At 37.1% G+C, this 142,594-nt stretch overlaps 20 protein-coding genes across 20 annotated transcripts; 11 read left to right on the top strand and 9 right to left on the bottom strand.

Annotated features, from left to right (window-relative positions):
- Positions 1-5,556: 5,556 nt before the first annotated feature.
- On the top strand, positions 5,557-11,550 carry MONOS_5614 (uncharacterized protein; the record flags this gene model as incomplete). Its single annotated transcript, XM_067875781.1, has 2 exons — positions 5,557-10,813; positions 10,949-11,550. 2 exons carry the CDS (start codon positions 5,557-5,559, stop codon positions 11,548-11,550), a joined length of 5,859 nt encoding a protein of 1,952 aa, XP_067736612.1.
- A 1,414-nt stretch (positions 11,551-12,964) lies between these two features.
- MONOS_5615 (putative ATP-dependent RNA helicase RhlE) lies at positions 12,965-21,837 on the bottom strand (the record flags this gene model as incomplete). The annotated part of the gene is made up of 1 exon (XM_067875782.1): positions 12,965-21,837. One exon carries the CDS (start codon positions 21,835-21,837, stop codon positions 13,354-13,356), a length of 8,484 nt encoding a protein of 2,827 aa, XP_067736611.1. The 3' UTR covers positions 12,965-13,353.
- A 2,333-nt stretch (positions 21,838-24,170) lies between these two features.
- MONOS_5616 (uncharacterized protein) lies at positions 24,171-24,608 on the top strand (the record flags this gene model as incomplete). The annotated part of the gene is made up of 1 exon (XM_067875783.1): positions 24,171-24,608. The coding sequence occupies one exon, from the start codon at positions 24,171-24,173 to the stop codon at positions 24,606-24,608; it is 438 nt and encodes a 145-aa protein (XP_067736610.1).
- A 4,230-nt stretch (positions 24,609-28,838) lies between these two features.
- On the top strand, positions 28,839-30,687 carry MONOS_18526 (uncharacterized protein). The gene is made up of 4 exons (XM_067871553.1): positions 28,839-28,988; positions 29,062-29,132; positions 29,198-29,688; positions 29,744-30,687. The coding sequence occupies exons 2-4, from the start codon at positions 29,063-29,065 to the stop codon at positions 30,503-30,505; spliced, it is 1,323 nt and encodes a 440-aa protein (XP_067736609.1). The 5' UTR covers positions 28,839-28,988; position 29,062; the 3' UTR covers positions 30,506-30,687.
- A 1,380-nt stretch (positions 30,688-32,067) lies between these two features.
- MONOS_5617 (uncharacterized protein) lies at positions 32,068-32,440 on the top strand. The gene has a single exon (XM_067875784.1). The coding sequence runs from the start codon at positions 32,128-32,130 to the stop codon at positions 32,413-32,415; it is 288 nt and encodes a 95-aa protein (XP_067736608.1). The 5' UTR covers positions 32,068-32,127; the 3' UTR covers positions 32,416-32,440.
- A 731-nt stretch (positions 32,441-33,171) lies between these two features.
- On the bottom strand, positions 33,172-34,789 carry MONOS_16901 (uncharacterized protein; the record flags this gene model as incomplete). The annotated part of the gene is made up of 8 exons (XM_067869774.1): positions 33,172-33,291; positions 33,393-33,469; positions 33,618-33,826; positions 33,986-34,144; positions 34,234-34,401; positions 34,469-34,552; positions 34,654-34,681; positions 34,786-34,789. The coding sequence occupies 8 exons, from the start codon at positions 34,787-34,789 to the stop codon at positions 33,172-33,174; spliced, it is 849 nt and encodes a 282-aa protein (XP_067736607.1).
- Positions 34,790-38,213: 3,424 nt separating this feature from the next.
- Positions 38,214-42,960, top strand: MONOS_5618 (putative short-chain dehydrogenase; the record flags this gene model as incomplete). The annotated part of the gene is made up of 4 exons (XM_067875785.1): positions 38,214-38,255; positions 38,317-38,413; positions 38,463-42,431; positions 42,620-42,960. 3 exons carry the CDS (start codon positions 38,214-38,216, stop codon positions 42,323-42,325), a joined length of 4,002 nt encoding a protein of 1,333 aa, XP_067736606.1. The 3' UTR covers positions 42,326-42,431; positions 42,620-42,960.
- Positions 42,961-43,054: 94 nt separating this feature from the next.
- Positions 43,055-46,165, top strand: MONOS_5619 (Tre-2/Bub2/Cdc16 (TBC) - like protein B; the record flags this gene model as incomplete). The annotated part of the gene is made up of 7 exons (XM_067875786.1): positions 43,055-43,175; positions 43,233-43,416; positions 43,469-43,542; positions 43,611-43,805; positions 44,017-44,070; positions 45,465-45,700; positions 45,811-46,165. The coding sequence occupies 7 exons, from the start codon at positions 43,055-43,057 to the stop codon at positions 45,901-45,903; spliced, it is 957 nt and encodes a 318-aa protein (XP_067736605.1). The 3' UTR covers positions 45,904-46,165.
- An 8,067-nt stretch (positions 46,166-54,232) lies between these two features.
- Positions 54,233-57,403, bottom strand: MONOS_12810 (uncharacterized protein). The gene has a single exon (XM_067865459.1). The coding sequence runs from the start codon at positions 57,372-57,374 to the stop codon at positions 54,336-54,338; it is 3,039 nt and encodes a 1,012-aa protein (XP_067736604.1). The 5' UTR covers positions 57,375-57,403; the 3' UTR covers positions 54,233-54,335.
- An 11,666-nt stretch (positions 57,404-69,069) lies between these two features.
- On the bottom strand, positions 69,070-69,789 carry MONOS_12811 (uncharacterized protein; the record flags this gene model as incomplete). Its single annotated transcript, XM_067865460.1, has 1 exon — positions 69,070-69,789. The coding sequence occupies one exon, from the start codon at positions 69,787-69,789 to the stop codon at positions 69,070-69,072; it is 720 nt and encodes a 239-aa protein (XP_067736603.1).
- Positions 69,790-75,020: 5,231 nt separating this feature from the next.
- On the bottom strand, positions 75,021-82,859 carry MONOS_12812 (uncharacterized protein; the record flags this gene model as incomplete). Its single annotated transcript, XM_067865461.1, has 3 exons — positions 75,021-81,447; positions 82,249-82,666; positions 82,772-82,859. The coding sequence occupies 3 exons, from the start codon at positions 82,857-82,859 to the stop codon at positions 75,021-75,023; spliced, it is 6,933 nt and encodes a 2,310-aa protein (XP_067736602.1).
- A 5,384-nt stretch (positions 82,860-88,243) lies between these two features.
- On the top strand, positions 88,244-88,984 carry MONOS_16007 (uncharacterized protein; the record flags this gene model as incomplete). Its single annotated transcript, XM_067868915.1, has 1 exon — positions 88,244-88,984. One exon carries the CDS (start codon positions 88,244-88,246, stop codon positions 88,982-88,984), a length of 741 nt encoding a protein of 246 aa, XP_067736601.1.
- Positions 88,985-89,032: 48 nt separating this feature from the next.
- MONOS_16008 (uncharacterized protein) lies at positions 89,033-90,538 on the top strand (the record flags this gene model as incomplete). The annotated part of the gene is made up of 2 exons (XM_067868916.1): positions 89,033-89,348; positions 89,418-90,538. 2 exons carry the CDS (start codon positions 89,033-89,035, stop codon positions 90,536-90,538), a joined length of 1,437 nt encoding a protein of 478 aa, XP_067736600.1.
- Positions 90,539-91,903: 1,365 nt separating this feature from the next.
- Positions 91,904-92,656, bottom strand: MONOS_16009 (uncharacterized protein; the record flags this gene model as incomplete). The annotated part of the gene is made up of 1 exon (XM_067868917.1): positions 91,904-92,656. One exon carries the CDS (start codon positions 92,654-92,656, stop codon positions 92,027-92,029), a length of 630 nt encoding a protein of 209 aa, XP_067736599.1. The 3' UTR covers positions 91,904-92,026.
- Positions 92,657-99,225: 6,569 nt separating this feature from the next.
- On the bottom strand, positions 99,226-100,464 carry MONOS_16900 (uncharacterized protein; the record flags this gene model as incomplete). The annotated part of the gene is made up of 1 exon (XM_067869773.1): positions 99,226-100,464. The coding sequence occupies one exon, from the start codon at positions 100,462-100,464 to the stop codon at positions 99,226-99,228; it is 1,239 nt and encodes a 412-aa protein (XP_067736598.1).
- Positions 100,465-102,397: 1,933 nt separating this feature from the next.
- On the top strand, positions 102,398-104,317 carry MONOS_11958 (uncharacterized protein; the record flags this gene model as incomplete). Its single annotated transcript, XM_067864536.1, has 7 exons — positions 102,398-102,401; positions 102,508-102,535; positions 102,637-102,720; positions 102,789-102,956; positions 103,046-103,252; positions 103,364-103,572; positions 103,751-104,317. The coding sequence occupies 7 exons, from the start codon at positions 102,398-102,400 to the stop codon at positions 104,185-104,187; spliced, it is 1,137 nt and encodes a 378-aa protein (XP_067736597.1). The 3' UTR covers positions 104,188-104,317.
- A 2,242-nt stretch (positions 104,318-106,559) lies between these two features.
- Positions 106,560-108,782, bottom strand: MONOS_11957 (uncharacterized protein; the record flags this gene model as incomplete). The annotated part of the gene is made up of 8 exons (XM_067864535.1): positions 106,560-106,614; positions 106,638-107,047; positions 107,104-107,594; positions 107,662-107,732; positions 107,849-107,861; positions 107,900-107,911; positions 108,013-108,396; positions 108,557-108,782. The coding sequence occupies 8 exons, from the start codon at positions 108,780-108,782 to the stop codon at positions 106,560-106,562; spliced, it is 1,662 nt and encodes a 553-aa protein (XP_067736596.1).
- Positions 108,783-117,094: 8,312 nt separating this feature from the next.
- Positions 117,095-122,917, top strand: MONOS_11956 (putative ATP-dependent RNA helicase RhlE; the record flags this gene model as incomplete). The annotated part of the gene is made up of 1 exon (XM_067864534.1): positions 117,095-122,917. One exon carries the CDS (start codon positions 117,095-117,097, stop codon positions 122,915-122,917), a length of 5,823 nt encoding a protein of 1,940 aa, XP_067736595.1.
- Positions 122,918-122,960: 43 nt separating this feature from the next.
- On the top strand, positions 122,961-125,596 carry MONOS_11955 (putative ATP-dependent RNA helicase RhlE; the record flags this gene model as incomplete). Its single annotated transcript, XM_067864533.1, has 2 exons — positions 122,961-123,015; positions 123,081-125,596. The coding sequence occupies 2 exons, from the start codon at positions 122,961-122,963 to the stop codon at positions 125,594-125,596; spliced, it is 2,571 nt and encodes an 856-aa protein (XP_067736594.1).
- A 1,773-nt stretch (positions 125,597-127,369) lies between these two features.
- Positions 127,370-133,366, bottom strand: MONOS_11954 (uncharacterized protein; the record flags this gene model as incomplete). The annotated part of the gene is made up of 1 exon (XM_067864532.1): positions 127,370-133,366. One exon carries the CDS (start codon positions 133,364-133,366, stop codon positions 127,370-127,372), a length of 5,997 nt encoding a protein of 1,998 aa, XP_067736593.1.
- Positions 133,367-142,594: the final 9,228 nt, after the last annotated feature.

Below are 142,594 nucleotides of genomic sequence, written 5' to 3'. Positions count from 1 at the left end.
TGGAATGATGATTTTGTGATGTTAAATCATAAGAAATTAAAGATATCGAACAGTTCTCTTTTTTGAAAATCAAAAAAATAATATTTTTTTCTAATATCAAACTTTTCCAATGTATTTTGTTTTTATTTTCCTATTATCAGTATTGTAAAGTTAGTCCTGAATCTTCTACTTTTTTCCTGAAGTTTTATTCGTTTATTTATTGTTAATTTTTAAAAAACTTAATCAAAAAATTCTCTTTCATTAAAAAACATAAAAGAGGTATGTTTTTTGCATAAGGGTGGAAAAATTTTTGCAACTTAGAAAAAAATTGAGATTTGTTCCAAACTTTTTCTTCAATCTTTTCATTATAAATCAACCGAAATTATGTTATTAATTTTAGAAAAATTCAAAAATTGAGAAAAATATTTGTTAGAGAAGAATGGAACAAAATTCATAAAGCAAAAAATATTGTCCCAAGGAAATAAAACAAATATATACGACAGAAATAAAAGCTAAATGCTTGTATAAAAATTGATTTAACTCTTTGATCAAAAAATGCCACAATTGATTTTTTTTAAGACTTTTGATCTTTTTTTTTGGTGTCAAAAAAAATCACCCATATAAATTCGTTTTCAAAACATGAACAATATACAATAAAGATTATTTTATCAATTTCTTATGACATTTTTTAACAAGACATACACATTCATTTGATTTTGCATGTTTTAACAAAAATGGTGAAATGCAAAAATACACTTAAATAAATGGTTCAAAATATAACAAATAAGTAACAAATACGGAAAATACAGTTGTTTTTGTGAATTCCGTGATAAAAACTCGCAACTGCAATCAGTCAAGAAAATACGAGCAAAACATTGATCGAAATATAAAAGTTAAAAATTATTAGATCATTTTTCTGAGAAAGTTTTTTGAAAAAATATTTGACGTACAGCTTAATTTTTATTTGTTTATTGTTCTTAAGTTATGAAACAGATTTATGAGCTTTAATGAAATGAAGATTATGAAAATAATTTTTAGTGCCAATAAAAAAACTGGTGCCAATAAAAATACTCACCTATTACGGAGATTATTTGATAAATATATGAACTTTGAGCGTTTTTCTTATCCTTGTTTTTTTTGAAGAGGAAGATTTTTTAATGGGGTTGACTGAGGTTTTGCTTCATTTCAGATCTGTAATTCCAACAATGCAAATAGAAAAATATATCTGAAGAAAATGTTTTCTTTTTTTTTTTAATTTTTCAATTTTTAATGATTTGAATTTGAAAAAAGAATGTTCAAAAAAGAATACTGAAACATGGAAACTGGGAATTCAAATGAAAAAAAAGAAGAAAGAATCTTTTGGAGAATGTGCATGAATAACTGAGAAAACAGAGTATTTTGTTCATTCGAATGATTTTCATTCACACATTTCCAGAAGCCAACATTTTCAAATCAAAAACTTCCCTTTCAGAAAAACTGATTGTTCACCAATTGTATCATCACCAAATTATCATAAATAACAAAAAAAAATAAATATCTGCTCTCAATAATCCTATCTCCATTTGTCATTTCAAATATTTCTTTTGTGACAGTTTCCTTCTCCATTTCAAATTCTTTGTCTTTCTCTCATTTCCTTTTGACTCTTCTGTCACTCACAAATGAGATGACACGTTATGAAATCTGTCGCATTCCTTCACTTCAATCGTCCATTCCAAAAGTGAAATTATTCCAATATATCTTCTTTATTTCATCTGCGCTTCATTCAACAGTCAAATGATTAAATGAAAGAATCATCCTCCTTTTTTTTTGATTGGATGTCAATATCACATCCATTCCATTGCCTCGGTGCTTAAGCTGCTTCTTCTTGACAGATGAGAAAATTGCCTTTGTGTTTGTGAATAGAAATAAAAGACAAAACTTGAAGAAGAATTCACGGAGAGTTGAAAAGAATGAATGAAACAACATTTCTTTGAATCAGTGAAGATGTTAAAGAAGAGGAAGAGGAAGAGGAAGAGGAAGAAGAAGAAGAAGCTGAATTAATAAATAAACGATTGAAGCTAACAAAATGAGATGAAAAGCTCGGAGGAATTCCGATCAGAAACAGCAACAAATAAACAGATTGAAATTCAGCAAAATCAAACGTTGCTCTTTTTCTTCTTCCATTTTTGTGTGTTCTTTAAAGCACTGTCTTCTCAATCTTTCACGCATTCAACTTGATTTTTCCTTTTCACCTTTAAAAATCATGAAATATTTGGAGATCATTCTTTTCATTCAAAATCTTCCTCGTTTTCTTCACTTCTTTCTCGAAAAATTGTCTTTCTACCAAAGATAACTCATTTCCAAAGCCCAATGGAATGCATCTTCATCATATCTTGAATTTTTGTCTTTCTTCTTCTTTGCCTTCTCCTTCGCCTCTTTTCTTCTTCTTCAAAGTCATTAAATCCCTCGCTTTTTGAATTGCATTTAAAATTATACAATAAAAATTCAATAAAATTTATTTTTAGAGATAAAAACATGCTTTTTGATTTGTTAGCCATTTTCAATAATTGTTCCTTTGGAAATGTTCGTTTTATTCAATAATAAATTCATCATTCCTCCATTAACAACAGTTTAAGCAACATATTCTCCAATCATCCATTTTCAAAAGTCTTTTCATCTCCATTTCAGAAGGTTTCTGATCCCTCTGAAAAACAACAAATCAATGTTTTCTTTTCAATTCCTTTTGATTGAATCAAGAATTGACTTCATCTAACACCCATTCAATCTCTTCGCCCTGCTTTCTTTCCGTCCGCACCAGTTGTTCGAGCTCTGTAATCAACCGGATTAGGAAATATCATTCATTCAATTTATTTCCTTGATTTCTGCGCTGGAGTCAAATAAAAATAATATATTCAAAAATTACAAACTTCATTTGAACCAAAAATTCTCAACAGTTCTTATTTCAGAAAAACAATTTTCAACAGATGTTTATCCATCTCTCAAATCAAATGTCTGCAAAACGAACAAATGATATAAAAAAATATCATTCCACAAACCAGAAATGAGCAAACATATAACTTTTCATTCTTTAAGTCTCTTCCACCTTTTATCTTTTTTCCAGTCAGCCAATGATAAAAAAATACCATTTCTTTCAAATTTGTTCGCAAAACCATCTTATCAAATGCTCATGGAAATTGCCAACTCTTTTGCATCCAAATGCTTGAATCCAATTTCACAGTCAAATGAAAAAAACATTTCTCAACAGAAGACATGATCGTTGGATTCTTCGAAATCCTCGATCACATGTTCATCAAAAGCTTTGAAAAAGCAATTCAATCTGAAAACATAACTATGGTTTGTCATTTATTTTCGATGCGAATTGGAATCAAAACATAAATGTTCCACAAATTTCAAACAATAAAGAAGGAAATATTGGTTTGTTTTTATGTTTTCAAATTGTTATGTTTCAATAAATCAATTTAATATTATCTGCCATTTGCTACTGTTGAAACAAATTTTTTGCATTGATAAGGCAAGCACAATATTGCATTTTGTTTTAAAAAATTTTTAAATGCAAATAGATGTTATGATTCATGACAAAATATATTTTTTGAAAGAAACAGTTTTATTCTGGACAGCTGTTAAATAGGATAAAATTGACTAAGTACTTTTTCCAATGTATTTCAAAAACAATTATAAGTATTTCAATTTCACCTTTTCTTTATTCAATCATGCGTAAAAAAATAAAAAATGATCATTCTCATAATAATTAATTTTTTAAATCAAAACTGAATTTATTTCCGTATGAGGGTGCATTTGTTCCTTTTAGCATGTCTGACTCTAGCAGAGACATTTAAATCTCAAGTCATCTGTGGAACATCCACATTTGAAAACCAAGGTATTATTTCAAATGGAATTTCTTTAAATTACTGTATTTATTTCGGTCAAGTCAACTCTAATGATGCACAATTTCCCACAAATGACAATAATAATTATTTGTCAGAACATGGAAAAGCATCAGGAATGAACAGATGGAAGGCAGGAACATGCACAGCTATTTATTCTTTTTTTCGATTTTCCAATTCTTCAGTTGGACTGAAAAATGTGGCAGTCGAATATTCTTCCTCCCCATTTATTCTGATAACAGATAAATCGAATGTGGTGTTGGATTCATGTGTTTCCCACCAAAAATCGAAATCTCCATTTCATTTGAATATCGGGTCAATCTGCCTCACAAACATGACTTTGATCCCCCAAGAGAGTCTTAACCCATCCAGTCTCATATTTTCTTCTGATGATTCCAATTCTGTTATTTTGAGGAATTCTGTCATTGCAGACCTGGCTGTTTCAGCTTCAGACTATTTCCTGCTATCAGGAAAGAGCAAAAGTGAAGAGATTTCTAACTGTGCCTTCAGGAACATGTCTGTGAAATCTGATAAGAATAGCGATCATTTTGTGGAACATTCATGCTTTCGAAGTTTGATGGAGAACTGCCTCATTTATTCGTGTGTGAATGTCTTTGAAGGAGGGATATCGAGTGGGTCATATTCTTCACAAGAATTCATCTGCAAAAACACAACAATAAACTTCGGGAAAAGAGAAATGAATGCTCTTGAGAAAAAAGGACAAATTAATTCAACAGAAAGCCAATCATTTTCATTGTGTGAATGGACTGATTGCACATCCCCACAAGGAGGCGCTCTTTATGTGCACGACAATGCAAGTGCAATACTCACAGTTGAGAATTCTTCATTCACAAGATGCAATGCTTCCTCGACAAATGGTGGGGGAATATATGCTCAAAAAATAGCTGAATGCATTGTACTTCATTCGACATTTAATCAATGTTCAGCTGCAGCAACATCAGACTTTGGAGGTGGAGGAATAATGTTCGATAATGTTAACACCCAACCAGTGGTCGACGATTGTTTATTTTATAATTGCTCTTCTGGTGATGATGGAGGAGCTATATATTTTTTACTAACAAAAACAGAAAGACAGAAAGTGTGCGTTGTTAATTCCTTTTATGATAACTGCCGATGCAATTCTTCACGAGATGGCACAGGAGGCGCCATTCTGAATTGGAAGTGTACAGATCAAATTATTTTTTCAAATTGTTTATTTTGTCATTGTTATGCAATGTGTTGGGGGGGTGCTATTGCAATTGAAATAAATGCATATAATTACGGAACATTATTATTTTTCTGCTTTTTCCACAACAACACGTGTGGAAAAGTGGGAAATGATATTGCTCTGCAAATATCATCGTCAAATAACATTGATTCCACCTGCTATTCAACCAGAAAAGCAACAAACCGAGTTTGTACTAATTATAATACAAACGCTGATCACAGTGAATGGCTTCGCAATGATTTTGGAAATGTGAGATTTGTCTCATCAACTGATTCACAACCAAAAGGCAACGACACGTATGCATGTGGGCTGGATAAATCTAATCCATGCAGCACCATCAGCCGTTGCCTCACACAACTCATTCCAGATTTGGTTCCCAATATCGAAATATTTTCAGGAACGATAATCGAAACAAATAGTTTTGATTGTGGGGTCAACGCTTTTACTATTTATGGCCAAAGCAATATGAGCACAGCAATCCAAACAGAATTTGAAGCATCTGGGCTGCCTCTATTTTCAGTCTCAACAGGCGCATTGACTGCCAGTGACCTTATTCTTGTGCATGACTCGGCTCATCCGAATAACCGTGGGTCAAGGCTGTTTGAGATAAGTGGAGCAGGAGAGATGTATGTGAGCAGACTGAACATATCTTTTGGGAGCGGACAATCAACAGAAACAGCATTTTCGACAGAACTGATCAATGTCCAGAACGGGGTGTTTCAGATGGAACATGTGAACTGGGCAAAGACGATCTCCACAACTTCATTGTTTTCGCTTTCTTCAACAAATGAGATTTCATTGACGCTTTCAGAGTGTGCCTTTGATGGGATTGAGAGAGCAACAAGCGGAGCAGCAGTGATGTCGTTTTCGAATGACAAGGCCAACATTGATGTGAATTCGAGCACTTTTGAAGGATGTGGAAGCAGAACATCGGCTGATGGGGGATCGATGATGCTGTGTGTTGGGAATGGAAATGAGGTGAAAGTGAAAGGCGGATCTTTTGATGGGTGCTATTGCTCTGCAACATATGGATTTGGGGGAGGAATTCTTCTTCGATTGTTGAATGAAAATCCCAATTTCCTGATATCCTCTTCGTTTGGCACAAACACAGCCAAATGGGGAAGAGATATTTTTGTTATTTCACCCAATCTGGAAGAAACAGCAAAATCAGAAAACATCACATGTGTGGAAGCCTCTTTGGATTCTGTTGAGAAGGTGAGAGGATGTGACAATGGAAACAACAGTGTGGCCATTCCTCTGTGCATCTATCTCCTCCCCACACCAGAAGAAATATATGTGAGCAATTCTGAGGCATCTAATCACTCACACTGTGGAATTGTCCAATTCCCTTGCTTGACAATGAAGCACTCCCTCACAAGACAAACAGAAACAAAGAAAGTTGTTGTGAATGGAATGATTTTGATGAGTGATGAATTGGATTTTGTTGGACAGAAACATGAAATCCGAGGAAATTATGAACAGAGTGGTTGGACAGTCTCTGATTCAAGTGAAACATCCAATTCATCTATGATTTCAGCAAATGTTGAAACAGAATTATCAAGACTCATCTTCTCTCTTCCATCTTCTCTTCCTCTTCACTCCACTTTCATTTCGTCATCTTCATCGTCAATAACTCTGTCTCAATGTTCTCTTTCTCTTCAAGATCCATCATCAGAATTGACAATTCTGTTCTTGTCAGTTGAGTCAGGGATCCTGATAATCGACAAATTCTCAGCTTCATCAATTGATTTGAGGAGAAATCCGCTGATCTCATTGAGAGGAAGCAGCACAAATGCAGAGTTGATAAGCACTCTGTGGTTGAACATGACGAACAGCAATTTCACAAAAATCGAAAGAGCAGCTGGAAATGGAGGGTGTGTGAGCATTGACAACAGCGATGATGAAAATACAAACACACAAATAAATATTGAAGAATGTTCATTTGATGGATGTTCTGTGCTGGATGATGAAAGTAGAGGAGGGGCCATTGATGCCCAGTTGAAAGGGGGCATTCAAATGAATATTATTTCATGCACATTCACAGGATGCACAGCACCAGCAGGAGAACGGAAGATTGGGTTTGGGGGAGGGATGGCACTGAAGCTGATTAATGAATATTCTTCATTTGTGATCTCATCCCCTGTTTTTGAGGCAGACAAACCTAATGCTGCAAGATATGGAAATAACCTGTTTGTTGAATCGCCAAACTTGACAAAGAGCATCACAAACACCTCTCTTCCATTTGTGCCAGAGAATCTGGATGATATTTCGTTTGATTCCATGAAAGGCTTTGATGGGAGTGACACAACGAATGCCATTCCGCTGGTCAATTTCTGGAGAGCGATTGGGTCAGAGATATTTATTGGGAGCGAAGGTTGTGATGTGTGTGTGTGTGGATTCTCAGATTATCCGTGTCTGTCGATGGATCATTCGTTGACAAGACTGCGAGAAGGAAATGAAAGGAATGTCAACATCATTGGAAAAGGTTATCTTCAGAAGAGTGTTGATGTGAGTGGAATATCAGTGAAATCGGATGTGAGCAGCATGTGCTCATTGGAATGTGTCTCATCGCTTGAGGGAGCAGAAGGAGCAGCAATGAAGATTTGTGGCATCACCAATTTCGAATTGATACAGTTTGTGATTCCATCTTCATTTGCAAGTGGAGTGAATGTTTTGATGCATATAGGATCAAGCGAAGGACTGTTGACGCTGAAAGACTGCTCATTCAGCAAAAAGGGAGATGAGAGAGAAGAATTGACAGATTATGGGCTGATCAAGGCAGATGGAGGAACTGTTGTGCTGGAATTGGTGACGATGCAATTGTTGAGCTTTTCGCAGGATGTTATTTCTGTGTTGTCAACAACGGTGCTGAATGCGAAAAACCTGACGATGAAGAATATTGAGCTTGAAGGAGCAAGTGGGTTGAGGATATCAAAGGGATCAGCTGGAGAGAAGAGAGGGAGCAATGAAGGAGAACAAAACATCGTTATTGAGTGGAGTTTGTTTGAAGAAGTCACCCAAAACACAACAGAGAACATTCCCATCATTAGAAATGAGAATGATGAGCCATTGAAAATAGTGATTCGGAACACAACGATGAAGAGATGTGGAGGGTTGAAGTGTGGAAAGGGAGGAGGGATGTTTTGTGAGTTGAATGAGGGAGGAAGTTTTGATTGCTCATTTTGCACAATTTCAGAGTGTTTCTGCTCGACTGCAGGAAGAGGTGGGTGGCTGTTTCTGGAATGCACCTCGACAGCTGAGCAGCCTCTGAATTTTGTTTTGTCAAGTATCACATTCAGAGACAACACTGCGTTGAGGGGGAGAGATGTGTATATTCGATGCCACTCAATCGAAAATCAAATTGTTGATGAGCAATTCTTGCTGGATTTTAGAGCTCCGTTTGTGAAGGACAAGGCAGTATGGGGATGCACAACAGACTCGTTTGTGGGGGAAGAGGATCTTCTGTTGAGGGTTATGAAATACCAGAGCGAGACGATATTTGTGTCATCAGTTGCAGAGAATGAGGAAGATAACAAGCAATGTGGAGAGTTCAATACTCCTTGCCACTCATTGAGCTTTGGAGTGCAGCACATCATTCCATCTCTGTACTCACAGCTGCTGATCTTGGAGCAAACAGAAATTGTTGGGAAGTGTGACGTTCTTAATGTGACCATCCGCTCATTGCAATCTCCCTCAGCTGCTTTGGTGCATTTGAACTCAACGATAACCAATGAGGGAAATCTGATCACAACATCAGAGAAAGTTCGGGTCGAAAGTGTGAAATTCAACTTTGGTCAGTTATTTTCATATTCAGGCAGTTCAATCATTCATGAAGCAAATGGCCAGCTTTCTCTTTCATTTGTTGATTTCTCTTCGGTTGGCCAATCAGAAAACATTGAATCTGTTGTTCTCAACTCATCGTTGCTGAGCATCGAAAATGGAATTCTTCATGTTGACAACTGCTCAATATCAATGCTTTCATTCAAGAAGCCTTCATTTTTGTTAAATGGTGATGAGATAAATTTTACAAATTTTAAACTGGAACAGATTGAATCAACAACAAATATATTTGAGATTGGTGATTGTGGAAGTGTTGTATTTAATTGGATGGTGACCGAAGAAGTGGAGCTATCTGAAGGTTGTGTCATTGCGATAAACGATTTGTCATCAGGAACAGTTTCTATTGGAATCTCCTCGTTCAACAACTGTTTGAGGAATTCAAGAGGAGCTTCTGTTTTCACTGCTTCTTCATCATCTGCTCAAATTAATCTTTTCAATTGCTCTTGCTCAGATTGCAATTCTCTGTCAAGCAAAGGAAGCATTGTGGAGATGAACAATGCAAAAGATGTTTCGATGCAAATGTATCAATTTGAAGGAATTCTTTCAAATGAAAATGAAAATGAGAGAAACAGCGATTTTGAAGAAATATGCAAATGGAATGGATCTCTTGTCCATTCTGCCAATTCTTCATTGATGATGAAATATGTGACAATAATGAATGCTTCACAGGGTGGATTATCAGTATCTGCTGGAGATGTGACGATTGAGAAAGGAGAGTTTATGAATAACAATCCATTTATTGAAAAATATCCCTCTCTTCGTCGAAACATCATTTGTTCAGATTCTGCTTCACTGACCATTTCCAGCTTGAAAGGCGGAGATGGATTGATGCCAAATTCTTCTCTTTGGATTTTGAATGATGGATGTGATTTGAGAGGGATAGCAGGAGAAAGGTCATCTCCATTTTTCATTCCCATACTAAAAGATGTTTCAATGAATGAGAATGGCAGCAATGTTGTTGTGAAATTCAAGGGATCACTTCTTCTTCCTTGTGACTTGTCATTCAGATTGATATTCAAAACAGGGGATGTGGAGTTGGTTGAGACATATCGGTTTGAGGAAGACAGTTTTGAATCAGAAACAGAAGTGATTGGAAGAATTCCATCAGAAAATATATCAACGATTGCAGACGAAACAGAAGTGTCAGTGATGATTCTGTTTGGGAAGCAATTGGCTTTCACTTCTCCACAGATACTGAAGAACAAAACCGAATCAAAAACCGGAAATGATAAAGTGGTTGAAGGAGGAAAAGAAGGAAAATCTTATTGGTTATTGATTGTGATAATTATGGCTATTGTTCTTTTAATTGTGCTGATTGTATCAATAATTATTGCAGTTCGATGGAGGAAATCTGAGAGGCGAACAGAAGAATTAGAAGAAATAGTGAATGATACGGTGAAGAAGGATCCGAAGCTGATTGAGATGGTTACGATGGAGATGTCACCCGAGGAGCAGTGGAGGAGAGCAGAAAGGGAGGCAGAAAAAAAGAATGAAGAGAGGATGAAGAAGAGGGTGTATGAGAAAAGTTTGGGACATTCCGAGTCGTCAGAGCACCTTCTTTCTGAGAGTGGATCAACAGAATACATCTTGGGGAAAGATTCAGACAAGATCCCAGAATGGGCATTGGAAAAGGTTGAAGAAGAAGAGGCAAGGAAAAGAACACCATCACCATCCATTTCATCCATTTCATCCACAGATACTTCAGATACAGAATCCACATTTGTTCGCGGAGAGGATCTGTGCCCCACCACATCATCGATGTCGAATCTGGTGGATGCAATGGCCTGCTCATCCCCTCATGAGAAGCTGATCGTGGATCTGAGGGATTCTCTGTTCATGCTGCTTCATGGGAGGAATAAGACAAAGGAGATGGCAATTGGGAGTTTGAAGGAGAGGGAGCAAACAGCTGCTCAGATCCTGTTCTGGGTGGCCAATCTTGCGCTCCACTCCTTTGACGAAATGGAAAATGAGCTTTCCTCTTTGGCCAATCTCAGTCCCCACATTGTGCTGTTCTCAGAGCACATGGTCATCTGCATTGCTCTCCACTCCGACTGCTTGTCAGACTCTGACACTTCATCTGTCTCTTCAGCCTCCACCATGGTCACATCTTCCTCTGATGTTTCAGTGATGAGCGAGAGATTCACCAAGTCGCCACCTCCATCATCAGCGTTTGAGGATGATGAAGATGAAGAAAGAAAAGAGTGCCTGAGGTGGAAGGCACCAGAGCTGCAGATGAACAAGAAGATGGGAGCGACAAAGGAGTCAGTGGCATTCTCGATTGGGATGATGCTGTGGGAGTGTCTGACACTGGAGATCCCATTTGATGAGTATGAGGGTGAGGTGGCAGGGCAGAAGATAGTGAATCACGAACGACCGAACATGTCTGCTGTGAAGGAGTCGAATTTCTTTGAAATCATCCGAGCTTGCCTGTCTTCCCAGCCAGAAGTCAGACTGAGCTTGGCAGGGCTGAAGCGAGAGTTCATCCAGCGGTTTCCTGCAGGAGCAGCAATTCTGACGATGTCAGATGCGATTGATCTGGAGGAGACAACAGAAGATGGGGAACACATGACGAGTGTGAATTCTTCAGATATCACAGGAACTTTGCAGACTGAGAAGTGAATGAAGAGTTGGTGACAATTGTGTTTTTATTGGAAAAATGCATTTGTTTCCAGAGCCGCCTCAATATTATCTTTTATCAGTCTGAGAGAGTATCTCTCTTCCCTTTTTGTTTTTGTTCATCAGCACATTTCTTCTTGTTTTTGATATCAACCTTTTTTTTTTTTGTTTCATTGTTTTCATTGGTTGTGTTTCACTTTGTTTTTTCTTTCATCCATTCCGAATGCAGATTTTGGATGAGCAGTGTTAGTTGTGTTTTTATATATTCAAGTTTTTGTGTTCGCTGAATCACCACCTCACAATTATTTTGAGTGAATCTTGTCAAATGAATTTTTTCATTAATCTCTAATTTGGCTTTTCAGTTGATTCTTTTCTTTTCTTTTCTTTTCTTTTCTTTTCTTTGCAAACATCAACATTCATTATTTCATTTCCTATTTTGTGTAACTCCAGTTTGTATTATCAATTCCATGTGTTGAAATTCTTTTTTTGTATTTGTATTTGTTTTTTTCAATTTTCCAAGCGACTTTTTCTTAATTTGTGACAATCACAACATTCACAACAAACGATAAAAGATATCTCTTTTTTTGTTTCAGAAAAACAGGGATATAGTTGTTCGTTCTTTTGCAGCGGTTGCATTTGAAGAAATAATTCCTTCATCAATGAACAGCATTGTTCTGTGAAACAAATAATTTGTGAAGAGAATTGAACAGAACAAGAGAAACTCATTCAATCTGTTGGCTTTATTGTTTCTTGACTCAGATGATCAAGAGTGTTTTATGTTCAAGAACCATTTTTGTTATTTCCTCTCTCAACTTTCATTTTCCTTTGTTGAAGAAAAGAACAATGTGAATTCAGCTTCATGAATGTGAGGGGCTGAATTGTTGCAATCTCTTTGTTGTCAAGATAAATTTTCACAAACAAAGAATTGTTTTTGTCTTTTTTGTGGAATCGGAAATATAAAATGTGATGTTTCAAAACAAGGAATTTAAACAAAAATGGTTTCATATTTATTTATTGAAGAGTTAACTGTTCTATTCATTAATCTGATGAAAAATCTCTTTTGAATTCATTCTCTGTGTTGATTTGACTCGATTTCATTCTGAACTGATATCCTTCGAATTGAGAGAATTGCGTCAGACTTTCAGACTCATCAGCATTTTTTTTGTTGAACAAATTTGTTGTTGAATTATCCAACTGATCATCTTTTTCTTGTCAAGTGGAAATTCAATATCAAACAATATTTTTCATTTTGAAACACAAAGAGAATGAAACATCATAAAAGTCGATGAAGAAACCACAAAACATAAGTTTATTAGAAGATTACAAAAACAAGTCAAGACGATTAAAATGAATGAAATAAGTCAAGTCATTGATTGTTTGAAATAGAATGAAGTTGATTGAAAAAATAAAAGATGACTTTTTATTGGCTTTCTCTTTTTAGTTATTTGAAGAAAAATGTGATGTGAAAAAGCAAAATCATTTTTATCGTCCAAATCTCAAATTCACCCTTTGTAACTTGCAACAAAAAAATCAATTTTTTCGATTCATGAAAAAGGAAAATGTTCATTTTGAATTGCAAAGTTGTTGTGTTGGAATCATCAAAAGGATTCGGAAAAGAAACATTTGAATTACAATAACTCTATTGGTGAAGGAAAAAAAAAATACTGTGTTGGCTTTAATGAACAAAAAGAAGCAATTCAATCAACATCCTCGTTGCATTTATACGAAATTAACAGTGTATATCATCAAAAAGACCAAAAATATTTTCTATTTAAATCTAACATGAAACAAAAATAATAATTCTCTCTAATTTTCAGCTGGCGCATCAACCTCCTTCACAACACACCCCAAATCGTCGCTCGCAATAAGAATCGAAAAACGGTGGGTGATTTCACAGCCCACTCGTCCACAAGCACCCAAACTGCTATTCGTGCTCTTGTTCACTGACGCATAGTCAAAACAGCCCCGCCAGTCTGTGAACCCATCCTTCACAAACACCCCTTCTTCTTCTCTACAACCTCTCCCACACACCTTCGCATACACCTTCACATACACCCCTGCAGCCGGCAGATGTGTCGCTTCCTCTTTCGCCACCAGCCGCCCTGTCTCCTCAAACACCTCCACACTCATCCCACTCCTGAACAGTGCCTCTGAACAGCGCTTCCCTTCGTATTCTGCCTCAACAAACACATTCTGCGTTTGCAGCTCTTCTGGCACAGGAACAATTACACTCGGCATCAAATGAATTGAAGAAGAAAAAGACGTCGAAGAAGATGAGGAAGAAGAAGAAGAGGAGGAGGAGGAGGAAGTAGCTTCTTCAAAAGAGAATTCGATTTGTTTCGTTGGCTTCACAATCGAAAATGCCTTTGCTGCATCTTTTCCTTTCATAAACGGCTTCACGCTGAACAGGCTTTCAACATCCACCTTGTAGAACTTCATCTTCCCTCTCTTCTCCTTCCCCTTCTCCTGCTTCACCACAATTCTCTTCCCCTTCTCATCAATTGCCATCTCAAAAGTCCCTTCAACCGCCATCGATGAATCCAACTCCCGCTGCCTTCTATTTTCTCGCTCAGCCTCATTCTCAACAAAAACATCCTTCTTTCTCTTTCCTCCTCCTTTCACTTCTTTTTCTTTTTCCTCTTCTTCCTCTTCTTCTCTTCTCTCTTTTTCCCTCTCTCTCTGCCCTGCCCCAAACATTCTGTCCACTTCTCCAATCTGCTCCTTCAAATGGTCAAACATCGCCTTCCATCGTGGAATCGAGCAATTCCTATGCTTCTCTGCCACTCTCCGTGCAACTGCCAATTTCGGTGCTTCCATTTTCATTTCTCCGTTTTCTCCGCTTTTCGGCTTTGGAAGAGCACTTTCTGGATCCGTCATGTCCAAATACGCACTCATATAATCATGTTGCAGCTGCATCTCCATTTCTATTTCATTCTCTCTCTTTCCTCCATCTGATCCGCTGGCTGAAGAACATCCCTTGCCAATCGTCCCAAACAGCTCCCTCGCCTCGTCCAGCCTGTCCTGCAGCAAAAGATAGTATGTCAGCACAAGTCTTTCCCCGTCGCCGATCAAACATGACCCACTCATAGAAGGCATCCTTTGAGAGTATTCGTTGTATTCTCCCTCATCTGATTCTTCATCCTCTTCATTCCTCTCCAAAAGAGCTGACGAGACATACCCAGCTGCTGCCCCGTGCGCCAAATGCATCAAATACTTTCTGTACTGCCCCGCCAGTTGCGCATTCGCAATGTGCTCTTTCTCTTCCCCAAACACAAAACAACGCGGATTGATCAGCGGACGATACTCCAGCACACGCACCTCTCCCTTCCCCACAGGGCTCTTCACGCACACAGGCGACAAAACCGTCGCACACACCGCCAGCCGCGATGCAATCACACTCGACGCGCTTCCTCCGCACAAGTGCCTCTGCACAGCTGCTGCTGGGCCAAAGTGCCGCAGTGAATACGAATACACCCGCCCGTCATACACCCCGCGCCGCAGCAGCACCTCAATCACACTCTCAAACACACTCTTCTCCTCCAACCGCCACAATATCATCGACAGGTCCACATCTGCTCGGTGCAGGTTCTCTTTCTCCAGAAACTCCAGCAACACTTCTTTCTCCGCCTCCTGCGACACATACCCCCAGTCTCTCCGCTCTGCCTCCAGCGCCCTCCCTTCTGCTTCCACCCTCACCCGGTGCCCTCCCTCTCGGCTGCAGCACACATACCGCCCCCGCATCGCCACCTGCGCCGGATAGTGCACAAACTCCCCACTCTCCGGGAAATAGAACGCATACGACACCGTCTGCGTCCCATACGCCCCCAGAACAACGCTCTGTGTCCTCGTCGCACTGCCCCTTTGCAGCACAATCGACCCTCCTGGCACCTGCATCAGCACCTCCACCGACCTCTGCGCTGCCGTCGTGTTCGTTAGCACCACATCGCACACATACACCAGCCCCGCTCGCATCTTCTCCCACTCCACATACTTCCTCGCCTTCCGCCCTTCCTCATTCACCTCCCACTCTTCGCTCACATCATACACAAACTCCTGCACAACCACCTGCTTCATCTCCACTCGTTTCCCCAACCCATTCAACTCCAGCCCTTGTTTCCTCGCTTGCCTCTCTTTTTCCCTTTCCCTTTCATTTTCTCCTTCTCCTTCTCCTTCTCCTTCTCCTTCTTCAATTCCTTCCTTCCCTCCCTCAAATTCCTCCATCTCCTTCACAAACAGCACTGCAGCTGTGTCCTTGCTCCAAATAGACGCACTCGCCCTTCCTCCCCTCATCTCAATCGCCTTCTCCACACAAACAGGATGCACACAAACATCTGTCAGCGCAGCTGCAAACGCCGCTGACGCAAACGAATCGGTGCATTCAATCACATTCGCTGACACAAAAGGAACAGCCCTCCCACACTCGCGCGCATCCCTGCCCACCCCCTCCCCGACACACCCAAACAGATATCGCGCATAGTCCAGGAAGAAATGGTTCCACTCAATCAGCGCGGAATGAGATGACGCCACACGATGATATTGGTTCTCTCGGTATTCTTTCGTGTTCTCCACCTGCTGGAACTTTGCAACTGGCATTTTCTCTTCTTCTTCCTCAGCACAAGCACCACCATCTGCAGAAAAGCCACAAGATCCACTAAAAGCAGAAGTGTAGCCATAATGCACATTCTCTGCTGCCATCTTCATCTTCATCGGTGCCATCGGCATTGCCATCTTCATCTCCATCGGTGCTGCCATTGGTGCCTCCATCTGCATTCCAAAAGGTATCGCCATCTGAGGATTTGAAGGAATTGCCTTTGAGAAAGAGCCACAAAAGCCATTTGCCCGACGTGGCATCGCACCAGCAGTGCCCATCCTCTGCACCGCATTCGACTGCATCAGCATTCTCGGCCTCATCCCTGCCCCTGCACTTGCCCCTGCTCCTGCCCTTGCCATCCCAACCATCGGCATTGCCATTCTCGCTCCAGGCCTCGCTCCTTTCTCTATCTTCCCCATCTGCCCCATCTGCTCCATCTGCCCCATCTGCCCTTTAACATCCGTTGCACCCCCCAACATACGCGGCATCAGCTTCAGCTCGTCGTTGTTCCGGATGAAGCACCCGCTCATTGTGCGCGTGTCACTCAGCTGCACGTCGTTGAAGATAATCTTCTGCATGTCAGGCAGAATCCCTTCTTTCTTCTGCACAAGCTCCTTCAGCTCCGCCACTGTTGTCTCCTTCGTCACACTTACTCGAATTATCTTCCCTTGCATCGTCCTCACATGCACTTCCATCTTCCCCAAATCCCCTCCTTCGTTGAATGCTCGCGCCGATGCTCCTTTCACACTGCTTTTTCTTCCTCTTTCTTCTTCTTCTTCTTCCTCTGCCTCAATCAACCCCCCAACATCCAATCCTGATCGAAGCGCTGTCTCAAACACCTTCTCCTCTTCTTTCTTGTCTCTCAGCTGCGACCTCAGCTGCCCTTCCACTTTCTCCACCAACGCCACACACCTCCTCAAACTCCTCTCCAGCAATTCTTCTCCTTCTTCTCTTCCTTCTTCTCTTTTCTTCGCCTTCTGCCCCAGCTCCACCAGCCTCGCCAGCACAAACACTTGCTCCACTGCATTCAGCCTCGCAAACAAAGCTGGCTCTGCATATTCCTCAAACAGCCCCACATCTTCCGTGCCAAGCAGATAGTGGTCAACCACCGTCTTCTCCTTTTTGCTCGCCAAACTCGGACGAACCGCTTTCGCAAAGAATTTTGGCGCCTTTTTGAACAGCAGAACATTCGTCTCCTCACAAGCAAATTCGCTGTATCGATCACAAAGCTCTCGGAATTTCTTCTTCTTCTCTTCTTCTTTTTCTTTCTCTTTCTCTTCATCTTCATCCTCATCCTCATCATCAACCAACTTGTACAGCTCCTCAAACGCATTACACCATGCGTCAAATGCCCTCACTTTTGCCTCATCTCCCTCATTCTTCTTCGCCTTCGCCTTCATCACACACTTCAGCAGATGAAGAATTCCCCCAAAGCAACTGTAGCTTTCATATGTAGATGTCGACAGATCTTTTATCTTCCGCGTCGCAACACATTTCGAAAGATATGCCTTCTTCAATGACACTCCTCCTGTCTTCTTCCCATTTGAACTGGCGCATTCACATTCACATCTTGATTTTATTTTCTCCTCCTTCTCCTTCTTTTCTTCCTTCTTTTCTTCCTTCTTTTCTTCCTTCTTTTCTTCATCCTTCTCATCACTGACTTCCCAACATCTGCTTCTCAGCACTTTTTCTGGCAGAATCAGCGCCGAGTGCATCTTCTGCAAAACATGCTTCTTCGGGTCAAACACATTCATCAGCCTCATTTCCCCCAATCGTCCTTCTCCTTCTCCTTCTCCTCCTTCTCTTCCTTCCGTTTTCCTTCTCCCGCTGCACAGACTCAGATCCACCCCCACCACCTTCGCCACCACATGCTCATCGTCTGTCGCCACCACTGTCACAGTGCTCTGCCCCTTCCCTGCAATCACCTCCATCGGGATAACCACACGCCTCCTCTTCCCTTCCCCTGGTGCTTCATTCAGCACAACTGTCGTCGTCTCCCCCAAAAAGTCGATGTTCTTCCAGTCTGCCAGGCTCCTCCTCCAGTTACGCACTCCTCCCATTCCCCCTTCCATCGCCCCGTTCATCATCATCTTCTTCTTCTTCCTCGCCATCATGTCTGCCATCATCTCTCCGCTTGCTGCTCCTCCGCAGATCGCATCCCCTGCAAATGCGCTCGCCTCCTTCCTCCAAGTCTCCTGCGTCACAACCCCGTGCATCAGCACAGACGGCGCATCCAGCGTGTTCCCCAGACGCGCTGCTGCCGTCTGTCTTCGCTGGATGTATTCTTGCTCTGTGCCCAGCCTCTTGTCAGATGTGTAGAATGACCCCGCCACCTTTGCTATCTGCACCTCTGCCTGCCTCCCCTCTGCCAGCCCCGTCAGCTGCGTCTCTGCATCAAACGCCCCCGCAAACACACTCCCAAACACATGCACACGCGTCATCGCTGTGCAGTTGCTCAGAATCACCTCCACGTTCCCGGCTTCCGCTCCTTCTCTCATCTGCCGAACCCCCACAATCGCCACTGCTGCATCACCTCCTCGTCGCCCGATCCTCCGCACACCACACAGAAGCGATGTGTTGTCCTGCCTCACCCCACAATCGCTTTCTTCTTCTTCTTCTTTCCATTTTTCGTTCATGTTTTCCTCCTTCACTCCATCTTTCTCGTTGTTTTCAGCCATCTTCCGCGGCTCAATCAGCGAAATAGTCGTCCGCAGCCCCGTCGCCCACTCAAACAGCTCATATTCCCCACAAGGCAGATCAGCCAACAGAATCGCCTTCCCTTCCTTCACCACCATCTTCTCGCTCACATCACGCAACGGTACAATCCGTTCTGTCCCGATCATTTGTGTCAGCGAAACCAGTCTCTTCTCAATCCCCTTCTTCTCATTCTTCGCTCCCTCCTTTTCTTCCTCTTCATTCTTTTCCTCTTCGTTCCTTTCCTCTTCTCCTTCATCCCACCCCATTTCCAGCGTCACCTCCAGCTCTTGCCCCGCATACCCCACTGCCCTCTCGCTCCTGTTCTCCACATGCATCGGCATCGGCTCAACGCCATGCCCATCCAGCCCAAACATCTGCCTCGTCTCCCCTGCCCCATCCCCTGACCCCATCCGTATCTCAAACCCACTCACATCTCTCAAACTGCCCAGTTCAATCTCCCCTTTCTTGTCTGTCATCAGTCTGACTCCCTCTTTGCATGTGCTCCCCCAGCTGCTCACGCACCGCCAGAAGAACTTGAACGTGACTGCGTGATGTTTGATTCTCTCTCCGCCTTTCCCAAACACACGCAGAACATAACAAGTCTTCCCGTTCTTCCCATTTTTCGCATTCTTCTCTTCTGTTCTTCGTACCAGCGCTGCTGCCACAATCTCCCTCGTTTTGTCAATCGTGTTCACACAAAACGTCTTCTCGCTCCGAACTGGCACTGTCCGACCCAAATCTGAGTGCACCGTCACCGCCCCGCTCACCTCCACCTGCAACTTTGCAACATTCTCAGGAACTGTATACTCCACACACCCCACCTCCCCATCCGCAAACCGCACCCCCGCATACTGCCGCGTCACCTCTATCCCTTCCACCGTCCTCGATGTCACCTTCACACACACCCCGCGCACCATCCCCACCGACGCTGCAACTCCACAGCACAGCAGCTGCGGCCGAAGCACAATGTGCGCATTCCCATGCCGCACAAGCTCCTCCCGGTCAATGTAGATCCCACACCCAAACTCATACTCCTCTGCTTTGTGCTCAAACCCCTCCACAAGCACACAGAACTCATCTGCCAAGTCTTCCACTATCGCCTGCTTCATCCCTGCCCCGCCCCCTGTCGCATACGGCACCAGAATCTCGCACGGCTCCAGCGCAGGGTGCCTCTTCGGAGTTGTGCTCGCGCTGTATCTCCGCCCGTCCACCCACACCGCTGCCCGGCTTCTCGGCAAGGGCATGTTCAGCTCGTCCAGCACTGTCACCGCCTGCCCATCTGCAATGCACCGCCACATCATCCGCAGACTCCCCTTTCGGATCAGTGCACGGCTCGTCAACCCATCCCCTGACAGAACAACCACAAACACTCCTCTCTTCTGCACTCGCTCTCCTGCGCCCCGCTCAACTTCCTCCTCCTCTTCCTCCTCTTCCTCTTCCTCTTCACCTTTCTCCTCTTTTCTCTCCAACACAAGCGATGGCAGCTCAATCCGCTCCGTGTGCCGGATCACAGGAGCATACCCCGAATAATCGAGCATACGCTCATAGTTCGCCACCAGCCCATCCACTTCCATTCCCGCATCCACCTCTCGATGCATCAGCGAGTAGTATGCCTCCGTGTTCACCTCAAACACCTGCAAACGCACCTCCCGGATATTCTTCACCACAACTTTCACCACAGGCACCTCTTCCTTTCCCCTCCCAAACCCAAAGCTCGTCTCGTTGTCGTCTGCAAACGTAAGCTCTGTCTTTTCTGTCAGCCGCCGAACAAAATACTCATCCGCATCCTTCCTTCCCACTTTGCTCACATCCATCTCCCCGCTCGTCAGCTTCGCCTCCGTCGCCAACCTCCGCAATTCGGACTCTTCAATAAACTTTTCGAACCTCTCTTCATCCACCCCTTCCGCAATGAAATGAATCACCAGCTTCCGGATCAGTTCTGTGCTCCCATTTCGCTCCATCCACTCCAATTCCGCCTTCCCCATCCCCACTCTCCCCAGCCATCCCACATCCACCCGGCACTCATAATTTCCCCCGTTGCTCGTCCTCTCCTGCCTTATGCATATCCCCACATCCCTTCTCGGACACTTCAGAAGCCTCAAAAACCTCTCCAAGTTCGGCTCCCCTCTCAGCCAATCATGCACCACACACGCCTCCATCAGCGAAGCACCCATCCAAAGTGCTGCACCGCTCAATTCGCACCCCATGTGCCATATCCGCTCAAAGTATTCATCCTGCGCTGCTTTGTCTGTTTCCCACACCACATCTGCCCCTGGCGCCATCCGCATCACTATCATCTCCACCCACCGTTCATTGCTTCGCAACTCCGCCTTTTCTTCTCCCAGCTGTTGCAGCTGGTCCATCGTCAGCTCGACCGACAAGTCCGACAGGTGCGTGTCGGGCTTTGAAAGATACAGCATTATCAGCTCCACAATCCCAGGATACGAACACGACGGCACGTTGTTGATGAAGTGCTGCAGATCGCGCTTCTCCAGCCCTTTCCCGTCAACTTTCAGCATCCCCTCCGGTGTGAGTTCGTTGAGAATCTGCCGATGTGTGGCCGCTTCCTTCAGCACTTTTGAAAAGTCAACTTCGTCCTCATCCAGCACACTCGGCAGCACCGCCTCCTCCCGGGGCTCGTCCCGCACCCCTACACGCCGTTGCACGCTTGCGAAGTCCTCATGCAAAATGTCATCCCGCAGATGCTCCAGCACTTCTTTCTGCCCCGCTTTGTCCATCTGCCCAAATGACGTCAGTTCCCGTCTCAGACGCAGCTGCACCACCGCTGTATTGCTTTTCCCCAGCTTTTTGACCAGCTTTTCCATCAGCTGTTCTTCTTCTGCCGTGGCACTCAAAGGACTTTTCAGTTGTTCTCGCAAAATCGCATAATACAGACGCTCCGTCGAATTCGCTGGTAGAGCCTCCAGAGCCGCATCCCGCTCCTTTTCGTCCTTCGCCAGCACAAACTTCTCAAGGAATGAAACGCTCACAGCTTCCGCCATGATTGTTCAATGTTTTTCCAAGAATCAAACGATGGCATTGATCACATGAATTGGATTTTTTGGTTAATAACTTTCAATTGATTATTCGTTAATTTTTAATTGAACAGTATATGGAATGAATCTTGATGAAAATGCTTTGAGTTGAATTGCGAAACTGACGTTAGAGAAAAAAATGAATGAAATGAGAACGATTATTCAAAAATTTTCTTTCAAAGCATATTGAATGATGTGTTTGTCGAATTATTTGGAGAAACGAAAAACAATAATTCGCCATTCATTTTTCTAAATTATTGAACTAATTTGAATTATTTTAGGTTGGTAATTCTTTTTTATCTCTTTGTTTTTTCCATTTAAATGTTTGAATTCAGAGTTTGCCAGAAAAACTTGTAAAACTATTCATTGTTTTCAATGATAATATGGAAATACTTCGATATATTTCTTTCATCTCAGATGTGGAAAAGACAAGCAATTTCAGAGAACAAACCTTGAAGATTATCGAATTCTTTCGAACAATCGAGTGCTTGGAGAAAATGCTTTTAAACAAAAAAAATATGTGATTTCAAAAGCATTCACCCATCCATTCAAAACAGCTTCAATAAAAAACTCATCCTATGAAAATAGTTCACATTCACGAACAACATTTACAAAAAAAGATTTTTGTTACGATTTGATAGAATTGTGCTAACAAATCATTTTTCTGAAGATAAATTGTCGATATTTAGCCTCTGCACAGATTTCCCCTTAGAATACTAAGTCTTTTAAAAAACAAAGCATATAAAAAAAGATAGTACTTTTAGAGCAATTGAATTAACAACAAGGATAATGAAACAAGAAGTCGATCGAAATTACAGATATCGCAAAAAATACCGGACAAGATCGATTTCACAACAACTGCAAAAGGAATAATTCTGTTTATTTTCCTCAAAATATATCTTATCAATACAAACTCATGTGACATTCAAGACTTTCAAAATAGCTTCATTTGTGCTCAGAAAAAATAAATATCGAAATCTCGAAGAAACTCAAAATGGGTGATTTTTTTTGATATCATAAAAAAAGATCAAAAATAGAAAAAAGAAAATCTATTGTGGTATTTTTTGATCAAAAAATTAAATTGATTTGTTACAAGTATTTAGCTTTTATTTCCGTTTTATATATTTGTTATATTATAATATTCAAAAAAACATACCTTTTTAACGTTTTGATTTAAAAGTATTTTTATGATCAAGTTCATTTAAAATTTACCAAAAATTAAAAAAATGAATAAATAAATTTTAAAATATAATGACAAATTTCAAAACTTGCAAAACAAAATTTATTGAAGAAGATAATATTCTTAGAGCAAAATAGATGGCTTTAAATATTTATAATTTGATTTTTAAAAAGAAAATGCAATGAATTTGGTATTTATTTTGCTGAAGCTTCATCATAAAGTTATCGTTATTTCTGAGCATTTCAACGGTGTTAAAAAAACGATGAACTTAATGGAGGGGAAACAACAACAGACGATCACAACAAAGTCAATCTCTTCTTTTCTTTCCTAATTATTCTAACGAAATGCATTTCTAACTTTCTTTTCCATCCACCATCAATCTTTCTTCCTTTTCTGCTCCATTTCATCAAAATTTCCCATTAGAAAATGTTGTCAATTTTGACTTCTTTAATCTCCAATGTTTTCCTAATAAATGTTTCATTACATTGCTTTATCGCTTCTTGTACGAAAAAAGAACTTGAAAAGCTTTTTCTGCGAATTAGCTTCATTTATTTTCTTTTCTTTCTTCTCCTCTTTGGAATCTCCTTCTTCCTCAACCACACCTTCATCACCAGTCTCGTATTAAACAATCCCAGCATATTCCACCTCATCTCCATAACAAACACATTCTCCTTCAACTCCTTTTAAAGTTCCAACTGTGCTAAGAGCAGTGTCATATTGGAATACAGAAACCAGCAAACTTCCACAGGCGATATGTTTTCCTTAACATAAAGATCAGTCAGTTCTGTTTGATTGAAGAGGTGAACGAAGGAAGAAGAGGGAGAAGAAGAAAAGTAAGATAAAGATGAAGAAGAAGAAGAGGAGGAGGAGGAGGAAGAAGAAGAAGAAGAAGAAGAAGCGGAGAGGAAGAAGAAGGAAGAGATGAGTGAAAATGTTTCAAAAATATGATGAATCAGAACATTTTGTGAGGAAATTGAGGAAGACGATGTTTCTGTCAGCTCAATAATCGAAGGATCTGCAAGTTTCCAACTCTTCCTCAGCATTTCCATTGACCTATCTGTTTATCACATCGAGTTGAATAAATAACCTGTAATATTTCTATCATATCTATAGTTAAAATATGCTTATTCCTCCTACTCCTCCTACTCCTCCAACTCCTCCTTTTTTTTCTCTCTCTTCATCCTCTCCTTTCTCTTCCCATTTCAACCCCTCAGCTGAAGATACACTTTTCCATCTGTTTCCATCGTTCGAGAACGGTGAGCTTACGCGGCTGGTTGATATGTCTAATTCGAATGTGGATGTGGTGTTTGTGGATTCATTGGAGCTGTTGTGTGACATGAAAGCCTATTTCAAAATGCTTCTTATTTCCAGTGCAGCGCAACAGTCTTCTCTTCGCTCAGCACCTTCGTCTTCTTCGTCTTCTTCAACTGGAGCAGCGCGCAGATCAACTTTGCCATTCCGGAGGCGGAGAAGAAAAGAGAAGAATATAAAGGGGGTAATAAATGATCCGTATCTTCATCAGCGCCTGCGATTTATCCATCGCATGCCTCCGCGGTAGCAGCGTCATACACAGCGGCAGGAGCGATGGATGACATCGAGAGGTGGCTGGGGTGCATGCAAATCAAAAGAATTCTTAACTGAAGGAGCAACAGACGCTTCAAGGGATATGTTATGGCTCGGCGGTGAGTACTGAATGGAGGTGTTACGTGTGCATACGATGTGATGCTTTCGGCGATGCTTTCGTTTCCGCTGGTGGCACCGCTTCCTTCGCTTGCATCGTCGGTGGGCACGAAGTCGGGGAGCAAGCGGATCTTTGCGGCAGCAGATGTGAATGCGCTCCCGTCGATATAAGATCAGTTTGATGCGTCGCTGCAAATATGGTGATCTCAACAATCGAGTCGCGTGGTGGTGAAGCTGGATGACGAAGAGACGTGGCGAGTGATTGTCGTGAAAGAAGTTGGGGAGATTGTGGAAAAGGGGCTGTCGGTGGCGGGGCTGAGGATGGAGGATGTGGCTTTGTTTCATGCAGCGATTGCGCTGGTGGTGCTGGAGGAGCAAGAAGAGGCGGGAAAGGATAATTGGAAATAGAAGAAGGAGATAAACAAGAAGATGAAGAGGAGAAAGAGTGGAAAATGAAACGAAGGAAGAAAATGAAGTATCGGCAAATGAAATTGCTGTAAACAAATCGCGTTTGGATGATTTATTGTTGAGCCCTTCGTCGATTTCTGATTTCGGACAGAAAATCAAATAAAAGAGTGGTCAGAATCGTGATAAATTTATTCTTTGTTTCTGCTTCCTTCATTTTCTCTTTTGAGAAACCTTCTTTTTGAGCTTTTCAAATGTCTCCGTGAAATACCTCTTCTTCTTCTTCTCTTCCTCCTCCTCTTCTTCTTCTTCATTTTTCTCATTATCTATCAATTATCTGTCAGACATAACGATCCCTTTTCATCTTTATCACTCACAAACTCATTTGCACTCCTCTTTTCATCCTTCTTCTCTCTCTTCCCTTCCTTCCCCTCCTTCTCCCCACCCACCCGAATCCCTTGATAGCCTCATGTGCAGTATTGTTCATCATCATCCTTTGTTGCTCAAACACATCCCTCGTCGCTGACACGCTGCTGCTTGCAAACACACCTGCATTGCCCAATCTGCTCTTCCCGAGAATAATACAAGGGATAAGCAGTTAGAAGGAAGAAATAGAAGAATATGGAAAGGAAGAGGCATAGATTGGGCAGGATGTGCAGCCGAACTTTTGTGTGAGTGAAGAGGAATCTGTGGCTGGAGACAAATGTGTTAGTGACTTTGGAGGAGCTCCAACAAGAATAGAAGGTGCAGACAACTGAGCATGCGGTCAGCAAGGAAAAAAAAAGAGCAGTTAACGTTGTGGAGGCTTTGATGTCTTGAGTGTTCAGCTGGGCAGATGAGAGTGTGCTGTCGAATAAGCAGAATATTTGCTGTGTTCACTTCTCAACCTCTGCCACTTCCTTTCTGCTGCTGTATGTGCAAGCCTTATGTTGAACTTGTAATTATGAAATGAAGAAACACGCCATTCTCATTCGTCTTCGTCTTCACCTTTGGGTCTTCCTGCTGTCTCCCTTTCCTCTGCTCCGCGCCCAACTTGCTTTTGAAATCCACCTTCTTTGCCTCTTCCATTTGAACGCATATTCCTCGCTCCTTTCTTTTCGCTTGACAGTGTAATAACCAAACGAATATGGTATTGTTTATGGGAAAGGAGAAGACACGAAAGAAGTTGAGAATTTAAAGAAGAAAAGGAAGAAGAAGAAGAAGAAGACGAAGACGAAGAAGAAGACGAAAACGAAGATGACGAAGATGACGAAGATGACGAAGAAGGGAAAAGAAAACGAAGAAGAAGTGGTAGTAGTCGTAGTAGTAGTAGAAGAAGAAGAAGAAGAGAAAGTCAAAGAAGAAGGTGGTGAAAAAGATGAGGTGATGGGAACATGTGAAGTTATTCGAACGATATTTTCGATGAAAAAGTTGAGGTTCAATATGATGTTGATGATGGGATTAAACATTAATTTTTATAAATGTTCTTTGGAAGAAAAAGGTAATCCTGATAACAAATAGCATGATGAAAAGATTAATTTATAATTTTCCATATTGCATATCCGCAAATAAATTAACTCTCTTTCTATGACTTTCCTCTCGTTTTGCTTCAAAAATCGAAAATGAATATACCTCTCAATTTCTTTTCCTTTCCAGTTTCATCTTCCATTCAGCTCACAAAATCATCTGAAAATATCAATCCCCTCCTTTTCTTCATCTTTCCCATTCTCTTTCATAAAATCATTTCCTTTCATAAAAAATACCCCTCTTCCGATCTAACATTTCTCAACTTCCCTCTTCTCATCGGCTTTCACCCTCTTTTCCTTCACTTCAAAATCCATTTCTCCCATCAACAATAAACACCTTCCTCACCATCCTCAGCCACTTCTCTATATATTTTCTACATTTTCTTCTCCAAATCTCCACCTGCCTTTCCCCATCTTTCTGTCTCAGAATTTCTTCCATTCAAAAACCCCTCTCGAAAGATTAACATTTCATAAAATACTCAACTCCCACCCCCCTGCCACAAATAATCCCCTTCCATCTCATCTCTGACCCATATCCCTCATGTACCAGGTGTTGATGAAATAAACATCAAATAAATCTTTGTATTGTTGAGAATATTATTAAAGGAGATGATCATGCCAAATACAGAAAAAACACCTCTGCACATCCATCACAATGTGTACGGGCTGAGAAGACTCTCCAGTGAAATGTATGATGTGTTTTGCGGAGAAGGATGAAATGCTGCATTCAACCATTCTGGGGATGAAATGAAGAGATTGAATTTTTTGTATGATGATGGCTGTGGAAATGAGTGTGTTGGTAAAAAACAGTCGAAGAGAAGTTTGTTATTATTTATTTTTGTATAGATGAATGTTTGCTTGTTGACTGTTTTTGTGTTGTTTTCAGGGCAGCAGGTGGAAATGAATTATATGAATGTAAGTGTGAAATCTGGTTATGCAGGCTGAATATAGAATTGGGAGAGTGGATTCATATAAAAACTGTGGATGATGAAGTGATTGGGAGGATGTTCGAGATATTTATTTCTTACGAAGTTGATTGAATTTGAAAATAAACAAAAACATCTTTTTTTAAAAAATGAACTGAAATCGAAGCATTAGAGAGAGAAAAGACTTCTGGAAAGGACAATTGGTGAATTGGTTTCTGAAACTGAGGAATTTGATTGATTTCATTTATTATTTGTCGATTTCGACTTCACTTATTCTATTCTTTTTCAATAACGTCAATAATTTAATTTTAAAAAAATGATATTGATTAATAAAATAAAGATAATCATTGTGGTAATGTTATATTAAAGATTGAACTTGTATTTTGAACTGTTTATTGAAATTTTGATATTTTTTGAAAAAATATTATTTTTTTCAAAATTTGAAATAAAATCAATTGGAAACAATATGAAATCAACAAATAATTAATAAAAATTATATATTAAACTATATTTTTATTCAATTTCGAATAGAATTTATCTTTATTATCACAACCCTTAATGAAAAAAATTTATGATCAAACGTCGGATTTTTTTATGATATCAAAAAAAATCACCCAAATCCTATTTATCCGATATTTCAAAAATTGATATTTCTGAGCACAAATGAAACTCCTTTGAAAGTTTTGCACATCAAATGAGTTTGTTTTGATGAGATATATTTTGAGGAAAATTATCAGAATTATTCCTCTAGTGGTCATTGTGAAATCGATCTTATCTAGTATTTTTTGCGAAGACCGGTATTTTATGCGATATCTATAAAGAGAATTAATTTCACAAAAATGAATTCGACAATCAATTCTTATTTTTAATTTAACAAAAATACAGCCCTTCTTCATGATAATGATTTGTATGTGTTATCCTTTTTTAAAAGTCGAAAATGTTTTATTTTCAGGTTCATTATCTTTTTCATTTTTTAATGAAATTTTGTAACCAAACTATCTAATTTGACTGAAATGCAGCAATACACATGGTATGACAAAACAACAACAATCACTTGTTTTTTGTTTTCAGCTTCATTATTATTATTCTTCTTCTTCTTCTTCAAGAAAAAAAAAAAAACAAGGAATATTCTCCATTCAGACTTTTTTCTGTCTATTTCTCCTTTCTCTGAACTCAAGAATTTACAATTTATTCTATGCAAATATCAGAATTGGTTTTATCAATATGAAAAAGATAATTGTAAAATACTATTCATCAAATAATCTATTGGTTATGATCAAACAGAAAAAAAGATTTCCATTTTTAGTATCATACAGTCAATCCTTAGGTTTCTTCGCAATATCTTTAACACTTCTTTTTATTAAAGCAATAACAGAACAGTGTGTATTGCGATCGTTTTTATTTTGCGAGATAATCAACGATGTGTGTATTTATCTTTTATTTTGTTATTTGGCAAGTTTTGCCCCTCTTTTTGAATATTTTTTGCAACATTCAGAATGAGCTTGTCAAATGATGATATATCTGAAAATGAGTTTCTGATTACAGCCAGAACCAAGAAGTTTTCAAGTTTGCCATTTTATTTGGATTAAACAATTTTGGCAAATTATTTGTATTTTGAAACTCGTTTGCAGAATTGTATTGTAAACTGGAAGGTTGCAGAGAAGATGAACAAATGCAGAAAATTCAAGAAATGGATAAACTTTTGGAAAAAATGAATAAAGAAGAATTTGAATCGGTTTTTAAAGCAGATCTATTCAACAAAATAGATAAAATGATTGACGAAAAGAAACTAACGATGAAAAATGCAATTAAGTTATTGAAGCAAATGGGATATTGCAAAACATTGAAAAAAGCGTGGACATATGAATTTAGAATATCTTTGTTGAACAAAAGATTTGAAAAGATGATAATCTGTGAAAATTTGAAGAAAGATGTGAAAAATGAAGATCTGCTTGCTAACCTTTGCGAATGCTATCTTTTGCTTCGCAACCTGCATTCTGAGGAGCTTATACCAATTTGTGTTTCTTGTCTAATGAAAGTTGCCTCGAAGAAAGAGGAAGGCGAGGAGACTCAAAAAGAAGTAGAAATGGCTTTATTGGCTTTAAGTAACTTAAGATTTATTGTTTGAACACTTCTTTTTCCTTTTTGACATTTTTGATTATTTCCGAATTTTATAGAAAATTGAACAAGAACTGTATTTGAATGAAATCAAAGAGATTATCCTAAATTATCAGGAACATTACAACCTGACACATCTTGCCTATCAGTCTGCTTGGCAGTTTTTGATAAGAAGATTTGGCAAAGACAGAAGTTTGGAAGATGATATTGTGAATGAGCTACATTTTATTAACGAGGCAAGTGTGGAACTAGAAAAGCATTTGAAATGTTTTGATTGGAAGAGTAAAGAAGAAAAGGAAAGAGGAAAAGAAGCGAAAGAATTGCTTATTATTGAGGGATGGACCAGTGCAATTTGTGAAGTCTTTTCTTTGTGCGAATTGTGGAATGAAGAACTTGTTGGGCTATTAGAGAGCATCATTCGAGTGTGTCTGGCATCAAAGGATAATTACCGAGATATCAGCGAGATGTGTATTTATTCATTAATAAAAGGAGCGGGAAAGAGAAATATGGAAATTGATACTTTTGTGAAGAAAGGTGCCATTGATATATTTTTGGAGGAAATGAAGCAATCAACTTTGCTGAATGAAGAAATATTGAATTTTTTTCATTTCTTTTTGATTATTTCAAAAAGAATGAAAAAAAAAGAGGTTTTTGAAAATGACGAAGCGAAAAGAAAGGCAACGAAAATGGAGATATTTGAAAAGATGGAAGAAGAAGGATTCGAAGATATCGTTGCAAGTTTTATTGGAGTTATTTCTATTCTTTGTGAAAGATATGATAAAGCGCCAATTAAAGTGGATGATTGTTTTGTGAATGTGTAGCCAAACTCTTTTCTTTTGATTTTGAAACTCAAAAATCATGTTTTTCTTATATATATATATATTTCTGTAAATGTCTGTAAATTTCAATTTTTTTATTTGATTTTTTTTTTTGAACTCCAAAATTATATTTTTTTTCAATTTTTATTCATTTCGCAAAAGGAAAAGAAAACTGTCACTTAAAAGAATTTTCATGTTTTTTCCTCCATCAATTTCAAAAAAAAATGAGATGAAACGATCAGCTTATATTGTGTGATGAATATTCCCGCATAAGAAATCCATGTATTTTTGTTGAAATTAGAAAACAATCATCTTTTTGAAGAAAAACCTTGAAAATACCTTTTGAATGGAATATTCATGTAAATTTTGCTTTTTCAAAAAATTAAAAAACTTAGAAAATTTTTCATTTCCACATATTCGTTTCCAATAAAAAGAACAGAAAATTACTCAATCAAACAATAATTAAATATCAATACATTATGAATCTCTTTTCCAAACACTTATTTCTTTTGGATAACTTAAAAAATATTTTTTAAAATCATTTACAGAAAAATGTTCAAGTATTTATCAATTTCCCAAGTAGTTCAAGTTATTCCAGAATAATCTCCTCCAAAAATATATGTGAATGAAATAATGAAGATGTCCACTGTCTCATTTGACATGAACATTGAACACAATCTTCAACAGTCTGGGCATCTTGTCGCACCGCTTAAACAATCTCAGAAGCACTGAAGAAGGATCATTCGTAACAGGATGCAAAGTCTGATGAAAAAACACTATATTCTTCGGATGCCCCTTCATCCTCCCACTCCCTCTATCTTTCGGTGCAAGCACATCACACTAGAAAAGGATACAGCTGCATTCAGCACGATGCACTCACTGCTGTTCTTGCAGCAAAAGAATCCCGACTTGTTGAAGAACTCGCACAGATACTCCCTGTGACAGCAACATCACCCTCACACTGAAGATGAAGATTTTGTTGGTGTTGTTCTTGAGGCCATTCGAATGAAACAACACGCTTTATGCGAAATGGATACAAGGGAGTTAGCTCGTGTGTGAGAAGCGCAGGAGACATCAGAGTGGGCTGTTGAATAAAGTTGATCCCTCACAAAGATGCCAATGAGTTCTCTGCCACAACTAAAAGTGGGCATATCTTGAAAAACAAACACATATTATCATCGATCGCATTGCACATAAATATGGCATCAGAAAAACGTAAGTGCACACGAAGTATTAAAAAATGAGTCATCATTATGTTCAGCTCAAACATAATCTCCTATTAGATTGGATCAATCACCACCAACGCCAGATCCTCATGCTACACACATGCAAAAAATCGCATCTTCTCGATTTTCACATGCACGCTGTGTGAAACCAGCTTGGCAAAGCTTCCATCTCCACTGAGCGATATGAATGTCTTTTTGACTGAGTTCGCTTGGTTTCTCTCGAACGATAGCAGAATTGACAGATGATACAATCTATATCCGGTTGATAAAAAAACTACATCTGGAAGCGCTGAAGCATGATAAATGAGGAAGGGGAAGAAGTCTTTTTCTTTTTTTTGCAGAAGAAGAAGAGGAAAAAGAATTATTTCCTTCTTCACCTCATCCTTCCTTTTGTGACGAATGAAGAATTGCAATTTCTTCCTTTGTGAGAATGGCATCGATGTCTTTGAATTGATCTGGATGAGCTTTAGCCTGTGTGACCAGCTCTTCGGTGAAGATGATGATGTGAGGAGAAGGGGAAGAGAAAGATTTAGAGAAGGAGGAGTAGGAGTAGGAGTAGGAGTAGGAGTTGGAGGAGGAGGAGGAGTTGGAGGAGTTGGAGTTGGAGTTGGAGGAGGAGGAGGAGGAGGAGTTGGAGTTGGAGTTGGAGTTGGAGGAGTTGGAGGAGGAGGAGGAGGAGGAGGATGAAGAAGAAGAAGAAGAAGAAGAAGAAAGAAGAAAGAAGGAAAAAGAAAAAAGGAAAAAGAAAAAAGAAAAAGGTAAAAGGAAAAAGGAAAAAGGAAAAAGGAAAAAGGAAAGAGAATAAATTGTGGGAATAACCAAAATTTGGCAGAGTCAATTAATGATATAAATCCAAGGTTTTTCACGAATCATTTTTTTTTTATTTGCGACAGTGCATTTGTTAAAAAATTATTTGTAGAACGAAATTTTCTCGTGAAACATTTTCATTTCATAAAAATATGTGTATTTTGTTTTTTAACTTTTGTTTTGAAAATCCAAATATCCTCAACTTCTCGAAAACGAATACATAATATTTATCATCTATTAAATTGCTATCATAAATATAAAGATTAAAGACTAATTTTGAGTTCCTTAGACAAGTTACCATAAGCCAATATTCTTTGTTTAAACTTTCAAAAATTGAAAACCTTCTTCACAAATTACACATTTTTGAATTAGCGGCAAAATCATATTTTCAAGCTTTCAAAACGGAAAAATAAAAATATATAAGAATGATGTGCAACAAAAAAAAATTGACAAAGTAAATTCCCAAAATGTTAAATCAGCAATTGCAAAACAGGTTTTTATTGAGTAAAACTCACACTGAAACAATAATTCGAAACTGTGCTTAATTTCAGATTGCACATAAGCAAGATTTCATTTTCTTCTGATTCGGATATTTGCGTCTTCGAATTGCGTTTTTTACTTGTTCTAGTTGATGCTTTATCTGCAAACTCCCAAAATAAACATGAGCCTTTGAAGAGCATAATTAATCCCAACAAGAAGCACAAATACAGAGGAATAAAATAAAAGCAATAATGCCCTTTCACAAATCCATCCATTCTGAGGGTGGGAAGAAGAAACAGCAAAAGCAGAAAAACAAATATGAGGCAAGTAAAAATTATCGGTTGATAATTTTTGCTTGCCAGAAAATTTAGACAAACATAAACATAGCTACTGACAAGCCAGTATGCCAAATACGTAGGAATCAATGTGATTGTCCAGCAATACGAAGCAATGCCTAATAAACACAAAAATAGAGATAAAGAACAAAAAAAAAAGAATAATCAATAGTGAGTGGAAAAATTAATAAGAATTTTCATTTTACAAAGAAAAAAAAAAAGAAAAAAAAATTTATTAAGAGACAAAACAAAATAAAAATCTCACACCATCAGCTTTGAGCACCACCAACAAGAAAGAAGCAAACGAGCTCAGAATAGCCAATAAATTTCTAAGCTTTTTGCAAAGATGTCTTTTTTTCAAACTTGTGCAAACCAGCACAATTTGAATTAAGAACACGATTTCATAAGGAATAAGAGGAATAGAGAAGCTTATCTTCATGACGCCATCCAGCCACAACGCAGGAGGAATTAAAAAACTCAAACAAAACAAGAATATAAAGAAAACCCAACACGAAAAACCAACAGCTAAACAAAAAACAACACAGATTACTCCAATACTAAAAGCAATGCTACAAAATGTGAAAGACACAAAGCAATTGGGCCGATTTCCTTTCTCCAAAGCTTCTGCAGCAAACGGAATCATAACGCCCCCAGCAAGAACAATTACCACAACAATCAAAAGAAAAACAAATAAAATTCCCCAACGAATCATTGATAGATTATATTTCTGCTTTGCTTTTCTTTCTAGCTGAGATTTTCTGGTTTGAACCGAATTGACTGTTTTCAAATAGGCCCTGCTCAAAAGATCAATGAATGTGCAGCAAAAAAATAAGTTGAATGAGAATTATTTATTTACGAAAAATACAAATAAATTCTTTCACACAAAAAAGTTCTTTTCCATCCTTTCTCGCTTAATCCATATTTAGCCATGCTTTCTTCGCTTGGATGAAGCCCGCAATCATTAAGATCAAGTGGTTGGATATTTGTTGAATTGAGCCGCAATATTTCTCTGAAATGCAGAAGCGAAGAGGAGTACTGATTCATCCACAACCTGAAAATGTTATTTTAAAAAATATACTATTTGAATACCAAAAAATAGAATAGCGCCTTAAGCAAACACTTCGTTTTGAGCGAGCATTTTCATTTTCTTGTTCACTTTTTGAAGAGTAAGCAACGTGTGGTAATCGCAATTCTCCATAATCCTTAAACAGCATCGAAAACGAAAAAAACAAATCCACATTTAGAGCATGTTCAACAAACATAATATTTCACCCCATCAGTTCAAAAATTAAAAGATGCAAACATATTTATCAGTTCATTTGGCAAATCGTCTTTTCATTTCGCATCAACAATTTTAGGCAGTGGATTATTGAAAAAATATTAATATTTTAAATAAACTTTCAAAAAGCTTCATTTCGTAAAAAGCAATTCACACTCATTTCAGAGTATTCTCATAAACAAATTATTTATTTGATCCAAACCAATATTATTTCCTTCATTAATTCTATTATTGGAGAGATCAAATAAGTTTTTTTGTTGTTCCAAGTATTTATTTCTATTTCATTATCATTATCATCTATCTTGTGTCTGAACTCGTTCTATTCTTATTAAAGCATTTTTTTCTTGGATCAAAAAATTGAAACATTCAAATAATCCGAGATTTCAAAGAGAAAGCAGATGAGATATTCGTAAAAGTATTGAAGAGGGGAAGAAGAATGTTTCTGTGAAATTAAAAAGAGGAGGAGAGCAAAACTGAATCATTGAAGTTTGGTTTTGAAACAATTTTAAAACAAAAGAAAAAGGGGTTGAGTGATAAGAGAATGAACGTTTCTAAAAGAGTGGTTAAACGTCAAAACAAAAGTGAATCAAGATCTCATCAACATGTTAGACATTTCCATTCCACCGCATTCATGTAATTATCAGTTTTGAAGCAGGTTTTCTCTGCTTCATGACATTTTCTCAAATGGAGGTTTAATTTGACAATGAACTTTTTTCAAAAGTAATTTTCAAATTCCGTTCTTTTGCAAATCATTCAATTATGAATCAGTTGAATACACATTTCCCCCTTCATTCATTTGTCTCTTTCTCACAATCTTTAATCACTTATGCGAATATTATTATCAGTTCCTTTTTCAGGATTCGGCATTAAAAAGAAAATGATTTCCAGTCATAGCAATTTTTTTTTTTTATCTGGACCTGGAAGGGAGACAGACAGAAAAACATTGATAACAAAATAGAATTAAAAAAAAATGTGAAAATCCAGAAATTTGTGTATTATATTTTTCGAAAGCATTTCGATCACAATCTCCATTACAAATAAATTTAAAGGAGAAATAATTGTTTATCCTTAAAATTGGATGCAAAAAATACAAGTGACAAGAAACGCTGTGTGAACACTCAAAAATCAATTTTTTAATGCTCGTTATTGTTCTCCATCAATTACAAATTTCCAAACGTAATCTCATTCGATATGAATGATAAAAAATGTCATTGTTTTTTGATAATATGAATTTTCAAAAAAGAGGACGAAGAAAGTCATCGAGAAATTCATTGGTGTGCACTTGTGTTATTAATTAATTTGCGTTTGCTGATTTCTTTTATTATTATTCTTTTTTAGAATTGTTTACTGAACTGGAAAATTGCAATGATGATGGATAGAAAGTCAAAATCGAAAAACTAAATGAACTTATTGACAATATGAACAATGAAGAATTTTATGGTATCTTCGACTTTGAAATGTTCAACAAAATTCACAAAATGATTGAAGAAAGGAAAATATCGATGGAAAATTCAGTTCTGTTGCTGAAGCACGTTGGATATTGCAATTTGATTAACGATATTTGGAGTAATAACTTTGATATATCTTCGTTGAGAAAAAGAATTGAGAAAAAGATTGTTAAAGAAGATAAGAAAAAAGAAGAAAAGAATGAAAAATTTCTTGTTGACCATTGCCTATGCTATTTTTCTCTGAGTTGCATCTTCCAGGATGAATTGTTATCGATTTGTGAGTCTTGTCTTCTGAAAGCTGTGCTGAACAAAGAAGAAAACGAGGAGGCTCAGAAGGAAGTGGAAATGGCTTTTATGGCTTTGTGCAACATTCCTGTATTTGATGTTTGGGCACTTCTTTTTCATTTTTGATTTTTTTTTAACAAAAAGAGTTTTATTTTTAATATTATTTTATTTTATTATATTTTTTGCATAGGAAATGAAAATTGAACTATCTGCAAATATGATCAAAGAAATCATCAAATATCATCAGGAGCATCATAATCTGACACAACTTGCCTATCAGTATGCTTGGGAATTTTTGATTAGCAGAATTTCCCACGAAGAACACATCGAAAGAATTGCAATGAATGAGTTGCATTTTGTGAGAGAAGCAACAAAAGAAGTGGAAGAGTTGATGAGATGTATTGATTGGGGAGAAAAAGAAAGAGCAAATGAAAAAAAAGAAGTGCTTGTTTTAAAGAGATGGATTATAGAGTTGCAATTTTTTTTAATAGAATATAAACTGTGTAGCGAGGAACTTTCTGGGCTTTTTGGCAGCATTGTTCAGGTATATCGAGCAGCAAAAGAGAATTACAGAGAAATTAGTAATAATTGTATTTATTTATTAAGAGGAGCAACAAAAAATAGAGTTGTGAATGTTGGATATTTATTGAAAGGAGGAGCTGTTGATGCTGTTTTAGAAGAGATTCAGAGACAAACGTTGGATGAAGGAATGACAAATGAATGCTTACAATTCTTAAAGAATGTTTCAAAAAGATTGAAAAGGAAGAAGAAAGATGAAAAGGAAGAAGAGGAAAGAAAGGAGACCAAAAGAAAAATATTTGAAAAGATAGAAGAAGAAGGATATGAAGACATCATCACAAGCCTTAATTGAGTGATTTCTTTTGTTAACGAAAGATATAATAATTGTTTTCCTTTGAATATTTCTGATTATTTTGTAAATGTTCAAATCAAAAGCGCTTTTCTATATCTAACTTTTCGGGAATTGCATCTGAAAAATCAGGAAAATAAAAAATTAAAATTAAAAAATAAAAAATAATAAATAAAATTAAAATTAAAATTAAAATAAATAAATCAAAAAGGAAAGAGAAGGAGAGAATGGGAGGACCACGATTAACAGCAGAAATGCCATTTTTCAGCAACGCAGGATTCGCCAAATGCTTCTCCGCATTCTTCTTCTTCTTCATCTTCGCTTTCAATGTTATCTTCCATCACAATATCTTCATTTTATCCGTCATCGTTGTTGCAATAATTGATTTTAGAAGACTCAGAACAATCAAATTTGAATATGTTTCACATTGTGGATTAAGAGCATATCAGAACAACTTCAGATGAAAATGTGCAAACAGTATTATGAGGTGATTGTGAACACCTTTTGGTTGATTTTATTTGATTTGTTTTGATTTGATTTTTCTTTTTTTTTTCCGGCACTATTCTGACAAGGCTTGCAAAAATAATCAATTATCTTAATTATTTCCAAAAAAAAATTTTTTTAAAAAAAGAAATTGAACAGAAAATGCTGTGAATTAAATAGAGGTATACCTTCTTCCACTCAAATCATTTTCTTATCAATTTATTGTTTGTTTACAATAACTATTTATGTTTTTTGAGTTTTGGATAAACATTTTGTGGATATTAAAATGTGTTTTGAACTTTGAATTGTCTATAACTCAAAAACAGGAAGTGTAAAATATCGTTAATGAAAATACAGTTTCAAATATTTGAAACAATTTTCATAACTTCAATTTTGATGATATTATGAAAAATGAATTAATAATTTGAACAAAAAATTTATTATGGAAAATGCTCAATTAGACCATTGTTTATATCTTAAAGAATTGTTGCAATATTTCGATGGAGACTCATGTTGTGCTTGCTGAATTTGTTGCAACTAGCGTATGTAGTGCACCATTTTAAGAATATTTTCAATTTTAACGATCCAATTAACTTTTTACAGAAAAAGTATTTGAATGGCGCGAAAGGTGAAAAAGTGCAATTTGTGAAGGAGGCTGCACCTGGATGGGCTTATTGCATAAAGCCTACTGGAGAAAAGGGTATTATAAATATGTCAGCAAGCATTTAATTTATTATCTTATGTTTTAGGTTATTTACCAATGAAATATCTTCGATCACTCAGTGAAATCCATTCAGCTTCTCAAACACAGCAACAACAGCAATCTTTTAAGCGGCCTCAACCACAAGAGATTGGATACAATGCCGATCACCCCGGGTTCACATATCAATCTTCATCTGAGCCTCAAACTCAAATTTCTTCAGTTCCAGAATCGAAGCAAGCTTCAAATCACAAATCGAAGGCAGATCATTCATCTCATCATCATTCATCGAAAAGTCATGCACATGATGGGCCTGTAGAATTCGCTGTTGTCCTTGCGGATTACGATGGGCAAGTGAAGAATAAGCGTTGTTTAACGATTCACAAAAAGGATGTTGTTAAGGTTTTTAAGAGGGATGCAGCGTGGTGGGAATGCGAATTAGACGGGAAACGGGGCTATTGTCCATCGAACATTATGAAACTAATTCCACTTTCAGATCAAGGCACTTCACAGACAAGCTCTGAAAATTCACGTGCTTCAGAGGGAAATGAAAAAAGCGGTCATCCAATCGCAATAAATTCTTCTTCTTCTTCACCAGAACAAGCAGGAAAAACACATCGTAGCCATTCTGAAGGGAAAACAAGTGAAAATTCTATTGAGATACAACAAAGAGAAAGAGAAGGAGAAAGAAGAGAAAGAGAGAGAGAAGAAGAAGAAAGAGAAAGAGGAAAAAGTATTGAATCTAACTCCATGATGAGGCAAGAAGGAGAAGAAAATCAGCAATTAGAAGAGAATATTTCTTCTTCTTCTTCTTCTTCAGCCAAAAAGAAGAAGACGACGATGATGATGAAACAAGGGCAAAATCAAAATCAACCACAAAATCAAAATCAAATTCAATTGCAATTGCAACCACAACCACAACCACAATCTAATATTCCTTCTCAATATCCTCCTTCTCAACCACAAATTCAGCCTCAATATCAATCTAATCTTCAACCTCCAATTCAACCTCAACCTCAACCTCAATCACAATCTCAATACCCATCTTCTCAAATTCAACCTCAAATACAGTCAAATCTTCAGCCTCAACCTCAAATTCAGCCTCAATCTTATATTCCTTCTAATATCCAACCACAATTACAACCACAAATTCAACCGCAATATCCTTCTTCTCAACCTCCAATTCAACCTCTTTCTCAATATCCTCTTCCTCTTCCTTCTTCTTCTTCTTCTTTTCCTCACCAAGATACAGGGAAAATGGCTGTTAATACTCAATTTTCTAATAATCCTTCTATAAATCCTTCTTCTTCTCCTTCTTCTTCTATGCAAACACAAGGAATATATCCAATTCAACCACAATCTGTGCAATCTATGCAATATCCTTATCCAATGACGATGATGGGAAAACAAACAAACCCATTAAATCAATTAAATCAAATAAATCCTTCTGTTAATTCTTATTCTTCTTCTTCTTCTCCCACTTCATATCCATCTAATTTACCGGTAACATTTCCCACAATTAATTCTGTTGCTTGTGCTTATCCTAATCCTTCTTCATGCCCCTCTTCTTCATATCCTTCATATCCTCCTCCTTCTTCTTCTTATCCTCATCCATATTCAACAACAACAACATCTTCTTCTTCTTCTTCTCATCTTCCTCCTCCTTCCTTCAAAGAATTTAATCCAAAAGATGATCAAACCCCTAAAAAATATTTTGAGGGTCCGATCACATCCAATCCAATGAAAATTGAGGAAAATAATAAAAATAATAAAAATTTTGAAATTAATTCAAAATTAATTGGAGAAAATAAGGAAGACTTAAAATTAGTTGGAAAATCCCAAAAACAATCCAAATTAACAGGTTTCAAACCAAAACCCAAAAAAAATTCAGTGCGTTTTCCGCTTCCTAATTTGGAAGGCAAAATATGTGTAATTACGGGAGGGGTAAATGGGATCGGAAGATGCTGTGTAGAAATGATGTTAACAGCAGGGGCAGATATATTTGTTATGGATGTGGATCAAAAAGGAGGGGAAAAAATGGAAAAAGAATGGGAAGAAGAAAGAGAGAGAAGAAGAAAGAGAGAGAAGATTGAGGAAGAAAATGAAGAAGAAGTGAAAGAGAAGAAGGAAGATAAAGAAGAAAAAGTTATTGAAAAGAAGGAAGAAGAAGAGAAAAGGGAAGAAGAAACGAAAGAAAAAGTTGAAAATGAGAAGGAAGAAGGAAAAGAAGAAGAGAAAGAAGAAGAAGAAACAAAAGAGAAAGAAGAAATTGAAGAAGAGAAGAAGAAAGAAGAAGAAGAAGAAAAGATGGAAAATAAAGAAGAAAACGAAAATAAAGAAGAAAATAAAGAAGAAGAGAAAGAGAAAGAAGAAGGAAAAGAGGAAATAAAAGAAGAAGAGAAAGGAAAAGAAGAAGAAAAGAAAGAAGAAAATGTGAAAGAAGAAGAAATAAAAGAGGAAAATAAAGAAAATAAAGAAGAAAAACAAGAAGATATTAAAGAAGAAGAAAATAAAGACGAAAAGACGAAAGAAGAAGAGGTGAAAGAAGAAAAAGAAAAAGAAAATAAAGAAGAAATGAAAGAAAAAGAAATAAATAAAGAAGAAGAAGAAGAGGAAAAGAAAGAAGAATTAAAGGAAGAAATTAAAGAATTAAAAGATAAAGAAGAAATAAAGGAAATAAAGAAAGAAAAAGAAAATAAAGAAGAAGTAAAAGAAGAAGAAGTTTATATTCCTCATTTGATATTTGTAGAAGGAGATGCCTCGAAACAAGAAGATTTAGAAAGATTTGTAAAGATTATAGAAGACAGATTGAGTATAGGAAAGAAGATGAAGAAGAGGAAAGAAAAGAAGGAAGAAGAGAAGGAAGAAGAGAAAGAAGAGAAGAAAGAAAACAAAGAAGAAAATAAAGAAAATAAAGAAGAAAATAAAGAAAAAGAAACTAAAGCATCGTCATCATCATCATCTTCTTCTTCTTCTCTTTCCTCTTCTTCCTCCCCTTCCTCTCTTCCTCCTCCTCTCCAATCCCACCACATCTATGCTCTTATAAACAATGCTATGTATTTTCCTTCCAAAGAAGAAGGAAGTGGTATTTTGTCTAATTGTTCTTATGCTCAATTTGAAAAATCTTTAAAATTAGGAATTTTGGCTCCGTATTATTTAAGTATGTTGTTGCTGCCTTTGTTTGGGGAGGATGAAGAGGAAGAAGAAGAAGAAGAGGAAGAGGAAGAAGGAGAAGAAGAAGAAAGAGAAAGAGAAGGAGAAAAAGGGAAATGCAATAAATCAAAATCATTTAATCAAAATCAACACATTAATCCTTATTGTTCTTTCTCCTCCTCCTCTTTTCCCTCTTCCTCTTCCTCTTCCTCTTCCTCTTCCTCTTCCTCTTTTCATTCTTTTCCGTTTTCTTTCCCTTCTTCCTGTGGCTGCATTATTAACATTTCCTCCACACGCAGTGTGATGTCCCAGCCAGACACAGAAGCTTATACTGCCTCCAAAGGCGGCATTTCCTCCCTCACACGCTCTTTAGCCATTTCCTTAGGACCCAAAATTAGAGTGAATGCTATTGCTCCTGGTTGGATTGAGACGGGGGCGTATCAGAGAGGGAGAGAGGAAGAAGAAGAGGAAGAGGGAGAAGGAAAGGAAGGAGAGAAAGAGAAAGAGAAAGAGAAGAAGAACAAATCTTCTTCTTCTTCTCCTTCTCCATCTTCCGCTCTTTTCCCTGCCACGTCTCTTTCAGACCATCTCCAGCATCCTATTGGAAGAGTTGGGAGGTGTGAAGACGTAGCAAATGTTGTCATGTTTCTGTTGAGTGAAGGGGCATCGTTTATGACAGGAGAAGAGATAACTGTGGATGGGGGCATGACGAAGATGATGGTGTATCACGGGGAGAATGGGTGGAAGTATGAAAGATAGAGAGAAAGAGAAAGGAAGAGAGAGAGAAGGAGAAGAGGGGAAGAATGGAAGAGGGGAAGAAGAAGGAAGTGAAGATAAAAATATGTTTGAATGAAATGCCACAAATGTGTGTTTGATGTGCTTTAGGAGAATGGCAATTTATGTTTTTTTTTTATTTTATTTATGATTTTTTTATGAATTTTCATTTTTATTTTTTTCATTTTTTATATATTTTTTTCCAAAAGACAAAAATTAAATTTCAAAAATAAATTAATAGAATTTAAATAATTTTGTTTCATTCGATTTGACTTGAAGCGTTTCCTCCCAATTAATTTTTTTTGCGTGTTTTAAAGAGAACGTAATTGACAATTAAGGTTATTTTTTTAATTTTTTTATTTTATGAATTTTTAATTTTTATTTTTTTATATATCTTATTTTTTTTTCCTCTAATTGTTTTTAATTTCCGTTTGCTGGTCCCATCTTCATACACATTGAATTCACCGCCATTTTTTATACACTTCCATTTTTCCTGTTACATTGTTTGACCTTCGTTATCCTTATTTTTATATGAATTGGTACTTGAAACTTGAATTGTGTATTTTATTTTGTTAGATTTTTTTATTCCAAATCGAATGAAATGCATACAAATAATAATTATTTCAAATTTCGTAAACAATTTTTGGATAAGAAAAATGTTTCTTACAAAAGACTCATTTTGATTTGATCAAACACCCTAAAGAAGATTTTTCAATGGAAAAAGAATCATCTAACGTTATCTTTTCGTTTAATCAATTTGGAACAACTTATCTTATTGCAAAAGGAGATAAGATAGAATTATTTGATACAAATTCACGTTCACGACTTGGGAACAGTTTGATAGCAAATTTTTTCATCATTAATTTTTCTGCTATGAATATTGAATTAACAGTTCAAGCTCCAGGTAACATTATTTGCTGTCGTCAATATATGGCGTCTGCCTTAATTGGCTTTGGGTGGGAAGATAAGGAAAATGAAAAATTTTACTTTTCAATATTTCACATTGTGAAACAGCAAGAGGCAATGCGTATCCTTCTTCCTGAAGCTCCTGTCAATGTGCTTTTCAACAAAACAAGGTTAAATTTTTATTGTAATTGTCAATTTCTATTTTATCTGAAATTTTCAAAGAATTGTCATTGTCTTTAAAGAAATGATTCATATATTTAATATGCAAGGAAAATATCTTTGCATAATACATGCAAGTTTGTTAATATTCATATTTCATTTCATTCTAATTCTAATTTTGTTATTTTCCATTTTCTTCCTTCAGAACCGGATGGAAAATTGAAACCTGTTCAGTTTACGAATCGAAATGTTGCCCTCACACCATTCTGTACAGATGCGGATATAAGCCCAAGTTGTTCGTTGAATTATCTTATTTTCCCAATTCAATCCAGCGGAAAAGGAGAAATTGCTACTGTTGATATTTCGGATCAGTCACCTTTTGCTCAACCATGCGGTGAAGGTTTTAGCAATGAAAGAGAATTTTAAGCATATTTTAAAAAATATATTATACACATATTTTCAATTTTTCTTTTATTTCTTTTTGGGAATGTGTTTATCAAGAATTTTTTTCATTTTTTCTAAACAATTTAATATTTAATAATATTTTAACAAAAATTTTTATTTATATAATTTTTATTTTTGTTTTTATTTTTGTTTATCTATTTATTTAGTTCCCCCAACCTTCAACATTTACTCTATTGTCCATCCTCAAACACCCAAAACTGGTTTATTCGGCCGGAAAAAGGAAAACAACGAATTAAAAAAGAATAAAAAAGAAGAGAAAGAAAAAGAAGAGAAAGAAGAAGAAGAAGAAAGAGAAAGAGAAAGAGAAAGAGAAAGAGAAAGAGAAAGAGAAAGAGAAAGAGAAGAAAAAAAGAAAATAAGAGAATATGTGAGGATTGGAGTGTTAGATGAACCAGGAGTCAGAACGGTTGCTGTTTCATTGGATGGGAAGTTAGTTGCTGCTGCTGCTTATAATGTGTGTGGGGGAGGGGGAAGAAGAGAGAGAGAGAGAGAGAGAGAGAGAGAGAGAGAAAGAAAGAAAGAAAGAAAGAAAGAAAGAGAAAGAGAAATAGAAAGAGAATTTTTTATGATAGTGTTATTAAGATTATGGTATTAATTGCTTTATATTTATTTATTTTTTGCATATTTTTTCTTTGATTATTATTATTATTATTTCTCTTTCTCTTATCTTTTTGTTCTTTCTCTTCTATTTCTTTTCTTCTCTTTTCTTTTTCCTCTCTTTCTTTTTCCTCTTCTCTTTCTCTTTCTCTTTCTTCTCTTCTTTCTCTTCATCATCATCTTCTTCTTCCTCTTCTTCTTTTTCTTCTTCTTTTATTTATTTATTTATTTATTTTCTTCTCTTTCTCTTCTTCTTCTTTCTCTTCATCTAAAAGGGATTAAGTGTATGTATCTTTTCTCTTCCTTCTGCTTCTCGTGCTGTCATCTTGTGGAGGACAAAAAAATCGACTTTATTCGCTACTGGCTCAGATATTTATTGTTTGCTTTATTTTCTTTTTTATTTGTTTTTATTTATTTATTTATTTCTTCTCTTTCTCCTCTTTCTCCTCTTTCTCCACTTTCTCCACTTTCTTCTCTTTCTTCTCTTTCTTCTTCCTTTCTCTCTTCTATTTCTTTTCTTCTCTTTTCTTCTTCCTCTCTTTCTTTTTCCTCTTCTCTTTCTCTTTCTTCTTCTTCTTCTTTTTCTTCTTCTAATCAGCACTTGCTTTTTCACCAAGTTCTTCTCTTTTGGCTGCCACAGGCTCCACAAAGACTGTTCATGTGTGGAAACTTCCTCAATTTGATTGGATGAACAAAGAAGAAGAAGAAGAAGAATTAATAAAAGGAGAAGGAGAAGAAGAAGAAAAGGAAAAAGAAAAAGAAGAAAAACTTTCTTTATCTTCTTCTTCCTCTTCCTCTTCTTCTTCTTCCTCTTCTTCTTCTTCTTCTTCTTCTTCTTCTTCTTCTTCTTCTTCTTCTTCTTCTTCTTCTTCTTCTTCTTCTTCTCCTCCTCCTCCTCCTCCTCCTCCTCCTTCAATCAAAGAATATGCTCCAGTGAAAGATTCGATCATCCAACTGCACAAAAACATGTTTGATGACCAAAATGCATTGAAAACAGCATCAATTGCTGTGTTTGCGAAGGAGAAGAAGAAGAAAGAAGAGAAGAAAGAAGAGAAGAAGGAGAAGAAGGAGAAGGAGAAAGAGAAAGAGAAAGAGAAAGAGAAAGAGAAAGAGAAAGAAGTAAAGGAGAAGGAAAATGAGGAAGAAGAAGAGGAAGAAGAAGAAAGAGAGGGAAAACGAAAAGGAAAAGAGAAAGAGAAAAAAGAAGAAGAATCGCAACATACTTTTTTGATTGTATGATTCAATTATTTCTTAAAAATTTTAAGAATTATTTTTTATTTAATTTAATTTAATTTAATTTTCATTCTATTTCATTATTTATTAAATAATGGTTAAACCTGAAGATTGCGTTTGACTCGCTTCGGCTGAACAAATTTGCGTTGGATGAGGAGAAGCGCGAAGCAGTTAGAGAAGAATCTTGGGTGATGGGAGAATAAAATTTATTTTTCAGACGATTTAATATTTTAATTTTAATTTTAATTTTTTTTTTTTTTCCCCTCCATTTTAATTTTCAAATGAGAATTGAGTATTCGTATAATGATATTCAAATCTCATATTTCAACTTTTTTTGATGGGAGAGCATTCATATGTGGCAGAGAAATTTGTGGGATTGAAAGAATTTGTTGTTTGGCATATTTTAAAATTTAATATTTATTTTTATTTCAGTGCATCATCTTTGAGATAAAATAACAAGTCTTGCAAGTTATGAAAGTATTATATTATTCTGTTATTGTATTGTTTACATCATTCAAAAATCTGGAGAAACGTTTCTGAAAACGTTAATGTAAATTTCTCCAAACATTTTTTCCCACAAGCTTTCAATAGAAAAATACCGCTAAAACAAACATGTTTCGAACATCAGTGTTTATCTTTTCAATTCTTTTTGCATTTTGTGTGAAATTTTATTGAACAACAGAAATTTTCTTTCTGCTTTTTTAGCTTTATTTATTTGGGACAAAATTCTTTCATTTATGAAAAAAGCAATGATTTGTTCCAAACTTTTTCTGCATATTTTTGATAATTATTTTTCCATTTTCATGGGGAAAAAATGAACAAATATAATATAGTTGAGAGAAATCTTTGAAAGCCTTAAATGGAACAGTATTCACAAATCTAAAAATTTCGTCCCATATGAAAGGTTTTTTTTGTGTCAGATTCTTCAGTTTCTGAATAAATAAAATTTATTCTTTGTTTTCAAAGAATCAAAAAAAGCAGATCGAAAACAAACAAATACCTCTTGGAAATATATTAATAAATTGTTTCAATAAGGAATATGTTGAAATAAGAAAACAATTGCAGCTTGCAAAACGAAACAAAATAATAGATAATCGATATGACGAAAACATGATGCCAAAATTTTTGTTTTGTTGTGATTGTTATGTGTCTGATAAAATGAACAATCAATAGCAAAACATAAGGGTTATTCTTTTTGAAAAGTCGCAAAAGAATATTATATGGGTTAAATGAAACTATTTCTTATTTGATCATTTTTTTCTTTACATCCATCAAACTTCATTTCTCTACAAAAAATCTCGCTTCAAATAGGCTTGTGTATTTCAATTGGCAAAAGGATAAAGTTTGATGGATTAAACGATAAAATTGAATAAACAACATTTAACTGTTTTCAAATTCAGACATGGGGCAAAATATTTTGCTTTATGAATTCTGTTCCACATGATATTTTCATATATTTTTCTTAATTATTTGATTATTTATATTTTTATGCATTAGAATGCAAGACTAATAATAACAAAAGTGTTGGAAATTTTTGGATCAAATCTTTGTCTATTTCAGAAAACCAAATATTTCGACGTATTTGATGAGAAATATTTCAAATTAAAATTTGTCTTTTCTTATCCATTCCTTTGCTTTTCCACTAAAAAAAAAGATAATTTCCATTTTCAATAACAAACTTTTTATGATTATTATTCGATTAATCACAATCTTTGAAAACAGCTTAATGAAAAAAACAACGTTGCAAAGATTATTCATATATGAAAGATCAGGAAATTTCTTTGTTTATTTGAAAATAGACACTGAAGCTGAATCGCATTAAAAAAACATTGAAAATTATTGTTTAACAAAAAACCTATAAAAAAAAGAAAAAAAAAGGTTGTTTTAGCGTTTGACAAAGTGTGAAACGAATGAAAAAAAGAATAAAATTGTTTGGCGCAATTAAACATTTCCTTAAATTTTCACAAAATAATCTGAAACATTTAATGATAAAAGAGGATAAAATTCATTGCATAGAAAATCTAAATTTTCATGAAAGCTTGTGATGGTATCTTCATATCCCTCTTCTTCAATCTTTTCAAGCACTTTCCTTTTTGCTTCCTTTCTTTTCATTTTTTCACTTTCATCATCCTCCTTTTCTTCCTTTTCATAATCCTCCTCTTCTATTTCGTCTTCGTCTTCTTCCATTTCATCATTCTCCTCTTTTTTCAATCTCTCAAAAATATTCGTAAAAAAATCCAAGCTATGAAATACCATTTCGTCATTTAACGTTGGCTCCTGAATTCCCTCCAAAATATCATCGATGGCTCCTCCTTCCAGCAAGTCATCAACTTTCACCGCTCTGCTTCTCGCCGTATTTTTTAGCAGACAAATGCATTTCCTGCTAATTTTTCTGTAATTGTCTTTTGTTACTCTCAACAGCCTTGTAATGCTGTTGATTAGCCCCAGGCATTCCTCATTCCACAATGTGCATTCTAATAAATAAAAATACAATACTTGCATCCATCTCATCGAAAAAAGTTGAACATTCGTTTCTTTTCCGCCTTTTTCCTCTTTTTTTCTCTTCCAATCTATTTGTTTTATCAATTCTTCCAGTTCTCTTGTTGCCTCTCTCATAAAATGAAACTCATTTACAATAACTTCTTCCAAGCTGTGATCATCGAAGAACCTGTTTATTAAAAATTCCCAAACAGATTGATATGCAAGTTGTGTGAGATTGTGATGTTCCTGATGATATTGGATTATCTCTTTGATTTCATTCAAATACAGCTCTTTTTCAATTTTCTAATTAAAATCAGAAAAATAAATAAATAACTTCAAAAATGAAATAGAAATGCTCATACATAATTATCAATATTGCTTAAAGCCAGCAAAGTTATCTCCACTTCTTTTTGTGTTTCTTTGCTTTCCTCTTTCTTCAAGGCAAATTTCAACAGGCAGGGCACACAGATTGAAAACAATTCCGAAGGTTGTAAGGATAAATGCATAAGATAGCATTTGCAAAGGTCAACAAGATAATTTTCATCCTTTTCTTCTTTCTTCTTTTCTTCTTCAATAATCATCTTTTCAAATCCTTTGATCAACGAAGATTTTTCAAAGCCACAAATCCAAATTGCTTTAAGTATATTCCAAAATCCAACATGCTTCAGTAACAGAATGGCATTTCCCCAAAAAAGTTTCTTTTCCTCAATCATTGTGTTGATTTCACTGAACAGTTTTTCTGAAAAAACGGATATAAATTCTTCTCTGTCCATTTTATCAATGATCTCATTCACTTCAAGGATTTTCTGTTTCTGTTCATCTTCATTGCAATGTTCAAGCTCTGAAAATAATTCTTCAATAAAAAAGGAAAGAATCGCAATAAACATGAATTCAAATGCAATAACGAATGCATACTACTGAACTTTATTGTGTTATCCGTCTCCTTCATTTTTATAAAACATTTTATTTTGAAAACGACATCATATTGATATTTACATTGAATTCACATTCGTAAGGATAGAAGAAATAAATGGAAAATAAAAACTCAAGTCAGTTATAAAAATAAATGCATTTAAACCGTTCTTTCCTGAATTGCCATCTTTAACAAAGAATTATAAAAGAAACAATGCTTTTTTTATTTTTCTTTATTTGTAATGGATTCACTGATCAAATAATTATCCATGAACTTGAATACAATTTCTTTGATTAAAAGATCATTTAGCGAATATTTTCTGCAGGATAGGCGATATTATTTTGTGCGTTGGCACGAGACAGTTGCGGTGGGGAATTGGTGATGGAATAAAGCAAGGTGATTTTTATGAAAAGCATCTTAAAAGAAAATTCGCAATTCAAAAAAACATATGAAAATTATGATGTTTGCATTTTTTTAATTGTTCTTGTTTATTTCAAAGATTTTTTCATTTGTGGCCTTCTCAGAGTCCAGGAATCTGATAAATTATATAAATGGCCATTCATTTGCTTTTCTGAGGAGAATAGGGCTATAATTTTATCTTGACCTTTTTTCTTTATCTTGACCTTTTTCTTTTTTGCAACACTTTTAGCTTTACACAAGCCTGCGATAAATAAAAAATAACCAGAAATGTTTGAAATGTTTTAATTTCCTTATTTTGTATTTTTTTTCCAATATTTCATGTTTTTCAAAAAGATCGAGGATTGTAATAGTTTTTTGTTTTGATCATTGACTTGCTGCTTAATCAGCGAATATTTTGTATTGGAAGTTTTAAGCTTTCATATCATAATACATCGTTTATTTTTTATATGTTTTAGTTATTTGAAACTTTCTTAACTTGTTTTTTTATCATTTTTTCTCATTTCACACATTTTTTCAAAAAACACGATTTTAAGGACAAATATGAATTTGTTTTGAAATTTATTGAAATGATAAATAAACATTATTAAAATAGAACGATTCTTGTATGTTAAAACGATTATTTATTTGTATATGCTTGGTAATTTGAATAACAAAAAAATCATATGTACTTGCTTTTTAGTTAATATCCTTGAAAAGTTCCTTTTCATTTCAAAACTTAATACAAATAAACGATAATTAAGACTTCGTGTATTTTTTTCATTTAAATGAAATTTGACACAAACACTTGTTTATTAAAAAAATCGTGTTTTAAGCAAAAACAGTGATATGAGAAAAAAAGGTCAAAAATAAATTAGAAAATGTTAAAAACAAGTAAAAATAATAATATAGGAATGCGGAATTATGATGCTATGGCTTAAAACGTTCAGTATGAAATATTCGCTTCACAGCCAGCAAGTCTTTGATCTGGGTCCTAAAATAATATAAACTTTTATTACCTTTTTATACATAATAATTTCAAAAATTTTTTCAACAGAATTCTGAAAAACAAAAATATCAAGAAGTCTATTTATTTTGTTTTTGTTTAAAGCCTTTTAACAAATCAAAAAAGCAAAAATAAGTTTCAAGAAAATAGGGTTGAGATAAAAAATTGAGGTCAAGATAAAATATGCACCCTATAAAAAGAGAGTTGTGCGGAGAGACAATCAGCAGATTGAAATTGCATATTTTAATATTCGGAAAAGAGAGGGGATGAAAACAAATTCAACTGAAAAGAATTTGGATGAGAGCGAAAAGGAATGATAACAATCGAACAGCTTTTGGAAAGATAGAATGTGGAAATATATTTTTGATGAGAAAAGAAAACGACAACATGAAAAGTTGCACATATATGGAGAAAAAAAGGACGATAGAGAATGGATCACAGGGAAACAATGGAAAAGGAGAATGGCAGCATCAGTGATTGGGCAATCTTCTACTTTTGCAATAGGGAGGGTGTATGTGTTCTTTTGAGGAATTTTTATAATCAATGCAAAACTAATTATTTTTATGTATTTTTTAAATCATTTTTCTCCCAGACAACAGCATTTTTTTATAATGAGCGTCATTCGCAGGGACAATCCATTTCAATCAGCATTTTTGCGAATTATGTTGTTTCTTCTCCTTCTTCTCCGATCTCTTCATTGACGAGATTTTTTAAAATTTGACTGATGGAAAAAGACATTCTTCATATTTGAGAATTTGTTGTCTGAATTATCATCAAATTCTTGTGTTGCAACACAAAATAAATCTGTTTTCTGTTCGTGCAATTGGCTGTTATGAAATTCGAATCTGTTCATAATGTCTGCATTTTCTTCAAATGAGTCTTGTTCGCCTTTGTCTCCCAGCTCGTCCAAAGAGCATCATCGAACTCATTTCATTTCATTTCTCTCTCAGATGCCCCTTCTTCTTTCGTTCTTTCTTTCTTTCTTTCTTTCTTTCTTTCTTTCTTTCTTCTTCTTCTTCTTCTTCTTCTTCTTCTTTTTCTTCAACAACACCTTCATCATTGTCATCATCTCCTTTTTCTTCCTCTTCTTCTTTTCTCATTGAAAATTTTCGTATACTTCCAAATGAAATCTGAAGCGAAGGACAAAGAAAATGTTGAAAAAGATCTCTTCAATGGAAAATAACTGCTTTCATTTTGATAAGATGAACAAACAATTTGAAGAATTTTATTGAAGAAATGGAAAATTCGCTTCGTCTTCATTTTCAGTGAAGAGAGAGAGAGAGAGAGAGAGAGAGAGAGAGAGAGAGAGAAAGAAAGAAAGAAAGAAATATAAGGAAGAAAAATAACCGAAGATAAGAAGAAAACAACGAAAATTCTTATTCAGCAATTCTTTTTCAGGAGAAGCAAATATTCAAAAAGAAGATTTCCAGAAGAAGAAGAAGAATTCAAAGAAGAAGAGCAAATAATAATTTTGAATGATGAAAACATAACAAGAAGAATTGAAGAAGGAATATGCTCAGAATATTGAAATATGAAAAGGATTGACAAAAATTCAAAGACTTCTTCGCATTCAACAAAATGAATAAAAAAGAAGACACGTTTCAAATTTGACCGAAGAAAATTGCCAACTTTGGAAGAATTTGAATGAAGCCTTTTTTATCTTTTGTTCCAAACTATTTTTGCAATTTTCATTGAGTTTTCAGTTAATTTTAAGTTCATTCGACATTCTTCTTCATCATTTTTTATTCCAAATGGAAACAACAAAAATAAAAAAAAATAAAAAATTAATTCCTAAATGAACTGTTTTTTTTAAAAAAGTGATTCAAAGAACTTCAACAAAGAAACTTCAAAGAGAGAAAGAGAATGAATATAAAATACAAACAAACTCCAACATTGTTGGACGAGAATAATGAAAAACAAGATTATCATCTCCATTTTCCAATACTCTCTTCACAAATTGCTTCACAAATCATTCAAAAATAGAATTTCTTCTGTCGAATGAATTCAAATATAAAAGTGGAAAAATATCTTTCTTTTTATTTTCTTGAAATAAATTCACTGATTTCACAAAGAAAACTAGGGTCAACTTTTTAATGGGACTTTTTTCTTTATTGGCACTTTTTTTGTTTTTGCATGCCAATCATTCAAAAAAGCTTGATGAACCACAACACTCGGATGAGTGTGTTTATAAAACAAATACATTAAATTACCGGTTTGTTTTTTAAATTTTGTTTATTTTTCGTAGAGATACAGCAATTTTTAATTTATTTTGAAGTGACTTTTTTCAGCCGAGAAAGCATTTCACAAAAATTTGAAATCCTTTTTTAAAAACTACTAGCATTATCCTTTTTATATTCAAAATCTTAAGTTTAACAATTTGCTTTTTCTTCATTTTTTCACATTTCAATTTTTTATCAACATGCAAACACAAATTTGAAAATTTCTTTGTTATTAAAATGAAGTGTTAAAAATAAAAATATGAAATGAAAAATACACACTCTTGTGAAGAAGTGTGAAAAAGGTTGAACATTAAAATTTTCGTTTTATCTCAAACAGGTGAATGGTCACAACATTGAATGATCTGAGATCAAACTTATTCAATTTCGATGTGTTTGATGGAAATAGAAAATTTCTATGTTCAACCTTTTTCACACTTCTTCATAAGAGTGTGTAATTTTCATTTCATATTTTTATTTTTAACACTTCATTTTAATAACAAAGAAATTTTCAAATTTGTGTTTGCATGTTGATAAAAAATTGAAATGTGAAAAAATGAAGAAAAAGCAAATTGTTAAACTTAAGATTTTGAATATAAAAAGGATAATGCTAGTAGTTTTTAAAAAAGGATTTCAAATTTTTGTGAAATGCTTTCTCGGCTGAAAAAAGTCACTTCAAAATAAATTAAAAATTGCTGTATCTCTACGAAAAATAAACAAAATTTAAAAAACAAACCGGTAATTTAATGTATTTGTTTTATAAACACACTCATCCGAGTGTTGTGGTTCATCAAGCTTTTTTGAATGATTGGCATGCAAAAACAAAAAAAGTGCCAATAAAGAAAAAAGTCCCATTAAAAAGTTGACCCTATGCAAAACACAACAAGCATGACTGAAAGAAATTGATGAGTTACACACAGAAGTTAAATTACAAAAGCCATTCAATAAAAAACGAGAAAATAAAAATTTTAATATATTTTTTTTTGTTTTCAAAAGGAGAAGAAAAAATGCAATTTCAAACTAATTAAACAAGAAAAAAATACTCACAACTTTTTTGAAAGTTGTGGCATTTAGGAGCAAATTAGTCATAAAATGAAGAAAATGAAGAAAAAGATAAAGAGAAAAAATCAGAAGTTTAAGAAATAGAAGCAAAAAACGGGTTTCATCGCAAATGCAACGAAGAACTTCTCAAAAAATATCAATTGATATTTCAATGAGTAAATCATAAAATAAATAAAAAAATAAAGATAAACAAGAAAAATAAGAAAAATAAGATAAATAAAGATAAAGATAAAGATAAATCAAAAAATATTTTTTCTGGATTTCTTTTGAAAACTGGAAAATAATCAAAGAGAATGCAATTCAGAATTCGAATAAAAATAAAAATAAAAATAAAATAAAAAAAGAAGGAAAAAAAGAAAAATATGAGCAAACAATCAATGTGATTTGATTATAATTATTAAAATCTTTTGTATTTTTGTTAAAACTCATTTATGCTCTTCATTCTTCTTTTTCCCTTCTTTTTCTTTTTCTTTTTCTTTCCTTTTTCTTTTCTTTCTTCTTCTTCTTTGAAGGCATTCTCTTTGATATCTTCCTCGTCCATTTTGATATATTCCCTCTTGGTTATTCAGATAAAGGCGACATAACATTTGCTTCTGCAATTAATCCTTTGATGCCTGCTGCCAATTCCTTTGCTTGCAACCCTTCTTCATTCAAAACTGAAGAAAAAGAGGAGGAAGAAGAAGTGGAAGATAAAACATGGCTAACTGCCTCTGCAACAATTGCATTCCCAATTTTTTCCCTTTGCTCTTTTTGTTCAAATTGCTCAAAAGTTTCATTGATGTTTTGTTTGACATTGTCCAAATGTTGTCTGACTGATGCATTTCCCTTCCAATTCGCCTCTTTCTCACCGTTTTTCCCTGTTCTGTCTTTTTCTTCTTCTTCTTCTGTTTCATACTCTGCCTCTAATGTTCCATCACCATTATCACCACTATCACCTTCATCAGCTTTCCTGCTGCTTCCATCTGAATCAGCATCAACCACAAAGTTCTTCGCTGGCCTCCCTTCTTCCAATTCACCGCCTCGCTTTGTTCGTTTCTTGTTTCTTCCTCCTTTTCCTCCTTTTCCTTCTGATTCGTTCTCCTCATCCTCAACATTAATCCTGTTCTTTGAGCTCCTCTTCTTCTTCATCACAATCAAAATGACACAAACAACTGCCACAACTGCCACAACTCCAACAACAATCACAATAATCCACCAAGCAAATGGCTTCTCTTCTTCTCCATTTCCTTCTTTTCCTCCATCTCCTCCTTTATCCTCTTTATCCTTCGGATCATCTTCCTTCGGATCATCTTCCTTCGGGTCATCTTCCTTTGGACCTTCTTCCTTCCACTTCAAATACTTCTCATACAAATCTTCTGAAACTGATTGATTATTTTTGCTTCCCATTATCCAGCCAGCTATCGATCCTTCGAAAGCATCCGCAAACTCAAACACATTTTCTTGTTTGCAGAACTCATCGATGCCTTCGCTTTCGATGAACATTGATATCGGCAACGACCCAACTGTGTTTGAGCTGTCAACATTCAAATTGCCTGCTGAAGGAAGCTGAAGATTTGGCTTTATCTTTGCCATCCAAATGTATATTGCACCGGCTTTTCCCACTGGCGCTGAACAAGATTTGAATGCGCATCTGCTCCGTCTTCCAATCGCCACGGTCGATTCTTCTGAGTGCAAATATATCTCCAGCCCTGCTGCGTTTCCATACTCCGAATTCACGTTTTGAACATTCACTCCGTCAACTGTAATTTGCGATGATTTGTCTTCTGAATCTTCAAACGAAAATGTGGCATTATTTTCAATCTTCATGTTGCTCACATTCACTCCATTCAATAAAACCTCACTGGCTCTTTCAAAATAAAATGGCGAAAACATAAATGAAACACAAATCGAATCACTTGCGCACAAAACATTGTTTATTGTAACTTTTCCTTCAGAAGCTCTCACAAGATTGCTAAAAATAGATTCATCTTCATCAAGACATGAATAAGCTCCTTCTGATGACTCTGGTTCTACTCTGACAAATCGGCAATTGTTGATTGTTAGAAATGTTGAACTTCCATCTGATCTAATCAAAGCGTTCCACTGTGTTCTTGCAACGGGAAAGTTGAATGCCAAAAGCTGGAAGTTCACCACTCCTATGCATGTGAAAAGAGCTGAGCTTGAACTGACATCACAATTGATACACGCTTCCTTATTGCCACTTCCATCGCTGCTCATTCCTTCAATCATTATTCCTTTGCTAAAGTTAAACACTATTTCTTCCACCGAAAGAGCTCTGTCTGTTGCGATAATTTCAATGAAGCACTCTGCATTCTTTTCTAAGTTAAGAAATTCATCTCTCAGAACGCCAATTGGATGCACCAAGCTTTCGCCACTCCCATCACCACCAGACATCGCATAAATCTTTGTAGGCGTTTGTGGTGGATTTGAGGTATCAAAAAATTTGGATACAAAATCTACCTCTTCTAAATTAACAGAATCACATCCAGTAATATACCACATGTGCTCTGCTTTTGTATAATTAATCGCAAAACTGTTTCTCATTGAATTTGCTATATCTTCGAATAATGAGTCATTTGTCATCTTCAAATATAATCCGATGTTCCTTTCTGATTCACCTTCTCCTGCTTTGCATCTGTCAAACACCAGATTACTTCCGTCTGTAGGCCATTGAAGGTTATTTGCTGATTCCAAATTTCGGATCATCAGATACATTCCTCCAGAACCTTTATTATTTCTGCAACTACATGATGAAAAAATCGTGGGTACTTTATCTCCAACTGAAAATATGCAGTCATTTCCAATGAAATCAACGAACAATGCTCCGCGACTTTCTTCCATAGATACTTCTTTACATTCACGAAACGTACAATTGTTCAATAATGCATCACATTCCCTGCAACATGAGATAAAGACAACGGACTGTGCAGTTGTCTGAATTCTCCTCAAAAATAAACCTGTTAATTCTACCGCACGAGTTTCATTTGCTACAAACAGTTCCTTCTGAAATATCAATTCATTACGACCATTTGAACATTCGACATTGAACATTGTCAATAAACCCCCTGATGCAAACACTAGATAATAATCAACACCCTCACCCGTTGTTTCTGGTGGATTGAAACTGCAGTTTGTAATCGACAAATTAGCTTCAAGACTTAATATCAATGAACAAAATGAATTCCCTTGATTCTCATTTCTTAATGTTGATGGAAATTGAAATGTCAAATACAGAAATGTTACAGTTCCTCTGCATGTGAAAAGATTATACCCCGGATGTTCTTTACAGTCCATTTCCACTTCAGTGTTTCCATTTTCCTCACTATTCCATCCTTCAATCGTGATTCCATATTCATTATTAAATCCAACGGAATCTGCAATAAATGGTCCATCATCATCATAAACAACCTTCATGCGACATTCAATGTCGTTACTCAGTACACTGTATGCATCGCTCAATGTTAGTTTTTCCTTGCCGATCGCCAAACCGCTGTTGCCATCGTTCCCGCTTCGCCTCACGTAGACTTCTGTTGCCTCACCATTAACGTCTTTTGAGTAAATCAATATTGCAACTTGGAAAAGAATTATTCTCCAAAGCATTCAGTAAATCGCTCTTCAATCGATTTTCTGATCAATGTTTATATTACTTAAAAATTAATCAGCTAATTTTTTTTTTCCTTAAAAATTTTCAAAAATGTTATCTCAATACAAATAAACCAGATGAATTTCAATTGAAGTTGGCGTTTTCTGAATGATGTTGAAATTAATGAAAAATATCACAAAAGTTATTTTTTTCGTAATTTAAAATTTCTATGTGGAATATTTGGCATTGTATTTTTTGTTGAAAAAATGTTATTACAACAAATATTTTGGTTTTTTATATGTTGATGGAATTTTCAATTAATACATTCAAAAAAAGCTTTTTACACAAAATTAAAAAATTAATTCATTTGTTGAATAGTTCCTTCATTATTATAATTGTGTAATAATTGAAGAAAGCACATGCGCTGCGATATTTATTTGGATAAAAAAAGTGACGAAGATAATTAAATGTTCAGAACAATTTCATTGCACAAAATAGAAATAGCTGCATACGTGCACTTTTTGTAACGGAACAGTTCACTGACTAGCATTTCTTTTCAACTTCTTCTTTTTCTTCTTTTTCTTCTTTTTCTTATCACCATCCTTTTTTTGCATAATTTTCTCTCTTCATCCATGCCCACAATCCCATCGATGGCGCCATTCTCCCCAACCTCAAAAGTACATTCCCTTCTTTCTCTGCCTTCAACACCTCTTTTTTCCCTCAAATACGCTCTTCGCCAAATGCTGCTGTTGCACTGTGGGAACGGAATCTCAAAGAGTGAAACTTGGAAGGTTGAATGATTTTGATCTGAACAGCCATAAATTTGAGTGGTGCGAATGGAATGATTCAACAGGTGAATAAAATAATGGCGGAGCTCTTTGTGTTGTTTGCGAAAATGCAAATCTCACAATCAATTCGTGTTCATTTTTCAATTGTTCAACTGACGGAGAAGGTGGGGCACTTTACGGACAAAATTTGTCAAATGAAAAATCACAACATCTAATTTTTCAAATTGTTCGGCATTGCACGCAGGAGCTGCTCATGTTGGCTGGCCACAATCCAGTTCTGTTTGGGCATTCTCAGAAAACAAAGTTGAAAGTTGTTCAATAACATACTGGTGTGGAACTGGCTGGTATTTTGGGATTGGTGGAATGCCATCAAATGCTCAATTCCTGTTTACAAAATGCAAGTGCATTTCAAATTCTGGAAAATATTCTGCGGGTTCTCTCACATTTCATTGGCCTCCGAATAACAAGACCAACCAGTTTTTAGTCAATGACTGTCAGTTCATAAACAACGAATTGACTGCTTCTTCCTCATTTGGAGGTTCTGCCATTTTTTTCTATTCAACTTATTCCTGGATGAATGATGTCAAATTCATAACTTTCTGCTTTTTCGATGGCAACTCTGCCAAAAATGGTAGATGAAACGATGTGTTCTTCAGTGGAAGCAGTATCGCTCAATCTCCATTCGAGAATTGTGGTTCAACAACCCCAACAAAAAGAGTGTTGAATGCAGGAACTGCTGATAATGTTGAGTTCAACAGATGGCTTCCTCTCATAACAACATTCAAAATCGTGTCAAATAATGGAACAAACACCGATCTCTGCGGAATCACACAACTCAGTCCATGTGAAACAATGGAACATACTGTTGTTCGCATGACAGATGCCCATGACGCCTTTCTCACTCTTCTTTCCTCAACATTTGTTTCCATTCAAACACTCACTTTCAGCGTGGTTGATGCAAAAATTACTGGAATTAATTAACTTTATCATAATTTTCACAACTATTTCTTCAAATTCTGATAATTTTCCATATCATAGAAAAATCCATGAACTTTCATATCACTTTCAACAAAAGCAAATATCATCACATATTTTTCATAGAGCACAAAATCAGCTCAAATTGAAGATTATTTCTCCATCATTTCTTCATGTATTTTCTCCTTTTCATCAAAGGCAAATTCCGCTTGTTGCTTTAAAGAATCATCTATTTCTTTTCTTCAAAATGCATTTCTTCAATCATACTCGAAGGTTTTTCAATAATTATATTTTCGTCAGCTTTCATATTCCAACTTGTTCCTATCCAATTAGAGCAAGAATCTCACACAATTTCTCGTAGAATATGCCTTTTCCTCAAAATTGCTTGCTCTCTTTGTTTCATCTTCTGCGATTAGTCGAATACAAAGAGCATTATGCAATCTCTCAAACATCATCCACATAAAAATTTGTTCCGAATAACGTCTTCTGCCCTACTCCTTCTGTTTTCTGTGAACTCTTTAAGCTTCCAAACAAATAATGAAGATTCAATCTTCATGGATTGTGCACCAGATGATTGGCTTTTCTTGGTTTAATGCAGATCTCTCATTTTCATACAACTTCAGCTGGCATTCAACATCAGAATGAATATTTCTTTTGTGTTTCAGAAAAGATAATAAAAGATGAGGCCTGTTTATCAAAGAAGGCGTTGAAGAAGAAGAAGAAGAATATTCAATGAAAAGACCGATTTTGTACAGATGGCTTCTTTTTTCATCATTAGAATAATGAATGAAAAACGAAATGAAGGCGTATGTGGTGAATGGATGTTGAGAGGAAGAAAAGCGAATGAAGCTATTTTCAGTTCAGTTCAATGGTTCTTCTGAATTGAATGGCACATATGAATCATTAGGTCGATGGTTTGATCGAATGCCAAGTGAGTGAAAAAACATTGGAAAAATTGGAGAAGGAGCTGAAGAAGAAGATAACAGTGAAGATGAAGATGGTACAGTTAGTGGGAAATAAGAAGATGTTGAAGAAATTGAAGAATGCGAAGAAGAAGATGAAAGAAATTATTGAGAGACGAATAATCAACCAAATAACTTTTCTGAAGAAGATGAAGACACTTAAAAAGATGTTGTCAGTTGGCAAAAATATCATCCTTGATAAGTTGACTTTGAAAGGAATACAAAATCCCAAAAACAAATAATATCTGCAATTCGCATTAATTTGCCAATGAAGATTGTTATCCTCAGTTCATTTGCAAACTTTTGACAGTTTCGTTGCCTTTCTCTTCAAAAACAAAATAATGATGTTTGTCTGCTGGCTCTGTAAATTCAAAAAGCATCAAATGAAGATAATTGCAAAGAAGAAGGAATACAAAGATGAAGAAGCAGCTTAAGAAAAAGAAGATGGAGAAAAAGAGGAAGAGGAAAAAGAGGAAGAAGAAGAAGAAGAAGAAGAAGAAGAAGAAGAAGAAGAAGAAGAAGAAGAAGAAGAAGAAGAAGAAGAAGAAGAAGAAGAAGAAGAAGAAGAAGAATGAAAAGGAGATGAAAAAGGTGAAAAATGTGAAGAAGATGAAGAAGGAGAATTTAATGAGGAAGAGGAAGAAGAAGACAAAGATAAAGGAAGAGAAAATTGAAGAGGAGAGGAAAGAGACAGAGGAGGTGGAGAAAGTGGAGGAGACAATGGAGGAGTGGGCAATGGAGGAGAAAAATGAGATGGAAAAGAAGAGGAGGAAGAAGAAGAATGCTAAGAAGGCAGAATTGTGCGCAGATACCTCTCAAAGGCTGGATCCGAATGCGAACTGAAAAAGAGAAACCCAATTGTCCCACACACACAGCAGAAGAACAGTCAGTAATTCCACATCAAAAATCAAAAGAAAACAATAAAAAAAAAATAAAATAAAGACAGAAAATAAAATAATTCATGCCTTTGAAAGCTTCAGTCCCTGCGTTTTCGATCAAACATATTTATTATAATCGACTCAATTTTCTTTCTTCGCTTCCTCTTTCTATTCGGTTGAGTCACAATCATTAAATCCCAAGACAACCTCCCTGATCAACTTCCTTCCTTCCTTCCTTCTTTCTTATCTCTTTCTCTCTCTCTCTCCTTCATTCACCCTCCTCACTCTTCCCAATGAGCATCAACAAATCTCTGCTTGTGAATACATTCACGAAATGAAGAGAAAGCAGCAGCTTCGAGGCAAGCTGGAAGAACACAAAGAGGAGGAACTTGCAATCAATGAGCGGAAAGAAAAGTGAGGGAGGAAGAGCGATGACAGAAGATAAACATGCTGAATGTGCTCTGATTGCATGCATTGGACGCGAATGAGAAGTGCGTAGGCATCTCATTCGCCAGGCTGTTCAGTTCAAGATTGCCCTTGAAGAGATAAGCATGCGAAAAAGAAGATGCAGATATCCAGAAAAAAGAAGAGGAGGAGGTGTTGTTGTTGAAGATGTGTTTGACAGTTAAATGTGTGCTGCACAAACAAAAACACCAAATTGTCAACGTCAGACTTGCTTTTTAATAATGCTCAAAATGCTTTCAGCAGTTAAATCCAGTTACAGTTGGTCAGAATGTTGCTTGATTTCCGAAAAGTATTCAATTATTGAATGTATCTTCGTTGGCTGTTCTCCACTTTCTTGAAGCAAAAGCGAAGTCAGAAATAGAATTTCGTCGCTTTCAATGTCTGCCTGACACAGTCCGAGAAATAGGAAAACTATATGAATAAAACGGATATTTTTGGGCTCTCCTTTTTTTTTTATTGAATTCTTGCCTTTTTAATGTGATAAATATCCTTCCCCTTGGTTGGCAAGCCACTTTTCTTGCCCAAAAAGCTTCTCCTTTGCCTTATGCTCCAATATACTTTATAGTTTTGTGCAGATTTTGTCTTCACAGAATACCATTTATAAATCTTCATTTAATAATATTACAGCTGAATTTGTTTTCACCTCTTGCGCCAAATATCATATATTTTACGTAACTTCCTATATATCCTTATTGCTATATAATAATCAGCTCCATTCTCATCGTATTGCTCTCCAACGAGAAGATTTGCCATTTCAACAATAATTCGGATTCCTGCACTTTGGAAAGGATACAGACGGAAATATCTTGCAATCAATAGAACAATATAAAATGCACACGTTCGGATATTTCTTTTCAAAACGAAAATCGTAATATTTCCTTGGACAACGAATCACAATAATTCATCAGATAGAATTTCAATATCAATGCACAGTCACCGTTGTCAACAGCCATCATTGGAAATAATGCTTCTTATTCTGTAGAAAATGTTTATTAATTGAACTCTCGTTTTGTAAATCTGTATTCCTTTTGAAATAAAACTTTGATCAAAATATCCATAAATACAAAGAGAAAAAACAAAGAATTCTTTTTCTTTGAAATAACAAGTCGAAAATGTCAACGCTTGATGGAACAGTATGAATGCATATTTTTCTTTCATATTTTGTGAGTTTTCATTTTTCATCCGTTTTCTTCAATCAATCAAATGATCTTTCATTGTGAATATCAAAATGGCGCTGTTTTTTGGTTCAAATTTTTTTTAAAAAAATCTGTATATAGGGGACAGACAACACAAAAAAGTTCATAGGTTTGCTATTGCAGTAGCATGGAAATTCTTTTTGATTGGTTTTCTTTCAATTGTTCTTTTTTGAAGAATTGTTTTCTGAGCTGGAGCATTGCTATGAAGATGAACAGAGAAAAAAAAATCCTTGAGATAAATGAAATTGTTGATGGAATGAACAAAGAAGAATTTGAATCAGTTTTTAATGCGGAACTGTGTGATAAAATGAACAAATTGATTGAAGAAATAAAATTGTCAATTGAAAATACAATTTTGTTGTTGAAGCATGTCGGATATTACAAAGAGTTGAAAAAGATTTTATTATATTCTTTTGATTATTCGTTATTGAGCGAAAGGATGAAAGAGATGATTATTGATGAAAATGAGAAGAAAAAGAAGAAATGAATGAAAAGCATTTGACTGATCTTTGCGAATGCTATCTTTTGCTAACCTTTAGTCCTTCATATGATTTGCTATCTATTTGTGTGCCTTGTCTTCTGAAAGCTGCATCGGTCAAAGATGAAAGCGAGGAGACTCAAAAAGAAGTGGAAATGGCTTTATTTGCATAAAGTAGCATCGAAGGATATTGTGTTTGAGAATTTCAATTTTCTTTTGACATTTTTCAATTTTTTTTTCTGATTTTTTGCATAGGAAGTGCCAAAAGAATTGTATCAAAATGAAATCAGAGAGATCATTCATTATCATCAAGAGCATCATAATCTGACACGACTTGGTTATCATTCTGCTTGGCAATTTTTAATTAACCATTTTAGGTATGGCAAAAGCTTGGAGGGAGAAATTGTGAATAGTCAGCGTTTTATAAGAGAAGCAGCAAAAGAAATGAAAGAGCTGACAAGAAATGTATTAGAAGAAGAAAGAAGAAAATGAAAAAAGAAGAAAAGAAACGAAAGAAGTGCTTTCATTGATAAGATGGATGCAAGCATTGAATTATTTTTTCTTCTTATGCTCATTGTGGAATGAAGAATATATCGAGCTCATCAACAATATTGTTCAGGTATTTCGAGCAGCGAAGGATAATCACACCGTTATTAGCGATCAATGCATTTATTCCTTAAAAATTGCATCAGAAAGGAGAATTGTGAAAGTTGAAGATTTATTGAAAAGCGGTGCAATTGATGCTATTTTGGAGGAGATACAGAGACAAACATTGAATGAAGACATGACAAATGAATGCTTACAATTCTTTATGAATGTTTCAAGTCGATTGAAAGAAAAGGAGGATGATGAAAGGGAAGAAGCGAAAAGAAAAGAGTTGAAAAGGAAAGTGTTTGAAAAGCTTGAAGAAGGAGGATGCGAAGATATCATCATAAGTTATCATAAATTATTTTATCTACTGAAAAAGATAATTTTTGATTCCGATGAATTGTCGGAGGATATTTCTGATTAATTTGTGAATGCTTGAGATATTGTTTTGAATTTTTTCACATAAAATTACTGTTTTTCTTTTTTTCATCATTTCGTTAAATAGAAAACAAACATGCATTTGAAGATCTTTTCAAAAATAATATTTTATATCCCACTTCGTTTTGATGAAATGAAAGAAACATTGTTAAAAAAAAATCTTTCTTTGACCTTCAATTTGTTTCCTTTCTTCTTTTAACTGCTTCTTCAATTGACTTGAACGCTCAGAATCTTCATTCAGAAAACAATATTTTCTTTCTTGTTCATCAAATTTGAATGTTTCTCCTCCAGTCTTTTGATTATTCTTACGTTTTTCTGCTCATTTCTTTGAATTCCAAATTACACGTGATTTCAGAGAACAAAGATATAAGCGAATCGTAGTCTAGACCTATCAAACTTATATTCTAACTCAGTTGGGACATTCAAAACAAAGAGATAATATTCACAATACCATTTATGTTTTCCCCGCACCCTGGTGCCAAACACTCACACTCTCAATGAAACATTCTCTTGTTTTTCATTATTATGAACAATTGAAATAAAAATATATCAAAAACAATCAAAATTGTGTTAATAATGAAAGAATAGTCATTATTCTTCTTCATCATGTCTTCTTCCGGCTGAATGTTGCCATTTTCAATTTTATTCGCATGTTTGATTTACTGCAGAATTTTGGAAAGTTGATAATTTCAATGTTTCGATAAAGATATATATTAACATAATATCAAACCATGCATCTGAAAAGGATTACCGATGACAGGAACATTATTTTTGATAATTCTGGAGAAATTAATCATTCCCAATTTTGATGACAGAAAAAACAGAATTATCATCCTCTCAATTGCACAGAGTTCTGGCAAAAAGGGAATGTCGCGAGTTCAAATCGCCGTCAAAAAAGCTTTTCGAGATTTGACAAAAATTCAAAGCGTAATATGTAACTGCAATTAAAGCCAAAGTGATTTCAAAGGATGCTTGGAAACGAGGGATAAGAGCGGAGAAAGCAGGAAGAGAGGTCGGAAGGAATGGACATCCACAAACATTCACAGACAACCAGTTGGAAACAATTGAAAACCAAGTTTTGGTCCTTTTGTCTAACCAAACAATAGTTCGAATTTGCGATGTGCAAAACATGGTTTGCAATATTTTTTAAAGTTTTTTTTTTTTTTTATTTTTTTTTTTTTTTTTTTTTTTTTTTTTTTTTTTTTTTTTTTTTTTTTTTTTTTTTTTTTTTTTTTTTTTTTTGGATGGTTTTGTGTGTCGATCTGATAAAAAAATCATCAAAACCAAAGAAAGAATTCAAAACAATCAACAAAAAATATGCAAACAAATTAATTTAACGAAGTGATGTATTGATAGCCACCATAGCAAGTCCAATAGAAGTTGCAAAAATCAAAGCACAGTAACCAGACAATATGAACAGATGGTTTTCAGAACTGTCAGCTTTTATTTCAGACTATAACATCACATCATCATACATATTCAAATTTGATGAATCGTCTATCTCATGTGGGGAATCATCGAACAAACTGGTTGTTTGCCTTAAAGGTCAAACTCCTCCACAAGTTCTATCGTTCCGAAAGTCCCGAATGAAAAAATATGCCTTTGTATTTGCGCTGACGGATCCTCATTGCCACGATTTCTTCTTTGGCCAAAAAAACCACTCCAGAAAGAGTTTCGAACTCTTTCTTTGTTTGATATCAGATATATTTTTTCATCTTCCGAGTGGATTACTAAGGATATCTTCAAGCACATCATGATTAATTGCTGGATTCCATTAATCGCAGAGAAAGTCAAACCAACCAGCTCACATCGCGCCCTTTTGTTGATGGACAATCATTCAACACATAATGATGAATTTGTAATTGAAGCAGCTGAAAAAAACAAAATCATCTTAAAACGATTCAAACCTAACATGACGCACTTATTTCAACCATGCGATTCCTGTATCTTTTGTTTGCAAAAATCTTCATTGAACGAAAATATTTTCTTTCCTTCTCCATTTTATCTCCCTTCTTATCGAGCATAACTTGCAGATATCCCCCCAAAGCCTTGGTGGCAGCTTGTTTTCCATCAACTGCATATGCATCAAACATAAAGATAGGAGTTTGGCCTGTTGCTGCAGCTCCCCTTCTCTCTCGTGCATCTGGAGCACATTCTAGACCCTCTTCATTGAAAGAAGATCTTCCTTTTTCATCTCAAAATTGGAGTGGAGAACTTTTCGGAAACTATTCTCCACCAAAGAAATAAAGAATCCCAGCTTCATCAAAAAAATCAGATAGATATTTTGCAGAAAAAGCAAACTCAACAAAATCAACTTCGCCGAGCGAACCGATCTGTTCTTCTCCGTCTAATGATCACAAATTAAATTCTTCAACAATAATTGAAAATTTGGACATCTTTGAATTGAAAAAGCAACTTGAAGATGCTGAAAAGCATCTTGCATTTCCTTGATCGAAAAATAAAGAAATTGAAAAATCAAAAGCTTCTTCGACTTCTTCAACCTTTCAAACAAAGCATTCTCGAAAAGAATTCAACATTCTTTTGTCAGGCTCTTCTTCAGATGAAGATTAAACAGAAAGAAAACAGAAAAAGAAAAAGAAAATTTGTGAAATCGTTTACGATGATAATTGTGGAGGAAGCGATTCTGAGGAAATAAGAAATATGGAAAACGAAAGCCAATTCTAAGAGCAGTTTCACCTGCTTTTAGTAAAAAAGAAATTGAATTTCGCAAGAAATATTATTCTTCGTTGTCGTTGTAGTTTCTTTCTATCTATCTTTCTTTCAATAATGAATAAGTTTGGAATCGCGAATCGTTGAGATCAATGAAGAAATACAAGTGAAAATAGTTTTTGCTTTTCTCACTTCTTTCAACAAAAGAAAATACTTTGTTCCAAGTTTATTTGAAGATGGATATTTAACTGTTTATTAACTTTTGCACAGCGTTTGTATACAGTCATTTCATTAAAATCACATATTCTTTTTTTTTTTTGAAGCTAACATGAAGGAATCTGAAAAAATAATAACAAAAATATATGTGTTTAGCAAAAATCTGAGGGGGCGGGTTTGGCACCAATGGTATCAGTTTTTTTATTATAATAATTTTTGAATGAATTGTTGCTTTAATATTCTTCGTTAATATCAATCGAATATTTAATTATTCACAATTTTTTTTCTTATCACCTTTTCTCGAATCGAATTCTCATTTCTTTTCATTCATCAATATTTCCTCTGCTCTGTTCCATTGCATTGATTTTTTTTGCAACTTCTTCCCATACAATCTTGAAATCTTTTAGATTTCGTTTGAGTATTAATATGGAATGATGGCAAGAATGATAACATGCATTTGAAGATAAAACTGCGAACAGTTGAAAAAGAGCGATTGAAAGTCAGACTTCCAGTGATTGTCAATTTTTGCAAATAAATGACAGTTGTTAAGAAATAGAAGATAATTCAAAAGCTATTGCAGCCAAACGAACAAAGCAAATTCAATTTATTCATTACACAAACGTTTTCTGTTCCCGATCACGTTTGAAAGTTCATTATCCTTCTCATTTGATCATTGAAGTTTTTGTTTCGCACTATCAACTTGATTATTTGTGTTTCAACGAGCAAGAAAAGCAAATCTTTTTTGAATGAAAAAGTGCTTTATCTTTGCATTTTTTCGAAATAAAGATGATCATTTTTCATTCCTTGAAAAGGTGGGACAAAATTCTTCCTTTTTTGAAAAAAAGAACTATTTGTTCCAAACTATTACCACTTTCATATCATAGCAAGTCAAACATTATCATGCAAAAACACTTTGAAAAATTGAAAAATTGAGAGATTTGTTCGAAAATTCTGAATGGAACAAAATTCATAAATCAAAAAATATTGTCCCAGGTCTTCCTTCTATGAAAAATGAAAAAACAAAAAAATTCATAAATATAGCTGGTTCAAATTCAGTTACAAAAATCAAATTAATTCAACATATTTTTAATTAGAATGCTCCTTTTTGCATTTTTTTTCAAAAACAAGCAATTCATTGAAAACAAAAAGAAAAAACTATAAACTGATTTGTTTTGTGTGTCTGTCATTCAAAAAACATTATAGCATTTGATTTCTGTTTCATTCTTTCAGTTTGCTACCAATAGACTATTTTTGACTTTTTCGCATCTCTGATTTTTCCTGATGTTGGTGACTTGTGTCATCAACCACGTGTCAAAATTTTGATAATAACTTACACGTCAGTGAAAATTGTTTGATGGAAAATTCGATTTGGAAAAAAACCAATAATTGTAATTTCAAAAATACAAAGAATACTATCACATGATGAAAAACAACTGTTGTTAAACAAAACATTTTTTGATTTTTATTTCGTGACGTTGAAAAATCTGAAACGAAGGTCAGAAATAAAAATTTCTCATCAGAAATCAGCACGTTGCCCATGGATAATGGGAACTGCTTTGATGAAAAGAATTGTGAAAATAAAAGAGACCCTTTCACATCAACATTTTTTTAGTGCATTCCCAATTAGAAATAGCACTTTTCCTATCTTTAATTGTGTTATTAAATAAAACAATGAATAAAAGAATGAAAGATAAAATAGTTATTATTATTTTCTGTTTAATGTTTTCTGATTTTGAAAGACGAATATGAATTTCACCTTCCTCATCATTGGAAGAGCAATTTTGAATGAGAAATTATCAACAAATGTTTGAACATAAATATTCCATTTAATCATCACACAATCGACAAAACTATTTTTTCCTTCATTAAATCAGTAAAAAGATATAGAGCTTTTCGAAGAACATTCAGAAATGAAAAAGCAATAAGTTTACAATAGCTTGAGGAAGAAGCTATCAATAATGTGAATATATCAAAACTTTGAGAGAATGTTTTCAATGTATTCGTTGAAATTCAAATCAAAAACTGAATAATTTCATTGTGCTGTATTTCTGTTTGAACTTATCTTTTTATTGGTACCCCACTTTTTCGAAATGAATAATTCCAAAAAAAATTAAAAAAAAATACAAAGCTCGAATCTAATTTGCGTATGACTTTTCTTTTTCCCTTTCCTCTTTCAATTTCATTATATGATTCTCTCTCAATGTCGTTCTCATCTTGAAGTACTTTGAATTTTCTTTTCAGCTTTTTTGTGAAATTCATTGTTTCATCATTTTTTTCATCCGAAATGTTTTCTTTTTCATTTTCCATTTCGTTTTTCTTTTTCAAAAAATCATCCCACTCATTTAGTGACTTTTCTTCAGTTATTTCTTTGCCGTCGAAGTCAAATCGATTTTTATAAGAAGGAAGAGGATAAGTCGATGAAAGAGGAAGCTTCATCAGAACTGGCCCAGACGAGTCTTTCAGCCCACCGCTGTATTTGAATGCTCTGATGATGACCGAAGGTGATAGCGCAGAATGAATTGATTGTTGTTGAGCTTCCACAAGAGCTGTTCTCTTCGCTGCTGAAGAAGATGACGAAGGTGCTTCGAACTGTGAACTCATCTCAGACTTCAGAACGGAAAATACGCCTCGGTCAAGTGGTTGGCAGATGTGTGTGCAGTGAGGGATGAACGTCACAACATCTACATTTTCTTTTTTGAACTCTCGCCAGATTGTTGGATCTGCTCGAGAAATGTGGGGGTCGATTTGAAGCAAGAAGTGTGATTTGTCGAGTGACATGCGATGTCTTCTTTCTTTGATTCAACGGAGAAGAATAGCAAAGGGCATATTTTCTGAACGTTGAAGATTCCATCCATCCGCATTTGTTCGGGCAAAACTCAAGATTTGTAGACTGAAGAGGCTTCAAGTCATCAGGAAGTTTGAGACTTGGTCACAAAATTCACTGAAGGAAGTGTTCGGAAATCAGCTGCAACTGCCTCAATCAACGAAAAATTCTCCATTCTTACCGCAGATTTTGCGAAACCGGGTTTTGCATTTGCCGGATGAACAACATTCCGATTGAAGCTGTCGGGAACCCTGAGTGAAGACTCGTCCACATTGAAAATCAGTGCGTTGTTGTCACTGTTGTTCTGATGCGATCCGTTGAGCATATCATTCCAGGGCTTAAGAACTTGTTGGCATGATACCGCAAGCCTGTTTGCATCAAACAATTTTCGGCTTTAATGTCTTTAGATCTGGATGTCGTTTGATGAAATTGAAGGAAATTTTCGCAGAAACTTTAACATCTGATGTGTTTTCTGGTTTGAAGCATTAACGACATTTTCAATTGAATTAATATTAATTAATACATTTCAAAGAATGTTTATGCAAACCAGTTCACGCATATTTTTGTTGGTTAAACTTGCTCCAGACAGTGATTCAATTTTCATTTCATCAAAAACAGTTTGATCTTTTTCCCCAATGACCACAGCTGGCCTACCAATTAAAGAAACCTATCTGCCTTGCCGAACAGCCTTCACATCACACTTGATTCGAATTTTGCTAAATTTTTTACTGTTGTGTGCATATACCATACGCACAGCTCCATCGTTTACAATATGCGCCATTCACTCAAACGGATTCCGAAATTGCTGATATTTGAATGATTGCATTCCCTCCCGCAGCTACAGCTGACCTGCAGTTGATTTCCTTGCAACTTTTTTTTCATTTTTAATATTTTGGGTTATGATCAGTTTGCTAATTTTTTATTTTATTATTATTAATTTCTACGAAATTTGATATTTTTTTTTTATTTTTTCAAATGGGTGATTATTTTTGAAATCATATTTTTTTTCCGGGATGTTGATATATCAAAGATTGTTCATTTTTGAAAGAAAATTTTTATTCAAAAGAGAATAAGAATGATAATTGTTTTAAAAGCAAATGGTTTTTTCGAATCAAAGATGAAAATGCATTTAACAAGCCTTTTCACTATTCAACTTTTTTTATTGATATTCAAAAAATATTTATGCACCGAAATTTTTGTGTGAAAAAATATGATTTCAAAAAAAATCACACAAATATATATTTTTGAAAATTGAATTCATTAGAACCAACCTGCAACTGATAGAGTTTCAACAGGAGGCTTTTAACCACCCATTTTCTCCCTCAGTTGAAACAGGTTATGTATTTAAATGTGTTTATTCAGTAGTTAATAATTATTTATATACAAAATAATAACTCTTTATATCTCGAAATGTGGGTTTCTAATAAATTGATTTTTGAAATATGCGATTAAATAAAAGAAATTGGACGTGATAAATATTTGACGCAACAAAATAATTTCTTCACAAAGTTCTTCCTTCTCTTCTGATATGTGAAAAGTTAATTTTTCATTTAACCCAAATAGCAAAATATCCAAAAAATGAATGGAAGTTTAAAAAAAATTGAAATAAAAAATTTTCAATGCAATATATCTTGTTGATTGAATTGAAAAAAGAAATATTTTCAAAAAATTTGATTATGAATAATAATTGCAGTGAAGTTGAAGTTCTCTCATCCACAAAATGAACTGAATCATCTTTGTTGAGAAATATTCAGTCTCATAATTTTTATGGGCATTTCGGTAATAAGTCCATAAAAAAGGTTTCTGAAAAAGTAAAAAAAAAAATTTTTTTGTTCACACTTTTTTACACAAAAAAAGATCAAATTTTATGTTTTCTCTAACAACGAAAATAAAAGAAATCCATTTCATCTTCCATATTTTTCTTGATAAAAAGGGTTGACAACTTTATAATGCCATTTTGCGAGAAAACAGAGTTCTTTTGATAAATATTGATGTGAATAACAACTTGACAGAATGAACCTAATCAAAGAACAAAGCATGATTGTTTGTGAATATCAGGTTTCCTGTGGCTGTTCTTTCAAATACAATTTCATCACAGCTATCACACAGGATGATTGATAAACCCGAACTTTTTAAAAAAGAATAAGTTGGTTAAACCCACTTTTATAATAGTTTTCGGCATATCACGAAAAATCAATGACTGAAGTCCTATATCAAACTACTGTTCCTTATTTCCGATGTGTGAAGAGATGAGGTGGGTCTTCTCCTCCATCTCTGATAAGTGTTTCCCCTGAGAAGATTAGGTAATAGCAACGGGGCTGACTAAGTTAGAATTTAATCGAAAATATTTTTTTGATTATTTTTCATATCAAAAAAAATTATTTTTAAAAAAAAATAAAAAAAGATCATTACCAGAATATTTTTTCAATGAGTGTTGTGAAAACCAATAGAAAACGTGGACAGTTAATTCTTCGAGAAAAAATGATGTCATTTGAATATCGAAGAATTGAAAATCGATTAGAACGCATGGCACGTATTGTAGTTGATGGACATGTCAGAATCGTTGATGCAATGAATATAAAAGAATTCTCGGTTTCTTCAGTAATCAGAGCAGTTTCAGCAGTTTAGAGTGGCAGAGATGTTGGAAAATCTGGAAGGCCAGAACTATTCAATGAAGATGACAAAAATACTATTGTTGGAGTTATCAAGATTGAAAGTTAATTTGGAACAAGTTTAAATGCAAAGAGATCAAGAGAATTAGTTTGTTTTCATCTTTTTTATTCTTCCATTTTTAATTAAAAATAATTTTCAGATGGAATCCGTCCTTTCCGACAAAAAAAGTCATTTTGAAACTGAAGTTGATGAATGTGCAAGTGTATCAAAAGCATATCCATATTTATTTGAAAAAAAGAAATCAGAGCTCAAAGCATCCATGCCCAGATATGTGGATATCCAACATTTTTCAGTTTCCAAACCAAAAAACTCTTCTTGTTTTCAATGAGCTTCTTCAAAATCTTATCAGTTGACATCATTGTTCACACTTTTTGATCTTCAACACTGATGATTTTTAACTTCTTCTATTTGATATCTTTAAAACTCTAGTGATTCACACCACAGGAGTTCCAGCTGGATTTCATGCAACACCCACAAACATGCCAAATGCCACTTTGGTTATTGCAGCTGATGCAAATGGATAATTTCTCATAAGCGTTGTGTTGTGAACATGCAATTAATTACCAAAGGAAATGCGAGTTCTTCTGAGCGCATTCATTGATGTTTGGGATAACAACGATGGATGGATGACGGAAAGCATATTTCAAAGATACGCAGAAGAGGTTTTATTAACTGGAATCATCGAAAGAAGGAAAATATTAATGAGAACCAATGAGAGATGTCTTCTGCTTTTGGATTCTCACTCTTCTCGGGCTCAGCCTGACATATGGCAGAAATTTGCTGATAACAACATTGACGTCGTCACTTTTATTCCACACAGTTCACACATCACACAACCTCTTGATCGTGGTGTGTTTGCTGTCCTCAAAAAATGCATCAACTCTTTGAGCTCTGTGCATCAAGATTCTTCCATTTCTCTCAGACGTGAGGCCATTTCCAACGTTCTTCCTCAAGCTCTTCAGACGGCATCACTTCCTGCAACTGTTGTTTCTTCGTTCAAGAGAAGCGGCGTGCTTTCAAATGAGTGGCATTCAGTAAAATAAACACTTCCAAAAGAGCCTTCGGTTATAATGAAAAAGAGTTCAACAGATTTGTTTTTTTGGTGAAACTATTTCTGAACAACACATCCTTGAAAATTGGAAATAAGAAAACAAAAGAAAAGAAGAAAAGAAAGGAAAAAAAAATAATGATAAAAAAGAAGAAAAAATTCTTTTCGCAGCTGAAAAGCCCCAAAAAAGAAGATTTCGCAAATCCCACATTTTGAATGATGATATTTTGGATGATGAATAAAAGCAGAAAAATTCCAGAAAAATTATGAAGAGAGAACTTGTTGATTATATGGGGCAAAATATTTTGCTTCAAGCATTTTCATTTTAAAATTATGCACTTTTCATTGACTATTTTATATCAAAAAATATTATAAAATTAGTTCTATTTTATGACAAATGCGGAATGTCACAAAACTTCATGATTTAATTTAAACGATGCCTGTTTACGGATATGAAAATCAAATTTATTTCTAAATCTGATTAAGTTAAATAATGTTATGAGCGAAACAATTTTTTCATGCTTTATGCATAAAAAGCTTGAAAGTCCGTATTTTCCCCCATATATATTATTTATCATTTCAATTTTTGTTTTCAAAATATGATTGCTAGAAAAAAAAAATATTTTTATTTAAACAAGAAAATAAATATTCGTGTGTATGAATCAACTTGCATTCACCGTTAAACAACAAGAAAAGATGAATTGTTTTGACTTTTTTAATCTAAATAATTTTTGATTTTTTGAACATACAAAATAAACAAAAATGCAATTTCACATTTGCAATGAAGAAAACATTACTTTACACAAATGAAATGAACAGATTCTTTCTTCAAAATAAAATCCATGTCTCACACGTAACATAGTTTTGAAATACAATAAGAGGTTAAAGAAATTGAGCACATGCTGAACAAAAGAAGAGAAAGTCTCAAAACTGATATAAACACACATAAATTGAATATTAACTTTGAATTGTTATATGAACTCAAAAAAAGAGAAGTCATCGAATTTGAGTTACAAAGATAATTGACTATTGACACATATAAGAAAAAAAAAAAAAGATTCTTTTCATCAAAAAAATGTATGAAAAAAAACTAAGAAAATGCAAAAGAGAATGGCAGCCACTCCAACCATAATGCAAAGTCAACTGCATTGCAAATTTGCAAATGGAATTACAAATAATGAATGGATAAATTAAGCAAATAAAATAGAACGAAAAAAAAATTTTTTTTTGAAAATACTCTGAAACAATTTGTCGTTCAGCCAAATGATAAATTTTTGTTGAACATTTCGCATTTTTAATGATCATCTTTTGTGTCGATATAAAGGATAGTCGCTTTCAAAAAATAAAGAGAGTGTGTTCATTATCAGACACACATCATTCAATCAAATATAATTAAAATTGCTGTTTTTATTCATTATTCAAAATCTTCTTTAAATGTTATTTCTTTTCCTCAAATTCATCTTTTCAGTTTCTCTCGTATTTGTTGTTTGGGCTGTCTCCATCACCAACAATAATATCATCTTTATTCTCCTCAATCAGAACACACTCCACTATTCTGCTGTTTCTTCGAACACAGTTTTCGCCTCTTTCTTCGTTGCTATCCCCTCCATAGCACAGTGCATCTGTCACCGTCAGCATAGTTGCATTCGCTGGAAACAGTCCAATGAATTCTCTCTTCATGCTTGAAAGCGATACTCTGTCTGGCATTTGCGCCATCACACTTTTCTCCACCACACTTTTCAACCGAGATCCCTCAATTTTTTTCATATTCGGTCTCTCTCCATTCACTATCTTCTGCCCTGCCACCTCACCCTCATACTCATCAAATGGGATCTCCAGTGTCAGGCACTCCCACAGCATCATCCCAATCGAGAATGCCACTGACTCCTTTGTCGCTCCCATCTTCTTGTTCATCTGCAGCTCTGGTGCCTTCCATCTCAGACACTCTTTTCTGATATCATCGTCATCATCCTCAAACGCTGATGAAGGTGGTGGCGACTTGGTGAATCTCTCGCTCATCACTGAAACATCAGAGCAAGATGTGACCATGGTGGAGCTTGAAGAGACAGATGAACTGTCAGAGTCTGATGAAAAGTCCGAGTGCAAAACAATGCAGATCACCATGTGTTCCGAGAACAGCACAATGTGCGGAGTGAGATTGGAAAGAGATGACAGAGGATTCTCCATTTCATCAAACGAGTGGAGTGAGAGATTCGCCACCCAGAACAGGATCTGTGCAGCTGTCATCTCCCTCTCCTGCAGAGTGCCTATCGCCATCTCTTTTGTCTTGTTCCTTCCATGCAACAGCATGAACAGCGAATCCCTCAGATCCACAATCAGCTTCTCATGGGGAGACGAACACGCCATCACATCCACCAGATTCGACATCGACGAGGTGGTGGGGCACAGATCCTCACCCCGAACAAATGTTGAATCTGAGTCTGTTGTTGAAGTGGTGGAAGTGGATGAAATGGATGGTGATGGTGATCTCTTTCTTATATCTTCTTCTTCAACCTTCTCCAGTGCCCAATCAGGGATCTTGTCTGAGTCTCTCCCCAAAATGTATTCTGTTGAGCCACATTCACTCAGCAAATGCTCTGACGATTCTGAGTGTCCCAAGCTTTTCTCATACACTCTCTTCTTGATTCTTTCTTCGTTCTTCTTCTCTGCCTCCCTTTCTGCTCTCCTCCACTGCTCCTCGGGTGATGGCTCCATCGTCACCATCTCAATCAGCTTCGGATCCTTCCTCACTGTGTCATTCACAATCTCTCTTAGATCTTTTGCTTCATTCTTTGCCTTTCTCCACCGAACCGCAAACAAAATAAATCCAATCAGAACGATCAAAAACAAAACAACAAATATGATAGCAATTATCAATGACCATGATGATTTCCCTTCTTTTCCTCCTTCCACCACTTTATCATTTCCAGTCTTTGGTTCTGTTTTGTTCTTCACAATCTGTGGAGAGGTTGCGGTCAATTGCTTTCCAAACAGAATCATCACTGACACCTCTGTTTCATCTGCAACCTTTGATATATTTTCTGATGGGATTCTTCCAATCACTTCTGTTTCTGAAACAAAACTGTCTTCCTCAAATGGATATGTCTCAACCAACTCCACATCCCCCGTTTTGAATATCAATCTGAATGACAAGTCACAAGGCACAAAAAGAGATCCCTTGAATTTCACAACAACATTGCTGCCATTTTCATTCACTGAAACATCTTCCAGTCTGGGAATGAAAAATGGAGATGACCTTTCTCCTGCTATCCCTCTCAAATCACATCCATCATTCAAAATCCAAAGAGAAGAATTTGGCATCAATCCATCTCCGCCTTTCAAGCTGGAAATGGTCAGTGATGCAGAATCTGAACAAATTATGTTTCGACGAAGAGAGGGATATTTTTCAATGAATGGATTGTTGTTCATAAACTCTCCTTTCTCAATCGTCACATCGCCTGCAGACACTGACAATCCACCTGATGAAGCATTCATTATTGTCACATATTTCATCTCTAATGAAGAATTCGTTGAGTGAACAAGTGATCCATTCCATTTGCATATCTCTTCAAAATCGCTGTTTCTCTCATTTTCACTTTCTTTTGTTTTCACTCCAATAAATTGACATGAATCCATCGAAATATCATTTGTATTATGCAACTCAACAATACTTCCTTTGCTTGACAGAGAATCACAGTTTGAATAGGAACAGTTTGAAAGAACGATTTGAGCAGATGATGAAGAAGCTGAAAGAACAGAAGCTCCTTTTGAATTTCTCGAACAGTTGTTGAATGAGGAGATTCCAATTGAAATTGAACTCGAAGACAAATCGTTTATCGCAATGACACAACCTTCAGATAATTTCACTCCATCTGCAGATACTCCATTAAATACAACACTTCCACATTGTCCAATCTCAAATACATCTGTTGTTGATTCGATTTGCTCCAGTTTCACATTTGCAATATTTATCTCATCACCATTTAACAAAAATGAAGGCTTTTTGAATGAAAGCATTGACATTGAGCAGTTATCAACATGAAGAATTCCATTTTCGATGTTCAACAATGTTGAATTGAGACCAACTAATTCGATGCTTTCTGATTTGCCAACTGAAGAAAAATCAACAAATGAAAGAGAAAGCTGACCATTTGCTTCTTGAATGATTGAACACCCCGAATATGAAAATGACTGACCAAAGTTGAATTTCACACTTTCAATCCGAACTTTCTCTGATGTTGTGATAACACTTCCTTCGTTGGTTATTGTTGAGTTCAGATGCACCAATGCAGCTGAGGGAGATTGCAATGAGCGGATGGTCACATCAAGAACATCACACTCCCCAACAATTTCCGTTTGCCCCAAGATCAGCATCTGTGAGTACAGAGATGGAATGATGTGCTGCACTCCAAAGCTCAGTGAGTGGCAAGGAGTATTGAACTCTCCACATTGCTTGCTGTCTGCGCGATTGTCTGCAACTGATGATACAAATATCGTCTCGCTCTGGTATCTCATAACCCTCAGCAGAAGATCCTCTTCCCCAACATACGAGTCTGTTGTGCATCCCCATATTGCCTTGTCCTTCACAAACTGCGCTCTGAAATCCAGCAAGAATTGTTCATCAACAATTTGTGAATCGATTGAGTGGCATCGAACATAAACATCTCTCCCTCTCAATGCAGAGTTGTCTCTGAATGTGATATTCGACAGAACAAAATTCAGTGGCTTATCAGCTGTTGAGGTGCACTCCAGAAACAGCCACCCGCCTCTTCCTGCAGTCGAGCAGAAACACTCTGAAATCTTGCAAAATGAGCACTCAAAACTTCCTCCCTCATTCAACTCACAAAACATCCCTCCTCCCTTTCCACACTTCAACCCTCCGCATCTCTTCATCGTTGTGTTCCCAATCACCATTTTCAATGGCGCATCATTCTCATTTCGAATGATCGAGATGTTTTCTGTTGTGTCTTGGGTGACTTCTTCAAACAAACTCCACTCAATAACAATGTTTTGTTCTCCTTCATTGCCCCCTCTCTTCTCTCCAGCTGATCCCTTTGATATCCTCAATCCACTTGCTCCATCCACCCCAATATTCTTCATCGTCAGGTTTTTCGCATTCAGCACTGTTGTTGGCAGCACAGAAATAACATCCTGCGAAAAGCTCAACAATTGCATCGTCACCAATTCCAGCACAACTGTCCCTCCTTCTGCCTTGATCAGCCCATAATCTGTCACTTCTTCTCTCTCATCTCCATTTTTGGTGAATGAGCAGTCTTTCACAGTCAACAATCCCTCGCTTGAGCCAACATGCATCAAAACATTCACTCCACTTGCGAATGAAGATGGAATCACAAACTTCATCAGCTCGAAATTGGTGATGCCACAAATCTTCATTGCTGCTCCTTCTGCTCCTTCAAGCGATGAGACACATTCCAATGAGCACATGCTGCTCTCATCCGATTTCACTGATATTCCACTCACATCAACACTCTTCTGCAGATATCCTTTTCCTTTGATGCTGACATTCCTTTCCTTTCCTTCTGCCAGTCTTGTCAACGAATGATCCATCGACTGACACGGATAATCCGAGAATCCACACACACACACATCACAACCTTCGCTCCCAATAAATATCTCTGACCCAATCGCTCGCCAGAAATTGACCAGTGGAATGGCATTCGTTGTGTCACTCCCATCAAAGCCTCTCATAGAATCAAACGAAATATCTGCCAGATGCCCAGTCACAAATGGAAGAGAGGTGTTTGTGATGCTCTTTGTCAAGTTTGGCGATTCAACAAACAGATCATTTCCATATCTGGCAATATTTGGCTTGTCTGCCTCAAAAACAGGTGATGAAATCACAAACGAAGAATCATCATCAATCAGCTTCAGTGCCATCCCTCCCCCAAACCCAATCTTCCGTTCTTCTGCTGGTGCTGTGCATCCTGTGAATGTGCATGAAATAACATTCATTTGAATGCACCCTTTCAACTGAGCATCAATGGCCCCTCCTCTGCTTTCATCATCCAGCACAGAACACTCATCAAATTCACACTCTTCAATATTTATTTGTGTGTTTGTATTTTCATCATCGCTGTTGTCAATGCTCACACACCCTCCACTTCCAGCTGCTCTTTCGATTTTTGTGAAATTGCTGTTCGTCATGTTCAACCACAGAGCGCTCATCAACTCGGTATTTGTTCCACTTCCAGACAATGAAATCACCGGATTTCTCCTCAAATCAATTGATGAAGCTGAGAATTTGTCGATTATCAGGATCCCTGACTCAACGGACAAAAACAGAATTGTCAATTCTGATGATGGATTTTGAAGGGAAAGCGAACATTGAGACAGAGTCATTGATGATGAAGATGACGAAATGAAAGTGGAGTGAAGAGAAAGGGAAGATGGAAGAGAGAAGATGAGTTTTGATAATTCTGTTTCAACATTTGCTGAAATCATCGATGAATTGGATGTTTCACTTGAATCAGAGACTGTCCAGCCACTTTCATCATCATTTCCTCGCATTTCATGTTTCTGTCCAGCAAAGGCCAATTCATCACTCATCATAATCATTCCATTCACAACAATTTTCTTTGTTCCTGTTTGTTTTGTGAGGGAGTGCTTCATTGTCAAACAAGGGAATTGGACAATTCCACAGTGTGAGTGATTGGATGCCTCAGAATTGCTCACATATATTTCTTCTGGGGTGGGAAGGAGATAGATGCACAGAGGAATGGCCACACTCGTGTTTCCATTGTCATATCCTCTCACTTTCTCAAGAGAATCCAATGAATCTGTCACACATGTGATGTTTTCTGATTTTGCTGTTTCTTCCAGATTGGGTGAAATGACAAAGATGTCGCTTCCCCATTTGGCTGTGTTTGTTCCGAATGAAGAGGAGATCAGGAAATTGGGATTTTCATTCAATAATCGAAGAAGGATTCCTCCCCCAAATCCATATGTTGCAGAGCAATAGCACCCATCAAAAGATCCACCTTTCACTTTCACCTCATTTCCATTCCCAACACACAGCATCATCGATCCCCCATCAGCCGATGTTCTGCTTCCACATCCTTCAAAAGTGCTCGAATTCACATCAATGTTGGCCTTGTCATTCGAAAACGATATCACTGCTGCTCCGCTCGTTGTTCTCTCAATCCCATCAAAACCACACTCAGAAAGTGCCAATGAAATCTCATTTGTTGAAGAAAGCGAAAACAGTGAATCTGTGGAAATCGTCTTTGCCCAGTTCACATTTCCCATCTGAAACATCCCATTCTGGACATTTATCAGTTCTGTCGAAAATGCTGTTTCTGATGATTGTCCGCTCCCAAAAGATATGTTCAGTCTGCTGACGCTCATTCCTCCTGCTCCACTTATCTCGAACAGCCTTGACCCACGGTTATTCGGATGAGCCGAGCCATGCACAAGAACAAAGTCTCTGGCAGTCAATGTGCCTGTCGAGACCGAAAAAAGAGATATCCCAGATGTTTCAAATTCTGTGTGGATTGCTGTGCTCATATTGCTTTGGCCATAAACAGTAAAACTGTCGGATCCACAATCAAAACTATTTGTTTCGATAATCGTTCCAGAAAATATTTCGACATTGGGAACCAAGTCTGGAATAAGTTGTGTGAGGCAACGACTGATGGTGCTGCATGGATAAGATTCATAAATTCCACAAGCATATGTGTCGTTGCCTTTTGGTTGTGAATCAGTTGATGAGACAAATCTCACATTTCCAAAATCATTGTGAAGCCATTCGCTTTTATCAACAATCGAACTGTAACTTGAACTAACTCTGTTTTTTGATTGCCTGGTTGAATAGCAGGTGGAATCAATATTATTTGAGGTTGAGCCATGCAGAGCAATATCATGTCCACCTTTACTACAAGTATTGTTATGAAAGAAACAGTAATAAAACAAAATACCATTATTATTTGAACTGATTTGATGGCTAACTGCTCCACCTCCGCTCAAAGAATAACAGTGACAAAATAAACAATTTGAAATTACTACTTGATCAGTGCAGTTCCAATGCATAATAGCGCCTCCACAATCAATTGTTGAATGACAAAATAAAAAAACAGAATTAATAATGCAACGTTTTTGTTTTTGTGTTTTTGTTGGTCGTAGGTTTATTGCCCCGCCTTCATCTTCAGCAAAACAGCTGTGAAAAGAGCAATCATCAACAATTGATTGGACATTTACATGTTCGAATTGAATTCCTCCTCCACCATAATTTGTTTTTCCTGCTGCAAAGCACTGCACAAATGTTGAATGAAGCACAATGCATTCAGCAATTTTCAAAGCATATATTCCTCCGCCTCTTGTGGATGAAGCGTTGCATCTTGTGAATGACGAATTCTCAACATTGAGAATTGCACTTGCATTGTCATGAACATAAAGCGCTCCTCCTTGTGGGGATGTGCAATCAGTCCATTCGCATAAAGAAAAGGATTGGCTTTCCGTTGAATTAATTTGTCCTTTTTTCTGAAGGGAATTTGCTTCTCTTTTCCCGAAGTTTATTGTTGTGTTTTTGCAGACAAATTCCTGTGAAGAATAAGATCCACTCGAAATCCCTCCTTCAAAGGCATTCACACACGAATAAATAAGACATTTCTCCATTGAACTTCGAAAACATGAATGTTCCACAAAATGATCGCTATTCGTGGTATATTTCACAGACATGTTCCTGAAGGCACAATTATCAATCTGTTCGCTTTTGCTCTTTCCTGAAACAAGAAAATAGTCTGAAGATGAGACAGTCAGGTCTGTCATGATGGAATTTCTCAAAATGGCTGAATTGGAATCATCAGATGAAAATATGAGACCGGAAGGGTTAAGACTCTTTTGGGGGATCAAAGTCATGTTTGTGAGGCAGATTGACCCGATAATCAAATGAAACGGAGATTCCGACTTTTGGTGGGAAATGCAAGAATCCAACACCACATCCGATGCATCTGTAATTAGAATAAATGGCGAGGCAGAATATTCCACTGCCACATTTTTCAGTCCAACTGAAGAATTGGAAGATCGTATAAATGAATAAATTGCTGTGCTTGTTCCTGCCTTCCATCTGTTCGTTCCTGATGCTTTTCTCTGTTCTGACAAATAATTGTTATTTCCGTTTGCGAAAAATTGTGCATCATTTGAGTTGCCTTGACCAAAATAAATACAGTTATATTTAAAAGTTATATTTGAAAAAATACCTTGGTTTTCCAAAGTGGTTGTTTCATAGACAACTTGAGATTTAAATGTCTCTGCCAGAATCAGACATGCTAAAAGGAACAAATGCATGCTTATCGAGAATAAAAATCAATTTTGTTTCGAAAAATTTAATATAATACAAATGATCAAATTATCAATTTAAAAACTATTTTCATTCACTGATTGAAAACTGAATGCATAAAAGAAAAATCGTCATTATGATATTTGAGGCATGTTCCAATTGATGCAAATTCAAAATTCTTCTCTTTTGTGTAGAATGACACGAATCAGTTTATGCAAATTTAGATAACTGATTTTTTGTTTGAAAAATGTGAAGTGCAAATTCAAAATCAAAAAATGAGTGTCAAATTGAAGAATTAGATAAAATACAAAAATATCAATTTTTTTAATTGTTGTTTTATTTTATTCAAAATCAAGAAGTTTGAAGCAATTTTTTGTGAAAAAGAAAACTTCTTATCTTTTTTGCTTTTCAAATGTCAAGTGTTTGTATGTGTGCATCCTTTCCAATACAATAAAAAAACAAGTTCTTCTTCAAAGTTCCCCTTTCTTTCTCTCTCTCATTCTTTATCCATCAATTGTCTTTTTTTGTTCTGAAGATGTTCTCTTTATCATTCGGCAATTCACATTCCCACCTGTTTTGTCTGTTGCACAACTTCTCCAAATTCTTCACCACAAAAATTCAAACAAGCCCTTCTGCTCTATTCGTTTCCTGCTTTCTTGCTCCTTCTCAATTCTGCATATTTATCTGTTTGAGTGAAAAATCAATATTATTTTTGTTTTTTAAAAATAAAACACTCATCTGCTTTCCTTTGGGAAATTGTTTCTTTTTTGAAATGTCCTTTGTGCAGACAGAGAAAAACATGTAATGTAGCATTCAACGAACATGTTCTTTCAAAAATACAAAAAGAAAACAAAAAACAGTAATCAAACAAATATTGGTGTTTGGTGAGTGATGTTCAAATATCTCAAAAGCCCATTTTGCAAAACGAAATAATTTTAATAAAAATTCAAATAAATTCAATTGTTTCCCTTGTTTTTCTGTTGCAAAACTTTCTTCAGTCAAAGAAAATTTAAAAAAAAAAATCCATTTTTCCAACAAACAATTATGAAATATTCTTCCTTCTTTGCAGGCCTAGCTTTCTCATTACCACACACAAATAACCCCATCTGCCTCTTCTTCCTTCCTCAACTTTTGTTCCTCTTCTTCCTCCTCCTCTTCTTCTTCTTCTTCTTCTTCTTCTTCTCCATTGCCCTCTTCCATGTGCTGCATAAATCTCGTTTTTTTCTCTCATGAAAAGCCTTCCAATGCAAAATCGTTCAAAGTCAGTGCTTTTCAGACAATTTGAGAATCTGTGCATTTAAAAGATGGATTGCCTTCAAAATGCTCTCGCGCAAATATGTCTTCAAACTAAAAAAAGGGAAATGCGAAAACGAATGGAACAAAATTAATGAAATAATGATTCACACCTTACAGCAAACTCAAAGCGGTTGATGTTCAACTGCTGTTCCAAGCATCGCGTTTGTCAATTCAAAGCTGCCAATGTGTTTCAGCAAGTCCAATGAAAATTGCAATGAAAATGGGAGCATGTTCGAAGAAGAATGATAATCGGAATGTGACTAAATACCGATAAAAATAAATGTCAAAATCATGGAAATCGTTGTGGCATCGCTTGTCAACGCAAAAAAAAAAAAAGATGAATCAACAATTAATGCCAATCCTGGACAAATAAATCGCAGAGCCTTCAAGTGCATGGTCGCTTGCCATTTGATTATTGCTGTGTTTTGTTGAAGAAATCGATATCTTCTCCGCTGTTGGCAACAGTTTGGCTCCGGCTGATGAAAAGGAGCATGCTGCAAAACTCTGTGTTGGATGCTTTGCCTTTCCTCCTGACTTTGTTTGTTCCGGTTGCTGAGAAGAGCAGTCTGAATGAAGATTTGATGAAGAGGCTTCCTTGGGGAAATGTCCTCGTTTCGAATCCTTTTGCTGTTGCATATCCATCGTCTAAAGCTGAATGATGGCTTCTGTCCTGTCTTTTTCCTTGCTGTTGAAAATTCAAGTTTTCATTTGTCGAAACAGTTATCAAAGCATCTATTATGGTTGATTAAATGTTTTGAAAACAAAAATATTTGATTCAATGATTAATCAAATTAATGTAGTGGGGAAATGGATGTTCAGGAGTTTCACTTTTTTTCGTTCAAAACATGAAAAGACAGATTGAAATCTTGATATTGATTCATAAAGTGCAAAGCATGTTATTTCATTTTGTTAATAACATGGAAAGATTTAATTGCATAAAATTCACATCTTAGTCAGAAATTGACAGTATTTGCTTTTTTCACTTTTCATTAATTGCTAAACAAATCTTTTTTTCACTTTCACAAAAGCAAATTACACTCAAATATCAATTCAAAAGCCAGACACTGTCTTTATAAAATTCAAAATAATAATTTTCAAAATTTTTTTCGAAAAAAATTTTGAAAAAAAAGTGGTTAACTGATTTTTTGATGATCTCTTCGAAAAATGGGACAAAATATATGACTTCAGGCATTTTCATTGAAAAATTATGCACTTTTCATTGACTTTTTAAGACTAAAAAACTCAATAAAAATGGGACCATTTTTTGACATTCGTGAAATGTTGGAAAACTTAATGTTTCTTTTTCTACGACGCCTGTTCACGGATATGAAAATCATATTTATTTTGAAATCTGAGAAAGTTTGGTAATGTTATTAGAAAACCAATTTTTTCATGCTTTGTGAATAAAAAGCTTGAAAATCCGTATTTTCCCCCAAATGTTTTGATTTCATAAATGGGTAATTCTTTTTAAAAAATCGGAAATGTTTTATTTTCAAATGAATTAAAATTTTTACATTTTGCATAAATTTTCATTCATATGGGTCATTCTTTTTGAAAAGTCACAAATGTTTAATTTTCATTTTAATCAAAAATTTCATATTTTGCTCAAATTTCTGTTTCAGCTCACAAATCTTCTCAAGAATGTTTGAAATAGCATTGTCAAGAAATAGATTTCATATTAGGAAAGTTTGGTGAATGTTAACCGAAATTTGAGTAAAATATAAAATATTTCATTTATTTGAGAATTAAACATTTGCGACTTTTCAAAAAGAATGACCCATATTGACCAAACTTTATTAGCATGGAATTTATTTCTGGATAATGCTATTTCACACATTCTTAAAAAGATTCGTAAGTGGAAACAGAAATTTGAGCAAAATATGAAGATTTTGACTTATTTGAAGATTAAACATCTGTGACTTTTCAAAAAGAATCACCCAAATTACATCCATTTCTTCTTATATGGGTGTTTATTTTTGAAATCATATATTTTTTCTGTGTGTTGATTTTTTAAGATTGTTGATTATTCGAAAGCAATTTTCATTTCAAAAGAAAAAAAGCATAATAATTGTTTTTCACGCAAATGTTTTCGTTAAATAAAAAATTAAAATGTTTTGAATAAGCCTTTTCTCTCTTCAGTGTTCTTTTATTGTTATTCAAGAGATATTTTTGCACCGAAATTTTTGAATGAAAAAATATTATTTCAAAAATAATCACCCATATTTTTTTCCACGTTTTTTTAATAACTATCTGGTTGAATAAAGATATCATATTATCATTTTGTTGAAGTGACAGCTTTTCAAAATAAACGAAAAAATTAATAACTTCATCATTTCTTATTGTTCACATTTTTCTATTGAGAAATTTGTGAGCAGGAACAGAAATTCGATCAAAATATGCGTGTGAAATAACAAAATATAGTGTAATTTATTGTAATCATTTTTTTCAAGTTTGTGATCAATTGAAAATCATTTTCCATTTTCTCAATATTTCCCATTCAAATGTTTGATCCATGAAACATGAAACAAAAGAAGATGTTGAAGGTGAATAAAAGTTTAAACGGTCTCTTTTGATTTTGCATTCATTTGTAATGTTCATTTTTCTTTATTGGAAGCAAATCATCAAATCAAACTTTTCAATAATATTCGAAATCATCTCTATTCTATCATCCGAACATCATTTTGTTTTCCAAAAAGGTTTGAAATCATATTTTTGGAAATTAAAAAATGAACATAATAAAACATCGAAAGAATTGAAAGGTTTGTTATTTTTTGTTTTTGGAAATAACAAGTTTTTGTGATGAAAGTTATTAATTGAATAATTTTTTGGAGAAAATTAACCAATTTCACAAATATTAATTTTCTCCACTCATTTGTTTTAATTATGATTTCAAAAACAATCACCCATATTTTCATTGGTTGTTATTCACCATTTGTATGTTCTCAATTTAAACTATTTTTAAAAAAATTTTCAAGGATCTTTTTCAAAAAATAAAAAAAAGAATGGAGCTGTTAATATCATCATTACAAAGAAAAACACTTGAATTTGAAACACACAAAAGATTTGTATGGAAATCAACTAAAAAGCTCAATGAAATAATAGTTTCATCAAAATAATTATTTGTTGAATGTTATCTTTTCATTGAAATATTTCATTTTTCTCATTGCTCACTTCCCTAAGTATTTATATTAAAAAAAAAGAAAATAAAAACTTTTCAAACAATTATGAGACAATTGTCTTCAACATCGAAAAATCAATAAATTAAGATATTCATTAGATGAATTTTGAATAGATTTTTTTCATTTAAATAACCAGGTTTATTCAAATGAACTCATGTTTATTCGAATAGTTCGAGTTTATTTGAATAAATCGAGTTCATTTGAGATAGACTGAGTTCATTTGAGTTACGAAAATTAATATAAAAAACAAATATTTTTGATGTATAAAAAATTGATCGCAAAAACACACATATATTATTTGTAAATTAACTATGTTGTTTTGCGAATGATTTTTGTTGTTTTCATCAAAATTTTTTAATGATCGAAATGATCAAAATGTTTATTAAACTGTTTAAATTCTTTTTCACCAACAAACGATTCAAAACATATCAACGTTACATTCGTTGATTATTTAACTTATATGAATGCAATCCACATGTTTTAACAGTTTTGAAAATTGATAAAAAGAAGAATTTCGTGAATTATTTCAAGAATTATATATATTTATATTGAGCAAATAGAACAAATTTGTTTGCACCAATATATACGCAAACAACTAGCATTTATACTAAGATTGGTTCGATAACATTAAAAGACTTGAGAAAATCTTCGGACAATATATGAAATTGATAGAACTTTTTTGAAAATTATAAAAAAATAAAGAAACATGTATTCATTATTTCATTGAATAATGAATAAAGTTCAACCGCTTTTCTCTTTCTATTTGGATGAGCTTCTCACACAAGCATTTCTTGTTTCATCGTTGTCTGCCTGTCTGGAACATGCCTCTTATCGAGCTGCTTATTCAAATTCATCCAAGCCGAAGAAAGCATCCTCATTGCATCGCTTGGCAGCAGTTTGACATGATAAATGTTTCGATGAGCAATATTGAACTGATGCGCAAAAGCGTTGTGGCAGTATTTGCGCAGGCTGAATTTCAAGACGAGTCTCAGAGATTGAATGAAGGCGGCAGTACAACGGTGCAACTGAAATGCTGCACGCTCCATTCACTACTCCAAAATGCTCCATCTGAGCCCTCCATCATCAGCTGCACTGATTGCGAGCCTTGCAGTGTATCTGTGCAAAACACGTCGATCAAGGATTGTGGAAGCAGCGAAAGCGAGAAAGGTGGTGGAATGATCATGAGCCTGAGCGAAGGAGGCTTTTTCGAGTGCCGTTTTTCTGCTGTCTCGGAGTGTTTCTGCTCAGAAAGTGGAAGAGGAGGCGCAATATTCCAGGATTGTTCATCAATCGCGAGCGACAGTCCTTTGCCGTTTCTCTTGGAAAACACAACTTTCATGAACAACAAGGCGCTCACAGGACGAGAGCTGTATGTGAAATGTGCGAATATCAAATCTCAAATCAGCATTGAGCTCTTCCAGCTCGACTTCAGGCCTCCGGTTGTTCGGGAGTTTGCGATGTGGGGATGCACAGCACCCGACTATGCGGACGAGCAAGATCTTATGCTGTTTGTGGTTGTGCATCAAAGCGAGACGATATTTGCATCTTCTTCAGCCTACAATGCCTCTGATTCGCGCCAGTGCCGGGAAATGAGCGAACCTTGCATTTCCTTAAATGTTGCACTACCTCACGTCATTCCATCTGTTTACAGCAATTAACTTATTGATAAATGCATTGTGGTATCTGGCAAAGCAAGTACACATGATATGACGGTCAAATCGCTGGATGCGGAAGGCGCAAGGGTGAGTATTATGCTGAACAGCAGCATTGATAGCAAGGCGAGCAGTCTCATTTCGTGCTCATCGAGAGTCAAAATCGAATTTCTTTCGTTTTTGTTTGGAAGAGTTTTTTCTTCTCTGAACTCCATTTTATTATCACTGACTGATGGCAACTTGTCGATTGCAGACACAATATTTGCTCAAGTAGCTTCTGGTGGAGGATCTGAAATTGAACTGAATTGCTCGATTGTTGAAATGAGTGGTGGAAGATTGACGATTTCTGACTGCACTTTTGCTGGCCTCTGTCTCAGTTCTTCATGCCTGGTGACAAGTCGTGGGGAATATTTCTAATGTGCATTTCTGAATTTCACAGATGTTATTACTGGAGTGCTGATGGATTTCCACGAACTGGCAAAGCTGTCCATGCAGCAGGTGCATGCATCCAATTGCAGCGCTCAGCGATCAGGCCTCGTTCTTCGCAACTGCAAAGACTGCCAGATCCAGAACATTCAGATGAGAGGCACTCCGAGCGGATCAAGCGTGATTGTGTTTTCCTCAGATGGTTCTGGAGGGCATTCAAACATCCAGGGCATTCATTTGGAATTCGATGATGCTCGCATTTCAAGTGAATCGTTGGTTTCTGTTGAATGCCAAGAAACGGATGTTGAGATGAATTTCTTGGCTGTTTCAAACACCGTGTTTGGGGATGGGTGTGCAGTGAGAGTGACATCGAATGCTTCGACATTCCTGCTGAAGCAGTCTTCATTTCAAAACATAACCAGAAATTCCTTTGGTCCGTGCTGTTTGGCCGCTTCATCTTCATCTTTGTTGGTGGAATTAGAGAATTGCACCAACCAAAAATGCATTTCATCCTCAGAAAAGGGGAGAATTGCTGCTTTGACGAATTTATCGGATGTTTGCTTATCTTCATGCGTGTATGATGTAGCAGCAAGCACACAAGAGTTGAGAGCTAACAAAGAACCATTTGAAGATCTATGTGAGTGGAATGGCTCCATGATCGATCTTTCCAATTGTTCAGGAGTAATGAAAAACACCACAACCGCCAATTCATTAAAAGGAGGGTTATCTGTGTCAGGAAGAAGCATATCCGCACAATTTGGATTGTTTGCCAACAACATCCCGAATGCAGCAGGCTATCCATCCATGAGGAACAACATCGTCTGTTCAGACCATGCGCTGCTGAACATTCAGAGTCTGAAAGGCGAAGATGGCTTAAAAGAGAACTCATCACTTTGGGTATTGAGCTTGGGATGCAGTCTCTCTGGAATTACTTCAGAAAGAGCCTCTTCGTTCTTCATTCCGCAGCTTCACTCAGTGAAGTCTCACCAGCAAGGCAACACTCTTGCGATTGATCTTGCATGTTTCTTGCTTCTGCCCTGTTGCTTGGCTCTCCAGGTTGATTCATTCAATGATTCGATTCACAAGCTCAGATATTTCCACTGCATGCACAACTTTTTGAAAATGAAACTTTAATTCTTGTAGTCATTCCAGCATTAATAGTGTGAATGGCTTCTGAAACAACGGAAGAGCCTGTGAGCCTTCTGTAAGAGAGTGCTAGCTCGCATTCTTCAATTGATCCATTCATTCTGAAACACAGAAGAAAACTTCAATCAAAAGGAGATGAAAGAAATGTTGAAGGAGAAAAGGAAGGATAATCATCGATTACATTGGTTGCGAACGTTTTATTTGTTGTGGTATAATTGAATGTGCTTGTTGCACATATCGCAGCAACTATTTGATAAAGAAAACAAAAGAAGAAGCGAAACAATTCATTGAGATTGTGAACGACATCATAAAGATAAATCCGAAGGCAGTCGAAATGATAACGATAATCACATCATTTAATACTCATTTGAGGCAGGTGGAGAAGAATGTAGAGAAGAAAAATATTGAGTTGCTTTGAGAAGTTAACCTTTATATAAAAATTGAATATATCCACTTATCGGAGAAAGCAACAAAGGAGAAAGTTACATTAATTTACGAATTCAACTGTGCGCTTCAGAGATATTGAATTTCTTGGTGGAAGATATCTCCACGAACATCAATAGAAGCAAACTTTTGTTTAAGATACAAAATTATTCGATGATCAAATGAAAAATAAAAAAGTCAAAAGAGAATCGAATAACAAGTATCAACTTCTAAATTTTCGATATTTCAAGCTCGTTTTATCAAACAAAATCATCTTTAAACACATCTGAAAATTTATTTTTGTATAAATAAAATAATAATTTTTTAGGAATTTTTCAATTATTCTGTTGATAAAGTGAAAGATTTAACGAAAAAATTTTATAATTAGTGTTCACCATTTTTTCACAAATTATTTATTTAAGTGTATCGCACTTTATTCAAGTGTCACTTCAACCATTTGAAATAACATGACTTCATTTAAGAAAAATCCAGTTCATTCAAATAAGTTGAATTTATTCAAATAGAAAAAATCTATTCACAATTCATCTATTGGAATACAAATAATCCATTTTGTGTCAAATTTATATACGCCTGGAATAATATTGTTGATTATTCTTTTGTTTCACAAAAAAAACATTGATGAGTTTGTTCTTGTATTCAAAGAATTATGGATAAAATTCCAAAAAACATTTCTTTTAATGAAAGTTTGGGCAATTAAAAAAATTGTTAAAATTACACGTCCAAAGAATAACGAGCTGAGATTCTTTGAACAAAATGAGCAAAGTATTTCAATTAAAAATCCATTTGAATGGATAAAGTTCAACGGGGAACAAAAAATGGAAATCACTTCACTTTCTTCCCTGAATATCAAACAATTCAAAAATGAGATTTTTACCAATTTGTTAATTATAGAGGAAAAAAACGAAATTGTTTTTTTTTTTTGAAAAAAATCTATTTTCTCAAACATGTGAAATGAAAACAAATGAAGCATTCAAACCCAAATGAAATGGAAATGCTTTAAAAAAAAATGAAGATAACAAAAGCACAGTTGCTTCACAGAAGAACATCATAGATTCCTGTGCCAATTGTCAAAAATGTGGCAAAATATCTTACAACAACGCAATAGCGAAATCTGTTGATGCAATCTTCGTATCCCTCTTCCTCTAACATTTCAAGAATCTTTCTTTTCATAACTTTTCGTTTTTTCTCTTCCATTTCTTCATCTCTTTTCTCATCCAATCTTCTCCAAAGATACGCAAAACGCTCCAAAAAATCACGAAAAATACCTTGATACAACGTTTTCCGCCAAAGTTCCTTCAAAACGGCATCAATTGCTCCGCTTTTCAGCAATAAATCATAGCCCTCTATTCTTCTTGTAAAACAATAAAAGCAATAAAAGCAATGATCGCCAATTTGATTGCACCATTCATTTGTTGCTCGAAATACCCCCGTAACGCATTTCATAAGCCCTAAAATGTCTTCATTCCACGATTCACAACAACTGAATAGATCGTCAGATATGCAGAGCCATCTTATGAGAATATATCCTTCGTTCGCTTCTGGTTCACTCTCTTCTTTTTCCTCCTCGCTTTCTCCCTCATATTCCTCAAATGATATCAGCTCGTCCATTTCCCTTATCGCTTCTTTAACAAGTCGAAGTTCATTCACAATCAAATCTTCCATTTCTCTGTAATCGCAGTGAAATCTGTTGACCAAAAACTTCCAAGCCGACTGATAGGCAAGGCGAGTGAGATTGTGATGCTCTTGATGATATTGGATGATTTCTTTGATTTCATCCAAGAAAAGTTCTTTTTTCAGTTCCTTTTGAAAAAAAGAGGGAAAAAATCAATAACTTCATAAATTAAATAGAAATGTTCACACGCCATATCCAAATTCACTCAAAGCCAGTAAAATTATTTCCACTTCTTTTCGTGTTTCTTTGCTTTCCTCTTTCTTCAAGGCAACTTTTAGAAGGAAAGGCACGCAAATTGAATCCACTTCTGATGAATAAGAGTTATTTAACATTAAAAAGCATTCGCAAAGATCAACAAGAAGCTTTTCGTTTTTCTCTTCTTTTTTCTCATTTTCATCAACTATCATCTTTATAAATCTTTTGTTCAGACCAGAATGATGAAAACGATTTCCCCATATGTTTTTCAACGCTTTATAATATCCCAAGTTTTTCAGCAAAAGAATTGCATTATCCAAACACAATTTCTTTTCTTCAAACATAGTTTCCATTTTGTTGTATAGCATTTCATAAAGAGGGAGTTTTTGTTCTCCCTCGGTTAATTCATCCAGCTTTTCAATTGCTTTTTCAATTTCATGTTTTTGCGCTTCCGCATCACAATGTTCCGTTCTTAAAAGTGTTCCTTTAAGAAATAAAAAAAAAATAAAATAAGAACAATCGTGAAAATTACAATTGTTGAAACGCTTACAAACCATAAAGCATTTATGCGATAGCTTTCTCCTTTATATTTGAAAAGTCGTTTCATTCAGATTAAGCAAGTTATCATCATTCAAATATCAAGTAAGTATGTCAAAAAAAGAAAGAACAAAACAGATATGCACATGAATAAATAGATAACAATTTCATAGAAAAATCAGAACTTAAAAACCGTTTGTTTATAGAAAAATTTGGCGAGGATTTTTCAAAAAAATGAACAATAAATCCGAATTCAAAAGAATTATGGCAAACATTGAAAAGTGGAGTTGATAAAATGTTACCTTTCAACAAATCAAAGAATTTTGATTGAAAGTTTTATGCAATATCGGATGAACAATTTCTGCATGGATTCATGTTCCCTTTACAGTGATGTTCAAATTAGTGATTATGAGATAGAAATATTTGCAATATATTGGTCGAAGCGAATGAAAAAACAAGAAATAATGAAAACAGATCGTCCAGTTTTCGCATCTGTATTTATCTTTTAATCAAAAAGATAATTTTAACTTCCACGTCTTTTTTACCAAATAATCTGGCAAATAACAAGTTTGGAGAATGTCTCCCTATCCGGTTGATATCAGAGCTCGAACAACTGGTGCGGACGGAAAGGAAGCAGGGTGAAGAGATTGGTTGGGAATTGGATGAAGTCAATTCTTGATTCAATCAGAAGGAATTGAAAAAACATTCAAATCTCTCTTTATTCAGAAGGTTCAGAAACCTTCTCAAATGGAGATGAAAAGACTTTTGGAAATGGATGATTGGCAAATATGTTACAGAAACGATTGAAAAAGGATGGAATGATGAATTTATTATTGAAGAAAACGAGCATTTCAAATGAGATAAAAATTGAATGACAAACAAATCATCCGGTTTGCTATTAACTTTTGAAACAAATTTGATAGAACGCAGTGAGCAGGATTTGCTCCGAAATAATGAGTTTGATCTTAAATTATGGGTGGTTTGAGTGAAAAACTTCGCCCTCCCAAATGACGTGGAAAAAAAAGGGCGAGATGAAAAAACAAAACAATAGCATTAAAATTTAATAATAATAAAATAAAATAATGCATTGTCCGCTTCACTTCACCACCGACTTCGCCTTTGCCATGGTCTCGAAGACCAGAGGGCAGGGGGCATACCCCTCGGAGCTCCCTCCTGCAGGCTGTGCAGGGATCCGGTGAGGCGAAAATTAAAAACGGAGCAGAAAGAAAAACCACTCTCGCTTTCGCGAGGCGTGGAAAAGAAAACTGCATGTTATGCGCTCTGCCTCCCGCTCTTCTGCTGCATCAGCAGAGCAACCCCAATCATCACACACTGCATATTTAATATTCAATTCTTCTCTGTAAAAACAATACTAATCTTGTAAAGGAGTAGGATCATGCTTGAACTTTTTATTTGTTTCCATGTTTCTCAAAAAAGGTTCTAGGTGCACATTAATATCTTCGGGCGGTTGATCTTTTCCTCTATCCTTTTATATCTCGCCCTTTTTCTCGTCATATTCCTCCAAATATGTTTCTCTATTACGCACCCAGCCGCTCTGAGTCTCTCCATCCGCGTTAGTATTATTTCGGAGCAAATCCTGCTCACTGCGTTCTATCAATTCGCAATAGAGCGAATATACGAACGCAAGGAGCAGGTTTGCTCCTCAATAATGAGTCTTGAAATCCCTCGTTCTCCTCTCTCCTCTGATCTTAAACCCTCATGCCTAGCACCTTGCCGTGCGGCGGATGACCAGAGGGACTGCGGATGAAGGTGCGGCCTCAATCCCTACTCCCTCCCCCTCTTGCGCTGTTTTCGGGGGGTTCTCGATCGAGTCTTCTGTACTTGAGCGGGCATGACAATTTGTCCTATGCTTCTCTCTCCGCGTTTCCTCCGATCGGTCTCGAGTTTCTTCTGCGAGGCAGGTTGTCTGCCCTCCGCCAGCTCCATGATGCTGCGGGGAATTATGGATGGTGTCTCATCACCCCTGGTGGGTTGTGTTATATCGTCCTCATGATGCGAACTCTTCTCTCGAGTCGACCCTCGTCTCTTCGAATTCTTTCTCTTGCTCGTCTCCGCTTCTCCCCCAGATTGTGATGTTTCTTCCGGATACTCCTTTGTTTCAGATTCTGTATTCTCATTTGAAATTTCTTTTCCTTTGCTGTCCTTCTCCGACTTTCCTCCCTTCTCTGCCAGGGGTACTGGGCCACCGATTGTCTCCAGGATCCATCTCGTGTCCTGAACTGGTAACACGGTGTAATACTCCTGGGCTACTCTAGAGCCTGGCGCCCATCTCGCGTACGCATTGATTGCTTTCCAATCTGCATCTTGTTGTCTTGCTAAGTGTGTTATCACAGCGTGTCTTATCGAGTACGCGGTAAATGTGTCGGGTATTCCGTTCTCTCTCAGGACAGCCACTAATTCTTCTTTAATCCTCTGCAAGTTTGCAGGTTGCCTCCCCCTGAGATCGAACCACACATGTTCGTCTCTAAAGGTTGTCTTTATATAATCCATCCAGCGTTGGAGCGCTACAACCGCATCGATACGTGGGTTTGGATGCTTATTTATAATAACCTTAACAGTCTCTCCCCCTGATGTTTTTGTTTGTACTTGTGTCTGGACTAAATCATCTCTAAGTATCGTTATCCCTCTTCTCATTCTCTCCAGCTCTGCTGGTCTTAACGCACCAAATATCATGGTTAAAATGAGAGCCCTCCTTTGGAGAGTCTGTGGGTCTTTCATATCGTGAGTGGCTTCTGCCCACTTCGTGATGATTGTCAAGTCCCACATCGATTTGTATCGTTTGCCTCTTCTTGGTTTCTCCCCCACATAGGTCTTTAGAAATGTCTCTATGTCTTTCACGTCAACCTTAGTCTCTCTGAAGAGGTTAATAGAATCCAGCACCTTCCGTACTGTCTGATTTATCACTCCACTTGAGAGGTTTGTATTCGAAAGTGTTTCGATGAACTCTGCCATAATCCATTTAGCATCTTTCGTTGTGAGGGGGTCAGTGTCATCCATGCTCTCTCTATCTAGAAATTGCTTGAATCTTCGCAGGGCTCTCCACGTATCTCTCTCACTCTTCTGATTTCTAAGTATTGCTGCTGCTATGTCTTTTGCTCCAACGTGTTCTCCCCATGTTAAGAAGAGGTCTCTCCCCTGAATATTCTCTTCTCCAGTATAACGCTTATTACCTCTCCTGGGGGTAATTTCCAGCCTTCCCTTCTCATCTTCGTTCCCGGTGTCATGCACTCCTGAAAGGTCCCCAGGGTCTTTGTCAAATGCCCAGGCTGCAGTAGCGGGGTCCAGGTCTGCCCCCGCCAGGCTGGCAGAATCAGAATCGTCAGATTCCTCTGAGCTTCGTTCATCTTCTCTTTCATCACTCGCCCAATGTTTCTCAGGAACGGGTGGACTAGCACTATGTCGTCTTCTGGTGTTCCTTCCTCTCTCTTCCTTCTCATGGAGGATAGTCTCCAAGTACTTCCGCAGGGCACCGGCGCAATCTGTTCTGAAATTGTATCTAGTGTTCTCGGTGCGATTGACTGTAATATCTCTGCGACTTTCTCCCCCTTCAGTGCATAGTCCGGCTTCTTCGCCATCCGGCTGAGTGCATCTGCTTCCGTGTTCTGCTCTCCCGGGAGATGTTCCGTCTGTATTGTTAAGTTCAGGCTGTTCAGTTTCTTCTCCAATGCTCTCAGTGTTGGGATGAGCGATGGCGCTCCCCTTTTCTTCTGGATTGTCCATCTCGTGGACATGTTGTCTGTCTTCAGACGAATATGATCTATCTTCTGTTCTTTCAGCCATGCTCCTTTCCTTTCCAAAGTCCTCAACACTGCTCTGGACTCCTTCTCGTTTATCGCTAATGCGCTCTCCTGGAGGGTCCAACTCCCGTGGACATATATCTTCTCCTCTTTGTTCTCTGTTGGTATTGTTAATACTGCACCCCATCCCAGCTCCGAAGCGTCCGTTGTTAGCTCTGCTGGTCTGTTCCTTCTCCTCAGACTCCTTGGTCTGTTCTCTCGCAGAGTTTTCCTCCAATGTGTTAATTCTCCTAACATCATTGGGTTGGGTATCACTGTCCCGTTCCAGCCTCCGCGGGCTATTGCCTGTCTCAGCACGTATTGCATGCGCTTCATCCACAAGCTCGCTGGTGGGTGTTGTAACCTCACAAAATTCAGCCTCCCGAGGAGTGCTGCTAAGTCCCTCGTCTTTTGTCTCCTCCTCTTCTTTGCATGTGCTATCCACTTTCGCACATCCTCCAGGAGCAGCACTCTCTTCCTCTCTTGGAGCGTCACTTCCATCTTCTCTGAATTCCAACTCCATCCCAAAAACTCCACGCTCCTTGCGGGTTCTAGCTTCAGCTTCTCCTCCGACAGTATCCAGCCCAGATTTCTCAGGAACTGGGCTATCTCCTGTGAGATCGATCTCAATGCATCCCTGTCTGGGTGCATGAGGAGGATGTCGTCCAGATATATCACCAGCTTCACCTTCCAATGTTCTCTGATATATGACGCTGCCCGTCTCATTATCTTCGTGAATACTCTGGGCGCGTCCTTTGCTCCAAATGGCATCCCCACGTAAGTGTAGCATTGCTTTTGGAAGCTGAAGCACAGAAAGGGACTGAACTGCTCGTCCACTTTGACATGTTGATAAGCACTCGATATGTCGAGCGTGGTCATCCAATCGTTCTCCTCCAGGAGTTCCACAACTGTCTCCTAGGAATCCATCTTGAAGTGTTTCCCTAGCACTTCCTCGTTTAAAATTCTGCAATCCAGAATCTTCCTCCACTTTCCGTTCTTCTTCCGGACCATAAATGTCGGGTTGAACCACTTTACCTCCGACTCCTGTATGGGTTTCACCACTCCTTCTTTCACTTCCTCCTCTAAGAGGGATAAATAATTGTTTGTCATCTCTGTTGTTCCCCGAAATTCTTGTCTGTGTTTTCTCTCCTCGAGTGAGATTGGGGATTGGGGACTCATCCATCGTGCTTTTATACCACGGCTCACTAATTTGTCTCCCCCAATCTTCCTCCACTCGTTCAGCCTGTTCACCAGTCTCCCAGGAAGTGGCTCCTTCGGTGGTCCCACTGCTACGCAACTCCCCACTTCTGGTGTCCTTTGACCAGTCTGTATCTGTGCGGTCTCTTTCCCTTCGAGAGTATCTGCAGTAGCTATCTTCCAGCTCTCCTCCAGGACGCTCCCAATTAGGGACTCGATAACAGTCCCAGAAGCTCTCAAGGCTCTCTTCACTACCTCCCTCTCGGTTTCCTGACCGTTCATCTGTACTGTCCCGTGGGGATGTACGGAGTCTTCCTCTGTGTTTACTCTCCCTGTTCCCATCTCGCAATCTATCGAGCTTTCTATCTCTATCCTCTTCTTTTGGTCGGAAGGGCTCAATGCCTCTTCGTTGCTCTCGCAGACTTCCCAGGGTTCCTCCCCTGTGCTTGTCTGTCGATTGATTGGGACCTCCCGTAGTACTGTCATTCCCCTGAACTCTGACAGCGTCATGTCCGTCCCTGTCTCGCGGCGAAGCGCGGCTCTCTCTTCTCTCTCTGTCTCGCGGCAAAGCGCGGCTCTCTCTTCTCTCTCTGTCTCGCGGCGAAGCGCGGCTCTCTCTTCTCTCTCTGTCTCGCGGCAAAGCGCGGCTCTCTCTTCTCTCTCTGTCTCGCGGCAAAGCGCGGCTCTCTCTTCTCTCTCTGTCTCGCGGCGAAGCGCGGCTCTCTCTTCTCTCTCTGTCTCGCGGCAAAGCGCGGCTCTCTCTTCTCTCTCTGTCTCGCGGCAAAGCGCGGCTCTCTCTTCTCTCTCTGTCTCGCGGCAAAGCGCGGCTCTTTCTACGCCCACTGGCTCGTTCCAGAAGCTGTTCCTGCTGCTGATTCTCCCTGTGTCCTCGGGGGGGCTGGAGGAAGGGGGACTGTGAACGAGGGGGATCTCCCAGCTGTTGCTGGGGCCTGTTGTGGTCGAGTTTGTGTTGACCTCCTTCTTTGTTTGAAATTTGTAAAACTCCCCTCGAAACCTTGCTTTTGGAATTGCCTATAGGCAAAGCCTTGAGCGTTTCTGCCTGTGCTGTACTTTCCTGGGCGCACGCCCCTGACTGGGGCGAGTCCGAAGGTTGTGGAAGAAACGGGGGATGCTCCATATCCTGGAGCATCCCCCCCTGGACGAAAAAAGCTGGTGCTATCCACCAGTCTCCTGAAACTCTCTGGGATGTCCTTGGACATTCCCCCGTCCAGAAAACACTTCACGTTCTCCCAGCTTGACTGAGGGATAACTTTCAGCAAGTTTATGCGGCTAATACAGTCTGCTATTAGGGCGTACGCGCAAAAGAGCCCCCTCAGTCGCTCTTTCTCTTCTTCCTCTAGGCGTGTCTTTTTCAATTCTCTTGTAGTGAGGGCTGCAATCGCCTTCGCGGCTTCAAACCCCGATTCCAGGGCGGGCTGAAGCAGCTCGATAACCCGAGCGGCTTCTGGAGAGTCTTTCCTTCCCTCAGCAGTGACCCCCGTCACTGCTAAGGCGTTCCAACTGATGTCAGTGTGTCTTGTAAAAAAGTTCTTCTCCGTCTCCGGGATAAAGGTGTTCAGGATATCATCATTTATTCTGATAGATCCGGCTTTGCTAAAGTCCATGAATCTCTTCAGTTCTCCTGCTTGTCTCCTAGGCGTTAACCATTCGTCTGGGAAAATTCCCAAGAAATCTTCGGATCTATCTTGCTCTTCTTCCCGCTTTTCTGTGTTTTCGGAATCGCTCTCGCTGGTTTCTACATCGTCCCATTTCTTCATCTGGTTACGTCCGCGACCGCCCCTCAATCGCTGTCTGTGTCTCTTCTTTGCGATCATCTCTGTGTCATCAGATTCGGACTCAGATTCGCTTGATCCCGATAGAGATCTTCCTCTTGGTCGTTCCCTCTTCGTCTTTCTCACTGGTAATATTCCTACTGCTCCCGAGCGGCTCGTAACTGCTCGACTTCTCGCCATTTCCTCAATCAAATTTTCTACTCTTGAAAGTCTAATTGTAAGATCAAATCCTCTGTCCTCGCTGTCACTGGTTTCCATTCTAACAGGATCTTGTGTCATTATTACTGCGGACAATGGTGTGTAACAAAGGTTTATTTGTTAGCGAAGTTTGATCTTAAACCACCCATAATTTAAGATCAAACTCATTATTGAGGAGCAAACCTGCTCCTTGCGTTCGTATATTCGCTCTATTGCGAATTATTTGTATTTTTATTATATCTTTTTATTCTTTTCAAAAAGCGAGGGATTTGATGACTTTGAAGAAGAAGAAAAGAGGGGAAAGTGAAGGCAAAGAAGAAGAAAAACAAAAATTCAAGATAATATGAAGATGCATTGCATTGGGTTTTGAAGAAGAGTAATTTTTGGAAGAAAGATTATTTATGAGAAAGAAGTGAAGGAAAAGCGGAAGATTTTTGAATGAAAAGAATGATCTCCAAATATTTCATGTATTTTTAAAGGTGAAAAGGAAAGGATTGAGTTGAATACGTGAAAGATTGAGAAGATGCTGTTTCTGAGAAAAACACACAAAAATGGAAGAAGAAGAAGAACAACGTTTGATTTTGCTGAATTTCAATCTGTTTATTTGTTGCTGTTTCTGATCGGAATTCCTCCGAGCTTTTCATCTCATTTTGTTAGCTTCAATCGTTTATTTATTTATTCAGCTTTTTCTCTTTCTTCTTCTTCCCAATCAATACATCTTATCAACTCTTTCACTTCTTTTGCTGATTCACTCACAAAATGCAGCTCATTCACAATAACTCTTTCGATGTGTTCTTCGTGGGAGAATCTGCGAATCAAAAATACCCAAGCATACTGATAAGCAAGTCGTGTAAGGTTGTGATGTTTCTGATGATATTTCAAAATTTCTTTGATCATATTTGCAGATAGTTCTATTTTCATTTCCTGTGCAAAAAATATAACAAAATAAAATAATATTAAAAATAAAACTCTTTTTGTAAAAAAAAAAATCAAAAATGAAAAAGAAGTGCCCAAACATCAAATGCCGGAATGTTGCACAAAGCCATAAAAGCCATTTCCACTTCCTTCTGAGCCTCCTCGTTTTCTTCTTTGTTCAGCACAGCTTTCAGAAGACAAGACTCACAAATCGATAACAATTCATCCTGGAACATGCAACTCAGAGAAAAATAGCATAGGCAAAGATTAACAAGAAATTTTTCATTCTTTTCTTCTTTTTTCTTATCTTCTTTAACAATCCTTTTCTCAATTCTTTTTCTCAACGAAGATATATCAAAGTTATTACTCCAAATATCGTTAATCAAATTGCAATATCCAACGTGCTTCAGCAACAGAACTGAATTTTTCATCGATATTTTCCTTTCTTCAATCATTTTGTGAATTTTGTTGAACATTTCTAAGTCGAAAATATCATAAACTTCTTCATTGTTCATAGTGTCAATAAGTTCATTCAGTTTTTCGATTTTGACTTTCATCATTGCAATTTTCCAGTTCAGTAAACAATTCTAAAAAAAAATAATAAAGAAAGAAATCAGCAAACGCAAATTCATTAATAACACAAGTGCACACCAATGAATTTCTCGATGACTTTCTTCGTCCTCTTTTTTGAAAATTCATATTATCAGAAAACAATAACATTTTTTATCATCCATATCGAATGAGATTTCGTTTGGTAATTTGCAATTGATGGAGAACAATAACGAGCATAAAGAAATTGATAATAGAGTGTTCACACAGTGTTTCTTGAAGCATGTATTTTTTGCATCCAATTTTAAGGATAAAAGGGCAAAATTCTTTTATTTTTGAAAGTGACGATGTTGAATTCCAAACTTTTTCTGATATCATATCATCATAAGTCTTTCATTCTCAATAAAGAAGAAGAAATTGAGGAAAATATTTAAAAATATTGCTCCATGCAATATTCATAATTCAAAAAACAACAAACCATATTGAATTGGCTAATGAAATAATATTGGTTTGGATCAAATAAAAATTTTGTTTATGAGAATTCTCTGAAATGAGTGTGAATTGCTTTTTAACAAAAATTAAACTTTTTGAAAGCTTATTAAAAATATGAATGATTTTTCAATAATCCACTGCCTAAAATTGTTGTTGCGAAATGAAAAGACGATTTGCCAAATGAACTGATAAATATGTTTGCATCTTTTAATTTTTGAACTGATGAAGTGAAATTTTATGTTTGTTGAAAATGCTCCAAATGTGCACTTTCTTTTTTCGTTTTCGATGCTGTTTAAGGATTATGGAGAATTGCGATTATAACACGTTGCTTGCTCTTCAAAAAGTGAACAAGAAAATGAAAATGCTCGCTCAAAACGAAGTGTTTGCTTAAGAAGCTATTCTATTTTTTGACATTCAAAAAGTTTATTTTTTTAAAATAACATTTTCAGGTTGTGGATGAATCAGTACTCATCTTCGCTTCTGCATTTCAGAGAAATATTGCGGCTCAATTCAACAAAGATCCAACCACTTGATCTAAATGATTGCGGGCTTCATCCAAGCGAAGAAAGCATGGCTAAATATGGATTAAGCGAGAAAGGATGGAAAAGAACTTTTTTGTATGAAAGAATTTATTTGTATTTTTCGTAAATAAATAATTTTCATTCAACTTATTTTTTTGCTGCATATTCATTGATCTTTTGAGCAGGGCCTATTTGAAAACAGTCAATTCGATTCAAACCAGAAAATCTCAGCTAGAAAGAAAAGCAAAGCAGAAATACAATCTATCAATGATTCGTTGGGGAATTTTATTTGTTTTTCTTTTGATTGTTGTGGTAATTGTTCTTGCTGGGGGTGTTATGATTCCGTTTGCTGCAGAAGCTTTGGAGAAAGGAAATCGGCCCAATTGCTTTGTGTCTTTCACATTTTGTGGCATTGCTTTTAGTATTGGAATAATCAGTGTTGTTCTTTGTTTAGCTGTTGGTTTTTCGTGTTGGGTTTTCTTTGTATTCTTATTTTGTTTGAGTTTTTTAATTCCTCCTGCGTTGTGGCTGGATGGGATGATGAAGATAAGCTTCTCTATTCCTCTTATTCCTTATGAAATTGTGTACTTAATTCAAATTGTGCTGGTTTGCACGAGTTTGAAAAAAAGACATCTTTGCAAAAAGCTTAGAAATTTATTGGCTATTCTGAGCTCGTTTGCTTCTTTCTTGTTGGTGGTGCTCAAGGCTGATGGTGTGAGATTTTTATTTTGTTTTGTTACTTAAAAAAATTTTTCATTTTAATTTTTTTTTTTCTTTTTTTTTTTTTTTTTTTTTTTTTTTTTGCAAATTGAAAATTCTTATTAATTTTTCCCCTCACTATTGATTATTCTTTTTTCCTTGTTCTTTATCTCTATTTTTGTGTTTATTAGGCATTGCTTCGTATTGCTGGACAATCACATTGATTCCTACGTATTTGGCATACTGGCTTGAAAGTCGCTATGTATATGTTTGTTTAAAATTTCTGGCAGGCAAAAAATATCAACCGAAATTTTTGACTTGCCTCGTATTTGTTTTTCTGCTTTTGCTGTTTCTTCTTCCCACCCTCAGAATGGACGGATTTGTGAAAGGGCATTATTGCTTTTATTTTATTCCTCTGTATTTGTGCTTCTTGTTGGGGTTAATTATGCTCTTCATAGGCTCATGTTTATTTTGGGAGTTTGCAGATAAAGCATCAACTAGAACAAGTAAAAAACGCAATTCGAAGACGCAACTACCCGAATCAGAAGAAAATGAAATCTTGCTTATGTGCAATCTGAAATTAAGCACAGTTTCGAATTATTGTTTCAGTGTGAGTTTTACTCGATAAAAACCTGTTATGCAGTTGCTTGTTTAACGTTTTGGGTATTTGTTTTGTCGCTTTTCTTTTGTTGCACATCATTTTTGTATTTTTTTTTTTTTTTTTTTGTATTGAAAGCTTGAAAATACGATTTTGCCGCTAATTCAAAAATGTGTAATTTGAGAAGAAGGTTTTCAATTTTTGAAAGTTTAAACAAAGAATATTGGCTAATGGTAACTTGTCTAATTAACTCAAAATTTGTCTCAAATCTTTTTTTTTATGTTTGCATTTTGATAGATGATAAATACAATTCATTCTTTTTCGAAAAGTTGAGAATATTTGGATTTTCAGAATAAAAGTTAAAAAACAAAATACACAAATTTTTTTGAAATGAAAATGTTTCAGGAGAAAAATTCTTTCTTATAAGAATATTTTTGCAAAATCTTGATTGAAATTCTTTTCAAATAATTTCTAACTAATGCACTGTCGCAAATGGGAAAAAATGATTTGTGAAAAACCTTGAATTTATATCATTATTTGACTCTGCCAAATTTAGGTTACTTCCACAATTTATTCTCTTTCCTTTTTCATTTTTCCTTTATCCTTTATCCTTCTTTCTTCTTCTTCTTCTCTTCTTCCTCCTCCTCTGAATCTTTCTCTTCCCCTTCTCCTCGCATCACCATTTTCACCGAAGAGCTAGTCACTCAGGCAAAAGCACATCCAGATCAAAACAATGACATCGATGCCATTCTCACAAAAGATAAAATTACAATTCTTCATTCGTCACAAAAGGAAGGAGGAGGAGGAGGAGGAGGAGTTAATTCTTCTTCCTCTTCTTCTTCTTCAAAAAAAAATCCTTCTTCACATTCCTCACTTATCATCCTTAAGCTCTTCCAGATGTCGTTTTAAAATCAATCGCGTCCATATTGTATCTTCTGTCAACTCTGCTATTGTTCGAGAGAACACAAGCAAACTCAGTTAAAAAGACATTCATATTGCCGAGTGGAGATGGAAGCTTTGCCAAGCTGGTTTCATACTGTGTGCATGCGAAAATTGAGAAGATGCGATTTTTTGCATGTGTGCAGCATGAGGAGCTGGCGTTGGTGGTGATTGATCCAATCTTGAAGGAGATTAGGTTTGAGCTGAACACAGTGATGCCTCATTTTTTAATGCTTCGTTTGCACTTGCGTTTTTCTGATGTCATATTTATGTGCAATGCGATCGATGATAATATGTGTTTGTTTTTGAAGATATGCCAACAAAATGTTGTGGCAGAGAACTCATTGGCATCTTTGTGAGGGGTCAACTTTATTCCGCAGCCCACTCTGATGTCTCCTGCACTTCTCACACACGAGCTAACTCTCTTGGATCCCTTTCACATAAAGCGTGTTGTTTCACTCGAATGGCCTCAAGAACAACACCAACAAAATCTTCATCTTCAGTGTGAGGGAGACGTTGCTGTCACAGGGAGTATCTGTGCGAGTTCTTCAACAAGTCTGGATACTTTTGCTGCAAGAACAGCAGTGAGTGCATTGTACTGAATGCAGCTGTATCCTTTTCTTGTGTGATGTGCTTGCACCGAAAGATAGAGGGAGTGGGAGGATGAAGGAGCATCCGAAGAATATAGTGTTTTTTCATCAGACTTTGCATCCTGTTGCGAATGATCCTTCTTCCGTGGTTCTGAGATTGTTTAATCAGTGCGAAAAGATGCCCAGACTGTTGAAGATTGTGTTCAATGCTCCTGTCAAATGAGACAGCACACATCTTCATTATTTCCATCACATAAAATTTTGGAGGAGGTTATTCTGGAGTTGCTTGAACTTCTTGGGAAATTGATGAATACTTGAACATTTTTCTGTAAATGATTTTAAAAAAATTTTTTAAGTTATCCAAAAGAAATAAGTGTTTGGAATAGAGATTCATGATGTATTTATATTTATTTATTGTTTGATTGAGTAGTTTTCTATTCTTTTTATATGGAGACGAATATCTGGAAATGAAAAATTTTAAAAGATTATTGATTTTTTGAAAAAGCAAAAATTCACATGAATATTCGTTAATATACAAAAAAAAAAAAAAGATAAACATGATTTTTGAGTTTCATAATCAAAAGAAAAGAGTTTGCCTACATATTCACAAAACAATCATCCACTTTAATTGGCTCTTTGTCATATCTTTCACAAAGAATAGAAATAACTCCATAAAGGCTTGTGATGGTATCTTCGAATCCTTCTTCTTCCATCTTTTCAAATATCTCCATTTTCGTTGCCTTTCTTTTCGCTTCGTCATTTTCAAAAACCTCTTTTTTTTTCAATCTTTCCGAAATAATCAAAAAGAAATGAAAAAAATTCAATATTTCTTCATTCAGCAAAGTTGATTGCTTCATTTCCTCCAAAAATATTTCAATGGCTCCTTTCTTCACAAAAGTATCTATTTCCATATTTCTCTTTTCCGCTCCTTTTATTAATGAATAAATACACATCTTGCTTATATCTCGGTAATTATCCTTTGATGCCTGGCACACTCTCACAACACTTCCGATTAGCCCCGAAAGTTCTTCGTTCCACAATTCGCACAAAGAAAAGACTTCACAAATCGCACTGGTCCATCCCTTAATAATAAGCAACTCTTTCGCTTCTTTTCCTCTTTCCTTTTCTTCTTCTGTTCTCTTCCAATCAAAACATTTCGAATGCTTTTCGAGTTCCGCGCTTGCCTCGTTAACAAAATGCAGCTCATTCACAATATCATCTTCCAAACTTCTGTCTATGCCAAATCTGTTTATCAAAAACTGCCAAGCAGACTGATAGGCAAGATGTGTCAAATTGTAATGTTCCTGATAATTCAGGATAATCTCTTTGATTTCATTCAAATACAGATCTTTTTCAATTTTCTATAAAAATCGAAAAATATGCAAAAATATCAAAAAGGAAAAAGAAGTGTTCAAACTATAAATCTTGTGTTCCACAAAGCCAATAAAGCCATTTCCACTTCTTTTTGAACGTCTTCTCTTTCCTCTTTATTCAAAGCGACTTTCAGAAGACAAGGCACACAAATTGAAAGCAATTCTGAAGAAAAATTATCGTTTAGCAAAAGATAGCTTTCACAAAGGCTAGCAAGCAGATCTTCATTTTTCGCATCTTTCTTCAAATTTTCACAGATTATCATCTTTTCAAATCTTTTGTTCAACAAAGATATTCTAAATTCATATTTCCACGCTTTTTTCAACATTTTGCAATATCCCATTTGCTTCAATAACTTAATTGCATTTTTCATCGGCAGTTTCTTTTCGTCAATCATTTTATCTATTTTGTTGAATAGATCTGCTTTAAAAACCGATTCAAATTCTTCTTTATTCATTTTTTCCAAAAGTTTATCCATTTCTTGAATTTTCTGCATTTGTTCATCTTCCCTGCAATCCTCCAGTTTACAATGCAATTCTGCAAAGGGAATTTAAAAAGACAAACATTTTGTTCAAAATTGTTTAATTAAAATAAATGAGCAAACTTGAAAACTGCTCGCTTTTGGTCATCATCTGTACTCTGTCTTCAGGATTATCATCGTCTGATAAACTCATTCTGTTTGTTCCAAAAAATATTCAAAAAGTGGGGCAAAGCTTGGCAAATAACAAAATAAAAGATAAATACAAACATCGTTGATTATCTTGCAGCCCTAAAATGATCGCAATACAAACTGTTTTGTTATTGCTTAATAAAAAGAAGTGTTAAAGATATTGCGAAGAAACCACGAGTATTGACTGTATGAATCAAAAAATGGAAATCTTTTTTCTGTTTGATCAAACCAATAGATTATTTGAAGAATTGAATTTTTCAAAATTCTTTTTCATATTGATAAAACCAATTCTATTTTTTGCATAGAATAAATTGCAAATTCTTGAGTTCAGAGAAAAGGAGAAATAGACAGAAAAAAGTCTGAATGGAGAATATTCCTTGTTTTTTTTTTTTTTTTTTTTTTTTGAAGAAGAAGAAGAAGAAGAAGAAGATGATGATGATGATGATGATGATGATGATGATGATGATGAAGGTGAAGGTGAAGAAGAAGAAGAAGAAGAATAAGGCGAGGAGGCTGGGGAGGAACAGTGCGATTTCGACAACAACAGAGAAATCTGTGGGGACTGAGTGAAACCAGATTTTCCATCTTTGGCTGCTGAAAGCAGTGTCTGTCTAGCCCTATCCACGAAATCTGAGCGAGGCTGAGCAGATGGCAGAGAATGAGAGAATGCTGCACAAATGAGAAAAATGGTAGATTGGAGATGAACATAAAAGCTGAGCTCGATTGCTGCATGTTTCCTGCTGTTTCCAGAGCGATACCGCAAACATATTTTGCAATGAACTTCTGATAGAGTTATGATCGATCCCCGCATGCCCCGCCTCCGGTTTACCAGTAGATACGCTAAACAGTGTTGGCGAAGACGTAGAAAGCGCACTCGTCCCAATCACACTCACTGTCTTCCCTCTCCCTGTTATTATTATCTTCTTTTCCCCAACACTGATTGTCTTCTCTTCGCTCACATGCTTCCCACCCAGCAACGTGATTGTCGAGCTCAGCTGCACCATGCTCGACCCCACTGCATGCCCCACTGTCTTGCACGGTGCCAATTCAGTCATCCCACACAGATTGCTCGTGTCACTTCCACTCACCCCAACATATCGATCCTTCATTCCCTCCTTCAGCCAATCCTTCTTTTGTGTGTGCTGATAATTCCAACTTCCAGATTTATAATAACGGCACACTCTCGTATCATTGCTATTCGTTGTATACGATTCGTAGAACGGGTTGTTCGATGAGAAGACATTGTTGTAATCTTCCAAATACGCATTGTTACCACAAGGAGGATTGGCCAAGCATTTGCATCCGTGGAAGAAAAGATAATAACAATAGATTCTATCATTTGGAGCTGTTTGTTGATTCGGATTAAAATACTATCCTCCTCCATATGATAATGCGCTGTACGAAATAAATTGGAGGTTCCTCATTTTGAATGCAGCTGGAACAGTAATACGGCATATCCCTCCACCATTTAAACCTGTAAGTGAGCATGCAGTGAAACTGTAGACAAAGACACATTCACTCTCCCCTTTACCACTTTCTGTTCCAACAAAGATAGGAAAATCTGAAAATTTCTGGGAAGAAATCTTTTTTCTTTATTCTGCTTTGAACTTTTGATTATTCAATTTACAGATTTACGGAGTTGTATAAAAAATCAAAGTTTAAAGGCCCTTTCATCGTTTTATAAAAGTTTCTTCTTTCATTGTGTAAAACCCTTCAAAAATTGCATATCATCAGTTCTGTTTATATTTTGATAAGTATAGTTTTTAAGGTTTTGTAGAATAAATTGTCATTCCATTCTATCTCCAATCCTTTGGCGCAAATTCTCTGTATTTCATTTAAATGTCTGAGACCATAACTGTTTTTCACAAAAATTTTCAGAATTAAAATTCCTGACAAAAACAATGTTTACTTATCTTTTTGTATTCTCATTTTTCTGCACTTTCGAATTAACAAAAAGGATCATTAGAATTTATGTTGAGGGATTAATTGGAATAAACTAGGTCTTTCAGGAATACATTTTTTTAATTCGAATAAACTGGTGTTATCTGGAATAAACTCTGATTATTCGAATTATTATTTTTATTTCAATAATTTTTTCTTATTACAACACCATCTAATAGTATTTTTTTTAAAAAAAAAAAATCATTAACTTTTTGAATCGCATCTTTTTTCCCAATGGAATTACACCATTTATTATTCAAATTTGGTAAACTTATTATTCAAAATTAATAAAAATCAGTATTTTTTATTAAAAAATTTTTTGATATAAAATGATCACTGGTTGAGTGTCAGAAAGTGATTAAAATGTTTTGTTTTTTCATTATTCTTAAAAGGGATGAAAAATTGAACCCCGATTTTTATTATTTGTGAATAAGCATGAAATTTTTTGATTTTTCAGAAAAAAATCATCACCATGGAAATCGGATAATTTTCAAACGAATAAACCTCACATTGCTTGGAAAAACATCATTCAATCAAATTATTTTATTTGTATCAATTTTTCAAACTGGAAACAAGAATTTTTTATAAGTTAATAAATCTATTAATGCATTTTCAGAATTCTTCATTTGTTTTTATTGATCTTCTTTGCATATTTAAATTTCAATAACTTTTCTTGATTGGATGACGTTTTGCCAAGCAATGTGAGGTTTATTCGTTTGAAAATTATCCGATTTCCATGGTGATGATTTTTTTCTGAAAAATCAAAAAATTTCATGCTTATTCACAAATAATAAAAATCGGGGTTCAATTTTTCATCCCTTTTAAGAATAATGAAAAAACAAAACATTTTAATCACTTTCTGACACTCAACCAGTGATCATTTTATATCAAAAAATTTTTTAATAAAAAATACTGATTTTTATTAATTTTGAATAATTAGTTTATTAATTTTGAATAATTAGTTTACCAAAATCGAATAATTAGTTTATTAATTTTGAATAATAAGTTTAACAATTTCGAATAATAAGTTTACCAAATTTGAATAATAAATGGTGTAGTTGCAAATACTTTAACAAAGAGGAAAAGAAATCTTGCAGATTGAATGAGTGAACGGAAGATATTTTTGTTTGTATTTTGTGAAGAAGAATGAAGCTGAAAACAAAAAACAAGTGATTGTTGATATTTTGACATTCCTTGTGTGTTGCTGCATTTCAATCAAATTAGGTTGTTCGGTTTCTTAATTTCATGAAAAAGTGAAAAATGAAATGAACCTGAAAATAAAACATTTTCCACTTCACAAATAGGAAATAGTTAGGGTTTTTAATGGTGGACACTTTCAAAAACTGTGGACAGTTGCATTATCTCAGCAACAGTTGATCGTTGCATTTTGACAAAAAACACAATTATTCCTTCAATGAATATGAACTGATATGAATTGTTTTTTTCATTTGCACATCATAATAAAATTTAAAAAAAAAGGTTTTTTAATTTTCGGAGAAACTCAGAGAAATAATATTATCCGAGTTTCTCCAAAAATAGAAAATGATTTTTTCTTCGTTCTTTGAAGAAAGTTGTTTCATTCATGCGTGACTGATAAGTTTGTATTCAATGAGGGAATAATTGGGTTTATTGTCAAAAAGCAACTTTCAATAGTTGTTGAGGTAATTCAACTGTCCACTATTATTGAAAGTGTCCACTTTTATTAACACTAACTATATTTTGAGTTTCTTATTTCCACTTTTTTTTTATTGATACACACTAAATTTTCTTCAAACATAAAAAATTGTTATTATTTATCTTATAAATAGCACGAAATTTGATTATTAGGCCTTTGCGACAAGGAAATTTTTGACGAATCATGTCGGTCGAAAGAAAAAACCTTTGTCGAGTGTTTTTTTTTTTTTTTTTTTTTTTTTTTTTTTTTTTTTTTTTTTTTTTTTTTTTTCGATTATTAAGAATTGGCGATTCACATTGTATTTTTTCGGTTTCCACTTTTGACTTGTCAAGATGCTTAATTTGAAATGGCAAATTATTAAAATACATTTTTCATGAACAAAAAATCAGGTTTAGCTTTTTCAAGAATGCGTTTTCAGAGAAATTCCATCAAAATATTTTTATTTTTAACTTTCAAAATTCGAAAAAAATACAGATATTGGCATTGCTTGCAAATTCGAAAATGCATTAAAATCACTGTCAAACCAAAAACAAAAACAAAAATCAAAATCAAAAACCATATTTTGATTTTTTGATAACATTCAAATTCTGCATAGATTTGCTTATAAATATCAAATAGTGCTATTCAAAGCAGTGTTGTCAACATTCATTTCATGTAGTCTTTTTTTTCCTTCAGTCAAGTTAGATGACCTATCTTTTTCATGTAAATCAACTAAAGCAAGATGCCAACAATGAAACATAATTAATGTGCGATAAAAGAAATCTGAAATTGGGCGGCTTCTGTTGGATTGATGATAAAACTATCACCTTGAAAATCAAGAAAAAAAAGATGAAGAAGGTTTTATTGCTGTATTTGCATAAGTTTCATGAAAAGCGTTTAAACAACAAACGGAAGTTATAGTTTCGGAGATTTGTTCCTGCTTGAAACAAATGAAGTTTCAAAAGAGGAGAACTGAAAGGGATTTGAGTTACAAGGAGAGAAGCCATGTAGGACTTCTGCGGTTCTATTAGGATAATAGAATTGTGTTCTGCAGCTCAACTGCTTCCAATCACATCATATTTCCCTTTGTTGTGTGGATAGTCAGCAAAAGTGAAGATTATTTGAGATAATGTGGAACAGTTATTGGAAAGGAAGACATCTGATTCGATAATGCTTCGGAAAATGGGAGACGTTAGCGTTCTTTGAAACCAAAATAAAGCGAAGAACTGGGTTTTCATAAACATGAGAGGAAGACGGGAGTTGAAAGCTCTTTTGAAGGAAAACAACGGTTATCTTGTTGGCACTTCTTGCTTTGTCATTAAAAATATTCCTTTCTTCAGTAAGGTTACATCTTCCTTCTTATTTCATGACAGGCATATTGAACAAATAAAGGAAACAATTTACTCCCATTCGAGTGCTGATGCCTGTCTGAAGGCGTGACTGAAAAGTTTTTACAAAAACTTTAGCGACCTTCAATTCAGAGTTTGGATTTGGTGTTTTTAGAGATAGATGAAGAAATGGAGAGGTAGATCGAGGAGCCTCTTGTTCCTTTTTCGACTGCAGATCTGACTGTCTTTTCGTGTTCAATTTGTTCAGTGTTTGCTTTGAAGGTTGAGCAGAAAGAGATGAGTTATGTGCAAACAGCGAGGAGGGCATCTCATAAAATTGAGTCGATCAACCTGAAATAGTTCACAGTGTGTTCGAATGTGTATTTTAGTCTGTGAAAAGGTGAATCAGAAACAGTCCAGAATGATGAAACAGTCGGAGAGAGGAATTTGGAAAAATACTGTTTATTGAGCAAGAAAAATCGATATGGATCATCTTTCTGCCTAATTCGTCCATTCAAATAGAAGAATGTTCATGACCTTTTCCGCTGAGCAATGGATCCCATGTGCTGTTCTTGTTACCTCTCTCTTCATCTGTTTCATCTTCTTCCTCTCCTCCTTCTGCATTCAGCTACCCTTATCTTTCTTGAATTTCCATTTCCGTCTTCTTTTCTGTTCTCTTTCTCTCTCTCCTCGCATCCACCTTCTTCTCCAGATTCTTCCAAAAATCTGTGAAGCTCTTCTTCCCCTGGTATATATCTGTGTTCTACAGCACGACAACTCAGTTTGTCTATGGAATTATCGGAAAAGATGGAGTACTGATTGATATGCCAAAAATATTTCAATTGTTCGTGCTGTGTAACATGGTGAAGAGAATTTGAACTTTGTGACTCAGATTGTGCAAGTGTTTGTTCAACGATGATAAATACCACTTGGCAGAAAAAAAACTTGCTTATTGCAATTACTCCAAGCCATTCTTCACCTTTCCAAAAGTGAAGACGTCCTTTCGTTATTTCTCTCTCTGCTTGCTCTCAAGTTTAACACAAGTTTCCATTATTATTTCAACTCCTCCTCCTTATAGCTCATCTGAGTAATTATCAAGCTTGGAATGGAGTTTGCGGATGGAACAAACCCCTCCCTAAAGTTAAACGAACACTGATATTCAATTCGAGAGGCACTTGAATTTTTTCTTACAGTGCTCTTTATGCCTTCAACCGACTGAAGAGGAGCTTCAAGTTCAAATGGATGATCGCAATTACCATTTCATAAGTATCTGTCATTGGACAATAAAAAGGATATGTATTCTCAAAGGCGATCTCTGTGTTGATGTTTGTGAAGTGCTTTTCATCGTTGCAAAAATTATTTTTAAATCTTCTCTCGCTCTGATCGAGATATGCTTGGAGAAGAGAACCGAAGAAAGAGAAAAAAACTGAACACTATCTTCCATTCTGCTGCGTTCGACTCATCTACCATATAGCTGGAGTTATTATGATGAGCTCGTTAATGACGGATATATTGACAATAGATGCGACAGGCGCAAGGTGGTATTTTTTTGTTTCGTGGTTGAAGATCGATAGTTCGTAACTCAAACAACTGCTCGTTTCACGTTGCGATTGCATTCGCTTTCTTCTTCAGCTTCTTCGTTGCATTCAAGCGCTTTCATCTTTTCAACCATTTCTTTCTTTCTTTTTCTCACTTTCTCTGTTTCTATTTCTATTCCAAAAACTTTTAACTTAATTCCGTCTTCAGCATCTTCCTGTTTTTGATGCATTTGCTGTATTTGCAGATATGTTTCTTCTGCTCTTTGCACGATCTTATTTCCATCATTTTACTCATTGGCCGTTCGGTCTCTTTCGCCTGCTGTCTGTTTGATGTGCTTAGCCACTTCCTGCATGGAGATTGAAGTTGAGTTCATTACAGAGTCTTATGATGCTATGTTCAAATAATGCATCTCTTCTATTCAGTTAATCGTGGTGATAGCTTAAAAATCAACATGAGTCGACAACTTTCTTTGTTTGGACAAACATCTTCGAAAGAATGCTGGCTAATTCGAAATGGGAAAGAAGAAGGGAATGCATATATCCAGAAGCAGTTTTTTCTTCTATCTGCTTCTGATTCTTCTGTTGTGCAACAATTTGGTTCAAAAATAGGTGGTGAACCGATACTGAAGCTGTCATGTTCTTCTATATGTTGGGTGTTAAGCAAAAACCGATGAATGACGCAACGTCGCTTAGCAGCAGCTTGTATTCTCTTGTCGGATCGCTGCCCGAAAAAGAGTCTCTCGCTGTTGGCAATTTTGATGGAAGAGCATGATACACTTCTTCGAACAGCGTCTTGAAAATATCTTATGAATGGAACAAATAGACAATGACCTTTTCGATTTTGGATTTCAAAACTGGATCAAATATATGTTCATGAAATTTCCCTGTTTTGTCAGAGTGAAAATTCGCCTTTTTGCCCCCTTTGCAACTCAGCTTATTCTGCAGTTCCATTTAAGCCTCCAAAAAATAGCTTCAGCATCTGATTGTTAGTCTTTTGCTGTTCAGAATCTGCCATGTTTCCATCCCAAACGTTATTAGCTCCATCTCCATGACGAATGCCTTTCACGATATTGTATTGCTCGGTGTTGCTTCCATGAACCAATTGCACTGAGATACTTGAAATGGTGCTAATACCTCACACCCTTTTGTGATAAATGCAGCTGATTCTTGTTGCCCAAACAAACAAACTGCGAGATCTCAGTTCACAGCACGACTTGTGAAAATCTTGGGTTTGATCCCGAATGACCAGAAGAAAATGAGGATGAAAATCGATAAATTTGTGCTGAATGAGACAGTGCCTGATTTATTTTCGCTTGTAGCATCAACACATAATTAGGTTTCACATCTTCATGTTTAAAACCCTTTCTGTGCACGTGCGAATAGAACAATGCAAAATAGTTTTCGTGTCCTCTCACTGAAATCATATGCATCCCGCAGTAATATCCAATCAACCTGAAAACCATTCGAAGATTTAGCGATGAGTCTTCAAGGATAATTCACAATTGATATCTTCATTATAAATTCTCCATTGAAAAAGCTTCAATCTAAACTTTTCTTCTTCTGTCACAACGTCAAATCTTCTTTCTTCTTCAAAATCTTGAGCTTCTTTTCTTTTCAAATCAACCGAAAATTTACAAAATTCAGTATTATTTAACAATATTGCAGCTCCTTCCATTTTTTATTTGTTCAAGTGACTTTTCTTTTGACATAAACAATTGTAATGCGCAAATTATCATTGATTATAATAAATATTCTTCAGTGGCAACGTGGACAGATAAAAGCAGCTTCTAGTCCTATTCTAAATATTTAAAATTAAAAGCTCGTATTGCAGTTAATCTTTCACTAATGTCAAACTGTTATTAACTCAAATATCGCGTTTGTTCTCAATATTCCAAAATATAAAAATTATGGAATGCAATTGTTAATTTGGTCGGATAAAATCAATAATGATATAAATATATGAAAGTTGACGAAGTATTTAACTATATACCGTTTTTGACGAACGTTTCATAAATGCCAGACAAATAAAACACTCCATTTCTTTTATATTCTCGCAATTTATCAAGTTATGAAAGATATTTTTTTTATCAAAATTGTAATGAAAGTCTATTTCTGAAAAAAAGAAATGTTTTCAAAATAGCATTTCTATTCGACAGATTGATCTTTTCGACCGACTGATCTTTCGACCGACTGATCTTTGTCGTTCGACTGATCTCGACAAAGATCTGTCGATAACCCATTGAGAAATTTCGATTTGAATATTTTTGTTCATGTCATTTATATATTTTTAATAATTAGATAATAAATTAATGAATAAACAAAATAATAATGAAATTTCAGAATAATAAAAATCAGTTTTTGGTAATTTTATTATTATTTTAAAAAAATAAAATTCAGACCGATTTTGTTGTCGGTCGACTTGTCGAGCAGTGAAAATAATGTCGGTCTGTCGCAAAGGCCTATTGATTATAATGCAGGATGAATGATTAACTTTAATATTTTTAGGAACCCCCATCTTCTGCTCTTACCAACTCTGAATTCAAACATTTCGATGAATAAAAGAATAAGATTCCAAAAAAAAATTTCGCCAACTTTAAAAAATTCAAATTGGTTTAATAATTTTGAAAATTGATTAACGAATTATTATTTCATGTTTTTCCAACAAATTTTCCAAACATATCATTCAATCTGCTTAGAAAGAAATTTTTCGAATAATCATTCTCATATCATTCGTATTTTTCTTAGGGTTAATTTCACAATTTCAACTCGAAGCAATTTTATCAAGAATAATATCATATATTGTTCAATTAAAAAATTATGAATTATCAATTGCTTTTTCTTTTCAAAATAATCCAATTTTTGTGATCAATGCCATCGTTTGATTCTTGGAAAAACATTGAACAATCATGGCGGAAGCTGTGAGCGTTTCATTCCTTGAGAAGTTTGTGCTGGCGAAGAACGAAAAGGAGCGGGATGCGGCTCTGGAGGCTCTGCCAGCGAATTCGACGGAGCGTCTGTATTATACGATTTTGCGAGAACAACTGAAAAGTCCTTTGAGTGCCACGGCAGAAGAAGAACAGCTGATGGAAAAGCTGGTCAAAAAGCTGGGGAAAAGCAATACAGCGGTGGTGCAGCTGCGTCTGAGACGGGAACTGACGTCATTTGGGCAGATGGACAAAGCGGGGCAGAAAGAAGTGCTGGAGCATCTGCGGGATGACATTTTGCATGAGGACTTCGCAAGCGTGCAACGGCGTGTAGGGGTGCGGGACGAGCCTCGGGAGGAGGCGGTGCTGCCGAGTGTGCTGGATGAGGACGAAGTTGACTTTTTAAAAGTGCTGAAGGATGCATCCGCACATCGGCAGATTCTCAACGAACTCACACCGGAGGGGATGCTGAAAGTTGACGGGAAAGGGCTGGAGAAGCGCGATCTGCAGCACTTCATCAACAACGTGCCGTCGTGCTCGTATCCTGGGATTGTGGAGCTGATAATGCTGTATCTTTCAAAGCCCGACACGCACCTGTCGGACTTGTCGGTTGAGCTGACGATAGACCAGCTACAACAGCTGGGAGAAGAAAAGGCGGAGTTGCGAAGCAATGAACGGTGGGTGGAGATGACGGTGATGCGGATGGCGCCAGGGGCAGATGTGGTGTGGGAAACAGACAAAGCAGCGCAGGATGAATACTTTGAGCGGATATGGCACATGGGGTGCGAATTGAGCGGCGCAGCACTTTGGATGGGGGCTTCGCTGATGGAGGCGTGTGTGGTGCATGATTGGCTGAGAGGGGAGCCGAACTTGGAGAGGTTTTTGAGCCTTCTGAAGTGTCCGAGAAGGGATGTGGGGATATGTATAAGGCAGGAGAGGGCGAGCAATGGGGGAAATTATGAGTGCCGGGTGGATGTGGGATGGCTGGGGAGAGTGGGGATGGGGAAGGCGGAATTGGAGTGGATGGAGCGAAATGGGAGCACAGAACTGATCCGGAAGCTGGTGATTCATTTCATTGCGGAAGGGGTGGATGAAGAGAGGTTCGAAAAGTTTATTGAAGAGTCCGAATTGCGGAGGTTGGCGACGGAGGCGAAGCTGACGAGCGGGGAGATGGATGTGAGCAAAGTGGGAAGGAAGGATGCGGATGAGTATTTTGTTCGGAGGCTGACGGAAAAGACAGAGCTAACGTTTGCAGACGACAACGAGACGAGCTTTGGGTTTGGGAGGGGAAAGGAAGAGGTGCCTGTGGTGAAGGTTGTGGTGAAGAATATCCGGGAGGTGCGTTTGCAGGTGTTTGAGGTGAACACGGAGGCATACTACTCGCTGATGCATCGAGAGGTGGATGCGGGAATGGAGGTGGATGGGCTGGTGGCGAACTATGAGCGGATGCTCGATTTTTCAGCATATGCGCCTGTGATCCGGCACACGGAGCGGATCGAGCTGCCATCGCTTGTGTTGGAGAGAAAAGAGGAGAAAGGCGAAGAGGAAGAGGAAGAGGAGGAAGAGGAGGAGGAAGAAGAAGTTGAGCGGGGAGCAGGAGAGCGAGTGCAGAAGAGAGGAGTGTTTGTGGTTGTTCTGTCAGGGGATGGGTTGACGAGCCGTGCACTGATCCGAAAGGGGAGTCTGCGGATGATGTGGCGGTGCATTGCAGATGGGCAGGCGGTGACAGTGCTGGACGAGCTGAACATGCCCTTGCCGAGAAGCCGGGCAGCGGTGTGGGTGGACGGGCGGAGATACAGCGCGAGCACAACGCCGAAGAGGCACCCTGCGCTGGAGCCGTGCGAGATTCTGGTGCCGTATGCGACAGGGGGCGGGGCAGGGATGAAGCAGGCGATAGTGGAAGACTTGGCAGATGAGTTCTGTGTGCTTGTGGAGGGGTTTGAGCACAAAGCAGAGGAGTATGAGTTTGGGTGTGGGATCTACATTGACCGGGAGGAGCTGGTGCGGCATGCAAATGCGCACATTGTGCTTCGGCCGCAGCTGCTGTGCTGTGGAGTTGCAGCGTCAGTGGGGATGGTGCGCGGGGTATGTGTGAAGGTGACATCGAGGACGGTGGAAGGGATAGAGGTGACGCGGCAGTATGCAGGGGTGCGGTTTGTGGATGGGGAGGTGGGGTGTGTGGAGTATACAGTTCCTGAGAATGTTGCGAAGGTGCAGGTGGAGGTGAGCGGGGCGGTGACGGTGCACTCAGATTTGGGTCGGACAGTGCCAGTTCGGAGCGAGAAGACGTTTTGTGTGAACACGATTAACAGCACGAGGGAGATTGTGGCAGCAGCGCTGGTGCGAAGAACAGAAGAGAAGAATGGGAAGAATGGGAAGAATGAGAAGACTTGTTATGTTCTGCGTGTGTTTGGGAAAGGCGGAGAGAGAATCAAACATCACGCAGTCACGTTCAAGTTCTTCTGGCGGTGCGTGAGCAGCTGGGGGAGCACATGCAAAGAGGGAGTCAGGCTGATGACAGACAAGAAAGGGGAGATTGAACTGGGCAGTTTGAGAGATGTGAGTGGGTTTGAGATACGAATGGGGTCAGGGGATGGGGCAGGGGAGACGAGGCAGATGTTTGGGCTGGATGGGCATGGCGGTGAGCCGATGCCGATGCATGTGGAGAACAGGAGCGAGAGGGCAGTGGGGTATGCGGGGCAAGAGCTAGAGGTGGCACTGGAAATGGGGTGGGATGAAGGAGAAGAGGAAAGGAACGAAGAGGAAAAGAATGAAGAGGAAGAAAAGGAAAGAGCAAAGAATGAGAAGAAGTTGATTGAGAAGAGACTGGTTTCGCTTACGCAAATGATCGGGACAGACCGGATTGTTCCGTTGCGTGATGTGAGCGAGAAGATGGTGGTGAAGGAAGGGAAGGCGATTCTGTCGGCTGATCTGCCTTGTGGGGAATATGAGCTGTTTGAATGGGCGACAGGGCTGCGGACGACTATTTCGCTGATTGAGCCGCGGAAGATGGCTGAAAACAACGAGAAAGATGGAGTGAAGGAGGAAAACATGAGCGAAAAATGGAAAGAAGAAGAAGAAGAAAGCGATTGTGGGGTGAGGCAGGACAAGACATCGCTTCTGTGTGGTGTGCGGAGGATCGGGCGACGAGGAGGTGATGCAGCAGTGGCGATTGTGGGGGTTCGGCAGATGAGAGAAGGAGCGGAAGCCGGGAACGTGGAGGTGATTCTGAGCAACTGCACAGCGATGACGCGTGTGCATGTGTTTGGGAGTGTGTTTGTGGGGGCGTTTGATGCAGAGACGCAGCTGACGGGGCTGGCAGAGGGGAGGCAGGCAGAGGTGCAGATAGCAAAGGTGGCGGGGTCGTTCTACACGTCGGACAAGAGGCTGGGCACAGAGCAAGAATACGTCCAGCGAAGGCAGACGGCAGCAGCGCGGCTGGGGAACACGCTGGATGCGCCGTCTGTGCTGATGCACGGGGTTGTGACGCAGGAGACTTGGAGGAAGGAGGCGAGCGCATTTGCAGGGGATGCGATCTGCGGAGGAGCAGCAAGCGGAGAGATGATGGCAGACATGATGGCGAGGAAGAAGAAGAAGATGATGATGAACGGGGCGATGGAAGGGGGAATGGGAGGAGTGCGGAACTGGAGGAGGAGCCAGGCAGACTGGAAGAACATCGACTTTTTGGGGGAGACGACGACAGTTGTGCTGAACGAAGCACCAGGGGAAGGGAAGAGGAGGCGTGTAGTTATCCCGATGGAGGTGATTGCAGGGAAGGGGCAGAGCACTGTGACAGTGGTGGCGACAGATGATGAGCATGTGGTGGCGAAGGTGGTGGGGGTGGATCTGAGTCTGTGCGGCGGGAGAAGGAAAACGGAGGGAAGAGAAGGAGAAGAAGGAGAAGAAGGAGAAGAAGGAGAAGGACGATTGAGGGAAATGAGGCTGATGAATGTGTTTGACCCGAAGAAGCATGTTTTGCAGAAGATGCACTCGGCGCTGATTCTGCCAGAAAAAGTGCTGAGAAGCAGATGTTGGGAAGCAGGCGATGAGAAGGATGAAGAAAAGAAGGAAGAAAAGAAGGAAGAAAAGAAGGAGAAGGAGGAGAAAATAAAATCAAGATGTGAATGTGAATGCGCCAGTTCAAATGGGAAGAAGACAGGAGGAGTGTCATTGAAGAAAGCATATCTTTCGAAATGTGTTGCGACGCGGAAGATAAAAGACCTGTCGACATCTACATATGAAAGCTACAGTTGCTTTGGGGGAATTCTTCATCTGCTGAAGTGCGTGATGAAGGCGAAGGCGAAGAAGAATGAGGGAGACGAGGCAAAAGTGAGAGCATTTGATGCGTGGTGTAATGCGTTTGAGGAGTTGTACAAGTTGGTTGATGATGATAATGAGGATGAGGATGAAGATGAAGAAAAAGAAGAAGGAGAAGAGAAGAAGAAGAAATTCCGAGAGCTTTGTGATCGTTACAGCGAATTTGCGTGTGAGGAGACGAATGTTCTGCTGTTCAAAAAGGCACCAAAATTCTTTGCGAAAGCGGTTCGTCCGAGTTTGGCGAGCAAAAAGGAGAAGACGGTGGTTGACCACTATCTGCTGGGAACGGAAGATGTGGGGCTGTTTGAGGAATATGCAGAGCCAGCTTTGTTTGCGAGGCTGAATGCAGTGGAGCAAGTGTTTGTGCTGGCGGGGCTGGTGGAGCTGGGGCAGAAGGCGAAGAAAAGAGAAGAAGGAAGAAGAGAAGAAGGAGAAAGAAGAGAAGGAGAAGAATTGCTGGAGAGGAGTTTGAGGAGGTGTGTGGCGTTGGTGGAGAAAGTGGAAGGGCAGCTGAGGTCGCAGCTGAGAGACAAGAAAGAAGAAGAGAAGGTGTTTGAGACAGCGCTTCGATCGGGACTGGATGTTGGGGGGTTGATTGAGGCAGAAGAAGAAGAAGAAGAAAGAGGAAGAAAGAGCAGTGTGAAAGGAGCATCGGCGCGAGCATTCAACGAAGGAGGGGATTTGGGGAAGATGGAAGTGCAGGTGAGGACGATGCAAGGGAAGATAATTCGAGTAAGTGTGACGAAGGAGACGACTGTGGCGGAGCTGAAGGAGCTTGTGCAGAAGAAAGAAGGGATTCTGCCTGACATGCAGAAGATTATCTTCAACGATGTGCAGCTGAGCGACACGCGCACGATGAGCGGGTGCTTCATCCGGAACAACGACGAGCTGAAGCTGATTCCGCGTATGTTGGGGGGTGCAACGGATGTTAAAGGGCAGATGGGGCAGATGGGGAAGATAGAGAAAGGAGCGAGGCCTGGAGCGAGAATGGCAATGCCGATGGTTGGGATGGCAAGGGCAGGAGCAGGGGCAAGTGCAGGGGCAGGGATGAGGCCGAGAATGCTGATGCAGCCGAATGCGGTGCAGAGGATGGGCACTGCTGGCGCGATGCCACGTCGGGCAAATGGCTTTTGTGGCTCTTTCTCAAAGGCAATTCCTTCAAATCCTCAGATGGCGATACCTTTTGGAATGCAGATGGAGGCACCAATGGCAGCACCAATGGCAGCACCAATGGCAGCACCAATGGCAGCACCAATGGCAGCACCGATGGAGATGAAGATGGCAATGCCGATGGCACCGATGAAGATGAAGATGGCAGCAGAGAATGTGCATTATGGCTACACTTCTGCTTTTAGTGGATCTTGTGGCTTTTCTGCAGATGGTGGTGCTTGTGCTGAGGAAGAAGAAGAGAAAATGCCAGTTGCAAAGTTCCAGCAGGTGGAGAACACGAAAGAATACCGAGAGAACCAATATCATCGTGTGACGTAATCTCATTCTGTGCTGATTGAGTGGAACCATTTCTTCCTGGACTATGCGCGATATCTGTTTGGGTGTGTCGGGGAGGGGGTGGGCAGGGATGCGCGCGAGTGTGGGAGGGCTGTTCCTTTTGTGTCAGCGAATGTGATTGAATGCACCGATTCGTTTGCGTCAGCGGCGTTTGCAGCTGCGCTGACAGATGTTTGTGTGCATCCTGTTTGTGTGGAGAAGGCGATTGAGATGAGGGGAGGAAGGGCGAGTGCGTCTATTTGGAGCAAGGACACAGCTGCAGTGCTGTTTGTGAAGGAGATGGAGGAATTTGAGGGAGGGAAGGAAGGAATTGAAGAAGGAGAAGGAGAAGGAGAAGGAGAAAAGGAAAGGGAAAGGGAAAAAGAGAGGCAAGCGAGGAAACTAGGACTGGAGTTGAATGGGTTGGGGAAACGAGTGGAGATGAAGCAGGTGGTTGTGCAGGAGTTTGTGTATGATGTGAGCGAAGAGTGGGAGGTGAATGAGGAAGGGCGGAAGGCGAGGAAGTATGTGGAGTGGGAGAAGATGCGAGCAGGGCGGGTGTATGTGTGCGATGTGGTGCTGACGAACACGACGGCAGCGCAGAGGTCGGTGGAGGTGCTGATGCAGGTGCCGGGAGGGTCGATTGTGCTGCAAAGGGGCAGTGCGACGAGGACACAGAGTGTTGTTCTGGGGGCGTATGGGACGCAGACGGTGTCGTATGCGTTCTATTTCCCGGAGGGTGGGGAGTTTGTGCACTATCCGGCGCAGGTGGCGATGCGGGGGCGGTATGTGTGCTGCAGCCGAGAGGGAGGGCACCGGGTGAGGGTGGAAGCAGAAGGGAGGGCGCTAGAGGCAGAGCGGAGAGACTGGGGGTATGTGTCGCAGGAGGCGAAGAAAGAAGTGTTGCTGGAGTTTTTGGAGAAGGAGAACCTGCACCGAGCAGATGTGGACCTGTCGATGATATTGTGGCGGCTGGAGGAGAAGAGCGTGTTTGAGAGTGTGATTGAGGTGCTGCTGCGGCGCGGGGTGTATGACGAGCGAGTGTATTCGTATTCACTGCGGCACTTTGGCCCAGCAGCAGCTGTGCAGAGGCACTTGTGCGGAGGAAGCGCGTCGAGTGTGATTGCATCGCGGCTGGCAGGGTGTGCGACGGTGTTGTCACCTGTGTGTGTGAAGAGCCCTGCGCTGAAGGGAGAGGTGCGTGTGCTGGAGTATCGGCCGCTGATCAATCCGCGTTGTTTTGTATTTGGGAAAGAGAAAGAGCGCATTGCGAATACGCAATTGGCGGGGCAGTACAGAAAGTATTTGATGCACTTGGCGCATGGGGCAGCTGCTGGGTATGTCTCGTCAGCTCTTTTGGAGAGGAATGAAGAGGATGAAGAATCAGATGGGGGAGAATACAACGAATACTCTCAAAGGATGCCTTCGATGAGTGGGTCTTGTTTGATCGGCGACGGGGAAAGGCTTGTGCTGACATACTATCTTTTGCTGCAGGACAGGCTGGACGAGGCGAGGGAGCTGTTTGGGATGATTGGCAAGGGATGCTCTTCAGCCAGCGGATCAGATGGAGGAAAGAGAGAGAATGAAATAGAAATGGAGATGCAGCTGCAATATGATTATATGAGTGCGTATTTGGACATGACAGATCCAGAAAGTGCTCTTCCAAAGCCGAAAAGCGGAGAAAACGGAGAAATGAAAATGGAAGCACCGAAATTGGCAGTTGCACGGAGAGTGGCAGAGAAGCATTGGAATTGCTCGATTCCACGATGGAAGGCGATGTTTGACCATTTGAAGGAGCAGATTGGAGAAGTGGACAGAATGTTTGGGGCAGGGCAGAGGGAGAGGGAAAAAGAGAGAAGAGAAGAAGAGGAAGAAGAGGAAAAAGAAAAAGAAGTGAAAGGAGGAGGAAAGAGAAAGAAGGATGTTTTTGTTGAGAATGAGGCTGAGCGAGAAAATAGAAGGCAGCGGCAGTTGGATTCATCGATGGCTGTTGAAGGGACTTTTGGGATGGAAATTGATGAGAAGGGGAAGAGAATTGTGGTGAAGCAGGAGAAGGGGAAGGAGAAGAGAGGGAAGATGAAGTTCTACAAGGTGGATGTTGAAAGCCTGTTCAGTGTGAAGCCGTTTATGAAAGGAAAAGATGCAGCAAAGGCATTTTCGATTGTGAAGCCAACGAAACAAATCGAATTTTCTTTTGAAGAAGCAACATCTTCTTTTTCTTCGTCTTCCTCTTCGTCTTTAATTCATTTGATGCCGAGTGTTATTGTTCCTGTTCCAGAAGAGCTGCAAACGCAGAATGTGTTTGTTGAGGCAGAATACGAAGGGAAGAGCTGCTCAGAGGCTCCGTTCAGGAGCGGGATGAGTGTGGAGGTGTTTGAGGAGACAGGGCGGCTGGTGGTGAAAGAGGAAGCGACACATCTGCCAGCTGCAGGGGTGTATGTGAAGGTGTATGCGAAGGTGTGTGGGAGAGGTGGAAGAGAAGAAGAAGGGGTGTTTGTGAAGGATGGGTTCACAGACTGGCGGGGCTGTTTTGACTATGCGTCTGTGAACAAGAGCACGAATAGCAGTTTGGGTGCTTGTGGACGAGCAAGCTGTGAAAGCACCCGCCGTTTTTCGATTCTGATTGCGAGCGACGATTTGGGGTGTGTTGTGAAGGAGGCTGATGCGCCAGCTGAAAATTAGAGAGAATTATTATTTTTGTTTCATGTTTGATTTGAATAGATAAATTTTTTTGTCTTTTTGATGATAAACACTGTTATTTTCGTGCAAATACAACGAGGATGTTGATTGAATTGCTTCTTTTTGTTCATTAAAGCCAATATAGTTTTTTTTTCACCTATTGAATTATTGTAATTCAAATGTTTCTTTTCCGAATCCTTTTGATGATTCCAACACAACAACTTTGCAATTCAACATGAACATTTTCCTTTTTCATGAATCGAAAAAATTTATTTTTTGGATATATGCTTCAACAGATGAACTTGAAAATTGAAAAAAAATTAAAGAATTTGTTTTTTCACATCACATTTTTCTTCAAATAGCAAAAAAGAAAGAACAAATGAAAAGTCATCTTTTATTTTTTCAATCAACTTTATTCTCTTTCAAACAATCAATGACTTGACTTATCGGTTCATCTCTTCATCACTTCAAAGATTTGAAATCTTCTAATGAGCTTCTGTTTTGTGGTTTCTTCATCAACTTTTTTGATTTTTCATACTCTTTGTGTATCATAATGATCATTATTGCTGTTCATAAGATTTTCACATGACAAGAAAAAGATGAGCAGTTGGATAATGCAACAACAAGTTTATTTTACAAAAAAAATGCTAATGAGCCTGAGGAAAGTCTGATGAAATACTCACAAATCGAAGGATATCAGTTCAGAATGAAATCGAGTCAAAATTACACGGAGATTGAATTCAAAGGAGATTTTTCATCAAATTAAAAAATAGAACTGCTTATTCTTCAATAAATAAAAAAAAAAATATTTTTTTATTTAAATTCCTTGTTTTGAAACATTACATTTCTTCTTTCAGATTCCACATAAAAAGGAAAAAAAAACATTTCTTTGTTCATGAAAATTACAATAACAACAAAGAGATGTCAACAATTCAGTCCCTCCTTTCATGAAGCTGAATTCACATTGTTCTTTTCTTCAACAAAGGAAAAATGAAAGTTGAGAGAGGAAATAACAAAAGAGGTTCTTGAACATGAACAATACATGATTCTCTGAGTCAAGTAACAACAAAGCCAACAGATTGAATGAGTTTCTCTTGTTCTGTTCAATTCTCTTCACAAATGATATGTTTCACAGAACAAAGCTGTTCATTGATGAAGGAATTGATTCTTCTGATGCAATCGCTGCAAATGAACAAACAACCACATTTTTGTTTTCTGAAACAAAAAAAGAGATATCTTTTATCGTTTGTTGTGAATGTTGTGATCGCTACAAATAAAGAAAAAGTCGCTTGGAAAATTGAAAAAAACAAATGGAATTGATAATACAAATTGGAGTTACACAAAATAGGAAATGAAATAACAACTGTTGATGTTTGCAATGAAAAGAAAAGAAAAAAAAAGAAAAGAAAAGAATCAACTGAAAAGCCAAATTAGAGATTAATGAAAAATTTCATTTGACAAGATTCACTCAAAATAATTGTGTGGTGGAGATTCAGCGAACACAAAAACTTGAATATATAAAACACAACAAACACTGCTCATCCAAAATCTGCATTCGGAATCGGTGAAAGAAAAAACAAAGTGAAACACAACAACCAATGAAAACAATGAAACATAATAAAAATGTTGATATCAAAAACAAGAAGAAATGTGCTGATGAACAAAAACGAAATGGGAAGAGAGATCCTCTCTCAGACTGATAAAAGATAATATTGAGGCGGCTTTGGAAACAAATGCATTTTTCCAGCAAAAACACAATTGTCACCAACTCTTCATTCACTTCTCAGTCTGCAAAGTTCCTGTGATATCTGAAGAATTCACACTCGTCATGTATTCCCCATCTTCTGTTGTCTCCTCCAGATCAATCGCATCTGACATCGTCAGAATTGCTGCTCCTGCAGGAAACCGCTGGATGAACTCTCGCTTCAGCCCTGCCAAGCTCAGTCTGTCTTCTGGCTGGGAAGACAGGCAAGCTTGGATGATTTCAAAGAAATTCGACTCCTTCACAGCTGACATGTTCGGTCGTTCGTGATTCACAATCTTCTGCCCTGCCACCTCACCCTCATACTCATCAAATGGGATCTCCAGTGTCAGACACTCCCACAGCATCATCCCAATCGAGAATGCCACTGACTCCTTTGTCGCTCCCATCTTCTTGTTCATCTGCAGCTCGGGTGCCTTCCACCTCAGACACTCTTTTCTTTCTTCATCTTCATCATCCTCAAACGCTGATGATGGAGGTGGCGACTTGGTGTATCTCTCGCTCATCACTGAAACATCAGAGGAAGATGTGACCATGGTGGAGCTTGAAGAGACTGATGAACTGTCAGAGTCTGATGAGAAGTCCGAGTGCAAAACAATGCAGATCACCATGTGTTCCGAGAACAGCACAATGTGCGGAGTGAGATTGGCAAGTGATGACAGAGGATTCTCCATTTCATTGAACGAGTGGAGTGAGAGATTCGCCACCCAGAACAGGATTTGAGCAGCTGTCACCTCCCTCTCCTGAAGAGTGCCTATCGCCATCTCTTTTGTCTTGTTCCTTCCGTGCAACAGCATGAACAGCGAATCCCTCAGATCCACAATCAGCTTCTCATGGGGAGACGAACACGCCATCACATCCACCAGATTCGACATCGACGACGTGGTGGGGCACAGTTCTTCTCCCCGAACAAATGTTGAATCTGAATCTGTTGTCGAAGTGGTGGAAGTGGATGAGATGGAAGGTGATGGTGATCTCTTTCGAATCTCTTCTTCTTCCACTTTCTCCAATGCCCATTCAGGGATCTTGTCTGAATCTCTCCCCAAAATATATTCTGTTGAGCCACATTCACTCAGCAAATGCTCTGACGATTCTGAGTGTCCCAAGCTTTTCTCATACACCCTCTTCTTGATTCTTTCCTCATTCTTCTTTTCAGCTTCTCTCTCTGCTCTCCTCCACTGCTCCTCAGGTGATGGCTCCATTGTCACCATCTCAATCAGCTTCGGATCCTTCCTCACTGTATCATTCACAATCTCTCTCAGATCTTTGTTCTCATTCTTTGCCTTTCTCCACCGAACAATGAATGTTATTGATACAATCAGAACAATCAAAAACAAAACAACAAATATGATAGCAATTATCAATGACCATGATGATTTCCCTTCTTTTCCTCCTTCAACCACTTTATCATTTTCAGTCTTTGGTTCTGTTTTGTTCTTCACAATCTGTGGAGAAGTCTCTGCCAATTGCTTCCCAAACAGAATCATCACTGACACCTCTGTTTCATCTGCAACCTTTGATATATTTTCTGATGGAATTCTTCCAATCACTTCTGTTTCTGAAACAAAACTGTCTTCCTCAAATGGATATGTCTCAACCAACTCCACATCCCCCGTTTTGAATATCAATCTGAATGACAAGTCACAAGGCACAAAAAGAGATCCCTTGAATTTCACAACAACATTGCTGCCATTTTCATTCACTGAAACATCTTCCAGTCTGGGAATGAAGAAAGGAGATGCCCTTTCTCCTGCTATCCCTCTCAAATCACATCCATCATCCAAAATCCAAAGTGAAGAATTTGGCATCACTCCATCTCCACCTTTCAAGCTGGAAATAGTCAGTGATGCTGAATCTGAACAAATGATGTTTCGATGAAGAGAGGGATATATATCAATGAATGGATTGTTGTTCAAAAACTCCCCTTTCTCAATCGTCACATCACCTGCAGACACTGACAATCCACCTGATGAAGCATTCATTATTGTCACATATTTCATCATCAATGAAGAATTCGCTGAGTGAACAAGCGATCCATTCCATTTGCATATTTCTTCAAAATCCCTGTTTCTCTTATTTTCACTTTCTTTTGTTTTCACTCCAATAAATTGACACAAATCCATCGAAACATCCTTCGTATTGTTAATCTCCATAATGCTTCCTTTGCTTGACAGAGAATTGCAATCTGAGCAAGAGCAATTGAAAAGGTTTATTTGAGCAGAAGTTGAAGAAGCAGTGAGAACAGAAGCTCCTTCTGAATTTCTCGAACTGTTGTTGAATGAGGAGATTCCAATAGAAACTGTTCCTGATGACAAATCGTTTATCGCAATAACACAACCCTCAGACAGCTTCACTCCATCTGCAGATACTCCATTCAATGCAACACTTCCACATTGTCCAATCTCAAATACATTTGTTATTGATTCAATCTGTTCCAGTTTCACATTTGTAAAATTTATCTCATCACCATTTAACAGAAATGAAGGCTTCTTGAATGAAAGCATTGATATTGAGCAGTTGTCAACATGAAGAATTCCATTTTCGATATTCAACAATGTTGAATTCAGAACAACAGATTCAATGTTTTCTGATTCCAAAATCGAAGAAAAGTCAACAGATGAAAGAGAAAGTTGTCCATTTGCTTCATGAATGATTGAATTGCCTGAATATGAAAATAACTGCCCAAAATTGAATTTCAATCTCTCAATCCGAACATTCTCTGATGTTGTGATCAGACTTCCCTCATTGGTTATTGTTGAGTTCAAATACACCAATGCGGCTGAGGGAGATTGCAATGAGCGGATGGTCACATCAAGAACATCACACCTCCCAACAATTTCTGTTTGCCCCAAGATCAACAGCTGCGAATACGATGAAGGAATGATGTGTTGCACTCCAAAGCTCAATGAGTGGCATGGCGTGTCCAATTCTCCGCATTGCTTGCTGTCTGCACGATTGTCTGCAACTGATGACACAAATATCGTCTCGCTCTGGTATCTCATAACCCTCAGCAGAAGATCCTCTTCCCCCACAAACGAGTCTGTTGTGCATCCCCATACTGCCTTGTCCTTCACAAACGGTGCTCTGAAATCCAGCAAGAACTGCTCATCAACTATTTGTGTATCGATTGAGTGGCATCGAACATACACATCTCTCCCTCTCAATGCGGTGTTGTCTCGGAATGTGATATTCGACAAAACAAAATTCAATGGATGCTCAGCCACCGAGGTGCATTCCAGAAATAGCCACCCACCTCTTCCTGTGCTCGAGCAGAAACACTCTGAAATCTTGCAAAATGAGCACTCAAAACTTCCTCCCTCATTCAACTCACAAAACATCCCTCCTCCCTTTCCACACTTCAACCCTCCACATCTCTTCATTGTCGTGTTCCGAATCACCATATTCAATGGCTCATCATTCTCATTTCGAATGATCGAGATGTTTTCTGTTGTGTCTTGGGTGACTTCTTCAAACAAACTCCACTCAATAACAATGTTTTGTTCTCCTTCATTGCTCCCTCTCTTCTCTCCAGCTGATCCCTTTGATATCCTCAATCCACTTGCTCCCTCCACCTCAATATTCTTCATCGTCAGATTTTTCGCATTCAGCACCGTTGCTGACAACACAGAAATAACATCCTGAGAAAAGCTCAACAATTGCATCGTCACCAATTCCAGCACAACTGTACCTCCATCTGCCTTGATCAGTCCATAATCTGTCACTTCTTCTCTCTCATCTCCTTTTTTGGTGAACGAACAATCTTTCACAGTCAAGGATCCATCGCTTGAGCCAACATGCATCAAAACATTCACTCCACTTGCGAATGAAGATGGAATCACAAACTTGATCAGTTCCAAATTGGTAATGCCACAAATCTTCATTGCTGCTCCTTCTGCTCCTTCAAGCGATGAGACACATTCCAATGAGCACATGCTGCTCTCATCCGATTTCACTGATATTCCACTCACATCAACACTCTTCTGCAGATATCCTTTTCCAATGATGCTGACATTCCTTTCATTCCCTTCTGCCAGTCTTGTCAACGAATGATCCATCGACAGACAAGGATAATCCGAGAATCCACACACACACACATCACAACCTTCGCTCCCAATAAATATCTCTGACCCAATCGCTCGCCAGAATAAAACCAGTGGAATGGCATTCGTTGTGTCACTCCCATCAAAACCTCTCATTGAATCCAATGAAATATCTTCCATATTCCCATTCACAAATGGAAGAGAGGTGTTTGTGATGCTCTTTGTCAAGTTTGGCGATTCAACAAACAGGTCATTTCCATATCTTGCAACATTTGGCTTGCTTTTATCAAAAACAGGGGATGAGATCACAAATGAAGAAAAGCAATCAATCAGCTTCAGCGCCATCCCTCCCCCAAACCCAATCTTCCGTTCTTCTGCTGGTGCTGTGCATCCTGTGAATGCGCAAGAAACAACATTCATTTGAATGCTCCCTTTCAACTGAGCATTGATAGCCCCTCCTCTGCTTTCATCATCCAGCACAGAACATCCATCAAATGAACATTCTTCAATATTTATTTGTGTGTTTGTATTTTCATCATCGCTGTTGCCAATGCTCACACACCCTCCACTTCCAGCTGCTCTTTTGATTTCTGTGAAATTGCTGTTCGTCATGTTCAACCACAGAGTGCTCATCAACTCGGTATTTGTGCTGCTTCCTCTCAACCAGATCAATGGATTTCTCCTCAAATCAATTGATGAAGCTGAGAATTTGTCGATTATCAGGATCCCTGACTCAACGGACAAGAACAGAATTGTCAATTCTGATGATGGATTTTGAAGAGAAAGCGAACATTGAGACAGAGTTATTGACGATGAAGAAGACGAAATGAAAGTGGAGTGAAGAGGAAGGGAAGAAGGAAGAGAGAAGATGAGTCTTGATAATTCTGTTTCAACATTTGCTGAAATCATCGATGAATTGGATGTTTCACTTGAATCAGAGACTGTCCAGCCACTTTCATCATCATTTCCTCGGATTTCATGTTTCTGTCCAGCAAAGGCCAATTCATCACTCATCATAATCATTCCATTCACAATAACTTTCTTTGTTCCTGTTTGTTTTGTGAGGGAGTGCTTCATTGTCAAACAAGGGAATTGGACAATTCCACAGTGTGAGTGATTGGATGCCTCAGAATTGCTCACATATATTTCTTCTGGGGTGGGAAGGAGATAGATGCACAGAGGAATGGCCACACTCGTGTTTCCATTGTCATATCCTCTCACTTTCTCAAGAGAATCCAATGAATCTGTCACACATGTGATGTTTTCTGATTTTGCTGTTTCTTCCAGATTGGGTGAAATAACAAAAATATCTCTTCCCCATTTGGCTGTGTTTGTGCCAAACGAAGAGGATATCAGGAAATTGGGATTTTCATTCAACAATCGAAGAAGAATTCCTCCTCCAAATCCATATGTTGCAGAGCAATAGCACCCATCAAAAGATCCACCTTTCACTTTCACCTCATTTCCATTCCCAACACACAGCATCATCGATCCCCCATCAGTTGATGTTGTGCTTCCACATCCTTCAAAAGTGCAACAATTCACATCAATGTTGGCCTTGTCATTCGAAAACGATATCACTGCTGCTCCGCTCGTTGTTCTCTCAATCCCATCAAATGCACACTCTGAAAGTGTCAATGAAATCTCATTTGTCGAAGAAAGCGAAAATAATGAATTTGTGGAAATCGTCTTTGCCCAGTTCACATGTTCCATCTGAAACATCCCATTCTGGACATTGATCAGTTCTGTCGAAAATGCTGTTTCTGTTGATTGTCCGCTCCCAAAAGATATGTTCAGTCTGCTGATCCTCATTCCTCCTGCTCCATTAATCTCAAACAGCCTTGACCCACGGTTATTCGGATGAGCCGAGCCATGCACAAGAACAAAGTCTCTGGCAGTCAATGTGCCTGTCGAGACCGAAAAAAGAGATATCCCAGATGCTTCAAATTCTGTGTGGATTGCCGTGCTCATATTGCTTTGACCATATACAGTGAAAGAGTTAACTCCACAATCAAAACTATTTGTTTCGATTATCGTTCCCGAAGATACTTCGACATTGGGAACCAAGTCTGGAATGAGTTGTGAAAGGCAACGACTGATGGTGCGGCATGGATAAGATTCATAAATTCCACAAGCATATGTGTCAATGCCTTTTGGTTGCGAATCAGTTGATGAGACAAATCTCACATTTCCAAAATCATTGTGAAGCCATTCGCTTTTATCAACAATCGAACTGTAACTTGAACTAACTCTGTTTTTTGATTGCCTGGTTGAATAGCAGGTGGAATCAATATTATTTGAGGTTGAACCTTCCAGAGCAATATCATGTCCAAAATTTCCACACGTGTTGTTATGAAAGAAACAGTAATAAAACAAAATACCATTATTATTTGAACTGATTTGATGGCTAACTGCTCCACCTCCGCTCAAAGAATAACAGTGACAAAATAAACAATTTGAAATTACTACTTGATCAGTGCAGTTCCAATGCATAATAGCGCCTCCACAATCAATTGTTGAATGACAAAATAAAAAAACAGAATTAATAATGCAACGTTTTTGTTTTTGTGTTTTTGTTGGTCGTAGGTTTATTGCCCCGCCTTCATCTTCAGCAAAACAGCTGTGAAAAGAGCAATCATCAACAATTGATTGGACATTTACATGTTCGAATTGAATTCCTCCTCCACCATAATTTGTTTTTCCTGCTGCAAAGCACTGCACAAATGTTGAATGAAGCACAATGCATTCAGCAATTTTCAAAGCATATATTCCTCCGCCTCTTGTGGATGAAGCGTTGCATCTTGTGAATGAAGAATTCTCAACTGTGAGAATTGCACTTGCATTGTTATAAACATAAATAGCGCCTCCATATAAAGATGTGCAATCAGTCCATTCACACAACGAAAAGGATTGGCTTTCTGTTGTGTTCAGTTTTTCCTTTTTCTGAAGAGCATTCATTTCCCTTTTCCCATAGCGTGTTGTTGTGTTTTTGCAGATGAATTCCTGTGAAGAATGTGATCCACTCGAAGTCCCTCCTTCAAAGGCATTCACACACGAATAAATGAGGCAGTTCTCCATTGAACTTCGAAAACATGAATGTTCCACAAAATGATAGCTATTCGTGTCATATTTCACAGACATGTTCCTGAAGGCACAATTAATGATCTGTTCGCTTTTGCTCTTTCCTGAAACAAGAAAATGGTCTGACGAAGAAACAGTCAGGTCTGTCATGATGGAATTGCTCAAAATAGCAATATTTGAATCATCAGATGAAAATATGAGACTGGATGGGTTAAGACTCTCTTGGGGGATCAAAGTCATGTTTGTGAGGCAGATTGACCCGATATTCAAAAGAAACGGAAATTCCGACTTTTGGTGGGAAATGCAGGTATCCAACATCAAATTCGATTTATCTGTTATTAGAATAAATGGTGAGGAAGAATATTCCACTGCCACATTTTTCAGTCCAACTGAAGAATTGGAAAAGCGAAAAATTGAATAAATCGCTGTGCATGTTCCTGCCTTCAATATTTTCACTCCTGATGTTTTTCTCTGTTCTGAAAAATAATTATTATCACCATTTGTGAAAAACTGTGCATCATTTGAGTTGCCTTGACCGAAATAAATACAGTTATGTTTAAAAGTTATATTAAATATAATACCTCGGTTTCTAAATGCGGCTGTTTCACAGATGACTTGAGATTTAAATGTCTCTGCCAGAATCAGACATGCTAAAAGGAATAAAAGCATGTTTATCGAGAATAAAAATCAATTTTGTTTCGAAAAATTTAATATTATGAGAATGATCATTTTTTGTTTTTTATTCACATGATTGAAAAGTGAATAGATGCAATTGAAATACTTATTATTGATTTTGAAATAAATTAGAGATGATATTAAATTAAAATTATTCTATTTAACAGCTGTCCAGTGTAAAACTGTTTTTTCACTTAAAAAAATATATTTTGCCATGAATCATTACAACTTTTTGAATGTAAAATCACATAAACAAAATTTAATATTGTGATTGTTTGATGAATGCATACATATTGCCTTGTCAATCACTCGGTTCCTTTAATTATTGCTATTGATTTTTCGAAAATTATAAATAAGAAAACACAAAACAAACTTAAATTTGTTTCTTTATTGTTTGTTATTCATAGAACATTTTTGTTTTGATCCCAATTCGCATTGAAAAAATCTGATAAACCATTGTTATTTATTCGGATTGACTTATTTTTCAAAACTTTTGATGAACATGTGATCGAGGATTTCGAAGAATCCAATGATAATATCTTTTGTTGAGAAATGCTTTTTTCATTTGACTGTGAAATTAGATTCAAGCGTTTGGATGCAAAATAGTTAACAATTAACGTGAGCATTTGATAAGATAGTTTTGCGAACAAATATGAAGAAATGGTTTATGTTTTTATTGGCTTACTGAAAAAAGATAAAAGGTGGAAGCGACTCAAAGAATGGAAAGTGATATATTTGCTCATTTCTGGTTTGTGGAATGATATTTTTTTATATCATTTGTTCGTTTTGCAGGCATTTGATTTGAGAGATGGATAAACATCTATTGAAAATTGTTTTTCTGAAAGAAGAACGATTGAGAATTTTTGGCAAAGATGAAGTTAGTTATATTTCTTTATATTTTTTTATTTTTTATTGTTCAGAGTGCATGAACCAAATAAACTGAATGAATGACTGACATTCACTTATCTTGGAAGAATGCCTTGCTCGAACAATTGGTTTATGTGGAAATAAAGCAGGGCAAAGAGATTGGATGGACATTTGAGAAGTCAATTCTTGATTCAATCAGAAGGAATTGAAAAAACATTCAAATCTCTCTTTATTCAGAAGGTTCAGAAACCTTCTGAAATGGAGATGAAAAGACTTTTGGAAATGGATGATTGGAGAATATGTTGCTTAAACTGTTGTTAATGGAGGAATGATGAATTATTTTTGAAGAAAACGAGCATATCCAATGAGACAAAAATTAAAAATAGCTAACAAATCATAAGGTTTGATTTATCTTTTCAAAAAAAAAATTATTTATTGAATTTTTATTGTTTTCTTTAAAGCAATATCAAAAGCGAGGGATTTGATGATTTTGAAGAAGAAGAAAAGAGGGGAAGGAAAAGGCAAAGAAGAAGAAAAACAAAAATTCAAGATATAATGAAGATGCATTGCTTTGGGTTTTTGCGAAGAGTTATTTTGGAAGAAAGATTATTTATGAGAAAGAAGTGAAGGAAAAGCGGAAGATTTTTGAATGAAAAGAATGATTTCCAAATATTTTATAATTTTTGAAGGTGAGAAGGAAAGGATTGAGTTGAATGCGTGAAAGATTTTGAAGATGCTGTTTCTGAGAAGAACACACAAAAATGGAAGAAGAAGAAAGATAACGTTTGATATCGATGAATTTCAATCAGTTTTATTTATTGTTGCTTTTTATTACAATTACTCCAAACATATCATCTCATTTTGTCAACTTTAATCATTACTTTATTAATTCAGCTTCTTCTTCTTCCTCCTCCTCATCTTCTTCTTTTACATCTTCTTCACTAATTAAAATGTAATATTAACAATTTATTCCGTTCGACTCTCCGTGAATTCTTCTTCAAGTTTTGTCTTCTATTTCTGTTCACAAACACAAAGGAAATTTTCTCATCTGTCAAAAGGAAGCAGCTTAAGCAACGAGGCAATGGAATGGATATGATATTGATGCCCAATCAAAAAAGGAGGACGATACTGACATTGTATCATTTGACTGTTGAACGAAGTGCAGAAGAAAAAAGAAGAAATCTTGGAATAATTTTAATTTTGGAATGGAAGATCGAAGCGAAGGAATGCAACAGACTTCATAATGCGACTTCTCTTTTGTGAGTGGTTGAAGAGTCAAAAGGTGATGAGAGAAAGACAAAAAATTTGAAATGGAGAAGGAAACTGTCACAAAAGAATATTGGAAATGACAAATGGAGATAGGATTATTGAGGGAAGAGATTTATCATTTTGTCACATTAGATTATTATGTGATGATACAGTTGGTGAACAATCATTTATTCTGAAAGGGAAATTTTTTATTTGGAAATGTTGGCTTCTGGAAATGATGTGAATGAAAATCATTCGAATGAACAAAATACTCTGTTTTCTCATTTATTCGCGCAGAATCTCCAAAAAATTCTTTCTTCTTTTTTTTTCATTTGAATTCCCAGTTTCCATGTTTCAGTATTCTTTTTTGGACATTCTTTTTTCAAATTCAAATCATTAAAAATTAAAAATAGAAAATATTTTCTTCAGATATATTTTTCTATTTGCATTGTTGGAATTACAGATCTGAAATGAAGCAAAACCTCAGTCAACCCCTTTTAAAAATCTTCCTCTTCAAAAAAAACAAGGAAAAGAAAAACGCTCAAAATTCATATGTTTATCAAATAATCCCCATAATGTTTCGGTGGAAAATAGTAAGAATTGGTTTTCAAAAAAGGAATTATAACATGAAAACTTGCGATGATGTCTTCATATCCTTCTTCTTCCATCTTTTCAAACATCTTTCTTTTCGTTTCTTTTCTGTCTTTTTCCCTCATTCTTTCCAATTTTTCTGAAATCTCCAAAAAGAATTCCAAATAATCATGTATCAAATCGTCTTTTAATGTTTGTTGCTGAATCTTCTCCAAAACAGCATCAACAGCTCCGCTTTTCAACAAGTCATCAACTTTCACAACCCTCATTCTAGCTATTCTTCTTAACAAATAAAAACAATATTGGCAAAAATCTCTGTGATTATCTTTCGCTGCACGAAATACCAGAACAATTCCTTCTATTAGCAGAACAGATTTTTCATTCCACAATTTGGAACACAATAAGAAATGATTAACTGTATTGATCCATCTCCTGATAATTATCATTTCTTTCGCTTCTTTCGCTTCTTTCGTTTCTTTGACTTTTTTATCACCTTTTCTCTTCCAATCCACACACTTTGAAAGCTCTTCCAGTTCTCTTCTTGTTTCTCTCACAAAATGCAGCTCATTCACTATTTCGTCCTCCAAGCTTGTGTTTACACAAAGTCGATTCATCAAAAACTGCCAAGCAGATTGATACGCAAGTCGTGTGAGATTGCAGTGTTCTTGATGGTATAGGATGATTTCCTTCAGTTCATTCAAACGGGCATTTTTTCTTTTTTTCTAATCAAATACAGGAAAAGAAAAATATCAAATATAAAAAAAATAATAACAAATATTCATGCACAGCATCTAACATTGCCCAAAGCAAGCAATGCAGTTTCCACTTCTTTTTGTGTTTCTTTGCTTTCATCCTTGTTTGATGCCACTTTCAGAAGGCAGGACACACAAACATTATTCATGGTTTTATTAATGGACTTAAATTCGTTATGCAACAAGAAGCATTCACAGAGATCAATCAGAAGCTTCTCGTTTTTCCCTTCTTTCTTCTTCTCTTCTTCAACAATCAGATTTTTAATCCTTTTTCCTAATGAAGAATTTTTGAAGTGACCAACATTAAGTCTTTTCATTGCATTTAAACGCCCCATGTGCTTCGGGAAAAGCAACATATTTCTTAAAGGAGTTTTCTTTCCCTTTGTGATTATTTTTGTGATTTTGTCAAACATGTCAAATGAACAAATTGTGAGAAATTCATGCTTGCTCATCTTATCGATCATTCCATTCATTTCTTCAACTTTGACTTTCTGTTCATCATCGTTGCAACCTCCAAGTTCGTCAAGCAGTTCTTCAAAAAACATGATAAGGATGAATAATTGTTTATTTTTCAAAAATTGTCAGAAATGAACAAACTCAAAAACTTGATAGAACGCAGTGAGCAGGATTTGCTCCGAAATAATGAGTTTGATCTTAAATTATGGGTGGTTTGAGTGAAAAACTTCGCCCTCCCAAATGACGTGGAAAAAAAAGGGCGAGATGAAAAAACAAAACAATAGCATTAAAATTTAATAATAATAAAATAAAATAATGCATTGTCCGCTTCACTTCACCACCGACTTCGCCTTTGCCATGGTCTCGAAGACCAGAGGGCAGGGGGCATACCCCTCGGAGCTCCCTCCTGCAGGCTGTGCAGGGATCCGGTGAGGCGAAAATTAAAAACGGAGCAGAAAGAAAAACCACTCTCGCTTTCGCGAGGCGTGGAAAAGAAAACTGCATGTTATGCGCTCTGCCTCCCGCTCTTCTGCTGCATCAGCAGAGCAACCCCAATCATCACACACTGCATATTTAATATTCAATTCTTCTCTGTAAAAACAATACTAATCTTGTAAAGGAGTAGGATCATGCTTGAACTTTTTATTTGTTTCCATGTTTCTCAAAAAAGGTTCTAGGTGCACATTAATATCTTCGGGCGGTTGATCTTTTCCTCTATCCTTTTATATCTCGCCCTTTTTCTCGTCATATTCCTCCAAATATGTTTCTCTATTACGCACCCAGCCGCTCTGAGTCTCTCCATCCGCGTTAGTATTATTTCGGAGCAAATCCTGCTCACTGCGTTCTATCAATTCGCAATAGAGCGAATATACGAACGCAAGGAGCAGGTTTGCTCCTCAATAATGAGTCTTGAAATCCCTCGTTCTCCTCTCTCCTCTGATCTTAAACCCTCATGCCTAGCACCTTGCCGTGCGGCGGATGACCAGAGGGACTGCGGATGAAGGTGCGGCCTCAATCCCTACTCCCTCCCCCCTCTTGCGCTGTTTTCGGGGGGTTCTCGATCGAGTCTTCTGTACTTGAGCGGGCATGACAATTTGTCCTATGCTTCTCTCTCCGCGTTTCCTCCGATCGGTCTCGAGTTTCTTCTGCGAGGCAGGTTGTCTGCCCTCCGCCAGCTCCATGATGCTGCGGGGAATTATGGATGGTGTCTCATCACCCCTGGTGGGTTGTGTTATATCGTCCTCATGATGCGAACTCTTCTCTCGAGTCGACCCTCGTCTCTTCGAATTCTTTCTCTTGCTCGTCTCCGCTTCTCCCCCAGATTGTGATGTTTCTTCCGGATACTCCTTTGTTTCAGATTCTGTATTCTCATTTGAAATTTCTTTTCCTTTGCTGTCCTTCTCCGACTTTCCTCCCTTCTCTGCCAGGGGTACTGGGCCACCGATTGTCTCCAGGATCCATCTCGTGTCCTGAACTGGTAACACGGTGTAATACTCCTGGGCTACTCTAGAGCCTGGCGCCCATCTCGCGTACGCATTGATTGCTTTCCAATCTGCATCTTGTTGTCTTGCTAAGTGTGTTATCACAGCGTGTCTTATCGAGTACGCGGTAAATGTGTCGGGTATTCCGTTCTCTCTCAGGACAGCCACTAATTCTTCTTTAATCCTCTGCAAGTTTGCAGGTTGCCTCCCCCTGAGATCGAACCACACATGTTCGTCTCTAAAGGTTGTCTTTATATAATCCATCCAGCGTTGGAGCGCTACAACCGCATCGATACGTGGGTTTGGATGCTTATTTATAATAACCTTAACAGTCTCTCCCCCTGATGTTTTTGTTTGTACTTGTGTCTGGACTAAATCATCTCTAAGTATCGTTATCCCTCTTCTCATTCTCTCCAGCTCTGCTGGTCTTAACGCACCAAATATCATGGTTAAAATGAGAGCCCTCCTTTGGAGAGTCTGTGGGTCTTTCATATCGTGAGTGGCTTCTGCCCACTTCGTGATGATTGTCAAGTCCCACATCGATTTGTATCGTTTGCCTCTTCTTGGTTTCTCCCCCACATAGGTCTTTAGAAATGTCTCTATGTCTTTCACGTCAACCTTAGTCTCTCTGAAGAGGTTAATAGAATCCAGCACCTTCCGTACTGTCTGATTTATCACTCCACTTGAGAGGTTTGTATTCGAAAGTGTTTCGATGAACTCTGCCATAATCCATTTAGCATCTTTCGTTGTGAGGGGGTCAGTGTCATCCATGCTCTCTCTATCTAGAAATTGCTTGAATCTTCGCAGGGCTCTCCACGTATCTCTCTCACTCTTCTGATTTCTAAGTATTGCTGCTGCTATGTCTTTTGCTCCAACGTGTTCTCCCCATGTTAAGAAGAGGTCTCTCCCCTGAATATTCTCTTCTCCAGTATAACGCTTATTACCTCTCCTGGGGGTAATTTCCAGCCTTCCCTTCTCATCTTCGTTCCCGGTGTCATGCACTCCTGAAAGGTCCCCAGGGTCTTTGTCAAATGCCCAGGCTGCAGTAGCGGGGTCCAGGTCTGCCCCCGCCAGGCTGGCAGAATCAGAATCGTCAGATTCCTCTGAGCTTCGTTCATCTTCTCTTTCATCACTCGCCCAATGTTTCTCAGGAACGGGTGGACTAGCACTATGTCGTCTTCTGGTGTTCCTTCCTCTCTCTTCCTTCTCATGGAGGATAGTCTCCAAGTACTTCCGCAGGGCACCGGCGCAATCTGTTCTGAAATTGTATCTAGTGTTCTCGGTGCGATTGACTGTAATATCTCTGCGACTTTCTCCCCCTTCAGTGCATAGTCCGGCTTCTTCGCCATCCGGCTGAGTGCATCTGCTTCCGTGTTCTGCTCTCCCGGGAGATGTTCCGTCTGTATTGTTAAGTTCAGGCTGTTCAGTTTCTTCTCCAATGCTCTCAGTGTTGGGATGAGCGATGGCGCTCCCCTTTTCTTCTGGATTGTCCATCTCGTGGACATGTTGTCTGTCTTCAGACGAATATGATCTATCTTCTGTTCTTTCAGCCATGCTCCTTTCCTTTCCAAAGTCCTCAACACTGCTCTGGACTCCTTCTCGTTTATCGCTAATGCGCTCTCCTGGAGGGTCCAACTCCCGTGGACATATATCTTCTCCTCTTTGTTCTCTGTTGGTATTGTTAATACTGCACCCCATCCCAGCTCCGAAGCGTCCGTTGTTAGCTCTGCTGGTCTGTTCCTTCTCCTCAGACTCCTTGGTCTGTTCTCTCGCAGAGTTTTCCTCCAATGTGTTAATTCTCCTAACATCATTGGGTTGGGTATCACTGTCCCGTTCCAGCCTCCGCGGGCTATTGCCTGTCTCAGCACGTATTGCATGCGCTTCATCCACAAGCTCGCTGGTGGGTGTTGTAACCTCACAAAATTCAGCCTCCCGAGGAGTGCTGCTAAGTCCCTCGTCTTTTGTCTCCTCCTCTTCTTTGCATGTGCTATCCACTTTCGCACATCCTCCAGGAGCAGCACTCTCTTCCTCTCTTGGAGCGTCACTTC

This window comes from Monocercomonoides exilis, assembly GCF_001643675.1.
Source record: "Monocercomonoides exilis strain PA203 chromosome Unknown scaffold1-2713096, whole genome shotgun sequence".
NCBI lineage: Eukaryota > Preaxostyla > Oxymonadida > Polymastigidae > Monocercomonoides > Monocercomonoides exilis.
This window is presented reverse-complemented; position numbering and strand designations above follow the sequence as displayed.

Coding starts and splice junctions, on each gene's coding strand:
- MONOS_12810 (XM_067865459.1), bottom strand. CDS start 57,374: ATGCTTTGGAGAATAATTCTTTTCCAAGTTGCAATATTGATTTACTCA.
- MONOS_18526 (XM_067871553.1), top strand. CDS start 29,063: ATGAGCTTGTCAAATGATGATATATCTGAAAATGAGTTTCTGATTACA. Junction 29,133..29,197: donor CAGAACCAAGAAGTTTTCAA/GTTTGCCATTTT, acceptor ACTCGTTTGCAG/AATTGTATTGTAAACTGGAA. Junction 29,689..29,743: donor TAAGTAACTTAAGATTTATT/GTTTGAACACTT, acceptor CGAATTTTATAG/AAAATTGAACAAGAACTGTA.
- MONOS_5617 (XM_067875784.1), top strand. CDS start 32,128: ATGAAGAATTGCAATTTCTTCCTTTGTGAGAATGGCATCGATGTCTTT.